Source organism: Pelobates fuscus, chromosome 5, assembly GCF_036172605.1.
Source record: "Pelobates fuscus isolate aPelFus1 chromosome 5, aPelFus1.pri, whole genome shotgun sequence".
In the NCBI taxonomy this organism is placed as follows: Eukaryota; Metazoa; Chordata; class Amphibia; order Anura; family Pelobatidae; genus Pelobates; species Pelobates fuscus.
Window position 1 is genome coordinate 283,508,045 of NC_086321.1, and position 121,896 is coordinate 283,629,940.

Here is a 121,896-nt window from a genome sequence, read left to right on the forward strand (position 1 = left end):
TTCACCCCTAACACACACCACTTCTCCTATGCCCTATATCCCAGCAGACCCCAGGTAAGTTGTCAAACTGTTCTTAAACGGTATGACTACTTACTCTGGGGTGGGATCCTGGCACTACTGGCACCAAAACTACTACACTGAGCTGTAGTGGTTATTGTGCCAGGATTATTTTTTTTAAATAATCTATAAGTGCCCCTCCCGAGATCAGGCTCTGGATCCGCCACTGGGTCTGGCGGCACACTCACGGATACTGACAGGCGTGCAGCTGTCAGTAAGCATTGGAGGAATGAGGATGGGGCGGAGCTAACTACCATGCTCCCATGCGGTTCCCACAATTCCCAGCACAGCCACACCATAGAGTAGTAATTACTCTATGATGTGTCCATGCAGGGAATTGTGGGAACCGCATGGGAGCATGATGGAGAGAGAGAGACAACATCACATTGCTGTCCCTGCCGTTCTAGATCTGATTTCAGACAAGGTCAGTCTCAGTGGGTGAAGGAGAGAAATAGTGGGAGGTGGAGAAGAGAGACACAGGGGAGAGTGATACAGAGAGCTAGTAGGGGAGAAAGAGCGGGAAGAGAGAGACAGAAGGGGAGTGAGGGAGAAAGAGGGGAAAGAGAGACACAGGAGGAAGGGAGGGAAAGAGACAGAGGAGGGAGAGTTAGAAAGAGGGGTAAGAGAGACACAGGGGGAGGGGGGTAAAGAGACACAGGGGAGAATGAGACAGAGGGGTAGTGGGGGAGAAAGAGGGGTAAGAGAGAGACACAGGAGGAAGGGAGAGAAAGAGACAGAGGAGGAAGAAAGAGGCAGGGGGAGGGGGAAGAAAGAGACGGAGGAGGAGAAAGAGACAGAGGAGGAAGAGAGAGAAACAGGCGGAGGGGGGAAAAAGAGACAGAGGGTGAAAGAGGCACACAGAGGGTCTGCGGGAAGAAAGAGGCACTTAAAGGGACTGGGGGAAGGCAAAGAGACACACAGAAGGTTTGCTGGGGGACAAAGAGACATACCAAAGGTTTGTGGGGGACAAAGCTGGGCTGGGGGAAAAATATGCACACAGAGGGACTGGGGAAAACAAAGAGACACACAGAAGGTTTGCTGGGGGGGACATAGACACACACAAAAGGCGATGGGGAAGAGACATAGAGAGGGCTGGAGAAGGGTAAAAAGAGACACACAGGCTGGGATGAAGTAAAAGATACACGAGGGAGTTAAAAGACACATAAGGGGGGTTCTAAGAGACAGGAGAAAAATTAGAGACAAGATACACTAAACGAGTTAAAAAAAAAATCAAAAGAGGGAATAAGCAACACAAGAAAACAAGCGAAGATGCATTTTTTGTGTGTGTGTTTGGCAGTGATGCATTTTTTGTGTGTGTGTTTGGGGGTGATGCATTTTCGCCTGTGCTGCCGCGGCGCATTGTTGGGCTGGTATAGAATTTTTTCCAGGGCTGCTTTTAGTTCCCAGTCCGGCCCTGGTCATATCTTCACTTTTCACAATCCATAGACATAACCATTTGACAAAGTGCAACTGCTGTTACATAGGTCAATGTATTACATTACCTGTATAATAGTACACTAATATTGTTGCATAATAGAAGTGTTGTTGCTCAATAACAGTTTACATTCAATTTTTGTTTCCCTGACTCTGAATTTTAAACTGAATAACAATTCCGTCTTTTAGTGAAAGAGAAGAGAGAATTAAGAAAAGAGAGGTAAGGAGGTAGAGAGAGAAAAGAGAAGACAAAGTAAAGGGGGGAGGGGGCTCTGCTCCATGCTTGCCAGCACCAAGTCTGTAACTCCATCCACCCTAGATCTCCAGTATTCGTGCCTAACTCATCAAACTCTTCCCACAACTGACACATTCTGTTGAAAGTTGTCAATGTGTTTCAGACCTGAACTGTGAGCTTGTCGATTAAAAAATTACATAGTTACATAGTTACATAGCTGAAAAGAGACTTGCGTCCATCAAGTTCAGCCTTCCTCACATATGTTTTTTGCTGTTGATCCAAAACAAATTTCACTTTCACATTATTCTCTCTCTTATAGGCACCTCTGTTTCCAGTCACATATGCACCATGTCCCGCCATGCAGCCTGTATGATTATATTCAATAGGTTTTGTTCCCTGGTTGTTAGACGCTCCATTGGATTAGCCAGTAAGAAAGACCAGGGCTCTACCTCTATATGTTGGCACAAAGTCCCATCAACAAGTCTCTAACTAGTCCCCAATATTGTTGTACCTTGGAGCACGGCTACAACATATGTATGTTTCCTTCTGTTCACAACCCCTCTAGCATTCAACCATGTGGTTTAGTTTGACTGGGGTAGTATACCACCTCATAATGGTTTGTTGCTGTGGGGTTACGCATATAGAGGGTTTCACCGCTGCCTCCCAGATGTCCTCCCAGTCGCCTTCCTCTAGTGTTTGTTGCAAATCTGTTTACCATTGTGCTCCATACCTAAGTATTCGACCTTCCCCCTATGGGGTACTAATTTGGCAATAGATAGCTGTGATGAGGCCCTTTTGTGGGGGTTCCACAATGCAGAGTGACTCATAGAAAGCCAGATGGCTGGCTGCAACTTTTGACTTTGTAGGTTTTAATCAATTCACTAGACTTAGGTTAGGATGATAAGGAAATAAAAGATAGACAGATTGAATTCCCTTTTAGTCAGCCTATGAACTTTCAAACAGATCTGTACAAATTAATGGTATGATAAGCTTTACAAGAATCAGACCAAAGTAGCCAAAGTTTCCAGGCCGATCTGTAAATAGTTCTGGTACCTAGAGCCCAAGCCTCAAACAATATAATTCTAGTTGACTGAAAGTTCTGCATCAAAGGTTTGCAACCTGAAATAAGACATGACAATAAACTAAATTTACTGGACATTAACAGTGGATGGAAGTTCCCAGTACCAACGCAAAGTATATCCCAACGGGCTGATAAAATTCTTGCAAAATCAATAGCATGCACAGTAGTTGAGGAAACCAGGGCTGTATAGGCCACCAGGGCACAGTGAGAACTATTAGTAAAAAATAAAGCAAGGTAGGCACACTCAAATAATTCATGCAAGCTGGCCCCAAATGGAGCTTCAACAAAAAAACTAGGTATTGGGTGCTCACTTACATAAGGCTCTATCCCCAAAAGTCCACGTGAATACAAATACAAATGGAGTAAGGAGCACAACCATAAATCTTTGTATACAAAAAATGTTTTTATTGACATTTGACATTTTTAAGAATGTCAGTATCACAAAAAACATAACTGACCTAGTGAGAAGCAGGGATAGAGTCCATCAAATAGCCCCCAACGTTTCAGCAAGATGCCTTTATCAAGGGAACATGCTCCCTTGATAAAGGCATCGTGCCGAAACGTTGGGGGCTATTTGATTGACTCTGTCCCTGCTTCTCACTAGGTCAGTTATGTTTTTTGTAATTTCTTTATATGTATTTGTTTTTGTGGGTTTCTGATTATATTGGTATCTCATTTTATTGCCTATGATACTGACATTCTTGCTATTCACACATCACGCATTTGGCGTTTATATATATCCAGAATTTTTTCTGGCTGTTGCTTGACAACATGATATGACTTTGTATTTTTTGGCTTCATAATTTATGAGATATTTTTGTGTACCCATCTAATAAAAAAAAAAAAATTGTATACAAAGATTTATGGTTGTGCTCCTAACTCCATTTGTTTTTGTATTCACAGTGAGAACTATTGTCACCTTCTGTGACCATATGTGTAGGAGAGCTCAAGAGATCATTGCAAAGGGAAGGAATGCATAGTTGGTTCCCTTGGACCAAATTTGAAGGAAGGGGTCGCCAACTAAAAAATAGGAAACTTGATAATTGAGATGCGACACTAAAATGTTGAGGGAAAATAGACCCCTCAGGGACATAAGTGTTTGAAAAACTATAGGATTTAACATCCAATCTCTGATATCCATCAAGAAATGAAAAATTCCAATCTACTATGGTGTTGGAAAGAACTGGAAAATACTTCGCTCACAGAATAATGTTCTGATCTAGACATAGGTGCCAAAAGTATTTGGCAATATCTGCTAAGACCTTGGACTTGGTCCCATGCGGTTCACATAAACTGCTGTTGGGCGTTATGATCCCCGCCTATGGATATACTGATGCAGCAACAATTTTACAGGTAGTGTGTCAGGATCTAGATGCACTGTATGGGAGTCCTGGTGTGGGTACTCATGAAAGGAGAGTAAAAATGGTTTTGCTCAATCCAAATAGCGTATATCATGGATGTCAAACTCGCGGCCCACGGGCCGCATGCAGACCACAACTTATATGTTTGCGGCCCGCGACCCATGGGCCGCGGCGAGAGAACGCTGAGTGTAAGCTCCCCCTGCTCAGCTTCCTGCACTGATGACGGGAGCTGGAATATGACATCACATTCCAGCTCCCTGCATCACTCTGCGGAGCGCGAGGGAGCTGAGCAGGGAGAGCTCAAAATCAGTGCTCCCTCACTGCCTGTCAGCCCCCTGCCTGCCTGAATGTCCAGCAGCACCACTAGACACCAGGTGAGAAATCCACCCAGCTCTCCCAAAGGTAGGGAGGCTGGGTGGATTTAAATTAAATTAATTTTAACAAAAAATGTTGGAGGAAATGTGTGTATGGGTGTATGACGGTCTGTGTGTGTGAATGGCTGTCTGTGTGTATTGTTGTCTGTGTGTGTGTGTGTGTGTGTATGGCTGTCTGTGTGTGTGTATTGCGGTCTGTGTGTGTGTATTGCTGTCTGTGTGTGTGTATGTGTATGGCTGTCTGTGTGTGTATATTGCTGTCTCTGTGTGTGTATGGCTGTCTCTGCTTGTGTATGGCTGTCTGTGTGTGTGTGTATGGCTGTCCGTGTATTGCTGGCTGTGTGTGTATTGCTGGCTGTGTGTGTATGGCTGTCTGTGTGTCATGATCTGCTCTGCTCTGCTCTGTTCTGATGTCTGGACTTGGCTTCTGGTATCCAGTACTCTTTTTGCTATTCTTGCTTAGTTTTCCTTGTTTTTTTGGTTTCCTAGTCTATGTCTGGTTTTCTTTATGCTATAGTTCGTCCCTGGATTTCCCAGTCTCCAGGTTTCCTTTAAATGTTTGTTTTATGTTACCACACCCGTTTGTTTTCCAACATTCCTTTCTGTTTCAGAGTCCTGCAGGCAGCTGCTCAAAGCTTCTGCCCTTTCTTGCAGGTAAGTGCTATATATGTCTACTTGGGATGTTTTAGCATACATTAGGCAGTGTAGGACCTGCCAGATATGGGGTACATTGGCGTTGTTGGCAGGCTTATGCAATGTATGATCATATAGTGTGACTAAATCGCCATGATTTCCATATGTAATACTTAGTTATTTCTCCTCTTGTTTTGCCTTTGTTATCTTGTCTTGTTTTAGTTTGTATACCCAGCCCATGTACAGTCCTGTCCAGTCATGCCAATGTTATGTTCATGTTTTCCTCATGTCTTGTGTATATGTTCTGGGTTTAGCTTACTATCCTTCTCTGGTTCTGGGTTCTACTAGTTCTGTCTTGTTTTCATGTTTGGTGCCTATCTCTAGTCTAGCCTTGTTTCTAGTACTGGATACAATCTTGTTGCAGAGTCTCCCTATTCAGCTCCTGGGAGGTCTGCTTTATTTCCATGCTCCTAGTTCCTGTTATCCGCATAAGCTGAATCAGGGTCTTGGTATGTGGCTGCACAAACACTGGTGCCCAACACCAGGGGGCGTGCGGTTACCCTGCACCAGACCCTGCTAATCCACCTCCACGCTGAAGACTCCCACTTTACATCAGGCATATTGGGTCCCGGTCCACGCGCCGCCACCTGGACACTGTGTCTGGGTCCCAAGCACCGGACTACCACCCTGACATAGTGTGTCTCAGTGAGTGTGAGTGAGAACAATGGCATGGGGTTTAGTTGACGGAGGACTGGAATTTAGTAGACGGGGGACTGGGATTTAGTAGACGAGGGGTGGATTGGGTTTTATCAGAGGGGGTCACTTTTTTTTATTACTGTACTTTTCAAAATAAACCTAAGTTTCTATGAAAATGTACATTTTTGGTTTTTTGCGGCCCACTTAAAGTGACTCTCCAGGCAGCCGTTTTTTCTCACCTGGTTCCAGCGCCGGGAGCCTCGTGAAGCCGCGCCCCCTATTTCGTCAAAATGACGAAATAGGCGGGCGCGAGCAGGGAGCAATCAGACGCTTCCATTTGGAAGCGTGATTGCTCCCTTGTGCGCATGCGCGGCTTCGCCTCACATGCATACATACTTCATAGGTCGCCATTCATGCCGCCCTTTGAAGTCCTGAGCGCACTACCGCACATGCGCACGGTGTGCGCGGCCGCGAGCTGAGTTGACTGACAGCTCAGCTCGCGGTCTTTGCCCACCCGCTCTCCTTTGCTGACAAGCAGGAGAGAGAAGGCGCGCACACTGTGCCTTCTCTCTCCTGCACACGTCAGACGTATTTTAATACGTCTGACGTGTACATGGCCTTTTTAGGGCCATAAATGATAGGAAGTCCCTCTGGTGGCCGTCTGAGTGACGGCCACTGGAGGTATTCCTATCAATCAATGTAAACACTGTATTTTCTCTGAAAATACAGTGTTTACATTAGATTGACTGCAGGGAGCTATAAATCTCATCTGAACATCAGGTGACTACAGTGTCCCTTTAAACTAAAACCTTGCTTATTTGGCCCTTGCTAGCCTTTGAGTTTGACATGCTTGGCGTAGCTGGTATAATTGCTGCCAAGGATATTTCTGGAGTACTCTTAGATAAAATCTTTTAAAAGCAATTAGGAGGTTCCAAAGTAGATAACAAGTATACTTTTTATTACAAAAAATAGTATTCTTTTTTGAGACACTTTTGAGAATGCCAGTGATATGCGAAACGCGTAAAGTGTATTTTTACGGGTATTTTTTATTTTATGTAATAAAAAGAGTATACTTTTTATCTGCTTTGAACCCTCCTAATTGCTTTTAGAATATTTTATCCAAGAGGACTCCAGAAATATCCTTGGTGAGAATTATACCACCTACGCTATTTGGATTGAGCAAAACCATTTTTGCTCTCGTTTTGTGAGTACCCCTCTTTTTTATTTTATTTTAATACTATTTTTTATCAGTGAGCACTATTTGTTGTTTTTATATTCCTTTTATACCACATCTGCATCGGTGAGCTTCTACTACCCACGCCAGAACTCCCATACAGTGCATCTGGATCTTGACACACTACCTGTAAAATTGTTGCTGCACCAGTATATCCACAGCCGGGGATGATACGGCCCAAGCGCTACTATTTGGAGCTGATCAGAAGCTCCAAAAAACTGTAAGAGCATTTCTATATTTTTTCACCATGTATAAGTACCTATGACACTATATTGTGTCTCCAGCTCTTTTACATGCACTGAGCACCATCTGGATCAGAAGACACTCACAGGGCACTGCTACCCTCTTTCTTCATCTTGCATCTTATCTATTACCAGAAAGAAGAGAAAGAAGAGCACCAAGGAACAGAAGAGAGATCAAATGGTAAACAGGTAAATTGCCATTTCTTGATATGATGATGTATCAGAAACCAAAAGCCACGCGTCTTTCAGATCTGTCATTGTAAATCAAGATGTCTCAAAGGAAATGAATTCCTTCCATCTTAAAGTGATAATACTTTACATACCTGTTTAGAATAGATTGATTGTCGATGGGTCTTTGTCATGAATAGATTGTAAAACCTGGTGGATGAGCCTCTTTTGAAATTAACTCTGACACTTCCTGTTGAACAAGAAGTTCGTTCTGGGTGGAGAACTCAATTGGAAATGGGATCCGAATTTGAATTGGAGAGGCTTAAAACTATTTTGTAACCACTAACAATGTCTAAGACCTAGGCTTCGTTTGTGATGAGTCCATGTATGGGACAAAAAGGGTTTATGAGAGTACTTACTTTGATCAAGAAGCTCCTCTCTGAGCTCAAGATCTCCAAGGTCTGCCTGGATCTGGAAAGAATATGAAGGCATGGCTGGATTTTCAATATGGTAAGAAATTAGACATGTTGGGGTGTGGCTAGTTTTGGCTTAATGTCTGTGAAAGTAGCCCATTCCTTTCCTAGTTCTTCCAGAAATCATGGGGCTAAACACTTTTTTAAGGGAGGACTGGACCTTATCAACTGAAGAAAAGATATTTACATATTTATTTTGATCATTGATAGAAAAAAAATCACTGTCCAACTAATAGGTCATCTGCTGCTGAGTCTGGTTCTGATGTTGAAATATGTGTAAGTTGCATAACAATTTATATCAAAATTGAGCGTCTTTGTTCACTAGACCTAGCACAGTTAGCATTTCCTAACAGCTACTCGTAATGCTGAATCAACTATAGAGCCTTTATTTTGCTGCTTCTTCAATGAGTTCCATCATTTTAGTTAGAGGACAGTATTTCATAGATCTGTAAATTCCCTTACAAGGGTTCTTCCCAGATTCAGAAAGCAATTGTACTTTGGTAGTACAATTCTGACGTCTGTAAAACTTTTTAGGTAGTATAGGTCAAGGCACTCAGCTCTGAATTTTTAAGGTGCTTGGTCTTGGGGTTTCCTTATCCAAAGCTCTATAAATTGCCTTACTGGACCAGCAGGGACTAACTTGGAGGACTGAGGGTGCTTAATGTTGCCGAGAAAAAGGGATTATCTTTTCAGTCCAGAATAATGGATTCAGCAGTATCAGCGTTAGACCAATCGTTAGACTCTTCGTATGCTTAATTAGGATCTGATTAAACAGACTACTCATCCTCTGAATCTGAGTTTGTGGATGAAGAATCACTTGTAGAGGTATGAAAGGAATCAGGCTTCCTTCTTTATATGGCCTTCTTATCCCATTTGTCATACTCACTGGCAGAGGCTATAGGGATATACACTCTGTATTGTCACACAAGGAGTGCATATCATCCTTATTTTTAAATCTTTACAAGTAGAGCAGCTTTTGGCACGCTTATGGGAGTCATTACTATTTTTAAAGCAATGCTTCCTTTTCTGGGTGGCATTGCCAGGCCTCCTCATACCCTTGGCTAGGTTGCGCTCAGACTCTTCTGCTGACCAAAACTGGTCAGAAGGTGTCCTAGGGTGTCTACAATAGGATTCTTCCGCTCTTGATTGAGAAGTTGCCATAGAATTTTGCAAAAGCCTCCTGCGTACAGTTCAAAGCGGTTAAAATGGCATTGGATACTGTCTTGTTTAAAGTATTGTCTAAAATAATCTGGAGATGTTCCTCTGAAACAGACTCATTGTCTGCAGATGTGGCAGAGACAGGCATGTCAACTGCATGTCTTTTGGGTTCTTTTGAACTCATAATAACAGAAATAACTCTACCAAATATATAAAACAATAACCAGTTCAAATAAGCTTGCTAACCATTTATGAGAAAGAAACTGAGGTATATCATGTGTCAACAGATAAAGAGAACCAAAGTATGCTTTCCTGACATATTCTGAGGAGAAAATAGGTGCAAGATGGTAATAACTGGCTGAGAACCTATTAGTGCCAAAATCTTGCGTGATGTGTGACATTACTCTGGCTTTCGGACTGAGAAAGAAAAAAGAAAAGCGAGGTCCGCGAGCTCCGACTGCAAACGGTAATAAACATTTAAAACTGGAAACTTGTCCCTACACTCCGTGAGAGAAAGTAGGAGACAGCTATAAGGTTCACAAATCGGGCATGAAGTACTTGTGAACAGTAAAAATAATTGGAGAACTCTCCACAGTTAAATATATATTATAAAACAGTCACTGAAAATATACTTATCTTTTCTCGAAGGGGCAACAAAGAAAGAGAAAAAACAGGTGGGGGTCATGTCCTTTATAGACTGTGCTTATAGTTGATTGGCCACTGAGTGTTCTATATTTGTATATCACGTTTGATTATCTTTTTTGTTCCACCAAACTTTTTTAATAACTATTTTTCTGCTGGAGTAGTAAAGAAGGAATCTAATAAACTTAATGTGTTACAATAAATGCTAAGTTTCCTAGCCGTTGAACCTATCCCTGCATTTTTCAATTTCATTCCACATGCTTCTACACCAGGGGTGGGCAAACTTTGGCATCCCAGATGTTGTGGATTACATCTCTCATATTGTTCCTACAGTCATAATGCTGTCAAAACATCAGGGGAGAAGTAGTCCACAGCCGAAGTCTGCCTACCCCTGTTCTAGAGAACTTACAGGCCGTGCTGTCTACTTTATCGTACAAAGAAAATGACATTGTAAAACACTGTGAGGTAAATTGGCAATGTTGTACTGTTTCAGAAAATCACTACTCACAGTACACTTATAAGACTTGTAATTGGGACATTGCAAAATAATTAAGACTAAGCAGTTCCAGATTGCACCATGTATGAATATATTTGAGATACCCTGAAATACAGACCTTAAAATCAATGACTTGATTCTTCCATAGCATTCCTTAGCATCACCCTGAGTATATGGGCATCACAATGAGTAACTGGGCATCACCCTGAGTGAATTTAACAGAGCTGTCTATGATGAAAGAGGCCAAGGGCATCTGTGCCAGAAGCAGCCAGAAAATCTAATGCACTTGGTCCCTAATATCTCAAGGTCCCAATGCAATAGCACCCCATGCAACCTGTATAAGTTCCCTGCATGACAGGATGTATAATCACATATCGGTATGAATAAAGCACAATGTGTCATCTGAAATAGTGATAAAATAAAAACAGATGGCCAGGAACTAAAATTTGAATGTGCTAATTTATGCTAAGATGAAATGCACAAACACAATGCTCTGCCAGATCCTTCAATCATTCGACTTGTCATTATATACGGAAAGTATTGTTAATATTAAGTATCACTTTCTACACGACTATGCCATGGGTTGCTATGCAACTCCTACATGTCACACGAATGACAAAAATTATGAAAAATGAAACATAGCTTTTGTTCATTGGCAGGGCCGGCTTTCTCATTAGGCAGATTAGGCACATGTCCTGTAAGGGACATCTGTTTTGCAGCACTTATAATGTGCCTTTTTGCAGGCAGGTGGACCAGTGAGGGGAGATAAGTGCTAGGCTTCTTGGCTAGTGTACCCTGTACTGTGTGAGGCTGTACAGGAAGTGGAAGGGGTCATTTCCAGTTTGCCCACTAGCAGCCTCTCACACAGGAAATACTTTGCATGGGGACTGTGAGGACTGCATTGACTGATGCACACTGTTTAACAGCTGCTGTAGATCTACTTTCAAACACAGGAGTGTGAGTTTTTGCAAATAACCCTTCAACCTCCACATGCCTGTACACTAAACACCCCTTTTTACCTATCTTTAACTTGTCTCAAAACCTAAACGAACTCCTTTCTTAGTTTGTTCCAAACTGAAGCACTAAAGGCAAAAATTTGGAAATAAACCCTTTGCCTTTACGTAACTTGCATTTTTTTCATTTAATTTTAGATATGCAGTTATAACCCTGAATATTCTGTTTGTACATAGCAAGATGGAGCAGCAGATCCTTTAAGTCCTGCAAGATGCAAAGTACAGCACCCACGCATCGGATTGAGATCTTGGGAATTATGAAATTAAGGCAACACCTTGAACTCTTTGCCATGTTCCTCAAACCATAGGTGGTACATGCCAAAGTAATGTCCACATGAATTGAGGAACCCAAGGTTTCCCAGCAAAACATTGCCCAGAGCACAACGCTGCCTCCACCGGCCTGCCTTCTTCCCATAGTGCATCCTGCTGCAATCTCTTTCCTAGGTAAACGACACACATGCATCCAGCCATCCACCTGATCTAAATGAAAATGTGATACATCGGACCAGGCAACTTTCTTACATTGCTCCATGGTCCAGTTCTGAAGCCCATGTCCCCATAAAGGCATTTTCTGTTGCTAGGGGTCATCATGGGCATTCTGACAGGTCTGTACACAGCCCTATATGCAGAAATTTGAGCTACAGTAGCTTCTGTATGATCAGACAAAACTGGTTAGCCTTCCCTCCCCACATGCATAAATGAGCCTTGTACCACCTATGGTAGGTAGGCATGTGCATGGGGAAAATATTCGGCTCGGTTCGGCATTCCAAAATTCGGGACTTCGTTAATTCGGGACTTCGGCACTTCAACACTTCGGAACTTCGGCAACTTCGACAACTTCGGAACTTCGGCAACTTCGGCACTTCGGAACTTCGGCACTTCGGAACTTCGTAACTTAGACACTTCCGAACTTCGGCACTTCGGAACTTCGGCAACTTCGGCATTTCGGGACTTCGGCATTTTCGGGACTTCTCTTGCAGCCGCTTGGTAGATAACTCCCTAATTCCCACGGTATTAGGGAGTTATCTACCAAAAGACTGAAAGACCTAAATCTACCAAAAGGCTGAAAGACCTTATAAAGCCTACCCCCACCCTGCAATTAGGCTCAGAGCACTCTGATTGGTGGGTTTAAGCCATCCAATCAGAGTGCTCTGACAGGTAAATGAAGAGTCTGACAGGTAAGTCTCTACATTTACCTGTCACAGCACTCTGATTGGTTAGTTTGAAATCCACCAATCAGAGTGCTCTGTGTCATTTTACACAGCGTGGGAAAGTTCTTTGGAATTTTCTCACGCTATGTAATTTGACTCATAACACTCTGATTGGTGGGTTAAGTTTTTTTTTTTTTAAGCATGACAACATCTCTCATTACGACGCTTGTTTAATTTTATATACTTAACCCGAATATACTGTTTAATTTTGTTATTATATCTATAAAAAAAGGTGCCTTGTCATAGAATTACTAATACACACCTATTACAGCCAATGTACAGGTAAACTATAATGTAATACATTTTCCTTGCTATGCACCATCAAAATAAAGAATTAAAAAAAAAATACATCTTTGCCAACACTATATTGGCACTGTACTCCATACAACAAAACATAATTACAATGCCATTTATACTGGCAAAATTTTAATGTTGCCGTTTGGGTTAGGTATGTAGTGAAATTATTAGTAGAGCTAAGATGCTATTAGGGCTTGGACGTGATTAAAGTAAGGAAGTAGTTAGTGATATGAGGTATTTACAGGTTAGGAGACTATCCATCATATATTCCAAACATTTTCAGCCAGGCGCTCAGAGTGATGGGGAGGTATAGTCCATGGAATCTCCAATGTCCTAAGTGGTTGGGCAGCGAACCACTGTAATCAAACAGCACTCTAAGAATGTTGGGTTATGGGGCACCCACTACTGTACAAAGAGCAGTGAATAGAGATGCACTACTATGAATGTATTAACAGTCAAAATATTAAACTCATGATTTTAAAATCATTTGCTGGTAGAATATTGTTTTGTACAGCCTTTAATGTAACAAATGCTGTTATTATGATAAGAAAAAAGAATAGAGAGAAAACACAAAGCCAAGGTCCTTTATAGGTTTACCGAGCATTATATCAGCATTCTCGCAAGGAAATTGTGTTACTTTACTTAATGAAAGCAAATAAACTGAACTGGGAAAGGCAAACATTTATTTCAATGCATAGGGTAATTTGCATATGTGCCAATTAATGCATGTATGCTAATAAGCCTCCATTTAAATACATCAACCTTCAGCCTCTCATAATCTCCATAGCAACCCAGGCACCATTAACCCTTCTTTGGTTAGAGAAGCATAACATTTTTTTTGCTCTGAAATCCATGGCAATGAGATGTTTAGCATTTTTCTGTTTATTGGTTTACTTTGCTTAGCCTAGTGAACTTCGCAAAAGATAAAATTGCACTTATGAAGGACATGTATTGTATTTACTAAAATTGGTCATTTTAAGTAAGACTCTTTCTTTTAGTGTATGCATTGTTCCTGTAATCTGGATTTTTCATATATTTTGATGTTTACACCATCACCACTATTGAGAAATCCTTCCTCCAGAGGTGACTTCAGGAAAGCATATATGTGAGGAGAGTCTCTGGAAGCAGTTTTTAAGAATTGCAGGTTAGTCTGTGTATCTCTCATCAGGATCCACTAATGATACTAGGAGCACATTGAAACAGTGATGAACTTGAACACAGTATGGTCATATTAGGACTATATCCCCATATTTATCTCCTAATATCTTAGTTAGCCGTATAAGATTTAAAACTGTATTTTGTGTGTGCACTGTTCCCTTAACCTATATTTTCATATATTTTAGTCTTTACAGCAGCTGTTTCAAGTGTGCCCCCCAGTTCACTTTCGGTGGGGGGGCACATGTATGAAGTGTAAAACGTACATAAAGTATATTATGCTAATTCTCCCTTTACTATGGATTAAAGACATATGTTATCGTATTGCAATATCCGAGGCACTTACAAATTATCCCCATATGTTTTCATTTTACTCTCAGTCTCATTGTGTTTTCAAACATTTGCCCTCAAAATGTATAGTGCTATTGAAAACAGACTTAAATTTTCCACAATTCCATTTACCACAATAACAGGCATATGACTATACTAATATAAACCATCTATCAATAAAGTAATCTGTGTGGGACTAGCACTCAGCACTCACCATGTATACCACCTAAGATTGGGTGATATCAAAGCAGGACATGTTGGATGAACCCAGGGCCAGATTTACTCATGAAGTGCCTGTATGCATACATTTTTAAGGAGCCCCCTGCTCCCCAACTCCCTCCCCCCCCCCCCCCCAAAATAGCGTGTAAATAAGTGCAATGAATTTATTAACTGGACATTGCAGGCCTAAATACATCTAAAAAACATTTTCGTATTTGACACATATATAAATGTATGTATGTGCATACCCCCGCCCCATTCCCCCCGAAAAATAGAATCTTTACCTGTGTGTCCGTTAATCCATCTATTGAATTTTTTTTACTCCCTTTGTGTTTCTTCTATCCTCTCTTAATGTTTTACCCCCTAAGGTATATCTTATCCCTTACTCCCCCAGCCCCTGTATGTGTCTCTTTCTACCCCATCCCCTTTGTGTGTCTCTTTCTACCTCAGCTCCTTTGTGTGTCTCTTACTTCACTCAACCCCTTTGTGTGTATCTTTCTCCCCGGCCTCCCTGAGTGTCTCTTCCCCTCTTCCAAAACCGTTGTGTGTCTCTTTCTTCCCTTCCCCAGCCCCTTATGTCTTTCATTTTCTCGCCTTCCTCACCTTCTCTGTGCATTGTTTCTCCACCAGACTCTCAGTATATCTGGTGGATCCAGGTGGTAGCATCAGGACAAATGCTCCCCACGAGCAGCCAGGGGTATTTAAAGTTAAAGAATGAACAGGTAATATTGCAGGCTGTTCCAGGGCATTAGATATCACCTGCAATAAGTGTTGTGAGAAGCTGGTCTCCATGCCTGCACAGTCCAACTCCTTCACAGTGCAGTACAAGAGGAGTCTTACTGGGAAATTACATGGTAAGTCTGTTGTCCACTTCCTCAAGAAAACTTCCTCATGCATCATGCAGTATTGGAGTTGCCCTGTTCTAGTAGAAAAGAACACTACAGTGTGGCTCGTAGTTGTCAGTAGAAGTGGACCCTTTAGTACACTTTATAGATGTACCTTGGTTGCTCATGATGTTCTCATGTTTAGTTCACTGGTAGTCCATCTCCCAACAGGGTTATATGGTCCCCAACTGATGTAGCATACTTGAATTGCTTATATACTTTGATTTATTGGCTTTTAATAGAATTTGATTTAATCTATGGGGGAGTGGGGGTTTTATATCGGCAATGTTTCACGTCTCTCACTGACTTTTGTATTGTTTTTTTACAGTTGTGTTCTTGAACTTTCTGTATCAATAAACATTTATTAAAAACAAAGCAACATGCCCTTTCCATATCAATGTAACTGACAGCCAGGTGAGTGAATAACCAAACTAATGCAAGTGTATCGCAGGACTTGGCCTGATGCTATCTACTGCCCCTGTGTCCTTTCAGAATATTAAACACTGATATGGATTTACACAGACATGAATAAAAGTGAGATGCCAAGTTGAGATTCTGTAATGATGATCAGAACATACAGTTGCCAGAGCTCCGTGGTTAATGCTGCTTAAACATGAAGTATATAGATTGTTGTTATCTCCATTTCTGGTTGCTTAAGGTCCTCCATTTTGGGTTTCATCCAACACAAGACAAAATGTTTCATCCTTCGGTCATGCTGTAAAGTGATTAGAGTAGCCTCTCATCTGCAAAGTAATTGGCATTAGCATTTAATTCCAAATGGCAAGCTGTGCAAAACAAGCTCTTTGATATGACACACATTTGGTGTCTCTTCACAGAAATACATACATTTTTGTAATATATGTACAAAACTATCTATCTCTAAATGATTGACAGACAGATTTGTACACTAAACCTGTAAATGGAGGTTAACTGAAAATGTACTAGTGTGAATGGAGTTCCGCTCATTTTCGTTTTTTTCCAAAAAAATTCTGTTAATTATGGAGTTGGTTGTAACGATTCTCTGTGGAATATCAAACAGAAAATACAAATAACAAAACATATGGGAGTCTAAAAAAAATATACTAGCTATTGTATATGCCCGACACAGGATATAACTTCACCGTAATGTGCTTATTGTGATGATTTGAAATGAAAGAATTTGAACATCTTACACAAAACAAGCTAAAATATGACAACATGTGTTCTATAGGCTTTCTAATGTCCATGACGTGAAATTACATCAGAAATTATTGAAACTGGAATGTACACTACGCTATATCTAATACCCACTTCAAACACCATAGCCAATACAGTCCATTGTAGTGAACTGGTGCCATTCAATGATAAGATGACAAAAAAAGATGTGGGCTACACGTTTAGTATAGTGCCTGTAAAAACTCATTTATTTGTATAACAGGAGTAGCCACAATGTATAACCTTACAGCATGATTGCATTAAAGGAACACTTTAATGTTTGGAATACAAAGATGTATCTGTAACACTAACGTGTTTTTTTGCCCCCACCCCTCTCCCCGGGTGCCTGCTAGCATTGTAGATGGTTAAATGACCCTTTATTCATTTACCCGATTCCTGCACAAGCATCGGCGGCGCTGGGTCATCGTCCTTCTCCTTCGATATCATCCAATTAAAGGGACTTAATGCACATGTGCCTCAGTGCTTTCCTGTAGGGTTTTCTCTGACGCTGAGATCACAAATCCAGAGCGTGAGGACGTCTAGAGTTGTTTTACAGAGTCAAACCCCTGTAGTGGCTATCAGGTAGACTGCCGCTAGAGGCAGTCTTGGTACTGCAATGTAAACATTGCAGTTTCTGTAAAACTGCAATGTTTTACATTGCAGGACTAAGTGGGACAGGGACACTGCACCCAGACTACTTCAATCAGATGAAGTTGTCTGGATGCCTATAGTGTCTCTTTAATCATATATATTGATGCCCATACATCCAACCATTTCTTATTTGGAATAGAAAAGGGAAATATATCAACAGATATCTGGGGCTACTATCTGTCATCTGGGAAATTATTAGTGGCCACACACTGACAGATGAGCTGTATGTAGTACTTCATATAGCCCTTTAATTCATTTAAATTACTGTGGATTAGCTATCATACTCAGCTACGGCCAAATTACAGCCTGTCCCAGTAAGAAGGAGAATCTATTTTAAGTTATTTTTCTTTGGTTACTTTAGATGTGTAAAAAATATGTTTAGCAAAACAGTTTTTTTGTTTTTTTTCATTATACATGTTTTATCCATACTTAATGTTTTGTTAGCAATAAATATAGGATATTAGAAGAAAGCCATTTCTGTCTTTTAAAAAACAATATATATTTGTATCGTTGCACTTAAAAAAAAAAAAAAATTATAGTTGAACAAAGAGCACAAATTCTACGTTTTGCTTTATTTCAGAAGTTGGATATTTGTCTCCCTCCTTAAGGGGTTAATGCAATATATAATTTTTTTATATGTAAGCTGCAAGAAACATATGTGACACTTTTATAGCATAACATGTATAATGTAAAAAATAAATTACAATACAATATATACTGTAAATATACATACACACACCTACCTCCAAACACACATCCCCTGTTTGATCTTTTTTTTTATTTTTTATTTTTGTCAGCATTGACATAGCACACATATACAATACATTTGCTAGTATTACATTGTCACAAAATCATGTTCATTTCATTCCCACAATATCCATCAATACAACAACAAAAAAGATTATATAAATTATTTTTTTACAAAATAGTTGTATATAAATGAACAAAACAAAGAGGAGCTCCTGCTTATATTTACTTTACAATACTGTAGTAAATGCATTAAACATCAAAATGTAAATATTATCTTAAAATAAAATATCAAAGCACCCAGCCATAATGTGTTACCAGTATGTAAAAGAAAATAAGTTTAATCTATTATAGGCAAAATTCATCTTGTATCTCTCCGAGAGTCTATTACGGAAGATCAGTGTAATTTGGTATATTCCCCATTATGTTTCAGTAAATGCATGTAAATTGTAATTGGAAAGAGGCCCCCAGTTGAATATTCTCTCCCAAGCCTAATAACCAGTGTCGTAGTTCTGTCATAACAGTCTGGATGTAAATCTATATCACACTACCTATAATAATCTGCACACCAGCATGTAGCCAGATAAATAAAACTCATTCTGTTCATCTATACATGCCCAACCACCAAACCGTTCTAATACACAGATTGACAGACACAAATTAATCAGTGGACGCACAGCGTACATATCATTTTAACTCCTTTCTCCCAATTAACTGCTAGTTCCAAACTGAAATCACAATGACAATATGTAGATTAAAATAGCTGATTTTGAAAAATAGTCAGGGTTTGACTATTTTGGCCCAAATTTTAGACTTGAAATTGCTACAATTTGAAGTTTATTAAACAAACCCCAGTGATGCCACTGATTGGGAAGGGGATTACGCGTTCTTATTTGCTATGGTGGTACAATTGCTTTTGCCATTTACTTACGACTTTGTGTAGTAACGATAATTTGTCATAATTCTCATCTTCATAATGTCACAGCTCGAGCTGTTTCATAGTTCTGTAACTTTGCCTCACTGATGATGCCTAACAAGGTTGAAACAATCGTCTGGGGTTGCTGTGTCTCTCGTGCAGAGAGAACTTGCTGGCATTTCGGATCTGGACTGCCCGTATTGGGTGGGATCAGTCTGATATGCTTCCGAGATGTTCTCTCTGTAATGCCAGAAGATGAGCTAAAACCAGCTTGAGTTCTGAGCGGGGACCCACCGAAGGGCAGGCTATTTCAGCTGCTGTCCGTCCTCAGTGCACTCTTGCGACTTGTTTTTTGCTCTCTTTAACCCCTTAAGGACACATGACATGTGTGACATGTCATGATTCCCTTTTATTCCAGAAGTTTGGTCCTTAAGGGGTTAAATAAAGATTGTAAAAAAAAAAATGATATACACATATGGGGAAAAGAAAGTGCATCTTCTTTGAATTCTATGGTTCAACATATCAGGACATGGTAATCATCTGTTCCTTAGCAGGTCTTAAAATTAGATACATACAACCTCAGATGAACAACAACACATGACATATTACACTGTGTCATGATTTTTTTTTTCAGATTTTTTTTTTTATTCATTATTTTAGTTTTGCATACGATTATAACAGTCGCTTGTGAGGTACCCCAAAGGCAGTCCTCTAGCGTGTGGCAAACAGTTTGAACATAGGGGTAGATGGTGGATCTATCACATTTTTTAAGTAAATAAGGTTATGAACAGTATAGATTTACATTGCTTAAGCATTTCAATACACGAAACAACATCGCTTGTAACTTTCTGGATAGTAGGTTTTTACGCTATGTCATAAGCTAGTCAAACATAAAATAATTATACTAAACATACATGAGTTGGGTAAAGTAACACTTTGCTTCTTTGGAGTTTGCACAATATATAATCACTGTAGTATATCATGCTAGGCTAAGTGTGCGCTCAACACAACTAGTCATGCATAAGATTATAGGTGTATTGCACCTTTTTATAGTGTAGCACAGTAATTAATGATTAGGCAAACTGTGTTTGTCGTGAGAAAATATAGTAGAGGTATATCAAGGTGTAGGCTGATTGCAGGCTGAGCTAGTGTGTCTAAAGTAGTGGGTCCTGTTAGGGTCTACTAACTAGCAACATTGCACGTATGTGTCTGCCAAAGTGTGTAAATGTAGGCTTTACTACAGTGTCATATGGTAGTAATGTAGTTATAGGGTACTCTCACATAACCAATAATAACTGAGCGTTGGACTTTGTGGTTTTTAAGGCACTACATATACTATAAGACTGCAACATTGAGGCAGAAAATAGGGAAAAGCAGATCTAGACATGGAGGAGGAATGTAGTGAATGAGAACCGTGTTCAGCAACAGTATAGCGAGTCCTCTTTACAACAGCTCCTCATCCGACGCCTCTATTGTGCTGGAGCAAATAGTCCCTTTTTTGGCCCGATAGGTTGTTCCTCGCGGGAGGGTGCCACCTGATCCAGATGTACGTGCTTTCCTGTGCCCTATTGATATGGTAAGTGCCCAGTCCAGCCACCGGGTCAGGGCTATGGTGCGTTTTGTAGTGCTGAGTGGGTGCCGTGTGATCCTGTTGGTGGTTTGCAGAGCGTTGGCCCCCTCCAGGGCTCCATTTTGATAAGCAGCTTGTGGGGATATTTATGGGATGATAATAGTAAACAGTTGAGAATTGCCCACTATTTCAATTCTCAGATCCCAAAGATCATTATCGTGTAAGTGAAATGTATTCCATATAAATAAAATCACAATTTGTTATAAAAATAGATACGATTTATTGTGACAATTTAAATAATAATATGTAACATGCGTGATAATAATCAATGAATATTCAGTATAACATGAGTATGCAATACAAATGGCAATACATTCCAATGGCTAACACAGCAATTGTCAAACAAGATTTATGACGGTGTTTCACAGAGCTTGCAGCGTAAGGCCATAAAACTTAGCTAAAAGTTAGAATAACCCTTTCAATGCTGGCTAGACCTCCTAGGTAATTAAGATTTATTCTCATGTAATTTTAAATAAAATAACATTTAAACCAGCTCATTAGTCATTTCCTGGAACAATCCAATAAAAATAATCTACCATGTTCTATAAGCAGAATTTTAACCTGCCTAAACAGATATTTTATCTTATTTTAGAGAAAATCAATACACCTGGATAAATATCACGATATGCTAACATGTGATAAATCACATAAATACATAATTATTCTAATTCCATCTGCAGAATGGAATGGTTATAACTATATACTTCTTAGTTAACTAAGATTTCTAAATATCGAAATATGATCGTGATTTATCCAGTCATATATCATGCTATTAGAAAAATGTTAATTAATTAAGATTAATTAAATAAAACCAGCATAATTACCAGTTGAGTAGACATTCTCATCAGATGTTCTCAGGTAGCTAAGTGTCAAGGAATGTTTCTTTCTCGCTCTGACTCTGCTTTTCTTTCTTAGCCTGCTTCCTTGACTTTTCCCCCCGACTGCTCACTCCTCTGCTTCCCTCCGCTTCTCATTTCTAATCACTTGATTTGTATATACAAACATTCCTAAGCTCCCAGCTCAGTAGTTAGTGTTACAGAAAGGATATAAATCTTGTGTCTTTTGTAAGCTTGAAAATAACAAAATGGAGTCTGCTCTGTTCAGAGTGACTCTGACAATATACATTTTAATTTCTATCATAGCACAAAATGTCTGCTGATATAAATACCCTGACAAGCTGCAGGGTGGTTTAGAAGGGTTACGGAGGCATTGTGTTGCCAGCGGGGGCGGCATGTGAACCTCTCCGGCGCTTGTTTCGCTGCAGAACGTTGGACACTAGCTTTATGAGGCTGTGGGTCCCTCTGTGTCCTATGCCTCCTGTGCAGGTTGCGCTTTGAAGAGCGAGCGGGCTGTTGACGATGTGACTGTGTTCGGGTCACCTGCCTCTGCTTTCCCTTCCCCGGCACTGCTTTGGATTTCTCTGCAGGTTTTATCTGTAATTTGCCTCGCTGCGGCAGGTCAGTGTCTCTTTGGCTCTGGTCTGTGAAGGGAGCCGGTGCCCTTAGTCTGTGGATCCCCCTTCTCCCAGCAGCGGGATCGTTGTGGCTAATACGTGTGGATTTCTCACTTGGTATGTTCGCTGGTGTGTTGCCCTGCTGCTCTCTATACACTATTTTTGCCCAAAAGGCAGCAAAGATGGCATCCAGCCGTGTCTGGAGATCGATCCCCTCTCTGCCGCCATTATGGTCGCACGTGGCGTCCGTGGCGTCATTGTGTGGGCCTGTGCGGCTAGGAGTTGCTTGTGGGGCTCCTTCGTCTGCGTTTGCTGTTGCCATGCTGCCTGACAGGGTTGGACCGGGATCACCCCCGCCGGTCCTAAGGGGGGGGAGCGGACGATCAGTGGCTCCGCGCCCCGGGCGTGGAGGCGAGGAGAGCGGCCGCCTTCCCCTTCCACCGCAGGCCGCCATGAACCGCTTCAGGTTTATGCCTGTGGGAGACTCTTGTGACTGGTATCGGGCGATTCGCCAGGGTGCCCCTAGCTTGGGTAGCATTCCCCGTCATCTTTTCAGGCTTCAAGTCAGTGAGTATTTCGCCAAATTCCGCTTTAGTGTCGGGAGCTCCTCTGCCATGCGACCGTTCAGTATGCAGGTCAGGCCCTGCCTCGTCGTGTCATGATTTATTTAACAAAAATAAATCCAAAATGGAGAAGCCATGTGTCAAAAACTAAGCACACATTTACTGCTTCCACAGGAATTAAGGCTAAATAGCAGAGGTGCTGCTAACCAAATGCAGTTGATTAATTGATCATTATTAAGTGTGTTAGGGTGTACTCTCTTTTTCCCATCACCGTATTATATATAAAATTTACAGCAGCACACATGAGATTATAAAGTGAATTTACTAAGGAGTGGAACATCGGAAAGTACTATTGTGTTGTTGAAAGTACTATTGTGCTACAATGTTTAACCTTTTATTGGAGGGACAATAACAAGACTGAACAGTTCATGCCAACATCACTAGGGAAATTGGTGACAGTGTCTGTTTTAAAAAATCAAGGGTCTTGCTTGTGTGTGGCTTAGACAAGGCAGTGCAGAGGATCACAGTACCAGTCTAGTATTACAGTTAGGTTAAGCACTGGGCTTTAGGTGTGCATGCCTCCCAACCATCCCGAATTTGGTAGGACAGTCCTAATTTTTTAGGCGCTGTCCCACCATCTGGACTTTGTTTCCTGCTTTTAGGGACACCAAGTAACTTTCCTAAAAAGTGTAGCGCTAGTGCATCACTGGACTTGCTTGAGCCATACTCAGACACTAGGACCCTGAAACAGTGCTATATGCATGTCCTGCCCTCTGTGCGGCAGCCTGCTTGATTGGCAGTCTCCTTTCTGGCAGGATTATCCCTTTGGAGGGAGCCACTGGTCTGGCACCTTTACCCAACTCTCACCAAGTCTCGCTTCTCAGGACACCAATGTTATGGAGTATGGGTGTGTCACAACAGAAGGGGGGAGCAGACAGTTCAAAGATAGACATGGTTACTCAGTAATATAAGTATTGTTGGGAATTCAAAGTGAATTTGAAACTTAAGGTCAAAATATCTGAAATTGAGAAATTCTCCAAGTCAGCTATCCTTCCAGTTTAGCTATTTTAGTCTTAAATTTTAAATTAATTTAGTTTCCATCAATTATCACTTTACAGGGTTATTTACTAACGTGAGAATTCAAAGTAAATGTCATATTGTCCAAAACGTACCGTATTCTCTACCTCTAGCCAATTAAGATGACATAGAAATAAAAACAACTAAATGGCTTGAGACAACGTTCAATTTTATAACACAACAGGGAAATAGTGACAATGTGAGCTGTGCTCTTCCTTTTCCCACTCACAGGCTGAATACCGACACTGAATTTGTTTTAGAAATGAGGAGGAAGGGGATTTTCAGTTGTGCAGAATAGGTGCATTATTTTTGGAAACATATTCATCATAACTGAGTGGATGCACCTATTCCAGTATATCTAATCATTCCTATATTTACTAAGACTTTCTTTCATTTGACTCCAAAGTGATAAAACTATCAGAGATAAAGTGTATTTAAACAGATAAAAAATAAAATGATACATATCCAGATATTTATCAAGCACAGTAATAAACTGTAGTGGTTATGGTGTCAGGAATGCAGAGATACTCAATCTGACACTCCAATTCTGCTAATTTGGCAAGGCCAAGTGGTGTTCTGATCATATACAGGGTTCTGGTGTACTGTCACTTTACCGCCTCCTTCCCACAATGCACAGCACTCTGCACCATATCCTCGGGCTCCTGTCATAAGCCCTTCCCCCTCAGAAAACTAATTACAATGTCCTTTCATAAAAAATACCATATATTACTGCTTAATATATGATATCCCATGTTATATACCCTACTGAAGCAAATGGCATTCTGGGATTTTACCCCAAATGTTACATGGGTCCAGTAAATCACTCTGTCAAAGTTGCATCGCTGAATTCTCAAATTGTTAGGTCACCAACATTAATAAACAGCTTCACGAACACTCTGCAATGGTCTACATAAGAAGTATTGCTGTACTTGGGGAGAGTACTCTGGGTGAGTCTCAAATCAGCTATTGTGACCTAAATTTTGTCATTTGGATTTCTATTTGTTAGAACAAAATTTGTTATAATTCAGTTTGTTTTTGAATAACCTTGTCAGTCCCACAACACCCAGTCCTTTGCTAGGCATATTAATAAGGAGCCAGATAATGAATGGGTCTATCTAGGATGTACAATTAGAGGTTCAGCAGGGTTCTGGGTTATATTTGTTTTATTCCTAAGCTTTCTTAACTTTTAAACTTATTTGTTTCACTATATATCTCCTATACCTATGCTATACCGTTAAGGGTAACATCACCCAGAGTAAGATACCCTGGATCTGTAATATTCAAGATAATATATTTTGCCTTGAACTCTTATAGCTAAACCCCCAATTTACCCAGACAGATTCCCTTTGTTGTTCTCAAATGTAGCTTAATTATTTAGCACACTTCTGAGGGTGATCTTCTTGTAATTAATATTTCATCAAAATATTTTCAAAAAATACACATATCACGATTCCAGAAATATCTTGTGGGCAGAAAATAAGGAATTGGGAGCCTGGGGCTGGATTTCAGTTTTTCTACTCTAAGTTCAGGAAAAGTTCAGAAAAGTACGCAGGAGAAATCTATCTGTCATTCTGACTGTCTGTCTACCAACCAAACTATCTGTTATCAATATTTTATACTGTATTCATCTCAAAATATGCTACCATTTAACTTGTTGTTAAAGGAACACTACAAACACCATAACCACAACAGCTCTTTCTAGATGTTATATTGGTATCTTAAGTGCCCTGGCCCCTCCCATTGTAAGTAATAAAACCAGTTTAGAACTGTTTGATTTCGTACTTGGGGTTGCAGTGTGCTGCTCCTCGCCTCCACTACATTCACCAGTGCATGGCCAGCTCATTTACTGAGAGTGGCGCTGTTGGGCTGAGCTCAGGCAGAAAACTTCTGCATGCCAACTGTGGCACGCTTGTCATAGGTTCGCCATCGCTGACCTAGAACTATCTGCTTTCCCATATAACATATGTCTACAACATTTAGATCCCCATTCTAATTCCACCATCACCAGAATGGGACTCTATTAATGTCTTATCATTACCACTCAGCCAATTTATATTTTCAGTTTGTTACATTTATTAGATTTATCTTCTGGTACCAAGATTCTTATTATGAATATATTTCATTAGTATGGATGACCTGTCATACCTCACATTATTGGTTTAGATGTTGTGTATAGAAGGATGTCATCATCATTTGATTTTAACAGAACTGTTTTCTCAATTTTTTATTATATGCTGATGAAAACACACTTTTATTTAAAATTGTGCGGTGTCTTTCTTCTGGCTATTAATTGACAATGTCACTCATTTCTCTTATAATTCTGAATTCCTTACCTCCGCAGATTGAGCCAGGTATCATTTGCTGTCATTAAAAAATAGCTATTGTTAACTATTCATAAATATCTACTTATTGTTTCCAACAATTTATCTGGTTCCTGAAAGTCAACTTCAGCTCCCCCACAGACCTCAAAAAAGACCTATCAGTCTCTGTAATTTGTGTGTATGGCAGTTTGCCCTATGGGAAAGGGGGGGGGGGAGGGAGTAGGGTCCTTTCCCAAGTACGACACTCATGTCAAGTGATTAAAATATTATTTTATTAATCGTATCGCTTAGGTTTGTAAGCAATGGCTGTTGGGGCCTACCTATCAGTTAATTGCATTTGCACCAAAAGTCATCTTTTTATGTCCCCAGGCACCAGCTAGTTTCCCCATTTTTGTCCGTTTATGTGACCTGAGGATTGATGAATTGAGGCTACAGAAACTGCTTTACTATATAAAACAGTCAATACTTTTTATACACAGCTGCAATGCAACACAGAGATTATAGAACCTGCAATGGAGCGGATATGGTCAGAGGAGGGCATGGCAGTCATAAAACATCAACAACTGCAGTTGACTGTCCCTGAAGATAACAAAAATACTCAAGAAAATGAATTAATTTGTCTGGCTTACCAGCGGCAGATTTTGGAGTTGAGGGGAGCAGTACATTTCCCATTTTCAGGCTCTGGATCCATACCAGTGGTCTACTAGAGTGAGCAAATAAAGATCATTTGAAAGAAGTGGTATATTAAATATGTCACCACCTCTAAAACAAGTGTTTCATAAAGATAAAATCTTAATGAAATACTCAAATTGACTGATGTGGGCTCCTGGCAAATGAAGTACGAGATGCTGAAGACAACCAACCAGATGAGGAAATGGAGGCCCCGAGAGACATGTTAGTAAGTAAAACTCATCTTTCTTTGCACCCTCAGGTGATCACACTGCAAGCAGAGCAGTCATCATCAGGGGTCTTTACAGGGCCGGTGCAAGGATTTTTGGGTGCATAGGCGAAGATGTATTTTTCCGCCCCCCCCCCCCATTCAAAAATAACATCTTCACCTATGTGCCTCTTAACCAGCCCCTCTCCCCGTCCATTATTGGTCCCCTCCCTTCCCTGTCCCTTAGTGTTCTTCTGACAGTCACACACACTCAATGACAAACACAGAGACTCACTGATCTGACACACACACACTGATTGACACTCATTGACAGACACACTGATAGTCACACACAGACTCGATGACAAAGATACTCTCACTGATTTGACAGACACTCACAAACACACACTGACAGACACACACATACACTGACACACTCACATGCAACACTCATACAATCACTCACAGACACACATACACTCACTCACGCACACACTCACAGACACACATACACTCACTCACGCACACACTCACAGACACACAGACACTCACACAGAGACACATACTCACTCACAGACACACACACAGACACTCACTCACACACACACTCACACAGACACTCACACAGACACACACACACTCACAGACACTCACACACACACACACTAACACAGACACTCACACACACACACACTAACACAGACACTCACACACACAGACACATCACATACATTCACAAATTATTTTAATAAATAAATAATATCCACCCAGCCTCCCTACCTGGAGAGCTGGTGTGGATCATTCCCTGGGGTCCAGTGGGGCTGCTAAGCGGAGTGCGGCAGGGCTGCGATCAGGTGCTGCGAGGGAGCTCTAACCTCTCTGCTCTGCTCCCTCGCGGGCTGTCTGCTGATGCCGCGGGAGCCGGAATATGACGTCATATTCCGGCTCCCGCGGCATCACTAGACATCGCGCGAGGGAGCAGAGCAAAGAGGTTAGAGCTCCCTCGCAGCGCCTGATCGCAGCCCTGCCGCACTGGGGGCGGAGATGGTGGCCGGCAGGAGGGAGAGCTTCCCTCCTGCCGGTCACTGAAATCTTGCGCCCCCGGAGCGGGTGCGCCCTAAGGCCTTATGGACGCGCCGGCCCTGGGTCTTTACAAAATATGCAAAAACCACAGACAGTAACAGAGAGGAGGTGGAGGCTAGTTATTTATGGGCTTCACTTTCAGATATGCCCTTATGGCAGAGCTTTCCAAACTTTTCATGTTGGAGACACACTTTTCAGATATGCATAATTTCGCGACATGGCGATGGTCGAGATGGTGTTCTTTTTCTTGAACATGTCACTTCAGTTGTGGACACGTCACCAAAAGATGTGGAATAAATGGCTTTGACTCGATTCCGCATGCGCAGTATATGTATTATCCCTCAACCGTCTCTCTAACACTCTGGCCCCTATTCACAATCTAGTAATATAACATGCCCAGTCAATGTAAGCTCTTCTCACCTTATTTACTGTTGCTGACTGTCCACCGTGCCTGGCAGCCTGCGGCTGGCTGCTGTGGCCGACTAGTGTTGCTGACTGGCAGGCCTCTTTCTTCCCCAGATCCTTTGTGCATCTGTTTCTCTCATAATCCCTTTGTGTGTCTCATTTTTCTCTTCCCCTTTGTGTGTCTTGTCTCCCCAGTCGTCCTGTCTGTCTCTTTGTCCCCACCAGCCCATCTTTGTGTCTTTGTCCCCCCTCAACCCCTCTGTGTGTTTCTTGTCCCCTTTTAGCCCCTCAGTGTGTCTCTTTGTCCCCCCACAGCCTCTCTGTGTGTCTCTTTGTCTCTCTTAAGCTCATCTGTGCGTCTTTTTCCCCCCGAACTCCTCTGTGTGTCCCCTTCCTTACTGTGCCCTTCTCTTGCCTCTCCTTCCCTCACCCCCTCCTGTGCATATCTTCTGTCCCTGTGGCAGAAATGCCTCTGCCACGTGTTCTTGGAGGGCAGAGGCATTTCTGCCACAGGGCCTCCTGCCAAAAGACTATGGGCCCTTTAAAAACTTATGTGATTTATGTACTTTTGTACTCCAGAAAGAGAGACCGACCGTTAGTCCTAATTCTCTGGAACTGTTTTGGGCATAGGACCATGTGCACGGTCGGTCAAACGTATGACTTCCATGGAAACTTCGAACCCCTAAACCGATCTGGGTGATTTTTGGATATGTTGGTCCCCCAGACCGGGGCTATCAGGGGATGTTTCCATGTGTTTTAGGGGTACTTGTGTGGTGTTGTTAGAATGTATGTTTTCTGTGCCTGGAGATAATTGAGTTTAGTACAGTTCCTGACTCAATTATCTCTCAGACACAGGGGAGGGATTATCCTGTTTTGTGTGGGAGTGTCCTGGAACTGAGAGCCAATGTAATTACAGTGTGTACTTTGTCACAGTGCCCTCTCAGGTCCAGTGGGTAATGCCCCTGGAATATGTTATGGAAACACCTTGCATGGGGACTTGTATATAAGGCCAGTTGTGGCTGCCATTAAACAGTTCCTCTTCACCTTCAACATAGAGCCTCCTCTCATGTGTGGAGGGCACAGCTATATTCACTCTGGGGATTTCTATAACCACTATACTCCCTTGGAACACTTGCTCTTGTAAGAGCATCCTGCTTTACTCTCTGGACTACGAGAGGTCTACCCACTGGAAGCTGGATCCTGGTCTTGGGTCCAGGGTAGGTGGAGGACAACGAGACCCCAACCAAGCTGTAATGCTGGCTGTGGGATTTACGGTGGTTATGGTGTTCCAGTGCAGTGCTAATGGTGCTCGCAATTACTAGGAAGCAGCAATTGGCAGAGGCACCCAGTTGGGGTGCCAGGCGGTTTCTCACAGTTCCCATCTCCCCTTCCTGTTTTCTTCCTATATCCCCCCTTCCTGTGCCCTTCTTCTCGCCCCCCTCCTGTGCCCTTCTTTGTCCTCTCCCCTCTGTCTGCTCAGCCTCACCTCCCTCCATGTAGTGTGGGAGAGGAGCTTCTCTATCCCCTACCTAGTCTGACAGTGAGTACAGTGAGTACTTCCTGTCAGACCAGGTAGGGGAATAGAAGCACTTCTACCGCAGTTCACCTGCTCAGCCAAGCTACATGACGTGACCAGCAGAAGGGGAGAGCTGTACACACACCTCATTTGTGTGACACACTTAGACTGTGCAGCCGACACATTAACGTGTTGCGCTACACAGTTTGAAAAGCTGTGCCTTACGGGATGTTTGCATGCAAAGCAGTGAGAATGAGGTACAACAATATAAATACAGGTTATAAGTGAGTATTAGTGCAACAGTAAATACTCTAACACCTAGGTGAGGTCCCCTTAACCATCACCAAATATAGAAATCACAAATATATACAAGGTGGAGTATCTTACGTGCACATTCAGGAGTAAATCTTTATATTAGGTATTGTCCTACAATAAAACATAGAAAAAAGACAAATAATAGCACAATATTGTCTGTATTTAAAATTAAAGTGCCAAAGTGATGATAAGGTGCACTCACAAGTGTGGAGCCAATAATTTATAGGCTCAGACTTTCAGCTTTGTGGGATATAAAAGGTCCCACTCCCTTTTCTGTGTACTTGATAAGCTCCCACTCTTATGACTGCAGTCACAGATTGGTAGTGAAGGTTCAAAAAGTGTTTTATTCAAGTAAAGTGCACAAAGCGTTATAATAGTAAAATACAAGTAAAAAAAAAACCTTACAGTTCTGATAAGTCCTTAAAATTGGTAGAATTATATTGCAAAACGCATTTCGCCTCTCCATGAGGCTTCCTCAGTTGCTGTCCTTCTATCCGATGTGTTGTGCTTCTTATAGGTGATTCTGATTGCCGTTTTCCAGGTGCCGTTCATCTTCGGTGCACTTCTGGTTCCGATTGGTGCGTTCCATCATTGGACTTTGGCACTTTCATTTTAAGTACAGACAATATTGCGCTATTGTTTGTCTTTTTTCTATGTTTTATTGTAGGACAATACCTAATATAAAGATTTACTCCTGAATGTGCATGTAAGATACTCCACCGTGTATATATTAGTGGGAATGAGGGCTTAGTAATCAGCATTATGAGGTGTGGGGATATAAATTGGGTTGTAACTAGCAATTAGCATGTGGACAGGTCCTTACATGGGTGACATGGCATTCAAAGTATATCTTTCATGCCTTGGATGCTAATGGTGGCCCTGTTCAGGTATATCTGAGAAGAGTGGAATCATGGGTATACTAAAAGCGCAAACTAAATTTTCAAAATCCAGATATATTTATCACGATAAAATTATTTTACATATGTTTTCTTAAAATTTGACAGAGCTGTTTTAAATATGTCACTATGGCGTTTGCAGATTTACATTTAGGACTAAAGAAATAGAAATTATTGAGCATTATGGTTGAATACTTAGCCCTTTCAAGGAACTAAGCAACCCTTTTTACTGCACATCAAATGATCTATTATACAGTCAATAAACACGGCCAGGGTTATTCACTAAACTACAAACGGTGGAGAATTTCACATTTCAGGCCAAAGCTGTCAACCTGGAATGATAGCTAAATTGAAAATAGTTTTTCCAGTATGTCTATTGTGGCCTTCAATTTGCCATTTCCTTGTCAATTCTGAGCAATGTTTGATTTAGTGAACAATACAGCAACTTCTTTTTTCACGAAAATAAAAAAGAAAATAAATATCCCATTTGTCAGCCATATAAAATCAAATGAAAACAAAGTTCAGATTTTTTTTACATGATGCTGTTTTTATTGAAAAATGTCACGTTTTTGAAAATCCAAAATAAAATAAACAGTAAGTGTGCTGGGATTTATTCTTAAAAATAATGCATTTTTTTTTTTTTTTTATTTTAACTCAGATATTGTAAATATCATCACATACAGTGAACACCAAGTTTATGACAGTTTGTAATATTTGGTTATTTAATCTGTTTATAAACCAAGTAAAAATGGGTATGTTGACAGATCTTGCAAATATGTGAGTATTATTATTCAATGCTTTGACCCTCCATGGTCTTCTTCAAGACAAAATAATCACTGACTCATCAACTGAATGCATGAGTATGGTCTCCACATGCCAGAACCACGACCCATGTCTTGTGAACTGTATCTCAGAACCTAAACCCATGTCTCGTGACCTGCATCCCAGAACCAAGACCCATGTCTTGTGAACTGTATTTCAAAACCTAAACCCATGTCTTGTGACCTGCATCCCAGAACCAAGACCCATGTTCTGTGACCTGCATCCCAGAACCAAGACCCATGTCTTGTGAACTGTATTTCAGAACCTAAACCCATGTCTTGTGACCTGCATCCCAGAACCAAGACCCATGTTCTGTGACCTGCATCCCAGAACCAAGACCCATGTCTTGTGAACTGTATTTCAGAACCTAAACCCATGTCTTGTGACCTGCATCCCAGAACCAAGACCCATGTTCTGTGACCTGCATCCCAGAACCAAGACCCATGTCTTGTGAACTGTTTTTCAGAACCTAAATCCATGTCTCGTGACCTGCATCCCAGAACCAAGACCCATGTCTTGTCAACTGTATTTCAGAACCTAAACCCATGTCTCGTGACCTGCATCCCAGAACCAAGACCCATGTCTTGTGAACTGTATTTCAAAACCTAAACCCATGTCTTGTGACCTGCATCCCAGAACCAAGACCCATGTTCTGTGACCTGCATCCCAGAACCAAGACCCATGTCTTGTGAACTGTATTTCAGAACCTAAACCCATGTCTTGTGACCTGCATCCCAGAACCAAGACCCATGTTCTGTGACCTGCATCCCAGAACCAAGACCCATGTCTTGTGAACTGTATTTCAGAACCTAAATCCATGTCTCGTGACCTGCATCCCAGAACCAAGACCCATGTCTTGTCAACTGTATTTCAGAACCTAAACCCATGTCTCGTGACCTGCATCCCAGAACCAAGACCCATGTTTTGTGACCTGCATCCCAAAACCAAGACCCATTTTTCGTGACCTGCATCCAAGAACCAAGACCCATGTCTCGCGACCATCATGATACCATATGGATCTTCATGCATCTAACATAATAATGTGTTATTTACACTAACCCTAAAGATTACATGTCATTAAGAAACAAAGTGCTTATGAATATGACAACTGAATAAATTTAATTCCTGCTTTGAACTAAATTAATAAAGGGGGGCAAGTGGGGTAGTTATAAGTATCTCCTTATTGTGTGTGCACAGCTCTGTGTATTATTTTTCTGTATTTTACTCAGTTCTACCTGTTGTATGGGTATCTCTGTAGAACACACAGCTCTGTGTATTGTGTACGTATTTTTGTGTTGTGCCCAGCTCTGTGTGTTATATCGCTATTTTTCTCAGCTCTGTTTGTGGTGTAGTTATCTCTGTATTGTACTCAGTTCTATGTATTTTACAGATATATTTATGTTATGATCAGCTTGTTTTATTGCATGAGCATCTCTGCTCATGCTCAGCTCTCTGTATTATATGAGTATTTCTGTACTGTATAGTGCGGAGTAACATTTTTGGGGAGGAGTCTGGCCCCTCCATATTAAAACTTCACCAATTACCACTGATACAGGTGATAATGGTAATACGGTATAAGGGTATAAGCCTTGCACTTGTGTGTAAGTGTGTGTGTGTATTTATATTTAAATTAGAAGCAAATAAAGAGTGAGTGAAAAAAATTAAAAGAAAAAGAGTAATAAAGTGGGAGAAAATATGAGTTAAAAGACAGGTTAAAATTAAACCAATATGAAAAATAGTGTGCACAAAAGAAGGTGTCTAATGTGAAGAAAAAAAAACAATTGCATATAACAGTAGACTACTACCACTGAACATGAAGCAAATATTCAAATTAGGCAAAGGAGTTACAAACATAATTCAAGACAAAAATCACAATGTGACATAACATAAAATACTACTGTAATTTAAATTGTATGTAAATGTGGAGTCTTGGAATCATTTATTTGTACTACATATTATTATACATGTCAAATGAGGTAAAAAAAAACAAAAAAAAACAAACAGGTAAACATCAACCTCATTTCAGAGCTCTTACAATCCCTCATACACAAATATAAACTAATGATTTTTGTAACACTGACTACTAATCAGAAAAATAAATACATTAAATAATAATATATAATAAAGTAATATGTAATTTCATGAATTATGATGATTGTTGCAGGGAATCGTATCCCTCCTTATAATGTCCTTTTCATATAATGCTAATGCAAGGACTGAAATATTAACATACAAGCATATATAAAATGTTAGACACACACAAAGGTTGTTATAGTACAGGATGTGGGTCGAATTTACCGTCTCTCTGCAAAGATGCAGAGGGACAGAATTGAGCCCTGGCAAAGAAAGGGATGGTGATAAGACGGCTGTGCAAAAGGAGTGCAATGCTGAGACTTCAGGTTTTTGTATGTAAGAAGGAAGAACAATTTTAATATAGAGGGTGCTGATAAGAAGGCGCTGGTTGTGCAGATGTGGGGCTGCACTGGCAAGAATAGCGTGTGTTGTGGCAGGATGTGTTAGCTCTAGCAGGTACAGGGCACTACAAAGGAATAAAGACTGCTGAAGGGAATGTGGTTGCTCTAAGCCAGGGCTGCCCAAAAGGTAGATCCCCAAAAGTTTTAAAGCTACAGATTCCATGATGCTTTCTCATTCTAAGGCATGCAAAGCATCATGGGAGTTGTAGTTCTGCAACATCGTAGGATCTAACTTTTGGGCACCCCTGCTCTAATCTGGAGAGAGGGTAATTTGTTGAACTGGAAGTAGAGGTCTGCATGAGAAAGAGAAACTGTTGGATTCAGAGAAGAAGGTGTATTGTGCCAAATGGAGACAGGAGCTGGGATTACATGAGGGGAGAGTGGACTGTGCTGAATCATCAAACAGTGGGTCTACTCAAGGTATGAGTGGGTGGTAAGACCTGAGAAACGCTGAATTGAGATGAATTTGGTGTTATGTTTCAAGTTTCACAGTTATTTACTGCAGTGTTACATTTAGCTCAATAAAAAAAAAAGGTAACACAATACTCCAACATGTTTAGAGTTCCATGGGACCTGTACGTCTGAACTCCACATTGAGAAAACACCTATTACTGAACATGCTTAGGTCAGATTAATGATATAAGACCCAGGAATTAGTCATTTCATTAATTGATTCATTCATTAATAGGGGGCAGGCATACTCCCATCCTCTGTGTAGTGGTCAGATCTAACATACAAACACAGATTAAGTTCAGACAGTCTGGTTATAATGGGTAAGAGAGCCTTGCCTGTTACAGCTATCAACCTAAAGCACAGATATATAAAGAGCCTGCAGCTCTGCAGATATTCCTAAACTACAACTCCCATGATCCTTTGCTAGTCTCTTCCTCCAAGGTGCTATAACTTAATACCTTCTGGTCGATTTCCCATTAATTTTGTAGGTAGGTAAACTTTGCAAGCCTTTCAATGCTATTTAATGTTTTGGGAAGTTCTCATATATTAATTTATATAAATAAAGTCTGTATACCAGGTTTAAATCTAAAAAAAAAAAAAAATCTAAATAATAAATTGACTGCTATATAATAGTTAATATATTATACTGAAAAAAGGGTTGTGTATATTTCATCCATTCCCGTATCATCCCAGCAGGAGCACAATCTTGCCATAGATGGGGTGAAATAATCTTAACATATATTTATGTGTAATGTGTAATATTTAATGTGTACAATTCTATTTATTCATGTACCATATATTTACACAGCAAATTGAAGAGATGATTGGAACATTGTGCATTTTATATATTATTTGCATAAGTATCATCAATGGCTATTAATATTGAAGATGAAAATGTTATAAATTGTAGTAATCTGATTTTATTTATTTTTTATTTAAAGTATCTTTCGATTCCAATAAAAACAAATACACCATATGTTCAAAATCTATGTGGAGCAATAAGTGGAATAATGTTGACCAAATGGTGGGGTCATAGATAACTTTAAAGGAGATATATGGTGAGGTGAATAGAATGCTTATATAGAAGACTATATTTTAAGAAGGAGCTACATTATAATATAGTATACTCTCCTATGACATACTGAAATAATTAATACCTTATGGAAAGACCATTTGACTATTAGTTTTTAGAGAGAAAAAGAACTGGAGAAATACACATTTAAAAGAGTCATTAAACTATGCATTCACACACTCTGATAATTAGATTGTGTTTCACTTTGCTTGATTCAAATTTTTTTTTTTATTCACAGTATGCTGTCTGAAATATGTGTCTGTCTGTCTGTCTAACATAACAATATATATACACGCACAAAAATGCCCAGGCAAATTAATTTAACATGTAAAATTAATTTAAAATATATTTAGACATCAGACACTTTGCATTGTCGGTTTATATGTGTTTATAAACGTTTTAGATGCACAATTAAAAAAGTTAATATTTACAAAAGAAAAATATGTTGTGAAGTTTAAGATCTACCAACTAACTCCTCCTATTTTAACATAAATACAAAGGAATCAAACAGATTTCCAAAATGTGTATCTCTAACAAAAACATATATATATATATATATATATATATATATATATATATATATATATATATATATATATATATATATATATTTCGTTACCCTAATATCTGCTCTAAATGGAATATATGACAGTAAAGGTATAAAAATGAAAATATAGGAGAGTATAGGAGAGTATATGTGTGTGTGTGTGTTTTGTATGTGTATGTGTGTGTGTCTAAAACATGTATAAATTACAGCGTTTGACTATTTTTCGATACTGCATAGTGTACTTTGTGAAGCCAGAAATATACTAATGAAGATTAAACCTATAAAACTTTGATAGTTATATCGAAATGCTGACGTCTATTCTTGTAAAAAAAAAAAATAAAACATGTCAACTAAAGTTCTCATCGTATTATAGTTTAAAACTTGGATAATTAAATAAATGAAGCTACAGAGTATTAGCCAACAAAAAGCACTATTTAACAGTGTAAACCACATGGACAATCGTTTCATTCGTTTCTATAAATAACGCGCTATTTCGATAGCAGTTGATTTTAACAGTGCGGAGACTGCGATACTTATCGCCTAAAGCTCGTTACTTGCAGGAAAGGGACGATCTAACAGAATGATCATTCTATAACTTTGGAGAGAGAAGAAGAACAGATTGAGAATTAGAGAAAGGGGGGGGAGAAATCATTTTTCTAGTTTATACTTTTAATGTCATATGTATGTATGCTTTAAAAAATGATGGATGGAATGTAGGTGTAGAAATATATTGCAATGTCTGTGTATCTCTAGATTGTAAATGTCTGTCTATTTGTCTATCAGTCTATCTATATATATATTTTTTAACTTCATTTGTTTATGTAGATGCATAGAAATAAATAGATTCGAAATGGATTAAAATTGAAAAAAAAAAATGATGTCTAAACCATTATTCAAATGGCTCCATGTGCACTCCCCCCTGTATTGTGCTATAAGCAATCCTTTCTATGCAGTGCAGTGTGAAGGCTTGCTGATCACAATGTGTCTAATTGTCGTTAATAGACAGAATGTTGGGGAATTCTGTTCCCAGACATTCTACTAGCTCTCCAGCTAGTTAAAGTCGGTTTGTAAGGAGTAAAGATTCGCTTTCTATTTTGATTAGATGTCAAACTGTGGTTATGGTCATTTATTAGGATGCCTCAATTCTTTATATTGAGAAAAAACAAACACGATTTGACACAGAGGTATTTCTGATACTATTATTCCAGCATAGATTTAGCTTCCTAAAGAAAAAACAAAACATTACATTTAAATATTTCACACGAAAAGAGTGGGGTTTTTTTGTAGAATTGTTACAAATTGCAGCGAGTTGTATATTTATTACCTTTCCTGTAGATAGGTGGCAGTGTTTTCACTCGGTTTTATTAATTGCATTTCAATCTCATTATAGAGAAGGTGTTTAATTCCATACACACTGTTTAGGGATAGATGGATATACTTTCCAAGCCTTCATTGCCAACTAACTCAAAAAAATCTGTTAAACTGGTTACTTTTCTAGCAAGTCAACTCACCACAACGTATTAAACTCACCACAACGTGGTGAAAAAAAAAAGGTATATATATATATATATATATATATATATATATATATATATATATATATATATATAAAATGTTATGTAAATATAATAAATATATACACACAAATAGAATATATAGCTATATATCATGACAATATCGATACGTCTGTATAAAGGACTAGTCTTAACTAAATATGATCATTTAAAATTACAGTTATGTTCAATGCTATTCACAAAAGGGCAGAAAAAACACAATTGTAATATATATTTCTTTATTTTTCCTTAATATAATTTGTCTTCAGCCCAGCCCACTGAATCAATGTGTTAAGATGTGTAAAACACAATAAAGTATGGACTATGTGTATCTAGCACCATGGGATAATTTTTCATAACACATGCATTCTGATTATTATAGATGATGTATTATATATCTACCCACTCCTAGATCTGTATATAGGATACAGGATGCATGGTTAATACAGATATACTTTCTGCTTTCAAAATATAATAGGGAATTAAAGATGAATCATTTTCCACTTTACTAATACATAGTGATGGATGTGGATGTTATTTTAATGTAGAAATAAAATATTATATCTGCATTGCTTTATATGCTGTCTGTCTGTCTGTCTGTCTACCTATCCATCCTCCTGGCACTATGCCTACTTATAGCTCTATTGAAATACAGGGTCCATCTTGAATGAATATATCAAAACCATAATAATTTACCTTTCATATATTAGTTTAAATTAATAATTCCTATGATCGAATATAGGTATGGATCACACTTAATTTAGCCTTTGTGTTATTTAACCCCTAAATTCATAAAGACATTTACAATAGTGCAGTAAGGCTTACTAGATATATAATGTATTCACTAAACAGTGCATGGTGGGCAGTTGACTCTCAGAATGTAAGTCAAAATTTACACAGCTGCAAAATACCTCTGGTCCACATAGTATTGCTGTCATTTACCAAAGCTCTCGGTTTAGTGAATGAATGCAAATTTTCTCCATGTAAAATGTGTATTTTTACACCATCACTGAAATCTATGCACATCACAGCTAGTTTTGTGTGACTGTAATTGGGTAAAATACTCAGCTAACAAACCATCACAAATATTTAAGTAAAAAAAATAATAATAATTTGGACAAAGCTCTTATAAACTAGTATTACACCTCTAGTGAAATAAAAATAACAATTCTCTTCTTTTTTCATCCATTTGAACGATAATAATAACCGTGCATTTTATGTACATCACTCCATGTGGCAAATCATACAGCTAAATATACATATAGAGCATATCTTTATATAAATAAAAACACACACATATGCTAAACTGCACAGCCTATTAATGGACACTAATCACATGTACAAGCTATTATATTCCAAATGTATCAACACACACCATACAGATTAACAAATACTCGTAGCCATACAATAATGAAATACAGACCGAATATGAAATCATATTTTTCAAGCGTTGTTGTCATTAAATTCGAATCCTTACAGTTCTTAATATACAACTTAGCTTTTAATATCCTGAATAAGTCTATATTACATAATCAGAAAGAAAACAGAATGCATCCCTTACAAACACACGTTGCATACAGAATACACACGTGTTTTATGTGAGTGTGCAAATAACCTTTATATGACATATACAGAGAGAGCATATGAATATATTGCACAGTAGAGATGTTTTTTTTTTTGCATTTGAGTAATTAGGATTTACTTTTTGTCTCCTAAACAGACCAGAGTTTATTTTTACAAGTGTGTGTGTATATATTTCTTTTTTTACTTTTTATTTTAGAAGTAGGCAAATTTGTATGTTTTTACACATCACAAATAAACATATTTATTTTGGGGATCACTTAATCGCTATATTGTAAGGTAGGTGGGAATTAATTTGCTTTTTCTGGTGTATTTTAGCTCAACTCTGCTTCAGCTTGCCAGTGCCCTAATGAGGAAAATCTAGCAAATCCTGCTGAATAATTTATACCATAGGAAATAACTATGCAAATCAGGTGTGCTTCCCAGTATAATAAGGTCACGTGGCGTGCCCAGACAGACAAGCAGGAGACTGCACAATTTGCATAGAGGAGCAGCTGAAATTAACCATTCCCCTGCTGGCTGGGAAGGCAATACTTTTTTAGGCTAAGGGGAGGAAACAGCAGCACAAGAATAAATTTGTGGATGTATTTAAATACCTACTGAATCACTGGGAGCCAAACAAAAATGTGCAGTATTTTCCCTTCAAGGCTGGATAATTTAGGAGCCATATAATTGGGAATGGTTCACAGTAAAGAGCCCCTGCATTCTTTTTTTTTTTTTTTTTTAATAAAGAGAAATGGATGCCTAGAAACTGGGGGAGCTTTAGCTTTGATAAAAACCATTTTGATGTTTTTTGATGACTGTGTGATTATATCCTAGGTTAGAAAAGACGTACTGCATTGTGTGCAGAACTGTATATTCTGTATAAGGTGTATTTCTTTACAATTTAAATAGATAATTCCATCGTCTACTAGAAGGCATGTTTGGATATATATATATTGTCAGACGTATACATATTGTATATATGTCTGACAACACACACACACACACACACACATAGTTTATACACATGCACTCTTTAAACCTTTAAACACATATAATGGGATGCTTTAAATACATATATATTATATACAGTGTCTGCGATACAGACAAAAACATTAATTTGTAATAAACAATCTGACATTCGAAATAATGAATCTGAGTCTTTATATGAATGCAGTGAATATCAGTTATAATGGCCTGATCGTGTTCTATCGCTCAGTGGAAATACTGTGAAAGATGTGTAAACAGCAATCATAAACACGTTTATATTTTGATTTATCTGTGAAGTCCAAGGTAGTCATTGTGTTATAGATCTGTTAAATGTCTGTCTAAACCTGTACAGATATATTGCACCTGGCCATATATACCCTTTATCACCATTACACAGCTGTACGTACACATAACATATATGATATTAACTCACACGGATCTACTCATCGAATATCCTTCAGCCATGAGAAAGAGAGGTATTAAATGATCATGCTTAGTGCAAGTTACTAATCATTGCTTTACTCCGCAATTTGTTATCTCGGTAAGGAACGAGTTAGTTCAATAGAGAAGAATAATTAGAGGTTAGAGGGATGAAATTAATGAGATGCTGAAATGGGAAGGTTATCAAATAGCAAAATATAGGAAATAATAGGGAAAGAGCATAAAGGCCTCAATGGCAGCCAGCAGAGATGGGGTTAAGCCTATTTATTAGTATATAAATTATAAAGCTATATCACATGTTGTGTGTGTTTATATATATTTATTTATTTATTGATGTATATTATTTATATATATTAGTATTGAATGCATTTATTTGTATTTTATTTGTATGGTTGTCATTGCTTATAAACACTAAGATATATGGCTGCATGCAATCTAATGTGATCCAATGTCTCGGTGAAGGTATGTTAATATAACATTTGATGATATGTGCCTATGTATGCTAGTGACATGGCCATGTACACGTTTTGTATCACGTGATCAGTTTAACCATTGTAGTGTTACATTTCTAAAACATTACACGAATACATGTTATTTGGGGTGTATGCAGTGTGATATTTGATAATGTATGGTATGTAATAGGACATGGCATTAGACACTATTAATAGACTTAATTTATCCAACCTTTTTGAACACATTGCTACAATAAAGAGCATGAGAGTCGAATTTGGAATAGAAGGTATATGGGAATATGAGCGAAGGACAGGGGATAGAGCCTATCCATCTCACAGCGAAGGTAGGTACTGCTGGCTGTGTACGGTATGTGTATGTAGAAATACTCACCTTGTTATGTAAAATAAATACCCACCATGAATTAGCTACCACATTTAATGTTAAATTAATGGTCTGCTCTATGTAATGATTGATCTAGGTATATGTATAAACATATAACATATATACAGTATAATCATCCATACACACACACATCTGTCTGTCTGATTGTCTGTTTTATTCTATTCTATCTATACACACACACACACCCCTAATACAATGCACAAACACATATTAGCATAACAATTTCAAATTTCTAGCTAATCCATGTAGATATTTACCACATTGTAGAAATTAAATAATAGGTGTGGGTGCTTGTTTAGTGATCACTCCCCTCATCCCCCAAATACTCTCGGCATACTATATTAAGAGCTGTTTATGTTGTGTTTAACATATTTTACCAGTCCAGCTATATAATATAGAGGTTGTGCCAGCCCAGTAATGTCCCCATACCGATGTACCTATCACTGTATCAGTGATCTCCCAGGTTAGTCCCCCTGAAGTTAATGCACCCAGTGCCCGGGTTAATGAGGTGCCCCCGCTCCCCCCTCCCTGTGAGAAGTAGCATGCATTAAAGCCAGCATCCAGCCGGCCTATCCCGGGGTGTGACGTCAGGACGCAGCACTACGTGTAGGCAAGTAGGAGAAACCAAAAAAAGGGGATTTTTTTTTCCTTTCTGTTCTTCTCCATTTCCAATATGGATGTACAGATCCCAGGGATGCCCGGGGCCATCGTGCAGGGGGTGCTGGGAGATGGGCGAGCTGGGAGAGGAGTGAGGACCCCTCACAAGATACCTAGACATGGCATGGGCAGGGTTGGGGGAGATGGGCATGGCATGGTTAATAACAGGCTCCATTCTCCTGTGTGGATAACATCTCACTGCACTGCCAGCGGCTTACAGCATCTCACTGCACTGCCAGCGGCTATGCTGCACTGACAGCGGCTTACAGCATCTCACTGCACTGACAGCAGCATCCCAGGCACTGGCAGCAAGACGCAGTATGCTGTCAGTGCCTGGGATGCAGTGAATAAGACATTCACTGCATCCCAGGCACTGACAGCATACTGCTCCAACACTATCCACACCACTGTCAGTCCAGCATCCTTCACTGCATCTCGCGCACTGCCAGCACCCTCCCACACTCTCACTGCATCTCGCGCACTGCCAGCACCCTCCCACACTCTCACTGCATCTCTCGCACTGCCAGCACCCTCCCACTCTCTCACTGCATCTCGCGCACTGCCGGCACCCTCCCACACTCTCACTGCATCTCGCGCACTGCCAGCACCCTCCCACACTCTCACTGCATCTCGCGCACTGCTAGCACCCTCCTCCCACTCTCTCACTGCATCTTTCGCACTGCCAGCACCCTCCCACACTCTCACTGCATCTCGCGCACTGCCAGCACACTCTCACGGCATCTCGCGCACTACCAGCACCTTCCTCCATTCTCACTGCAGAATTATCAACAATCACTGCATGTCACTATCTCACTATTGACATCCAGTGCTGAACCAGAATCCCAATCAGCCACCAGCTTCCCTCCAGTGCCAACATGTTTCTTTACTCTCCACATCCCAAGACATGATAAACATCTTCTAACCACTGCCTGAATCTTAGAGCGCTCCCAGCACTCACACTATGGCTTTCCTTATATCCATAGCATCCCTCCCTACTGCCACTCACAGCTTCCCACACTGCTGTCACAATGTATCAGGGCTACTTTTCATTTCCCAGCCTCTATCTAGGGGGCTCCAATGCCATCATCTTCCATTCTTATACCTGAACCGTTCCCATCTCAATGCACTTCACTCTCTCTACTCTGGTACCCAACTACATCCTCAGCATCACTGCATCCCAAGCTCCCAGCGCACTCTCAGCATCTCTAACACTTCTATGTCAACATTGACAGTCCCAAAATAGCCTGTACTCCTGGATTCCCAGCGCTCAGCCAGCATATTACTGCAACTCCTTAACTCACAGCTTCCAGAAATCCTGCCGACACCTCAACATAACCCAGGAAACCCAGAATCCTGCTACACAATCCCAAGATCATCGAGCATTCTCTCAAGAGAATCTTCAGCTTCCTTCTCAGAACATCTTCACAACATCTTCCAACTCGAGGACTCAGCAATGCAGTCATGTGTGTCTTAGCTTCTCTCTTCGCTTATCTCTTCTATATAGTCCATTATATAATGGTCCATTGCTCAATCCAGAAGACAAATTTGAACTTGAACAAAATTCGGCTTCCAAAATTGTTCAAATCACTTTTTGTGGATCTAGATGATTTTCTTTACGTGGTTAAGCCATTGCCACGACTGCAAACCAAACCCTGCCAGGTATGTGCAGCTTCCTATTTAATTGTCCAATTCAGAAAAAAAATAAAAATAATATTAAAGGAGAATATGGTTAGTGGCTGGTTAGAGAGGCTGGATCCAAAACATACAGCCACCTGCCAGATATTTCCAAGTTTAAAGGATGTTCTGATGGGTTTTACTGACTGCTTGAAAGGTTTTTTTCTCTCCCTGTCTTGGAGTTAAATGGGATCTCATAAGTTATCCCTGTGCCATTGAGATAGGGGTAACTAATAGGCGTGTATAAAAAGAAAAATAGATCATGCAGTGCCTACACAAAAGATATCAATGCACTCTGGACAATGAATGGAGAATTTCTCTTAGGATTTCTGCACACGTCTACAACAGCTTGGACTGTTCTGAGAACCACAATTGAATCCCAGACACCATCTTTTGAGAGCTGTGTGAAAATAAGTATAAGACATCAAATTATTACAACTAAGTTAAGTGAGGGCTTCTCTCCCTCCCCCTCACCAGTCCTATTCCTCCTAATTCAGCCACCCTCCCATCACCCCCCTCCCCCCCATTTTCCCTTCCTTACACACTCATGCTATATATCTCATCCTATGTATTGCTGGGGGATCACACAAGTCTACTCAACTCAAGTTTTTTTCCAAAGGATTTAGACCAAAATGAAAATCCAACCATTATATATGAAGATAATCTACAGGAGTTCCACTGCAGGACGTATAATGGGAGCAAAGGAGGATATACCAAGCCAACAATTCGACAAGAACAAGTAAGTCATTATTTTTTTTCTTTTAACTCCGTTAATAATATTACTGTGCCACCTGATCTGAAATAAGCATATGGCTATACAAATGTACCCTTTCCTCGCTTCTATTCTACAGCCAAGACGTCAAAACAAGAGACTTGATTATTTTCCTGTGAATATCCTTTCCCAGTTCTAAAACTAAACCAGAATTTTTTTTAAATCGATTTACTTTATGTATCGCTTAATTCTGTAGAGATGTCAACAAATCAGCTATTTCTTTTATTTTAAAATATTCAATACCATGCTAACAGCAGCAACCTATATTGGAAACAAATGTTACTTTTTAATTTAACCACAAAGTTCTCTCACCTCCTGCACAAATATAGAATGTGCACACACACACAAACACACATACAATAATATGCACAAAATAAATATTAAATATATATTATGTGTATATTTTTTCATATGCGTATATATACACGGGAATTTCTTTAAAATATAACTTTTATTGTGGTTCCATTAAAATAAATCGACGTTTCAGTCCAACTTGTGGACTTTCATCAGGATATATATAGACACACACAATTATATATATATATATATATATATATATATATATATATATATATATATATATATATATATATATATATATATATATATATATATATATATATATATATATATATATAAAAGATATAGTATGTGTATAATTCATACTATATGTATGTGTGTATATTTATATATATATACAATATGCACATACAATAATATATATATATACAATATATTTTAAAATATACACATAATATATACATATTTAATCCATACATATATAAAACACGCCCAGACTATATAATTAATGTTCTATAGGGCTATTCTTCTACATAATTACACAGACACACACACTCAGTGCCTGTATAACATGCTGTGTGTGCCCACCTCCTGTCTGTCTTTTTAGTCTGCTCCCTGCACTAATGATCTATTCTTCTTGCTATCACAAGACAAACTTCATAACCAAACGGTTGCCACCTAAGACAAACAGTTGCTGGATTGTTGTGAATCCCTGGGAAAATGCCCTGAGTCCATAGAGAGCACATCCAATTCATGGCAGACCCTCTGCCTCAAGAGACCTCTATCCCCTCAGACATAATTGTCATGCTAATTAGACAAACTCTGAACTTGATTTTGAATTCCCTCTCTATTTTGGCTGGGGTTTTTTTTCTGTGGGAAAAAAAAAATTCTAGTCTACAGTGTGAAATTAATTAATCAGGCTTTTCCAGAAGCCGGCACACAAAGGATGTATTTTATTAGGCTTAACTTTTTTTTTTTTAACTAACCCTCTTTTCTAACCTTGAGTTCTGCAGAGCAGCATGCTCATATTATTAGTTTGGGATCTGCAGTAAGTATACATTAGCTTTTAGATTACACATTGGACATTGTCTACACGGAGAGAATTTGCATTTCTTTCAGTATAATATATTTTGCCGTTCTGGGTTTATTTTCCGCTATATATTACTAAGATATATTTTAATTATATATTTTTTACTCTATTTTTTTTTTTTTCCCCACATCATTAAAATTGATAAAATAGATAGATAGCTAAATAGTGCACTTGTATATATATTGAGATTATGCAAGGGTATATTCCCATTTAGAACAGTTACCAGAATATTGGTAATGCTATATTTAGTAAATGGGTTCATGTACCATTTTAATATATTTAAAGACCTATATATTAACGTCAGACTGTGGGATAAACAATTCATGTTTATCAGTGTGTACCTAAATTCTGCTTTGTTTGTTTTTAACAAACGTAAAACAATGTTATTTTGTGAACCGAATTTTATGAAGCAATTCCAAATTGTTGAATTTTTTTAGATGACCCTATTTAGCTGTATTACCAATTTTACTTTTGTTATCCTAAATGTCGAAAATTCTCTTTCCAATTCCATGTTTAGCTATTTAGTGAATAGTGTTTGCATGCATGTCTGTTTATGTGTATATATAAATGTATTATTTTATTTTGTGGGTTGGGCCCTAATCCAACATAACCACAGCTGTTTAAAATAAAATACATTCAGAATACATTGAACACTGGGATGCTGGTAATATTGTGCTTGTTATCGTTCGTGCGTTTATTACTTACACCTTACGTTATAGCTTGTTTAATGTCCATTTTTTGTTGTTGTTGCATAAAACAGCCAGGATTTAGCAGTAAAAAACAGGAGGCCTAATTAACCCTTCAACGACCCTCTATAATGCGAGCAATCTGCCAGAATGAGCCTGCCACGTGCTTTGTTGTCCTTGGGATATTGTGGGTGGTGTGTGTGTGTGTGTGTGTGTGTTGTGTTTAGATTAGTGTAACAGTGGTTTGTTCTCAGGGAAGGATTGAGGTCATTGTGCTTGTGTGAAAGGAGAAAGGCCTGTTTGTGAACGTGAAAGGGTTTAACTATGGACCATGCACAGGGAGAAAGTGATACTAATTATAAACAGTTATCTTATTAACTGACATAGGAACATTTCGCCACAGTGAGCCCACTTGTCTGAATTATTCGACGAGAAGAAGAGAATTTCGGATCCTATATTTTGTATCTGATTCCTGTACGTAGAATGGAAGAGCAATGATTGACAGGGCTAGGTTAACCCTTGCGTTATATAGAGGCACGGTGGAATGTTATCACTTCGCCCTGCACACAGCTCAGGATATCATTTGCTGAGTGTGTCTATCGATGTGAGATGGAGTGTACACTCTGCTCCTCACACACCCACATGGAAGCCGGACCTTCAATACTGTCTTCTCCTTTTACACAGGTACATCACCACATAAACAGAATATCGTGTGCACGAGGTGCCAGTGACAACAGGCACAGGTAAGTCGGTTTTATCGTTTATTTTTCAAGTCTGTCAATGTATCAATGTACTGTAAGATATATGTATATGTATACACACACACACACACACACACACACACACATACATACAAACACACATATATCACAAATATTTTCGAAGATACAAAACCACTAACACAGTGCACAGCTATTTAAACATAGGTCTTCCTTGCCCCATTTATTTGTTTTATATGTGCATTTTTTTTCTCTGCCTGTTAAAGGATATGTGTATGTATAGTATGTATGTGTAGTATAAATGTATGTATAGTATACCTGGATATATAGCATTTATGTGTAGGTGGAAGAATATGTATGTTTGAATGTATAATATGTATGTATAGTGTGCATATTGTAGTATATTATATTTTAATAGTGTTTGTATAATACATTTTAATATAATATAGTATGTATAATATTTATGTATAGTATGGTTTAGTATGTATGTATAATATATATGCATTGTATAGTAGTATGCCTACTATAGTATAGTCTGTATCACTTGTAGTCAACCTGCTTAGCAGATCTAGGAGAATAGACTTTCACTGAAGAGGACACTGGAGGCCTGCTAGGAGGGCCTGTCTATGTGACGTCATGCCATGCTGTGCCTGTAGCATTGAACATAATGGTGGGTGTCCTATTATGAAATGCCAGCCTTTACATGGCACGCTATGACTGTCAGTGGAGATTATATAAAGTCAGGATATTGCTGTAGAAATGAAGGATGCAAAAGTGGCCATGCAGATTTAGGAATAGGATGTGTCATTGTGTCATGGTGCTGAACCAATAGGTTCTTTCTTTCTCACATGTCTTTTTCGAGAAAATGTGTCTGAATATGTATGTAAATTTTGACACAATTCATAGGGTGGGACCGGTGTCCTTACGCAAGGGTGCAGGTTGGGGTGTAGAAAACCAAAGCTCATCTTTAATAAATATTGTAATTCAATTCTCAGAGATAGGACTGTGTTTCCTTAATTGTCTATTAACCTAAGCTCTGTCACAGAAAAAAAACAAGCACCCTTTATTTATAAGGCTAAAAGATGAAAAAAGGAAGAACTGATGGTTCTTAATAGTACACTAATCACAATGTATTTTGTCCATTTTTCCTAATTTGCACTATTCTACAATTCTTATGTGTCTGTGTGTGACCGTGTGCACACATACAACACAGTGTTTTTATTTGGAATGTTTGTTTTTGTCGTCACACCTGAACATTGCGTTTTTAATTTTACAGTGCACAGAGATGACAGTGGTCCATTTTTATGTCATTAGATTTACTTAGATAACAGTCAGGTATTTTTCTTTCTTCAGGCATATGTGGGTGTTTTATAGAACCTCTAACATAATGTGTGTTTGTATATATCATTTATATAAGCTTCAACATAATATTAGCATCTTTTACTTAAGTTCAAACATACTCTGCAGTTTTACATGGATGTAGGTTCTATTAGGGCCTTGCTTTTCAGCTAATATAGTCAATTACAGATTTGGATAGCCAAATAGGCGCTGATATTATTATTACTTATAATAATTATTACGACATACATACATAGGATGACAGATCACAAGAGACACAGAAATACACAGTGGAGATAATTTAGTAAATTAAATTTTGCAGAAAATTCGCCATGATATACATTTCCTCAAATATAGTAAAATATTTGTCATTTCCATATGGTTACCCTTACTGATACGTTCACTCAATTCACATTAGAAAGAGTGTATACAGTCTTCATAGAACTCCAATGTCTCATATATTATATAAAGGCGCAGTTTACATAGCAGATTTTTTTTTTTTTGCTTATTTGCATTTCCGTGAAAAATCTGTCAGGTAAATATGCATATGCAGATTTTTTTATTACGCTGCCTTCACAATGTGGTGTGTGTGTTAAACAAGGCTATCGCAATATGCAGACTAGAAACTAAGAAACTGAGTCGTGTTAATTGTAAGGCTTATAACGTAAGGTAGCGAATTTCAATTGTGATTAAGAATACATTTATTTTTCTCATTGGTCTAAAAAGAAATCAACAAATATACAAAATTAATAGTTCCATCATCTTATTACAAATCTTTAGATAATAGGTAATAGATGCTTGGTAGATTGTTGTGCAAAAATTAAGAATTTCAAAATACAATTTTATGCTAAATTCTATGATCAGAGTTGATAATTGGATATTTAACCATATTATTTGCCTATATTATTGTTTTGCCTCAGTCTATAGATGTAGTTCAGTAATATGATATAATATAACAGAGAATCCTTTTCTATAAACAAAGGTCAGATTGTTTAAGTATCACTTTTGAATTGGACACAAACCTATCTGAAGGTATTTCTATGGTCTCAGAATTCTGTGTACTCTAGTCTTTAAATATATTTACTTAAACCATCTTTAATAAAATGTACTGCATGTGCAAAAAACGTATATGTTGATAGCACTTTATGTGGATGATGTATAAAGATCTTAAAGTGGAGCAGTGAGCAGGAACATTCCATTGGTTTCCATGGTGACTGCTCCACTTTCAGCATAGTGCCTCTGAATTGTTCTTCATACATATGGTGTGAAACATCATGCAAAACATAAGTAAGGCTACACTATACCTGGGAAATTTCTCCAATATTAAATATGAAGGCATTATTTGTATAGGCATCAAAGATTTGCCCAAGGTACTGCATAGGGACATTGTGCGGGAGAAATCACTTTAATGTGATCTGAGTGTTGCAAAAAAGCAAAAGCTGGATTAACCCATTATGGACCAGTGATGGCCCATGTCGCCATGACAATCTGGCCCCTAGAGACCACACACTGACATGGCATGTCCTAGCCATTTAGCTTTAGCCCGGCTCTACAGAGCTGATGATGGTAAACAAGTAGGACATACCATGCAGGCATAGGGTCCGCACAGATCAGATTGTGGTAATGGCATATATTGTTACAGTTTCTTAAAAGGTTAAAACTCGCAGCTTCCTTCGAGCAAAGACGCAGATGTACCATGTGTATGTAATGTGTAGAATTGCCATTATGTCAAAGGATGTTGAGGAAAAATAATAAATTATATTGGATCCAGGCCTAAGGTATATATTTTATAAACGTTATTTATTAATGTTGTAGTCTAATATTTGTAACTTTGTGACGTTTATATTGTCAGAAAAAAAAAGAAGATTTAAATTAATTCAGATTTCGTATTTATTTAAATTTATAGATTTATTTGGCTACAGAGACAATAATGTGCAAATACAATTCACAAGCATTGTAATTCTAATTATTGAGGCTTCAGGTGTATATTGTCCATAGCTGTCCAGTCAAAAGGCACAAACAATAAATACATTTTATAATAGTACATTTTCAGTGTGAGTCTCTCCTAAGAGGTTTGCTTTGACATGGCAGGTGAGCTTACACTTAAATGGCCATTGGCGGGATACCAAAAACCTTCAATTACTTAAATATGCACAGGGATTTGGGATAGTGCGCAGGTAATCTTTTTTTTGTTTGTTTGTTTTTTATTACATTTTAAAAAGGTTATAAAAAAAGACAAAGACAAAAAAATATGATTAATGGGTACCCCAATCTCCTGGACTAATAATGTACCCCTGTAGATAGAATACTAGGGTTACCAAAACCAAGTGACACTACAACTACCATTTACAGAGTGCCAGTAGGAATCCAAAGCTATTTAGTCCTGCTTGTGCTGACCCCCTAGTATGCCAGGGTGATGCTCAGTTTCATTAACGTTAGTGACCCCAATTAAAAATGGCTTCCCTATCCTCCTAAACATAACACTATTTTTAAAATGTTAATTAAATGGAGATTACAATTAGTGTAGATGGAAGATTTTATTTAGGATGGGGTGAGCTGAAACACACGTGCACAATATTGCCAATATATAATATTCAGACATCGTTATAGTACTATTCATTTTCTCACATTTCTATATGTTCCTACCAAATCCAGGAAAAAGGTTTGAGCTGATTTCTTTTGAAATCAGATTGGTCCTCATTTCCCTCATCCCTTTGTAACGTTAGCCTTTATAATCTCTACTGAGGGGCACTTTGTGATGCTGAAAATCTAATGCTGCAAGCCATTTTGTGAGTGGCCATTTCGGCTACTGTGAAAAAGCATAAAAAAAATATTTGGAATGTATGATACTAGTGAGCATAGAGTAAGAGGCCTGATGTTATTAATAAAGCATGAATGCACTTTAAACAATGTTCTGACATTTCTGTGTCATCCCCTACTGCCATACTAAATAATATTGTAAAATATTAGCCACATCTGTACTGCTCCTTATTTTCTGGCTCGCGTGCAGTGAAAATGGGCGTTTTTTTTCTCTCTCATTAATCTGTAAAGGAGTTGTGTATTTCTGGTCGTAGTCAGATTTCTCAAATAATATAGGCATGTGCCCAAAGTAGTAACCACTGAGTAATATTATGACAAATGCCTTAAGACTGACAGGGCATCATGGGAAATGTTATGAGACTGGTTGAGCAACATTATATAGTTCAGAATCATCATGGCTGCTAAAATTTAGCCCTCAGTTGTACATAGCAATTTTTTATTAAGATGATACTTGGAAACAAAATCACAGATTTGAGTTTTTGTACTGATTAATTAATTGATTGATTGATTTTTAGGCTGAATTCTAATTTGGAGTTCTGTAGTCCATATACAACACACAGTAATATTGTATTTACTTTGCTGTGATGTTTTATATTATATATATATTGGACTAAGACTGCCACAGGTCACATGGCTCGCGAAAAAAAAAGCTGTATATCAAACCATATAATAAGGCTATAACATTAATTAGATCATCGTATTGTGGGCAAATGAGTAGATTAGATTGCATGAAATATAAAAACCAAAATATTTTTAAGCTACAGGAGATGGACCCATGCTTTTAAAAACTCACCCTCCCAAAACAAACAATTGCTACAACAAGGGTGGATTTTATTTACTAGAAATGCATGCACATTTACATCCCTAGATGTAGAGAATGATATTTTCGTTGTTATTTTAACATCTGCAGCTTAAGATTTTCATTATGGCTACAGTCAGGTGTGAAATGACAATGGGATGTAAGCATTTACAGTAGGCATATGTGGGTGATTCCCATTTGCATATTTGCAGCAGGCACGGTTAAGTTAAGAACGTTGATAGCAGAATTTGCATGGGTGCATATAACATGCACAAATGGAACAAGCTCAGTTATATACAATATTTGGGAATGGCTCTAAATTTTTGCTTGATTCATAGATCAGGACCATGGAAAGAGCACAGTACTGTATCTATCCATTCTGGAATCCTCACAAACTTTTTTTTTTTTTTTGTCCCAGTGCTGTGTGCAGTCCTAAAGCAAATATTCTGTTTCCCTTTTTAATCTGCGTGAAAGCAAACAGCAACATCCTTTGCTAGTAATTCTAAACATCAGAATCTCCATCACCAATGAAGTGGCATTCAGAACTATGCAAAAGCACACAGAGCCTCAATAGTACACAGCCAACTGAATAAAATGACTTTCATACAATAGATTGTATTGCTGTTTGCTTTTACCACTGTCTATGTCATCCATTCCTTGCTGACTATGCATTGATGCCTCTCTGTTGTGAACTCTGAGCCAGAACATCCCACACAATGTCTGTAATGAAACTGGGTAATGTGATGTTGATTAGGATACATCAATCAGGAGAATGAAAAGGAAAGCAGAGTTGTGTGTAAGAGTTATGGCCAATGTGTGTTATTTTCTGCTGATTAGCATTTATAACATGATTGTCCCCGATGTTGCCCAAGGACTAATGTCCAGTTATTCTAGAATATGGTCTTCTAAACCCATTCCTAAAGGATTACCAACACACCTGGTTCTCGGTTTGGCATACGGCATGCAAATCATTTAGACCTATTGTTTGGCTAATTTACATTTTTTTTTAAAAAAAAACCTTGGAGAATTCTGGCATCACATAACCAGGTCAGATGTATCAAGAAATGAAACACGTATCTATCTATCTATCTATCTATCTATCTATCTATGTATCTATCGAAATAACTACGTTAATCTTTATCAGGAATACAAATACTGCATAATTTTCATTGTTAATATTATTGGCATTCAGATAGTGCCAACACAAGCAGTAGCGTTTCACAATTTTAAGGTGAGGCTTTAACAGAAAACAACAAAGAAACAAACTATAAGTGTTAACAAGAAACAAGAGGTAATTGAGGACCCTGCTCAACTGACACAATTGCTAATTTTTTAGTTTTTTGAACAAGACGTATGATCACCTCTTACCCCCAAATTAGCATCCACCACAATTTTGATGTTGTCAGTCGTATCAGCCAAAATTACAATATTACTATATTTTAAGTGCAGACATTTTCTATAGGCAGTAAAGTCTAGTAGCCATGGCAGCAATCTAGCCATTAACAACTTGTTCATGCTGGTTGTCTATGTAATATTATATATTTATCCATTGCTCACGCTATGTGTCCATGTAATCAGCAATAATAGGGTGCATAGAAAATGAAGAGACACAGTGTATTAATGTCCATTCTTTTTCTCCATGTTTTGAGTCCTGTTACTCAGAGGGAAAGAGCACACGCTGAGAGTGGATGGTGCCCTCTGCAACTCTTAAAATGTTCTTAGACATAAACTGTGACATAGTAAGTGAGAAGCTGGCTCAATATGTGTGATAATATACATATTAATAAAAGGCTTATCTGTATATAGGGAAATGATCACTACTCAATTGTAATCTCTGTGTCTACTTATACTCAAGAACCAGCTCTTACCTACCATATATTTGTTTTAATGAAATACCCTTGCTCAAACATTTCAGTTTTTTTTCTGAGTTCCTATTTGCGTTAAAAAAATTCAAAATCCACGTGATTCTTCTGAATACAATGCACTTTTACCTTTACCTCGTCACTTCCTGTTCCGTTACACAAAACCTGTCTTCCCACTGTCTTCTCAATTGCTTGTAAAATTTGTTCTCCCACTATACAGCGCTACAGAATATGTGTTTAAAATAAAGAATATTTATTACAGAGCTTAGAACATGTAGACAAAATATAAATCAAAAGGAATGCACTCATTGGCATCATAAACATGGTTGTCTTGAAATATTACGGTTACATTTTTTTTTTTTTATTCTGATTTCATATACAATGGCATAGGAACCAAATTAAATCTGGGAGGGGGCAGCCTTTCATAAAAAAAAAAAAACTGAAGCACCTTATACAGCATTAAACCATACCGTTTTCTATAGGCAAAAATATACATTATCATCGGGGAGGATATTAATAGCCTTTTTAGGATACATGTGAAAACATATGCATACTCTCACAAAAATGAAAATTAAATTATTCAAAACAACGCATCTTCGTGTTGAAATTTAATTGTTTTTAAAATTATTCATTATCTATAGAAGAAAACTAAATCCTTTAAAAAAACATTCAGTTTTTTCTCATCTTGGTTAAACATTAAAACAAATTATCCTAAAAGCTACATCATGACTGATAAATGTTTGTGTTCGTAATATAAAATGTTAGTTCATATGCACTTTTTCATATATTGAACTTTATTTTTTAACACGTCTTCAAATTATGCCTTGTTTATATGTAGCAACAGCCATTGAGGTATGTGATAGTAAGATCATCAAGGGGGGTAAATAAAAATATGAGAATCTGCAAGATGGAATACGTTTAACCTCCTATTCACTGTAGACAGTCAGTCATCATAGTCATGTCTTTTTTGAGTATCCTATCCCAATCCCATAATAGAATGTCCAGTCAAATAAAATAACAGTAGGGTTTTATAGAGCTGCTAAATAAAAAGGATGTTCTATGCCATATTAAGATCTATAATGATCATATGTGAATGGTAAAAACATGTCATTGGTCCTTAAGTGGTTAGGGAAGAATTGAAGGATTAGGAAACACTATTTGTACAAACCTCATGTTGTGCATTGTGCTTGTAGATGAATAGGAGAATTAATGCAGGATTATTCTGTATGACCCTGCTGTTGGTAAAAAAATTATTGAACATTCTATTTTGGAATACAATTCTTAAAGAGTTACTTCAACCCTTTTTTATTAAGTTTATCTTATTTTGTAATGCCCTATTGGGCACTAGTAGTGAGTCCGCCCACCTTTCTATAAGTAAAAAGCCTGTAAAAAAAAAACCCCATCAAATTTACTGATAATCCAGCGATGGGATAATCACTCCTTTGCTCTCAGTGGTCCAATCTGATTTCATTGGACCGATCTCCAGGCTTAAAGCGCATGTACACGCTCTGAGCCACGGAGGTGAGGGAGAGAGAAGGGAGTGGGCAAGGGAGGGGTTTTTAAAATCAAATAAAAGATGAATAAAAAAAAGATTAACTTTCAATGTAGGGAGGTGGAGAAGGAGAGCACCAAGGGAGGGAGGGGAGGTCTAGGTTTCTGCTTGCAAGCGCAAAGCCTGCAAGGGTAGAAGCCGATTATGTCTGTCGCCAGTGCTCACGCAGAAATGCAGCACTTCAAAAAAGCAGGAGTGGTCATGGAGGCTGTAGTAACGCTTTACAAAATATTGCTATGATGACATTGACTGTCTTCAGTCCATGAAAGGTTAGACCAGCTCCATCTCTCAGATTTTGGTTCACATTGCTTTGTTCTGTACCCTTTGTTATATGTCTGAAAAAACACTTACCACCTGCTCCCCTCTCAATTTTCATTGGTTCTGAGAAATTAGATGGGGGTACAGGTAACTGGTTAACAGCATTATTTAAGATCTTCCTTAACATGAACAAGTTCTCAATTCCCCAATATGCTAGATCAGGGATAGGCAACCTTCGGCACTCCAGCTGTTTTGAACTACATCCCCCATAATGTTCCTACACACATAAAGCCGGCAAAGCATCATGGGAGGTGTAGTCCAAAACATCTGCAGTGCCGAAGGATGTCTATGCCTGTGCTAGATTATACTTTGAAAACAACCGTGAAACAAAGATAAATCAGAAACTAATTTTATTATGTTTTACTATTTAAAGCCACACTTCACTGCTCATTCAATGACAGCAATAAAGTAAAATACAGAGATCTGAGCCCAGCTCCATTGCATACTGTTTAGCTGGTTTCTGACACTTTAACATGTAAATGTTCTGTTACCTCGACCAAGGTTTAGGGCATGACATGTAAAGTTCTCACTATCTATAAAAGCTGTTTTGGGTGATTTATAGAGTTTACCTCTAAAAAGGAGTTGATTACTTTTTGGAGACATGGAAAGCACTAATATGACATCAGGCTTTCAGTGACGCTGATTAAGTATAAAGAGCTCTAAAATCTACACCATGAATTAGACTCTGCCCCCCAATGTATTGGGCTCTGCCCACTCAACCCCAGATTATAATGAGATATGTTTAACACTATAAATCTATAGATATACTGTAAATATTAGGGAAACAACAACCACTTTGAACCCAATAGGAGACATCAGAAATTCTATTAAACTAGAGTAAGCATTTCCACGGGGTCTCTAGCCAGAAAATGACATGATTAGGTGTTCAGCCTTTCAGTAGGATCTCCAACCGTCAATAAGGGGGAAGGACACTGCAGAACTAATCCACATTTATTATTAATCTTTCCCACGGCAATAAATACATTTTTGTATTGCAATAAAAACTAGGAGGTGCTGTCCCAACGGACAAACCTCTGTGTTTTATTATAAATGGAAAGTAATGCCATTAAAATAAATGGCTTTCATTTAAATTTGTACACTTGGACAAATTCACATAACATTGGTAAACGCATAGGATTTACCTGGTTTGGTTACTGACCCATTCGAAAATTCGAAACCAAAACTGTTTCAGCCAATCAGCAGGTAGAATTGAAAATTAAGTCACTTACTAGAAAATACAGAGAAGAAAATAAAAAAATGGCTGCCATGGTGTGCTACAAAAATAGGCAAACGGTGTAACATTTACACAAATATTACAAGTTCTGTAAATTCTGTAACTTAAAGCTTTCATCATCAGCTCTGCCTATTCATCATCTACAACCCAACATTATAAAATAAATTCTCTAACAGCAAAGATACCTACTGCATGAAACCTAACTTCCACTGCTTATCTGCTTGCAATCACTCATTCAGAGCCTGCAGGAGATTATAGATCTAATGGACAAATGGTCCTCACCCATTGGTGGGTTCCACCAACCTGTCTACTACTGGTACACTCTGCAAATCCAACATCAGCAACAATACATTCCCATGGTATCAGAATCACTGTGTGTTTCTCTTCCCTCCAAGCCCCCCTCTTTTCCTTTTGGTTGGGTACTTGACCATATATATCATTAGATCCCTTGCTTTTTTCACACTGGGACCAGTGGGTGGCATCCAGTCACAGGGAATTTTTCCATCTCATGTTCTTTGTGTGCGCATTCTTACACCTTTTACTTTTTTCTTTTTTTTTTACACTTGGACAAAACTCAAAAACTCAATTCATTTTAATTTTAAAGTTTGTTTCTATTAAACATCATAATTTTTTAATAAGGTTGTGACTATAACATTGTTGTTTTTAGTGACTTCTCCTACAAACACATAATTCTAAATAAGCACAATCCATTCATCTTATTTCTTCCTTTGTTTGTCAGAAGTCTTGTTTTTTTCCTCCTCTTGTTTTTTGTTTTTTTTTAAACATTTTATTTTTGTTTATGCTATAAATTGGGAATTTTTGAGTTTGTAGGCCCAGACCCTTATCCTGTTTTTTTTTTTTTATTGTGCTTTTGTCTAAGACTTGCTGCCTTTTCACATGGAAAGTTCCTTCTTAACCCCTTAAGCACACATGACATGTGTGACATGTCATGATTCCCTTTTATTCCAGAAGTTCGGTCCTTAAGGGGTTAAACTTGTCTGTGTGTGACTCTAAGGCTCAGCAAATTCCTTATTTAAGTTCATAGACGCTCCACGGAGCTGCTGGCTGACACAGATACATCCTATTGAAACAATACATTCAGAAGCTATTGTTTATGTTTAGCCATGCCCTTTGAGCACATGAAGAGAATCTCCACTCCTTTCAGTAAAAAATAACATAAGTCTCTTCTCTATTGTCCATTTGAAGAATACGTTAGGGTCACATACAGGCCTATACTTATACACTTTGGCCTTCAGCACAATTCATTATTTTCACATTTCATGACCACAATAAATACAATTCTGTCATTATTTCCTCAGCTCATACTTTCTAGCAAGCCGCACTTCATAAATCTAATTTTTTTCAAATTTATATTTTGGGTTGCAGTAAATTATCAAGTAAAATATATTGTTTATATTATATAACAGCAATCGATGTATTGAACACCTACTAAAAGATTACACATATCTGACACTAACATTTAAAATCTGATATAAGCATATAACATAAACATTTGACTGCAAAATAATGATCAGATAAAGAAATAATTTAAAAAAATAGATGTTTAGTTTATTATTTTAAAAATTCTAGTTAGTTATTCTAGTTATTAACATTTGGCTTCGAACTGAAAAGAAAGAATCCTTACTTGGCTCTGTTTTTGCATTTCACTTATATTACCTGTAATTTTTGTCTTCTTTACAGTTACATTATATGTAACATTTTTAAACATATTTAAAGGCCTTTGGATGCTCTATGTATTTTGCATTTATTGTATGTCACACTATTACGGATGGAACACAGTAATCAATCATGGCTAGATTTCTTATTCAGACACAAGATTGTTACCCAGAACACCACTTTTTTAAGGGATGCAGTAAGGACAACAAATACAGGTGGCTTAATATTAGCCTTCCCACAATTCTACAAATAATGTATTCAAGCCATGCCCACTTTGTTATTGAATGTTAGGTGGCATTGGTAATCATTGTGCACAGGGGTTATCAGCTTTTCCACGCACATGTACATTTAGCAGTTTTAACATTTGAGTCTATATTTTAAGGTATAGGTGACATATTACTACATACATTCATGGGACTTCCAGGTGTTCTAACTCCTTATTTTATGCATGTTTACTAGATTTCAGATTAAATGTTCATTCATTTAAAATTTTACTATAGCACCCTTTTTGTATGTTATTTTTTAACTAGTGATGATCCAAGAGCCACATTACCTAAATATAATTTTGAACATGTCTACAGAGAGCTTAGCACTTTCAATTGTAGAATTGAGAGTATGGTAGTTTATTATTTTACTATGTATTGCCCAACTTCAGCTCTCTCAAAACATTGCACTATTTAATCTACAGCCCTCTACCACTTAGATTTACTAGTAATGTGTGTACATATTATATACACATACATATCAGCAATTTAGCATTTAGAACATTTCCCCAGACTTGTTCTTTGTATATAAACACTGAATAAGTGCTCCTTAACTGAACAAACAAAAAATGACTTTTACCCTGTATGCTTTAAAACTGTTAAAATGTTTATACATTTATGATTTGTGTATTCTCTAATGCAGTGTTATTCTCCATAAATAAATTTTTCTTGATATCCAGATTATAGCAGTTATTTTTTAAGATCCTAAAATATTTAAAGAGACCCTGTATTTTAGTCAACATTTGCGTGAGACGTATATATGAACCTAAAAATACAAGTTAGTGGGGAGAGTCTTACGCTAATATTAATCGAAGGGGTATATTCATTATACAGTGGCAATTTGTCTGGCAATCTACATAATTTAAGCAAAAATAAAATCTTACATATTGATAACATGCGTTTTTAAAGTTGTTTACAATGGATATTATGCACATGTATGTTTGTGCAAAACTATAAATGCATTTGTATTAATACATGTATTAATTCAAATGTTTGAAAACAGAATCAAAAGACAAATTCCACAAATCATAGACTTTTTATATATATGTATTAAGTCCTTTTGGCCTGTAATTGTGGGAGGGGCGTATGACACACCTCTTCCCTACTTAAGGGACACCCCTTACCTGGCTCCATACCGTTCGAGGTCAGCGCTGCATGAGGATCCACTTCCGGTTCTCGTACGGCGCCATCTTGGTTTTTCAGAAACCCATGATTTCTCCACGTGTAGCTGTGTCCAGGAATCCTCTTCAAGGTTTTCCGCCCGTCCAGCTCCTCGTGGCTCCGGTATTCGGTGAAGATAACGTCCCAGGGACTACAAAATCGTAAGTCCGACGCCCGGTTTAGTCCCACGGCGTTCCGTTCTCAAACGGTTCCTCACTTTACGGCTTTACGGCTTTACGGCCAGGCCGCAATTGCATACGTTAATTTCTAATTTTGGTATCACTTGTCCGTGCCATAATCCTTTCGGTATGTTGCTACCGTATGGTACGCAGGTTTCTTAAACACCATTTCGTCTCATTTCATTGTCGCTTCATTGTACCGAAAGCTCTCATTCATGCTGCCTTCCGTTTCAGCTGTTACACATATCTTTTATCTAGGTCGGTCAATTTTGACGAATTACACTGTTTTCTTTCTATTCATTCTAAGTATGCGTTCGGCAGTTTGCTCAGTTATGCACACATTCGGTTCATATCTGTCATACGGCAAACTCTGTTTCTGTTTTATATTAAGGCAAATTCGGTTTTACCTATTCTAGGTAGTGTCATGAATTCGTATAAATCAGTTATACTTGCCATACTTATGCATATGATACTAAGTTCCTATCTGGTTAAAATTGTCTCTTATGTATTGGTTTTAGATCATAGTGATTTTGATTTACTAAATTATAGATTTTTCATGTAAGGTTAGCCTACGATTATGGCTTATTTCTAAGGTTTTATGGTAATCATGCTGTTACTTACAACCATGTACATCACGTTTTTACATGGCATTTGCAAACTCAGGCTTTTTCTTGACATACTCAGACGACGTAACACGAGTATTCAAGAACACGGTCATATATGTCTCACAAGACTTTCGGGTTTGAATCACACGTTTTGGTTCAACCATTCATACGTCACGTTACAGCAACATTTATGATTCTGCATATTGTCATTTCACATTAAAAGTCCCTTGCATTTCCCAGATCAGTTTAGTGACATGCATATCATCTGACCACCTTCCATATACACACATTACACGGCCAATCCCCTGCTGCCAAGTATCGGACTCAGTGTAACGCTTGTCATAAAGCATGGGCAGTCATGTCACTATCATACTCATAGACTTTTACACCTCCCACACATACTGGTAGAAGCCCTAATCCCAGCCTATACAGATTACACAGGTCTCACAGGATCCATTCTCACTCTATCACATTTTGTTTTCTACCCTTTTAGGTTTATCATACCTGTCGAATCTCAAAACTTTATACATACTACCAGGTACGTAAGCCTGCTCACATTGTAGTTCACATACGTTTCATTTTCCTAGGACATAGAGTACTGGCAAGTTAGGGGTATAGGCCCAAATAGGTACCTCCCTTCTTGGCATTTCTGCCTATCGTTTAGTGGTCCGCGAGGCCAACACCCCGCCTCAACGTTTCACAGGCAAACGCCATCGGGCCACACGTGAGTTAGCCGCCTCGCAATATTATAGAGAGTGCCTCACCTGTCACTCCCTCCCCCTGTTTTTCTTTTACTATCACCGAGAGGCCTACGATTCCTGCCACTACGACGGGTGGCCTCAATAACCCCTCGCGCCAACTCATAGACAGAGCCTCTCATAGCCACTTGGCGACTAGCAGGGCCTCACCTGTCACAAAACAAGATAAATTTTTCGCCTTTCAGGCCTAGTTAGCCTGCCAGTATCACCCCTGGGTTTTTCATACACTAACCAAATATTTTGTAATTTAGTATGTCTCAAGAAGGGGTAGAGGATTACCGGGCACTCCGGCTAGAGCAAACACCCCATCACAGGGAGGAGAGGTGGCTAGTCCTGCATCTTTCAGGTCATGGACAATCCCTCGCATAACCAACGAACTCAGGAGACGTCAAATCCCATTTCCTGCAACAGCAAGGAAAGCGGAACTCTACAAGTTACTGCACACCTCAACCGATAACATGGACGCTGGGGAAGGGACTAGCCAGTCTAACCCAGGAGATATACGTGGCATGCTCTCATCCCTCATGGCATCCATGAGCAAGGTCAATTCTAGGCTGGAGAAACTTGAATCGGTCACTACAGCCCTTACCATGGCCGGACCGGCCGCTGCAACCCCTCCAGCACTGGTTGAGTTGCAATCAATTTCTCCAGCCATCACCTCGGATGATCAAGAGGTTTACCCTGCCCATATGATACCTGAGCACCTCAAAAAAGATATCCTGGAAGGTAAAGATACTCTGTTTCTGTTTTATTTTAAGGCAAATTCGGTTTTACCTATTCTAGGTAATGTCATGAATTCGTATAAATCAGTTATACTTGCCATACTTATGGAGGCTTCATTGCTGATTGCCTCCCAGGATGTCGTGGAAAATAAGACATACGCTTATGACAATATTTCTGTGGTGGTCAAATCTAGGGATGCCCGATTAAATAGGAAACTGACTATCCCTGAATTTGTGTTGGCATTTGGCATTTATCGTGATGTTATCTGTGCAGTATATCCCCACAGACGTGAGGAGTTTGACTTATATATGCACAAGCTGGTGGGCCTGGGCAACAAATATGGTGGGTCAGCTTTCTATGATTACCATAGATCCTTTTCTTCCAAAGTGTCTGGCGCTTTCTCCCAGTACGGAACAAGGTCCAACTGGAGCAAGATTGATGCGGTTATTTTCTGCAGGCACTTTGCAGGTCTAAGAACGCCAGCTTGTGCATACTGCTCCTCCATGGCTCATACGGCTAACTTCTGTCCAACCACTGCAAACGAACCTACCCCCTCGCAGGGCACTAGTTCCGCTGGTTCTGCAGAAAAAACACCCAAAGACAAACTGGGACAGCCTATCAAGTTTCTGGGCAAGTCTCAGATATGTAATAATTTTAATGTCGGAGCATGTAATTACAGTGGATGTCGGTTATTGCATATAGGTTCAAAATGTTTCAGGGCACATGCTAAAACTATGTGTCCAAATAAAATGTATCCTAAACAATACTTAACGTCGACAAACATTTCTGTACTTACGGCATTACTGTCACATCATCCATCTAGACATTTGGTAGAATTCATTATCTCAGGTCTATCAGAAGGATTCCACACAGGTCTCATACACATGCCTTCCGGAATCCTGGAATGTCCTAATATACAATCCGCACAACAAAACCCTACAGCGGTGGACACACTCATAGCCAAAGAAGTGGCAGAGGGCTTCCTATTGGGGCCCTTCCAGTCCCCTCCTTTCACCACATGGCAGACAAACCCCATCCATGACATCCTTGTTGGGCTTTGCTTCTTTTTGCCACCTCAAACTCAAACTATCATACAACACAATCAAACTATATCTGACAGGCATCAAACATCACATGCTAACTTTACAACCAAACAACTCAAATTTCATGTCCTCCTACCAAATTAAGAACATCCTTAGGGGTATTCAGCGATCCGAACCCCCACGTACGGCCCAGAGGCTACCTATAGACTTCCATATTTTTAAAGACTTATCCAACTTACTAGATTTAAAACACTTTGCCAACAACACAAATCTCGTCATAAAAACCGCCATATACGTAGCTTTTTATGGTTTCTTGAGACCAAGAGAATTTACCGCCATCAACACAACACAGTCCACTCACATCCTACTTCATTCACACTTAACAAAACACATGGACTATTATATCTTGACTCTGCCTCACTCCAAAACCAGTCAACATGCACCTCCAGTAGAGGTTAAATACTATCCTACTCAAAACAAGTGGTGCCCCGTCAAACTACTGGACTCATATACCCAGCATAACAACGCACCACCATCTCAACCACTTTTCCGTCTACAAGGTTCGGTACTCACTACCACTACCTTTATGACACACGTCAGGTCTTTACTTACACAGCTGGGCCTCAAATCAGCTAACTATTCGGGCCACTCCTTCCGCATAGAAGCGGCCTCGACAGCATCCAGTGCAAACATTCCAGTACATGTTATCAATCACTAGGGCGTTGGAAATCATCTACTTACTCTAGATACATACCTAACCCGGTACAAGAAGTAAGAAATGCCTTTCAAGACATGTCTGGTTAAAAGTATGTATATTGCTGGTATGTAATAAATTTGATTTTCTACTTTTGCCCTCTTTATTTACAGGCCTACCTCATCGTCGGTTCCGGCACACCACAACCGACTTGCTCTTTTAATACCATCCTACACTTATCAGTGTTTGTTTCTTCTGTACTATCATGAGCCCTTAACACAAATATATATATATAAATTCACCTTTTCAAAGTCTGTGTGTGTTTTTTTTTCTTTTTAATCTATACTACGTTGAACCTGTCTTGCATTTTCTTATAATGGCGCCCAGTCTTTCCTATTATTCTATTAAGTATTTTGAGTGCCGTTTTTTTCTATATGTGCATGTAACTTCATAAAAAGGCATAATCATTTTAATGTGTATAGATTAAAAGTAATACACAAACATGCAAATGAGCCTGCATATAATAATAATAATAATATATATATATATATATATATATATATATATATATATATATCTTTATACAGCCATCAGTCTTGGAGTATACCAGCCATGCATCAGGGAACATATTTGCTGTTGCTTGATGCATGGTGCTATGTTGGTGGAATGACCTCTAGCCTCTGTCTGGGTTACCCTGCTCAGAATGGGGTCTTTTATTCAATGCTCCCCCAGCTCAGCATTATTCCCAAAGCCTCTTTTCATACCCAGACTTTCCCATCTTCCAAAAACACAGAGAAGGAAAAAGAAGGACTCGTCCTCTGATCTCCCAGAGAAATGTTTTATCAGTTTGATGGAGATGTTCCCAGAATAGACCCCAATAACCGTGCCTCTTCTCTGGCACGTTGGAAATACAAAAAAAAAGGGTGTGAAGTGTTATGTTAATGTTAAAGGGCTGTTGGGGATGGCAGGAGGAGGGTTAACGTCTCAGGGTCACTCGGATTTTCCAAATGAATCCACATTCATGGAAAAACATCCTCCTTTCTCTCATGTGGCCATGCAAAGCACTCAAACAGCAACTTTGTCAACAACCAACTTACGATAAGGTAGTTTCAAAATTAATTTTATTTTTTTGCTCTGTACAATTGCTATAGATTACTAACTGTTGTATAAGAATATAAGATTTCTTTTAACAGCGTAATTTTGTTTGTTTAAGTTTAAAATTCCTAAGTAGTAGTGTCATGTGGCCAAAACAGTTTTTTTAGGAGGACACTTAATATAATAATAATAATAGTTATCAATGTTCAATTAATTAAATTATTCAGATAATATATAATATTATTTTTTATTTTTTTATTTTTTACATTTTGTTTTGTTTGTTTTTTTAATTCCCAAATTTACATGAAAATCTGTTTACATTGAATGAATCAGAATTTTTTTTTTGTTTTGTTTTTTGTTTCTGTGAATGGAGAAGTAATCTAGATTATAATGTTGAATAAATTAATTGCAGTATTATATGAGTAGATTCTTTATATACTTATTTACACCCATTATACATTCATTTACAATTTTATAGAGGTAAATAATCTATTAACTGCATGGTCATAGAAGCTATGTGTAGGAGCCTATGATAAATTACAAATGTGTAAAATGAATAAATATATTTTAAAAAAACATGCAGTCTTTTCAAACCCTTTCAGTGTCAGAGGATTTAGCTTCACACTGTCACTGATATGGTTAATTTGATTTATTTGTATTTTTTTTTTAAACTAAAGTTATACCTATTAAAGCAGCTATGCTTTTTTTAATGATTACGTTTGAAACTGACTTTAATAAGAATAGTTATAATAATAATAATAATAATGGGATTTCTGTAGAGTGGTGAGTCCCTTTGATAAGTGATGAATAGGATGACTGGCCTGGATGTTAGTAAATAGGATTATCCCCCTCTTATGGTTAAGTGTATGGACGTTTATTTCATTGTCATTCTCTTAGATGTTTGTCACTCACAGTGGCTGTTCAAAAATACTTGGAGATGACAATAAGCTAATTCGTTTATTGTAAGCAGAAGGCTTCTTTGTTAATGCTGGTAATGAGTGATAAGCGATTGGTTGAGGAGGTAATTGCTAGAAGTCTAAAATAATAAAAACAAAATTTTCAAACAGGTCGTCCCAGCTTTTCCGGACTTCAGTTCTCATTATACCTAATGTTAACCTGCCTGTGGGTTGTGACTGGACTTCACAGGACCAGACATTCTGTCTGTGATAGGTTGAAGCAAAGGGGAATAAGGAAGTTTAATCCGTGGGTGGCATTTGGGTATGTGTGAGTGTATTAATGCACAAAGCAACACACTTAAGAGCGTGGGAGGAAGATATAAGGGGTGTAGCCAATGATAATCAATAAACTAAGAAAAGCAATGGATCTCTAGAATTTACATGCAGGTGGAACCAGGCGCAGACTACGAGACCCAAATCGGCCTTGTGGCCCAGCAACCATTTTCTAATGTAACTCAGTATGAGGTACCTGGAGAAAAAGCTGCCTCTACACTGCAATTATGAATGCAGGTCCAGGATATGATATTTGGTGCTTGGATTAATTACTCTGAAGAACAACGTGAACAACTAGGGAGATCCCCGTTCTCTGTGCACTGGGTCAAATTGGGTGCTGTCCAGGTCCTAGTACCTAGAGTTAAGGATCAATTGAATTGTAGAAAATAAGGTCACCAAGGGCCCCTAAAGTTATGTTGCTGTTTAATAAAAAAAATATGTTGGCCTCATTTTGTTGTTTACAAAAAGAGTTCAGTGAATAAACATATAAAATGCACTATTTGGGGTATATTTTTGTCCTACGCTTACCTGCCTTGAATGAAAAGTTTATTTGGAGTGGGGCATGGGATGTGGCATATGTAAACATTCTTACAGTTTACAATGATTACTAAGGCACAGTTGTATTATATATTTTAAGTGTGGAATGGATGAAGTAGTAATACCATTCTGTAGCAATATGTGTCCCATAGCAAACAATGATAATAAGGCAATCGTATAAAAAGTGATGTATCATAATCTTTAGATTATAAGCTCATTTGTTCACGTATGTCCTACATGTCTTGCTAGAATCCAAATGTTTGTCTTTTTTTACCTATTGTACAGCTCTGCAGAATATGTGGGTGCTAGATAAATTATTGCAATTGTAATGATTACAGTACAGGAATTATAGTCCATTCTATGCACAGAATCATCATCATATCAAGTTGTATTGTTGTATTTGCCGTAACATTTTGTGCATGCGCATTTATTTAATATTTTCCACCAGCAGAAAAGGATTCCTGGTCTTTGAATCGGTTTCTTTCTTTGGTTACCTAGCTGTATGAGTATTCCAAATGTCATAAAGCTAGACAACCGAACGTATAAATCGATTCCTTCTTCTTCTCAATGGTCCAACATCAAGAACACCAGTGGAATCTTATCTTCAAGCAACATATAGAGCATGGCCTAGATAGTGTTAAAGACACAGACTGTCCAGACTCCAAGTCTAAATTACCATAGTTAAATCTATGTTCTAGCTATAGAGTTATACTGAGCACAAACAGGGCAAGCACTGCTTATATTGATGTGTGTATCCATAGTCATCATTGTCTTTGGTTAAACAATGCCTTTATATCTATGTTAATGTGTCAATTAGGGATGTGCATAGGCAAAAAATTCAGTTCGGCACTTCCGAAATTTGGCACTTCGGCAATTTGAGACTTCGACAATTCGGGAATTCTGCAATTTGGTTTGGTTCGGCACTTCCGAAATTCGACAATTCAGTAATTCAGACATTTGGAAGAATCCGAATGTCCAAATTTCCAAAATTCGGACCAAACAAAATTGCACATGTCTAGTGTCTATATCAGTGTTGTAAATACTAGAGTATTATGCACAGTAGGTGTCTCAATTTAGAAGATTTCATAAGTGCTAGGTGCAGCATAAGCAATAATACTGTTTGTATCTCTTAAAATTGCACTGCTCTATTTTAGTAATTAACAGGCAAAAATAGACACATGGGACTGATCTAATGTTATGTGCTATATTGATATTTTTCATTTTGTTTTAAACATATCCTATACAACAGCAGTTTTATGTAATGCAAATATACACTACCGCTACTACAAATGGGTACTACTGCTACTGCTTAATTACAGCAAAAAGAAACATGTTATAATTGTGTATGAACTGCATACATGACTTTTTTTGTAATTGTAACAGAAAATATTATATAAAATAACAGACCTAGGTTTTTTAGAACACCTAGTCTTGTAGACACTGAGTAATCTAACAAAAGATGGAAATTTGTCTATACGATACTTTCAAAGGGGCTCATACCATTATGGCCTAGTGTGAAATCCAGCTTTTGTACCAAGTAGAACTTCCAAATTCAGTGCTGTTGTTATCTATGTGATGTGTTACTATGAGAGGAGGTAGCCCTGAACTTAACAGGTGTTAGGGGTAAGGGCAAAACCTTAATTATTTAAATGAGTGCCTACCAGACCCAGGCAGATCTACAATTACATAAGTCAACTGATGGAGAACCTGAAAAGAACAATAGAGGATAGAAATGTATGCAGTCATCTATCAGTAATTGACACCCCCTCTACATGCCTGGTATATGGACTATATGGACTACGTGCTTACGAACAGAAAGGTTGCTCTAATGTGAATAACATAGACTTTGAGTTCACTTGTGTTGATGGTGAACACGTACATACAGTGTTAATTACTACATTGAGAATTCAAAGTGAATTTAAAATTTAAGGCCAAAATAGTCAAAATTGAGAAATTCTGCAAGTCAGCTATGCTTCCAGTTTGGAATAAATTTAGTTCCCATCAATTATCACTTTGCAGAGTTATTTACTAAAGTGAGAAATCAAAATTGATCTCATATTGTCCAAAACTTACCTATTCTCTACCTCTAGCCAATTAAGATGACATAGAAATAAAAACAACTAAATGGTTTGAGCCAACATTGAATTTTATAACACAACAGGGAAATAGTGACAATGTGAGCTGTGCTCTTCCTTTTCCCACTCACAGGCTGAATCACGACACTGAATTTGTTTTAGAAATGAGGAGGAAGGTGATTTTCAGTTGTGCAGAATAGGTGCATTATTTTTGGAAACATATTCATGATGACAAAGTGGATGCACTTTTCCAATGTATCTATTTATTCATTCATTTGACTCTGAAGTGATACAACTATAAAATAATAAATATATATAAAAAATTAAAAATCTATTAAAATTATAAATTTTCACTTCTTTATTGAGCATAATAATATGTAGTGGTTATGGTGCCAGGAATGCAGAGATACTCAATCTGACAGTCCTATTCCGCTAATGTAGCAAGGCCAAGTGGTGTTCTGAGCGTATACAGAGTTCTGGTGTTCTGCCAATTTATGATCAAATAGCAAAATAGCGAATTGGGATATTCTCTAAATCAGCTCTGCTTCCACTATAGCACTGCCACCTACTGGGGTCTTTGCATATTTTGTAGAGAACCCTGATGGTGACATTGCCTCTTGTGGTGCGGTGGCCCAGAGGTTCACTAGAGGAGAGTTATACTTGATTGGTGGTGTCCCTCGTGGGCAGAGGCGTAACTAGAAACCACAGGGCCCAGGTGCAAAAATTGCCCTTGGCCCCCCCCCCCATATGTCTATCACCCACCCCATACGTCCCTGCCCCATACATCTAACCCCCCACCCATACGTCCCCGCCCCCATACCTCTACCCCCACACGTCCCCGTCCCCCCACACATGCAGACAAACAGATACACATGGAGACACACAAACAAAGAACACACATACAAACACACATACACACAAAAACATGCGTACAGACACACATACACACAGACACATACATACAAACACACACACATAAAAACAGAGACCCATACATACAGACATACACACACAGATTCACGTACATACAGACACACACACACACACACATACATACATACACACAGACATGTAGACACACACACACACATACAGACACACACACACAAACACACATACATACAGACACACAGACACACAGAGACACATAAAGACAGACACACACACGTACATACAGACACACACATACAGAAACACACAAAGACATAAACCCAGATATACTGATACAGACATTCTCTATCACACACACAAAGTGTAAACATTTTTTTTTAGTGAATTACCTGGGGTCCAGTGGCTGCCTTATGCTGATGGGCATCAGAGCTCCAACTCTGACTCCCTCCTCTCCTCCCGCGCAGCGCTGTGTTAGCTGGGAGAAAGTGACGGCTTCCTCCCAGCTCTGACATCATCACTGGGGCCCGGTCACGATCTTAAAGTGCCGATGCGCTGACTGGGCCCTAGGAAATCCCTGGAGTGACGGGCCTGGTCGCAGCTGCGACTCATGCGACCGCGTTAGTACCGCCAGTGCTAGCGGGTGCTGCCATTTTTGATCTTTAGCTCTTGGCGCCTCATCCGCTAGGAGCCCTCTTTAGTGCTATATTTTTGCACATGTGGAAGAGTATAACACTGATGTCTTTGGAGGTTAAAAACAAAACTACAGGGAACTTTATCCCCGTAGCTGTCACTAATGATGGCTGTGGAAAGTGACGAAACATAATGGCGGAACTACGCCTTTTGTCAATTTGCGGATTTACCATATGAAAAGTAGTCCCTAATTTGTCTTATGATATCTTTTGGATGCATTGGAATTTCTATGAATAAACATGTTATATTTATGAAATGCTCAAAAGAAAATCTTTTCGGGCGACAAAGCCACTTTAAAATTCACTTTGAATTCTCACTTTTGTAAATAACCCTGATAGTGTAGCATTTTTAATTACTTGATGTAGTAACATATGCTTGTCATTTTAATAAGTGCAATAATTCAATTTGTATGAAACTACAAAAAATATTTCTTAGTGAGTGCAACATTCATCCCTTTTCTAGGTCATTATATTAGAGTCCACTCCAGTGTCATTCTGCATTTAATGACCCAATTCTAATAATCTGTTACTTTGGCTGAACAACAATAACTCACTCAGTCTTATATAAAGCATTGGTATGTTATGAGCTTTATTCTATCTGCTATGGATATCCATTTTCCATAGCAGATAGAATTCTGTTTTTGTTTATTTTCGAATATTTTTTTTTTAATGATCATCAGCTGAAAATGTAAAATCTTGGAGAACTAATAATTTTAATAGATGTGGTGCCAATTCTTATTCATTGTTTATAAGTGTGTAACATTTTTTTCTTATAAATTACTTATACAATAGAATATAAATAATTCACCAAGGTAAAAAAATGATTTTTTTGATAACTAACAAGTCACCTTTATCTTGAAATATAACATGATGTCACACACCTTGTCTAAGTGTTAGTTTCAGACACAGACGTTTCTGTCTTTACTGTGCTTTGGTTAGTGAGTCACAGCAGATGAGTAATTTCTCTAAATAGTGATATATGGTAAATATATATATACACTCAATCCCCACTACTTCTGAAAACACAGTGGCAATTGTCCCTGTCACCTACACACAACTGTAGTTCTGGGATTGTATGTGAAATATTTAGAATATGCATGCCCTCTACACACTACATAGTGGTATGCAAGTGATTTGCTGGTTGTACCTATTCACATCCTAATATTGGCCAATTTGTAATCACTGCCAAATGTTGGTCTCTCTGAGACCTTTTGTAAGTTTTGGCTTGCTTTTCATATTTTTGAAGACATTATATCATGACTTTCTGTACACATATGATTATGACTAGAGGAAGAAAATGTGTTTTCGTTTAAATTTGAAATTTAAATGGAAATTTCCTGAACACCCCAATGTAATGTGCTGCGCATGCATGGTATCTCTCTGCAAATAATAATGTTTTATTTGGTTCTCCATAAACTTAGAAACATAGAATGTGACGGCAGATAAGAACCATTCGGCCCCTCTAGTCTGCCCAATTTTAAAAATAAAACCCGTTTGGGCATTATACACAGTACTGGTATTTTTCATGGTACTTTTAATATTTTAAGACTTTTTCTAATGAGTGTTTTAAGAAATTACGCCAGTATTTCTATTTTGGCTAATATATTTAAAATCAAAATGCCTATGAAATCAATAAGTTAAGTTAAGTGGAAGGACTTGTTGTATTTATCTTAAAAACGCATTAATAAATAACTAAATATAGATTGGTTGATGCAAAAAGTTGAGGTTTTTGTAGAAAAGGCGATGATTTAGGAATCTGAAACTACACAAAAGCAAAGAGAAGTTTTTTATAACTTCACCATAACAAGCATTTTCTCTTTTTTTATTTTTTTTGGCAATTTCAAATTATTTAATTTTAATGTCAGCCTTCAAATGCCAACTCTAAATTGAGAATCATTATAATGATACAGTAATGGCAGTGCAGTGCATTGCAGTGAATTATTATATAATGGAATAAATCAGAGCGCACTGAACTCTAAAACTATCAAGATTATTCACTAAAGTGAGAATTCAAAGGGAATTCACAGTGAATTTCACATTTTAGGCCAAGGTAGCTGAACTGGAAGGATAGATGACTTGAGAAATTTTCCCATTTCGCTATTTTGTCTTAAATTTGAAATTCACTTTTAATTCAGTTTGCCTTCTTACCTTCGTGAATAGCCTCGATTGTTCTTAAATCAGGACTATACCGCAGAGTACAACATAATCCTTCTAAACACTGGAGTTATAGCAAGCACCACTCTCAGAGAGTATCTCACTGCCTCATTGGATGATTGACATTACAGTCTGAGGCGTAACTAGAAACCATGGGGCCCTGGTGCAAAAATGGGGCCCACACATTCAGACACACACATAGACACACACATGGCACACACACTGTCATGTAGACATACACATGTAAATACACACACACATACATACACACCTACATACAAACACACATACACACACACATACATACAGACACACATACACACACACATACAAACACACACATACATACAAACACACACACATACACTCCTACATACAGAGACACATACATACAGACACACACAGACACATAGACACACACACACACACATACACATACAGAGACATACATACAGACACACATACACTTATAGACACACACATGCAAAATGTTTAAGTCACTCTCCTGTTTCCTACCTTTTAGATGCAGGTGGGTGACTTCCCTGGGGTCCAGTGGGGGCTCAGGAGGAAGTGACAGGGGCAGTAACTTCCTCCTTGGGCTCTGACCTCATCACAGGTCATGCTGTTAAAGCACCACAGCGCTGACTGGGCCCCCCCCCCCCGGGTATTCATTGCCCCTTAACAGGTGGCCTCGGCGGATCTACCGCACGTCCAGGGCTGCAACACATGGCGACGGGTACCCTTGGAGTGACGGGCCACCCCTGCAGCAGCAGTAGTTCTGCCACTGATTACAGTACATAGTATTCTGATTGCAAGTACGCTTTAACTCTAATAACCACTTAACACTAAGCCCTCAACCCTAATCATCTGTAACCTTCGCATGATACTTTAAATAGTGCTCTTAACCATGAATGTCCCTCCGTGCATAGTAATACCGCCATGCAGACACACAGTGACCCATACAGACACACTAATACTGACCCATGCAGACACACATTAAACCATGCAGACACACACTGACCCATGCAGACACGCTCTCACTGACCCATGTAGACACACTCACACAGACCAATGCAGACACACTCACACTGACCCATGCAGACACACACTGACCCACGCAGACATATTCACACTGACCCATACAGACATACACTGACCCATACAGACATAAACTGACCCATGCAGGCTCACACACACTGACTCATGCAGACACTCACACTGATCCATGCAGACCTACACTGACCCATGCAGACACACACAGATGGGTACAGGTGGCTGGCCCTTTGCTGGCCAGGATGTAGTAGAAGAGGGTTGCATTGCCTGCACCCTTCTGCGCAAGCGCTCCTCTTTTGGTCACCCTGTCACTCTCTTACAATCATGGTAGAGGAGGACATATAGGGTTTGTGACAGTGATGTCATAGCCCCACCTACTCTCCATCAGGAGGCATGTATGTAGTCTTCTTCTCGCGCGTGCTGTCCACTGCACACACTGCCACAGCAGCTGGCTGTATGATCTCCCCACCGGCCGTGCCTTATGGGAAATCAGGCCCTGTCAGAATGTGCAGCATTTCATATGAAATGCTGCACGTACAAACTCCAGGCTGAATTGGACATGGTGCTTGGAGTAACCCTTTAACCCCTTAAGGACCAAACTTATGGAATAAAAGGGAATCATGACATGTCACACATGTCATGTGTCCTTAAGGGGTTAAGCTTAGAAAGAAGGCTCTCAAAACGTATTTTGGCTGTTTCTGATAATTATTATAAATAATAATAATGTGATTCAAAGCATTTACATCTGCCTTTGTTTTTATTTTGTCATAGTTGACAGAAAACAGTTGTTTCAGACACAGCCAAAGCATCCCACTTAAAATAAGTGCTGAACAAAGTGTCATTAGTTTTCTGGAGTTCATTAGAATGAAGCAAAGCCTTCTGGCAATGCTGTCTTGCACTAATACAGAATATTTCTTTAAACACCAGTGACAAGTCCTGTTTTTTTAGTCCCTGTGTTATATGCACCCAATATATAAGGCTACCGGGTATGGTGGATTCAAGTAAATAAAATTATATAAATAGCTTAGTTGGTGTTACATGCAAAGCAGTGTGTGCACATCCATTAAAATGCACCATTGTGTGAAGAAGTACAATCCAATCATGAAACACCCTCCCTCCCACCACACACATACACTTGCTAGCACTCTCATGCAAGCTCTACTTTCTGCTATCGTCTAGCCATTTTGCATTCCATAACTTTTTTTTTTACTTCTGCTTTTACTCTTTAGCCTTTATGGTTCTACCCCACCCCTAAAATGCAGGGTTAAAGAGTTGAACTTACCTGAAATCCAGCACAGGGTGAAGCTCCTGACGCTCCTCTTCCCACCCAGTTCCAACTTCACAAGCTTCCTCACATGGTCCAATCAAATGGTACTTAAAGAGAAGCATGTGATTAGACCATTCTCACTGTCTCAGCGCATGCATGCGCTCGGAGCCGGTAAGGGGAGGAAGGTGGGTGTTGGTGGGGAGGACTACACTTCTATTTTAAAAAAAAGAAAGAAACGGGAAGCGGCAGAGAGAGCTGGGAGGAACTGCAAGGAGTGAGGAAGGAAAAGCAGGCATAACAAACTTACCTTTAGAATCTGACCACAACTGTCTCCAGCACACTGTGTGCGCACACAACAGACGTAAAATATTCACAGAATTGACATTAGGCAGCCTGGAACTAAGTCATATGTGCTGGGGTGTAACTATCCCCGGCACACAAGTTTAAAAACCTCGGTATATGCAGAGTTTCAAGCTGAGATGCTGCACATACAGAGTAAACCTTTAATATCCTGTTTAACTTGGTTTAGAGATTGACTACCTATCATTATTGATGGGATATTCATACGCAAAAGGTAGCTGTTTTCAAAGCAAAAACTAAAATGTCATAATTCTAGAAGATGAGTTTGAGGATTTGTAACAGCAATGACCAAGGTTCTAAAGACCTTCAGAGTCATTGTACCATAGGACAATGCCACATAGTATTTGTTAGGCATTAGATCTTTTTTCATATACATGCCAGGAGGTTATATTAGATATACAAAAAAAAAAAATACAAAAAAGATAAGCCACAACATTTAAAGCCTTGGGCTGATGGTTATGCAGTACAATGGTAACCACTTGTGGCCTGCAGCCCTGCAGTTAGGCCACCCGGCCTTAAACAGTGACAGTTTTAATGTGAAGATTCCAGGATGACTTGGTTTTACTGAGCATGTCAATTGGTGGCCCAGAATTTCAGTCTCCATTGAACAGATTACTTCTGACAAGGGTCAATGCACTCACTGCTTATTGCTCAAAACTACAATGAAATAAGAGCGTATGGCTGAGACATAAACACTGCCTGGATAAAAGGCAAAAAGTCATATAAAGGATAGCACAAAATCTAACTATGATAAATAAACATTACATAAAATAAAAAACAAAAAAATAGAAACGTGAAGACTCAGAATATATGGCTTAAGGAAATATAGGCTGCAAGCTTTTGACAAGAGCTGAGAAAACTATTGAAAACTAAAATACCTAGATACATGCAAGCCAGTATTGAACAAAGTGACAGTTTTGTCAATAAATTCACACCTTAGTCATAATCAGTAACAATCAGATAGATTTGTGTTATACAATAAGTGATAGTCCTGAGGTTTTAGAAATATACAATTTATATTTTAAAAAAAAAGGCTGAAATAATCAGTTATCAGTATTGGACCACTTTAGAATCATCATACTGCATTCTATTACAAAGTAAAGTAAATATAATGTTGGGTGTGAGCTTTTCTAGAACATAGAGAAAGGGCAGTTTGGGTTATAAAAATGGGTTTTGTATTCTGTCACTTTTTCAGTTATTTACTTTAAGCTTTCACCTGTTGGATATTGACTGATCGCCGCAAAGCCATATCTATCATATCTATGGTGAATGTCTAAAAAATAGAATAGTTTGCTCCTTTTAAACAACTTCACACTAGGCTTAAAAATAATAATATTGGGGGCAGGGCCTGGGCATCATGGCGGCTGGCTGCACATTGAGTCAGCTCCTGACCTTTACTCTCCAAATCAGCCTGAAAGACCGACAGCCAGCTCACAAAAATTGCAGTACCCAGCTACATAATACTTACTGAAGCCCTGGGGGAAGCTCTTGATGACCGAAGCCACTCACCTGCTGATATTCCCCACGGAGACCCCGCTGCGGCCTACCGTCGCTGACGGATTGGTGAAACGGTTGATCGCCGGATCTACGCCGCGCAGCTACAAGTGAGATCTGCCACATACCCCGTTCTCCCCTCCTCTAGAACGGTGGGGGATATCCTGGTTCCCACTGAGGCAAGCATATGCCTGAGCAGCGACCCACTCGCAAAAACCAGGCCCATGAGGCGAATCCAAAATGGCCACCTGACAGGAGATACCGCAACCGCGAACAAGCCAGGGGGCGCCAGAGTGGCTGGACTCCTTCAGTTACAGGTTTGAGGCTATATGTCAGAAATTCTCGTGCCGACTTGCCAACCAACCTCGGGTGATATCACCCCCTGCCATCCCAAGGCCCCACAAGGACACCTTTGTAGCCAGTCTCTCACCAGAGGCTTCTCTGGAGCAGAGCACACATCTGCCTGCACCTCTTGCATTACCTTGATTGTTGCCAATTCATCCCCAGATTAATCTTGTAACTGAGAAAATTAGCTTGAAAGGTGTTATCTCTATGGTGTATGTTTTCACTTTTTCTTTTATTTTCTGTCTTGTGCTACTGTTTGTATTGTATAGCTAAGTAAATATAAATTACCCCATTAAAAGAAAAAAAATATATATATATATATATATATATAAAAACAATATAAAAAAGGATCCAATAGCACACATAATAACACAAGAAAGGTATACACTTAATGAGAAAAAATGAGATCTCTTTTCAAAGAAAATTTGCCCACAGTGGGTGTTTTACATTATCAGGTCTGACAATGGTAGCAATCACCCCACACATACGCTAACACCCAGTAAACACAAGTCCTCATCTCATACTGCTGGATGGTACTGCTGGACTCTATGCCCGTTCTTCTTCCAATCCCGGGGCCCAATTGGAGGTAACCCCCCTTCCTCCCCCCACTGTCCATATACCCAGGGATCTGTTCAGAACCCGGAAGACCCATGGGCCCACGATCCTGATGAAGGGATCAATGGACTTCAGGAAAGGTCTCCCGCTAAGGCCTTGGGCCGAAAACTCAAGGTACGGAGACCTCGCAGACCCCCACCCTGGCAGCAGGTGGCTGTACCCAGTCCACACAGACCTTGAAACTGGAAAGGTGAAACGAGAGCAGATGTGCCTGATCAACCATGGCATGGACTGTCTAACTATCTGAAGGGAAGACCACACAAGGGAATCGGCTGAAAGCCAGGCATGTCCAGGGGGAATTTAACAAGCAGAACTTCAGCAACACCTGCAAATACCGACTGCTAAACATATTTATGTTTTCTTTAGGCCTGTTGCCTTTTATTTTATTTAGATAACACCATGACACCACCATGCCACCCCCCTAGTGGAGCTCCTTACTGCTGTCAACAACCCGTAACTACTAGCCCAGAGCTAAACTGGCAATCTCTCAGTGATTCCAACCTATCCTCTATATGACACGCTACTAACCTTACTAGCTCAATAGCATACCCATACATAGAGAACGTTTAACAAGTAGTGCGAACCGGTCATTTGTTCCTTTTTAAGTTCAGACATGTATATCTATTTTATCTTGCTTTCGTTCCTCTTGGCTATGTCAGCTAAATCAACAAACGCCAACTACACCTTGGTAGTAACTCTTGCAAAATTAGAATAACCTGTTTATCCTATGTTAAGCTCCTTTTAAATATCTAGCCAGATATACCCTGGCGTAAGCATTATTAATCTGTAATTATTTCAGGAATACCTAGCCCGATATACCATGTCTTTAGCATGTTAACTCTATAACAAATGTCTCACGCATAACTAGTCTGATATATCTTGTCATTTATTATTATAAAAATATGGCAGCCTAGCTTAGGGGTTTACTCCATTGTATGTTGACATATCTGTTTTTATGTTTACCTGCTTTAACACCTTTTCTATTCTGTAAACCGTGGATCAAATGCCATAAAAAAGGATTGACACAAAAATAAAAAAAATATTAATAATATTATAGGGGCTACTTTTTTTTTATAGGGTCTGTTTGTGTGTATGTGTGTTTGCAGAAAGCTATTTTAGAGTTTAGCGATATATAGATGATATTTATTTCAATGGTAGAAGAAATTATTTTCAGCTTATAAAACTATAATATACATTTGTTTTAATAAATGTGTGGTTGAAGAGAAGCCACTGTTATAAATGTTGTACTACAGAGCATGGGGAAATAATTTAAGTACATTTTTGTGTGTCTTAGCGTCCCAGGTGGATACGAATGAATGACCTGAGTGTAGTCTTTGAAAGGGCAAACCAGAAGTGAAGAAGTAAAATGAGAAATTGAGACTAGTTCAGAAATGTCGGACATTTATGTACCTTTAAACAAAGAAGAAAAAAATACATATTTTGTAGATAGGATAGTCGCAGAGAAATTATTCAAAAGAATAATCATGAGAAATAATAAACAAATAAATATTAGAAGAATAATTTAAAAAAAAAATGTAAAACAAATTGTTTGCAAATGGTTTGTAATGAGAGAAATCATAAAGTGATGATTGGAAATGTTAATTAATGCAGAGGGAACATCAGGTAGATAGAAAGTATACAAAAAGAGATCAGTGACAACAAAAGGGGAAAAGACAGACAGCCGTGTACAGGCGCAATTAAAAAAAGATTGAGAAAGACTGGAGACAAACTTCACGAGAGATATAGGCCTATTATACAGACAGACAATTTAAAGTGCTGTGTAAAATTGAAGAAGAAGGGAGATTGCACAGAGAGGGCAGAATGATAGGTGGGGCTGTAGAGAGAAAGAGGAAAATAAATACAGTGGACAGCGGAAAGGGAAATTAGATAAAGATAGAGCAAGAGGTAGATGAAGATTTGTGCCGCTGGCTTGTGTGGGATTGAATTCCCTTGTGGACGTGTCTTGTCCCTTCACATTCTCTCACCAGAAGGGGTGTCACAGGGACACTGAAGAAGAAGGGGGTGTTAACTATATGCAGTACGCGCTGATGCAGAAAGGATCTCAGGGTGGGAATAGCCATTTCCCCCCTAATTCCTCCTGACAGTTACTGGCTGGCGGCCCACTGCCTAACCTTATCTGCAGAGCAGAGCATTAAAAGGTGTGTAATCCCCCTGCTTTTGTCAAAAAATATATATCACAGCAGCGGGGAAAGGTCAGAGGGAAATCAGGGAGCAGGAGGAAGACATAGTCTAGCAGGCAGATCTACTAAAACTGTGCCTGGAATACAAAATATTCTGGACAATGTCAGATATATACATGTATTCTTATAAAATGCTTGTCTTTCTTTTCCGGAGAGCGCTATACACCAGGCGTAAAGTCCAGCCATCATACTCATGTTAAGGGTTACAATGTCACTACTAGGTCATGCCTATCTGTGGCTGAAGTTCAGGTTGCCATATTTCACGCTATTCTTTTGGCTTACAGTATCCTGGACTACAAATAATTTTTTTTTCCTTTTTCTGATTTACTGATTGCTTTTTTGTAGTATGTGTTTCAAACATATTAATTAGATAGAGCTACATGTTTAAGGACAACGCACAACCCACATTTTTGACAATGTATACATAATATATGGATCACAATAGCTTTTTTTTTACAGCACTTTGTTTACATGTCTGCATTTACAAATTGCATAGAAATCACAATCAATTGCTGTCATGTCTTGCACAAAATGAACTGTGATGACTGTATATTAACAGCCGTACTTTGTTTAATGAGGTTGGACATCTTAAGATTGCTATCAGTATAATATTAATGCATGTCTTTACATAGAACAGTGTACTTAGCATGTTATAGGATTCCATTAAAAGGGGGGATAGAGTATTTATGCCGATTTAACGGAGGTTTAAATTACACATTACACAGAATATGTTTAGATTAAATCAGGTAAGGAAGCTTATGTTCTAAGAGCTCACAATCTAATTATAGTTATAGTGATTAGTGATGCTGCTATAATGAGATTGTGCACCAAATACAGTAATTATTACAAATATTTTTTATACTTGGGTAACAATAAACACTATTTTATGTGATGTTTTTATGTTTGAGGATAATTGTCAGCTAAAAACTATTTTTTATATCCTAATCCTGTAATCACGTTTTGAAAGGAAATAGATTAAAAAAAAAATATGTATATGTGAAAAATGAGAAACTCATCCCTACCTTTAATATACAACAGAATCCTTCAGCCATATACATACACCTTTGGTCAGACATTGTTTGAAAAGTGAGAGTTAGTCTCTATGGTCTTTCCTGCTTCGCTCCCTGCACACAAGCAGGAAAGACCATAGAGACTAACTATTGGTTTTCAAATGCTGTCTGACACAAGGTGTATGTATATGGCTGAAGGATCCTGTCATATACAAAAGGTAAGGATGAGTTTCTTATTTGTTTTCATATAATTCATTAAAATAAAATCTATTCCCTTTCCAAACGTGATGACAGGATTATGATATTAGAATAGTTTTGAGTTGACAGTTGTCCTCTAATATATAATTATTATATAATATTCTGAAAGGCACACATGCTGTATACTGTAATTAGTCAGCTGACAACAATAGATTAACCATATACTGAAAAAGACGGAGCCACCTTTTCTCAAGCTTGTCATTTTCCAGAGCCGTCACCAGAGACGGCAATTTTGAAAAAAGCTCTTTCTACGGTCCCACGGTCTTGCGAGATCTTCCTTAGACCTCGATGCTGTTCTTTAGCACATGCACAAGAGTACAATGCTTACTTTGGCTCCTGGCAGCCGAAAGCTTCAGGAGCTGAAGAGGATTGGATGATGATGGCGGAGCCCACGAGGGACATGTTCAGGTAACAAAATCTCACCTTTCCTGCCCCTTGTGACCAACGGGCCCCCAACAGTGAAGTCAGCAGTCATGATAGATGAATATACACTGATAATGGTGTTTTCTATATGCTAGTAGTGGTGCATTCCAATCATTATATTGATGATTAAGTTCTATATATTGATTATAGTTCAGTATGTTTATAGAAGGTAAATATACAGAAAATAAGAGTTCAGATTGTGATTTAGAAAAACGCTGGGCATTTATATGATGATAATGCATCTCATAATATATTTATGAAAAAAATATCAACATATTATCTACAGAGGTGAAAGGTAATGCCAGTTTTTGTCCTAGAAATATCACAGTATGGAAACGTTCCTGGCACAATTTACCTGAAGATAATGGAATGGATTTTGTACAATATAGGTAATATCTAAAATTTTAAAAATGAGGGAGTTAGCAGGGACATACAATATCCATGGAGCATAAAGAAAATATCTGGGCAAAAGACGTTCATTGGAGATAAAATATAAACTTTTTAATCTTCTTTTTAAAAGCGTCAAAGCTACATTAGCATATAGAATGACAATATCTCACTTTTCAGTGAGTCACTTATGTTAAACATATTCAGTTCCTGTAATGTTACCATAGTAAACATGAAATCCAGTCTACCACAACGTTTACATGAAAGTAACTATTGGATAAATCTTAGGGACGTTAAATATTTTGTGATGTTGCAGATCCAAACCCTCTGACTGATACATGGATTAAAACCAAAAATGGACTAAATGTTAATTAGTAACACCAATAACTGTGATCTATCATATCCATTTCATAGAGCCTTTAAAAAATTCTAAATGATAAATCATTACACCATTTTAAAAGCATCCTCAGATACATTTTACTTAAAGAATTATTCTCAAGGAAGCAAAATCTATGTTAACAAGAGAGTGCAAAAAAAAAAAAAATCCCTAACAGCGAAAGCTGCAGGGATCCTCTAAGATACCAGGAGCACTGTGGGATCTTGAATACAACCGGCACTGAGTAATGAGGTGTGTTTTTAAGGATTTTTCAAAGGGGGCTTGTAGAATGAATGGGAAGAGGTAGGGAGGGGAGACGGTTAACTCTCCACTCGTCAGCCTCAATGGGACGCCCTGAACAGCTGTGAAAAGGGTCTCAGAGTTTTTCTCACGCCCAAACGACATCTCACCCCGCTGAGGTCAGCCTCGCTCACATCACTAATATATACACAGTCTGTGTCCCATATCAATGCAGGCCGCAGCTCTGTTTTATGCATATATGTTGAAAGACAAGTGACACTAATTTCTAGTCAACCACAATTCTTTTGTGTGAAATATCTAACACAAAAGACGACTTCTTTAGATTTGTGTTTAGACCACTTTTAACTTATATGGGAAGATTGATATTTTGCCAAGGCAGTCATTCATACATATATATATACACATACATACACATATATACACACACACACACACATATTTATACAGAAATATCTACTGATTATAAGTAATAAAATCTAGCACTTTTTTTAAAATACAGTTTTTATGTACGCAACATTGAGTTAGTAACCATCCACACCACCAGTTTAGTAAGTTATACATTTTAATGACATTTAATAACTAATAAACATTAGTGAAATTTTCCAGACCGTTATATATGTTCCTATACAGGAAAATAAACTGTGCATTCAAATGTGCAAGAAATGTGGTTTTGTTCAGCAGTTTTAGCACGTAAAACCTGTTTATAAATAGTCATGTGGTGGACATTTACCACCCACACTCTATCACCACGTTTTTGTGCGACCTGTCTTTCTTTGTCTATATGTCTACTCTCTGTCCTCACACCCCCTGTCTTCCTTGTAAATGTGACCCTCACCATTTCTGCCAACAAATTCTGTCTATCTCTCTCTATTTCCTGCCAATACCACACCTTTTCTGCTTGTTATATATATTATCAATACAATTGTGTATCCATATATAAAAACATGATTGCATGAATATTATTTTATGCATATTTTGGATCCCTCATCTATCCACTCATACTCTACTTAGCTATAGAGGAGCAAGTGGCCTTATTTAAACAACCTTATGTATCATATTGTACCCTATGTTAAAAAATTTAGATAAATATTGCACTTCCCATACTTCCCCTCTACTGTAAAATAACAGACAGAGACATTAAATGTACCATGACAATTCCCTGGATATTGTCCTAGGCTGCTAAAAACTATTTCAGCATGTAGTGTAGAAGTCTCAACCTCACAAACAATCATAAACAACTCATTTAATCCAGACACACACTCAAACCACACAAGCGAACACTAGCCAACACTCAACACACAGGCCCTGGTCGAACGAGAGACATGGCACTACTACTATCCAAATCTCACGGAGAGGCTCTTACTTGGATCCAAACTACGACATTCCTATCATCAGACAAGTGTATCTGTGTGTATGTGTTTGTGCATATCTGCTTCTGTGAGGAAGTGTAAGTATATACACGTATGTATGTGAGTGTATGAGGATCCGTGTGTATATAAGTATGTATGAGTGCAATCATGTGTGATCCATATATTCACCTATCTGTAATGACAGACAAATCTGCATTCATATACACATATCACTGGCCCCTTCCAATTGCCATGATTTTGCCTATAAAAAGTGAAAGGTTGTACGTAAATAGATTACCTACATATTATTTCATTATAATACCACGGTACATTCCACAGAATTGTAATGACAATATGGTAATTTGTCTGTGAATGAAGTTAATTGACTTTGTTAGTGAACTACCAGCAGATCTCACTGTAAGAGCTATTCTTCCAGTACCTTAATTATACTTACCTAAACACTTCTCACAAATTATTATGCTGTCCATCCCTTTGTATTGTCCTTGCAACCTGCAGAGGGCACTCCTATAAACTTCAAATACTATTGTCTTTCCTCTTGTTTAAAAAAAAAAAAAAAAAAAAAGGAAACGTTGTCATTAACATATGAAAGGGGGAAAGAATTTGATTGTAGGGATCAATTTCTTAAAGTTTAAATCAACAATGTATTCTTCCTGTCTTCCTGACATTCTTGTTTTTTTTTTCTTTTTCTTTTTCTTTCTTTCTCTGCTACTCTTTTCTTTTCTTTTTTTGTTCATGTGGCTGGCATTTCCTTGATTGTTGGCAGTACTGTGCCAATTCATCCCCAGATTAATCTTGTAACTGAGAAAATTAGCTCGAAAGGGGTTAGCTCTATAGTGTACGTTTTCACTTTTTCTTTTATTTTCTGTCTTGTGCTACTGTTTGTATTGTATAGCTAAGTAAATATAAATTACCCCATTTAAAAAAAAAATACAAAAGTCAAAAAAAGAATTACAAAAAAATAAATAAAAAAAATATATATATAAACAATATAAAAAAGGGATCCAATAGCACACATAATAACACGAGAAATATCTAATTTTTAAGGAAATTTGCCCACAGTGGGTGTTTTACATTATCAGGTCTGACAATGGTAGCAGTCACCCCACATATACGCTAACACCCAGTAAACACAAGTCCTCATCTCTCATTATACTTTAGCATTTATAGTTATTGTCAAAAGGGGGTAAATAGTACAAGGTCTTTTTAACTTTCTGCTTTATTTAAATAGGGAACATAAGTATTCCATGTTCACGTTACATCCATTGGTCCCATAGTCTATTAGCAACAGTTAGAAGCTGTGCGTCCAACCAAATGTCTCCCTGATCTGAATTTTGTGCATAGAGAACAGGTATCCACTTCATACCCAGATCCAATGTATTGCTTCCATTTATTTTCTAATACAAATATTGACAGGCATGATGTACATTTGATTATGACCAATCCTGAAGCAATAAAGCCTTTAAAGTCCTAAACTAGGTTTAGTTTCCCTGTGTTATTTCATATTGTGTCACTTGTTACATTAGTATAGTGAAAACACGTAGTAAAGCTCTATAAGGTCACAGAGTAACAAATGCACATATTATGGTGTTCATGGTTAAAAATATGAAACAAAGTATAAAAAAAATAAAAATCAGACAAACCTAAAATAATTTAGTTGTAATAGTAATACTTTTTGCCATTATAAAGAATTGCACAAATCTTATTTCAAGTATCTTTCCTTAACTATCAATACATCCCTAATGTATATACTGTATAATTGCCTTATATATCACATTTGCGTTATGTTTCTTTATGATGATGCGGAGTGTTACTTTATAGAGAATATATATTTGTGCAGGCATCTCTTGCGTTCTACGTCTGTCTACATATCTATCAAGGGTGCATCCAGTCCAGATAAAGGCAACGTTATCCTTTGCCATGATTCTAGTGCCTGCACTGTAAAGAAGGCGACTATAGATATAAACTTTACTAACTACAAAGCTGTACCTTAGAAAATGAGAGGCATTGCCTCCCAATAAATGTCAGGTCACAGGCTATGAGAGGAATTTAGTAATTTGCAAATCCTATGCTACAAGAGTGTGTGACAGGCATGTCTCCCTCCTTCTTGTCCAACAGTCAGGCAACCCTGCATCTCTCCCTTCTGCCAGTTACACAAACATGAGTCTCATTCTCTGTTTAGAGGAGGGCGCACAATACTTATCTATTATATAATGAGGCGAGAGAAAAGATTGGGACGGAGCCATTTTGTCCACCCAACACACACAGGACCCTCTTATTGTGTCTGCTCAATCCAGCTATGAATGGCATTATTGTGTCTGAGATCCTATTCATACCTCTCTATACTCACCCCATCCCCCTTCTCTCTTCCCTCTGTTGCCTCTCCTAACCCCCCCCCCCGCCCTCACCCTCTCTAGGCTCCTGGCGGCTCAGCCGGCGTGCGTGGATAAATTAATATGAATTTGAAAAGGGTCTTGTTTTCCAATGACATGTCCTCTCCACTTTCTCACGATGAGGGCTGTTGGGGGTGGAAATGGCAGTGGAGGCGGAGATGTGGGGAGCTAGGTCTGATTCAACGTCATCTGTTGTGGATAATTCCTATTCCTGGCCTTGTTTGGTGTATTTATCATCAAGATTAAGTCAAGGACCTATTCTGGTGAATAGAACAGTAAATACATTCCGTATTCTGAAAATGATTTAAGAAAGCATTTGAGGCATGTAATTCTACTATGAAACATTACAAACACAGCAAATGAGAAAGGACCAAAGAGGTTTAAAGAGCAGTAGTTATTATACAGAAAGTATGCATGGATCTATAAGAGGAGTTATAGGGAGAGGAGGTAAGGTTGGTACTACAGGGAGAGGTGTATGGCGCAGTAGGAGGAGTTATACAGATGGTTTAAAATGTGCTAAAAGTAGAAGAATTAGAAAATGGTATAGCAATAACCCACACATTTTAAATGTAGGCCAGTTACCTCTGCAGCACTTATTAATGACTGGCTGTATGAAAAGTAGACCTTCAGACTGAATATGACTGCCACACAATTGGCCATATTGTTGAAATAATGAGAAGAGGTAGAAAGCTTGGTAGTTATGGAGGGGAGCCGTATAAAATAAAAAAGATAAGGTTTGAGCCTGGAAGCAAATGAGAGAAGGTTTATGTAAAGAATAAGGCAAAGTAAAACAAAAAAATCTGGACCAAAAAAAATAAAAAAATAATTAAGGGCAGCAACATGGTGCAGCATACAATGAAAATGGAAAATGGAAAGAGGAAGGCTAAATAGAATACAGTGAAACACATATATTAAAATGCATTTATATTATTTCTATAACATAGGATGCACTAATTCACCAATTGTATTGTGTAATTGGAAAGACAGCTAGTGTGCACTTAACCATTGTGAGATGTAACATTACTCAAACTGTTCTCTTACTGTAATACTGAAAATTAAAAATCTTAGGTAAAACATAGCTACACAATCAAATGATTTCCGATACCCAGATTGCTTAGAAAGATTTCTGCTTTCTACCTTTGCATGTGCTATTATGTCCTGTAAATGTTTATGCGGTATTTAGGTTTAATTTTATTAAAGACACGGAGGCTCATATTATGCATAACTCTTTCTTTATTTCCTCAGCAGCAAAGATAGAGGAATATACATATTATCAAAATGAAAGAATATATATTCTTTCATATTCATATTATCAAAACTGTATAGGCACATAGGCAACCAATCACATAGTAGAGGAAGTGGCTATATAAGGCCTGTGTCTCCCACAATCCCCCTCTTTCTTTGCTGCTTCCTCAGACAGCTAAGTACTTTGCTCTTGTGCTCATGTTCATGGTTATTTGATTTATGATCGTATTTTATTTGATTTATGATTGTGTGTTATTTGATTTATGATTGTCTTATTTTGTGATTATTGCTGCTGCCTATTTGTTTGTGCAGCAGTCTTTATGTTTCTTCTTATGTTTTCCCCTTGTGCTGGTGTCTAATCCCTGGGTTTTCCCCTTTCTGTTCTCCCCTGCGCCCGCCCTGCTTGCCCTGCGGGTGCCGCGCGGGACCCGGTACCGGCTTTCAGCCGCAGCTATTTCATCTGCCGCGGCTGTTAGTGTCTCTGCCTGCTCGCTCGCTGGCTGCCCGCGCGGGGTAGGGTGCATGCGCCCCTTCCCCCGCCGGGTTCCAGTCCGCGAGCGTTCACTGCACGTGCGGCGGCCATTTTAGGGGTGGTCATTCCTCGTGTCGGTTGCTCCCTCTGCTGCCGTGCGGTCTGCTCTCTCTCTGGGTCCCTTGGGTGCACCAGCGTTAAGGTTCTTCTCTGTACAGTTTTTCTGTGGGTTAATCAACCCTTTTTCACCTTACTTTTTTGGTCTATCCTCTGGGTTTTATTCTAACTGACTGTGCCACTATGCAGGATAGGGAGGAAGGGCCAGAGGGCCTCACTGCTGATTTGAACATGGACAATCCTGAGGGTGCTAATGCCTCCCAGGAATTTCAAGCCCTGTTAGATGCCACTATGGCTTCTTCCTTACAAAAAGTTTTTGCTTCAGCCATGGGTGCTCTATCTTCCTCCTTCTCTCAGTCCCTGCATACCATGCTATTACCTTCCCTAGCGGCCCCCGCCCTCTTGGGTGTGGGGACCCCCTCACCTACCCCGACTGTGCCTGGGGCCTGTAAGGCTAAGGCGAAGTCAAAACACATCGACTCCCACTCCTCGATGCAGGTTCTACCTGCCATGACTGACGCGCTAGAGGCGGTCACTGATAGCGCGCCTCCCACGCGCAAAAGAGCCCCTGGCCGGGCTAAAAAGGCTAGATTGTGGAAATGGGCTAGGGCCCTGGATGATGGGTTGGATACCGACCGGAGTGTGGAGAATGAGTCTGACGCTATGGACTATGACTCCTATGATGAGGGCAAGTTGGGTGAGGATCTACCCCTTACGGGTGTAGCCCCTTCTGGGACCTCTACCGCTGCCCGTAGTCCCACAAGGCCCCACTGGGGATGGTAAGGCACTGTTTGACCCTCAGGGCAACCCTCTATTCGACCCCGACGACCTCCGTCATCCCAGGTCAGCAGAGTGGGTTCCCCCAGACCATATCGCCCAATACGTGGCACGGCGTATGCGCACCCCCCTTTCCAAAGAGGGTCGTAATAAGTTACGCGCCAAATGCCCCAGGCCTTCCCTACCGGCTCGGCTTGCAAGACTCCTGACATTGACCCCCAGATTGCACAGTTCCTGAACAAGTCAGGATGGAAGCCCAAGAAGGGCCTGGACTACTCGCTCAAAGGGTGCCCAGACAAGATCTTGGATACCCTGGGCCCTCTATCCAAGCTGTACTAGCTTCTGGATGCCGCTAGAGCAGGCAATTCCGTTCTGGATGTTGACGTTGCCATAGGTTGGGTCCAGCGGGCTATCTGCCTATTGGGGAATGCGAATACTGCGATGTCCTCTGAGAGACGTAAGGCGATCCTTCTTAAGATCGACCCTAAATTTGCTGCCATGACGGTGGCGGAGCCAGGTCCATCCGATGAAGGGATGTTATTCGGTACTACCTTCGTGAAAGACCAGGGATCGTATGTTAAGACCTTTACGGCCATAGACAAGGCGCAGGCAAACATGAAGCGCATGTTCACGCCCAAGGTTTTCGGAGGGGCTGGGTGTAGCAGGAACCGTCCACCCGGCCGTGGTTTTCGAGGCTCATTTCGGGCCAACAGAGGTTCCTTCTTTCCATCCCGAGGATTTCAAGATCCGAGGACCCCTCCCTTCTTCCCAGCCAGAGGGAGATCTTGGGGCTCCAGATACCCCCGTGGTGCCACTTCAGTTATGGTGAGTACCCTTTCTTCCCATCTCGCTCATGTTCGGGTGGCGGGAAGGCTGGCATTGTTTTACCGGGGGTGGGCGGATATGACTTCAGATGCTTGGGTACTGCAGTACGTGCGGGGTTATCGCCTACAGTTTGTTTCTCTGCCTGTCCAAATTTCTGTCCCCAGGGAATTGTCCCTCTCTCAGGATCAGGACAGAATGATTTCGACAGAAGTCGAGGAGTTGTTGTCCAAAGGTGCTATAGAGGAATTGCCGTTTGCCGCTCCGGGCCTTACGAGCAATCTCTTCCTGGTGCCAAAGAAAGGAGGCGGAGTCCGCCCAGTGATAAATCTTCGTCCTCTCAACACGTTCCTCCGCTACCAACACTTTCAGATGGAAGGCATACATTGCCTCAGAGACCTCCTTCGACAGTCGGATTGGTTAGCCAAGTTGGATCTGAAGGACGCGTATTTTACGGTTCCCATCGCGGAGGACCACAGGGATTACCTCCACTTCACCTGGCACAGGAGGCGTTGGCGTTTTGCCTGCCTTTCGGTCTATCCTCGGCTCCTTGGTGCTTCACCAAGGTCATAAAACCAGTGGTGGCTTTCCTCCGTACCTGTGGAGTACGCCTCATTATTTACCTGGACGACATTTTAATCATGTCCCAGTCCAGAGACCAGCTACTGTTACATTTGGACTGGATGATCAACCTACTGCAAAACTTAGGTTTCCTGATCAACTGGGACAAGTCGTCCCTGAACCCTACCCAATCCATGGAATTCTTGGGTTTCCGTGTGGATTCCATCCAGCAATTCCTATACCTACCGGAATCCAAGACGAGCGCTTCGGGTGTCGGATTTGTCCATCAGACAGCTAGCAAGACTTATCGGCCTGCTTGCAGCTTCCATCCAGGCGATATTCCCAGGCCCGCTACATTAGCGAGCCCTCCAACGTCTGAAGGTTTCACACCTCCGTTCGGGGCACTCCTACGAATCCCGGATACGACTGGACGAGGAATCCAGGGACGAACTAGTCTGGTGGTTGGCACACATGGAGGCCTGGAACGGAAGGGCCATTTTCGGTTCCGTTCCGGATGTAGTGATAGAGTCCGATGCCAGCTTACACGGCTGGGGTGCTCGTTGTGGCAACATTTCCACAGGAGGCAGATGGTCCGAAATAGAGAAATCTTTACACATCAACTGTCTGGAACTCTTGGCAGGGGCCTTTGCGATTCGCAGCCTTACCCCGGGTCGGGCGAACTGCTGCGTTCTCCTCAAGATGGACAACGTGTCAGCAGTCCGCTATATAAATCACCTTGGGGGAACTAGGTCAAGGATGTTGGCTCTTCTGGCAAAGGATTTTTGGCAATTTTGCCTTTACAACAACGTCTCTGTGACGGCGGAACACATTCCAGGACTGGACAATTCGGGAGCGGATTGGAATTCCAGACATTTAAGATACTCGGGAGATTGGCACTTGCACGTTTCGGTTTTCCAAAGCCTAGACAGACTGTGGGGACGGTTCACAATGTATCTGTTTGCTTCACGTCTGAACACACAACTACCGAAGTTTTACAGTTGGAGACCGGACCCGGCAGCGGTGGCGACGGACGCTTTTCTCCAAGAGTGGCCATCGGGCCGTCTGTATGCCTTTCCTCCGTTCAACATGATTGCTCGCACGATCTCGAAGTTGGTCCGTCATGACTGTTGCCTGGCGCTGATCACCCCCTTTGGAGATCCCGACCGTGGTTTCCACGTCTGATGGAGTTGTCGATAGATTACCCCCAACTGATCCCGAGCTTCCAGGACCTACTTCTGGATCCGGACGGGATTCGCACAGGCTGGTGTTGCAACACCAATTGCCTCTGGTGGTGTGGCTCCTTTCAGGGGATCTTGGGTTGTCCCGATCAACTCTCCTGCTCCTCGATAACGCCTGTGCTCCGGGTACAAGATCAGCTTACCATGCTTCATGGAACTCATGGAACTTCATGGTCTAGTTGGTGCATGGAACGAGCAATGGATCTCGTATCTGCCCTTCTCCATCTGATCTTGGAGTTCCTCACATTCCTGTTTGATTCAGGCAAGGCGTACCGCACTATCAATCTTTTCCGCTCACCTATTTCAGCTGGACATAGCGGTTTGGATGGTTCACCCGTCGGCAGACATCCTTTCGTATGTCGCCTCCTCAAGGGTATTCGCCTCGCCCGTCCTCCTAATTCTCGTTTCTCTGCCTTCTGGGACGTCAATGTGATGCTGCAATTTCTATCATCATGGTATCCTAACCAGGAATTGACCCTCAAGCAGTTGCCCTCCAAGCTAGTCATGTTTCTCTGCTTGATCTCGTGTAAGAGGGTCTCCGACGTCAGAGCCCTTGATTGGGACGCCATTGTTTTCACTCCCGAAGGTGTTGATTTCAACATATCCAGGAGGACAAAATCGGCATCTAAGTCGTTTGTGTACCCTAGATTCTCGGAAAGCCTGCACTCTGTCCAGTGGATTGTCTAAAGGGCTATCTGGAAGCTACGCAATCTCTGCGTTTGTCAGATTTGCATCCCTTGTTCATTTCTTTTCATGCACCTCACCGACCTGTTTCAACGCCAACTCTGGCACGTTGGGTGCGCTGGCTCTTATCTTTGACGGGTATACACACCTCTGTCTTCACGCCTCATTCTGTACGGGGCGCTATGGCTTTGAAAGCGTCTGCAGTTGGCTGTCGTCTGGAGGACATTATGCGAACAGCGGATGGGTCTCGAGAATCGACCTTCCGCAACTTCTATTTCAGACCAATTGAACACATCGCATCTCAGGTGATAGCACAGCTTTGAACTTGCATAATATGAGCCTCCGTATCTTTAATAAAATTCCCAGATTTTACTAGTAACATGATGTAAAGTCATGATTTTATTAAAGACACAGAGACGAGTATTATTCCCTCCCACCCTCCCAGTGTGGGGTCTAGGGTTGAGATGCTGTTGGACTCTTGAGGTATGTCGCAATTTGGTCTGTTATTTATGGATTGCATATAATATTTGTACAATTTTATATTAATTATACTTTATATTTTCCAGATATCAGTTTTTCACTATGATCTACCGGCAGTTTTTGATTGGTAAGTCTACAGTTTGGAGTTTGGTTATTACCATATTTCTCTCTCTTTTTTAGCTTGAAGTTATCGACTCGTTCGTGCTTCCTGTTCTGGCCAAGTGGGATATCGTTCTTCTTATCTGGTCTTCGGTTTTCGCAAGAAAGAGGGGGATTGTGGGAGACACAGGCCTTATATAGCCACTTCCTCTACTATGTGATTGGTTGCCTATCTGCCTATACGGTTTTTTCTTTCATTTTGATAATATTTATATTCCTCTCTCTTTGCTGCTGAGGAAATAAAGAAAGAGTTATGCATAATACTCACCTCCGTGTCTTTAATAAAATCATGACTTTACGTCATGTTACTAGTAAAATCTGGGAATTAGAAGACACTGTTTTATTCAGCTAATACCCACCATCATCGAATGTATAAAATTTATGTTAACAACTTTAACAAGCAATTATTTTTCTCTTTATTTATAGGCTTGATGTGCAAATATAAGATGTTCCATCACAGAATCTCCGTGGGATACATTAACATCGCTGCCAACAATATAACTGCAGATGAGCTTTATTGAATGTAATCCAACCTGTCAAATAGCCATCCAAGATTAAAACAAAAGGATGTGAAGAGCTAGTGAAATACATCAGAATGAACATACATGGTACCGCAACAATTTTAGTAAATAAAGTTGGGAAGGGGAGATCAGAGGAAAATGAAAGTAAATGCGTGACTTTGTTGAACATGGCAAAAACACTCTTGGACAAACTGATGAAATAAGCTTGAGTGTTAGGCGTCTCATAACACGAGTAGCCACATCTGACTATATATTAACAAAGGAAGCAGTATTGTAGTAGTCATTTTCAAGTTGGCTTTTCACAGGAGGTAAGAACAAACTAACGAGGGTGGGAATTTCTACAAGGCCATTACACATAAATTAAAATTGAGAAAAATGATCTATACATTGCGCTAATAGAGACAATGTATCATATTTTGGTCACTTTCTATCCTGTCAATCAGTTGTCAGCACAGAGTTGGCATAAACCTTCATGCTGACAACTGAGTGACAGAGGAGACCAGGAGAACCATCCTACAGGCAGTTCTCCTGCTCTTTGTCAAATATATTACCCTCTGTAAGAACATCCCACGTGATGTAATTCTACTCTGGTTCTGATGTGCTGGAAGTGGAGCCAGCATGTTGCCATTGTTAGTGAGAATTGTCCTGCTTGGGGAAAGGTCCCCAAGTATATCCAACCATATCATGAGAAGTACATGATGTAGGCATTACTATAACGTCCAGGATGCTGATGAGACGGCTGCCCTGTTGCCACTGGGTAGAAGGTAAGTATGACATCTAGAAAGACATTTAAATATATTTTATCACTGTATAAACAATATATAATTAATGCATATGAAGAATACATTAGTTAAAGTGAACCTGCCATGGCAAGAGGTTTGCACATTTGCAGCAAACGTGAAAACTAGAGATCAGTAAATTCTCATTTTATATTCTATAAGGGAGTTGACTCTAGCCAGGAGTGCCCCTTTCACCCTCATAGCTGCAGTAAGACAATGTTGTATTAAGAAGGTTAACTTAACCATAGCAATGTGCTCTTTTAATGAGCAGCATTGTAGCGCTTGCATTTCCTGTATGTAAAACCTCTTTATTTCCATGGCAACATCTTCATTCATGAAACAATACTGTATCAACTTGAGCTGCCTGAGGGTGACAATGAATGATAAACAGAATGTATTTTATATTCTTGTTCACAATTTTCTGCTATGTAAATGCATACTGTTGCCCACTATTTAAAAAAAAAAAGTCTTGAATTTTGATGTGGCTGATGCTGAAATAATGCTAAATCTTGAAAAACAAGCATTCTGGGTATAGTCACAAAAAAACAAACTGGCATAAATACACTGGCGTTTGATTGACTGACTGGTGTTGAGTTGCCGTGATAACACTTCTTCTTAAGCACATTACTTACCAGATGAGGTAGATACGGGTACACTTTACAATATTTCAACTCTTAAACTAGATATGTAATCTGTAATCACTATTTTCACCGCGTGTTATAGTCATATAATGGTTTTCAAAGATGAAAGGCTTGTTTTAATTTATACAAAAGAAAAACAATAAAACAGCATGCTTCAAATAGTTTTGCAAAAGTGCTACTGTAGGACTATAAAGAGTTCCTTTGCAGGTGTAATTGTAAGATGCTTCCCAGCTTGACTGTTGTCACTGTTTTCCCCATGCCATCCAGACAGCTAGGTGTGGTCACTCCACAGGTGCCTTATAGGGGAATTGAATGTGGGACCTTCCTTATCCTAAGCAGGGCTCGAGTCCTGCAGGAACGCATGGGAACGGCGTTCCTGCACTTTTTCCAAAGCAGGAACGCCGTTCCCAGTCCTGCAGGACCTGCCCTGCTAACTGCACACAGGGGCCATCACACGCGGCATTCTTATCCAGCTCTCTCAGCTTCAACTCTCGCGAGACCCGCAGCTGTAAGAGCGTTGCCACGGGTTACCATGGCAACGCTCCGCACAGGCGAGTCTCGCGAGAGTTGAAGCTGAGAGAGCTGGATAAGAACGCCGCGTGTGATGGCCCCTGTGTGCAGCGGCTGCTACCCTCCACCGGACCACCAGGCGATCTCCCCCCTCCCTGACAAGGTAAGAAGCAGGGAGGGGGAGTAAAGTAAAAGAAAACATAAACACATAAAAGTTAAAAAGCAAATGCATCCCCCCCATCATCCAGCACACACACACATAATCCAGCACACACACACACATAATCCAGCACACACACACACATAATCCAGTACACACACACACATAATCCAGTACACACACACACACATAATCCAGTACACACACACACATAATCCAGCACACACACACATAATCCAGCACACACACACACATAATCCAGCACACACACACACACATAATCCAGCACACACACACATAATCCAGTACACACACACACATCATCCAGCACACACACACATCATCCAGCGCACACACACACATAATCCAGCACAAACACACATAATCCAGCACAAACACACATAATCCAGCACACACACACATAATCCAGCACACACATACATCATCCAGCACACACACACATAATCCAGCACACACACACATAATCCAGCACACACACACATCATCCAGCACACACACACATCATCCAGCACACACACACACATCATCCAGCACACACATAATCCAGCACACACACACATAATCCAGCACACACACACATAATCCAGCACACACACACATCATCCAGCACACACACACATAATCCAGCACAAACACACATAATCCAGCACACACACACATAATCCAGCACACACACACACATCATCCAGCACACACACACATCATCCAGCACACACATACATCATCCAGCACACACACACATAATCCAGCACACACACACATAATCCAGCACACACACACATCATCCAGCACACACACACATAATCCAGCACACACACACATAATCCAGCACACACACACATAATCCAGCACACACACACACATCATCCAGCACACACACACACACACACACATCATCCAGCACACACACACACACACATCATCCAGCACACACACACACATAATCCAGCACACACACACATCATCCAGCGCACACACACATCATTCAGCACACACACACACATCATCCAGCACACACACACACACACATCATAGCCCACACACACACATCATCCAGCACACAAACACACACACATCATCCAGCAAACAAACACACACACTTCATCCAGCACACACACTTCATCCAGCACACACACACTTCATCCAGCACACACACACATCATCCAGCACACACACATCATCCAGCACACACACACACACTTCATCCAGCTCACACACACACATCATCCAGCACACACACACACTTCATTAAGCACACACACACACACACACACACACACTTCATCCAACACACACACACACACATCATCCAGTGCACACACACACACATCATCCAGCACACACACACACACTTCATCCAGCTCACACACACACACACACTTCATTAAGCACACACACACACACTTCATCCAGCACACACACACACACACAATCATCCAGCACCCACACACACAATGCATTCATTATACACAATCTGCACATACTACAAACACACTACATTCATTATACACACTCTGCACTCATTACAAACACACTAAATTCACTATACACACTGCACTCACTACACACACTACATTCACTATACACACTCTGCATTCATTATACACACTCTGCATTCACTACACACACACTACATACACTGCATTCATTATACACACTGCATTCATTATACACACTCTGCACTCACTACAAACACACTACATTCACTATACACACTCTGCATTCATTATATAGACTCTGCATTCATTATACACACTCTGCACTCACTACACACTACATTCACTATACACACTCTGCATTCACTACAAACACACTACATACACTGCATTCATTATACACAATCTGCACGTACTACAAACACACTACATTCATTATACACACTCTGCACTCATTACAAACACACTAAATTCACTATGCACACTACATTCACTATACACACTCTGCATTCACTACACACACACTACATACACTGCATTCATTATACACACTGCATTCATTATACACACTGCACTCACTACAAACACACTACATTCACTATACACACTCTGCATTCATTATATAGACACTGCATTCATTATACACACTCTGCACTCACTACACACTACATTCACTATACACACACTACATACACTGCATTCATTATACACACTCTGCACTCACTACAAACACACTACATTCATTATACACACTCTGCACTCACTACAAACACACTACATTCATTATACACACTCTGCACTCACTACAAACACACTACATTCACTATACACACTTTGCACTCACTACACACTATATTCATTATACACACTGCACTCACTACACACACACTACATTCATTATACACATTCTGCACTCACTACAAACACACTACATTTATTATACACACTGCACTCACTACAAACACTTCATTATACACACTCTGCTCTCACCACAAACACACTACATTTATTATACACAATCCGCACTCACTACAAACACACTGCATTCATTATACACACTCTACACTTACTACAAACACACTACATTCATTATACACACAATGCACTCACAACAAACACACTACATTCATTATACACACTCGGCACTCACTACAAACACACTAAATTTATTATACACACTGCACTCACTACAAACACACTACATTCATTATACACACTGCACTCACTACAAACACACTACATTCATTATCCATACTCTGCATTCACTACAAACACACTACATTCATTATACACACCCTGCACTGCACTATATGCATAGGAGTGTAATTTTTTTTTTTTTAAGGGGGGGGGGAGGCGGAATCTTGGGTTGAGTTCCCACACTTTTTTCCCCAGGACTTGACCCCTGATCCTAAGCCATCTTTTCTGCCTCTGAGCCACTTCAGAGGGCAGTATCAGTTTGTTGTTTCCTGTTGCCTAAGACTGACTTATATTGTAACCCCTGCTTGTGGAAATATTCGTTATTGCCTGTCTGCTGCCTGCCCTGATCTTTGGAACCATGCCTGACTACTCTTCTGGATTTGCCCTTGTCTGTTTCCTCGTACCCGGTTATTGTTCCTGTCTAAGCCCCCGTGCACAGATTCACAGCCCAGGTAGCTTCTTACCTGGTTACCATGGGTTGTGTTTATCTGCAAGGGTGAGCATACATCTCTGCACTTCGGACTCCAACCAAGGTAAGATCGTGACAACTGTCACTTAATAATTTGTTTGTAGGTGTTTAATGTTCACTGACTGCAAGTCCCGCTGACCTACCATTGCCCACCCTTGACTACAAACTTCACCACCGTCCTCCTACTGCTGATGCTCTGATAGTTACTGACATTATCAGATGTATAGGGGTTGCACTTCGGACTCCAACCAAGGTAAGATTGTGACATAACAAACTGACCCTCATGGAGTCTGAAGGGATGTGCAAGCTGCTTACCTAGCAAGTGTCCAGCCTGGCCCAGACTGTTTCGGAGCTGCAGCGAGAAGTTCAATTTCTTAAAGGCACAGTACGCCCAGCCCCGGAACCTGCTTACTCTGAGCCAAATGTTGTTATCCCAGAGAGATTCGATGGTAGCCATACATCCTTCCAGTCCTTTTTTTTTTTTATTCTTTATTTTAGTTGTGCAGATGTTCACAATATTTCAACAAGCGCCACAACAGCATATTTCACGTTTCATACAAGTTAGACAGTGGCATGATAATTTGCACAATTTGTACATCCTTCCAGTACTTTAAGGTGGATTGTTATTTGCCTTAAGGCCTCGGACATTTGCCACCGACTTCATTATGGTCCGAGCAGCGATCAACCTGCTTTCTGGACGGATCAAAACATGGGCACACCAGATGTTGCAGGCTAAGAGTCCTGTACTTGACAGTTGGGGGGTCCTTCATGACTGCTATGGACTCGCAGTGCAAGACCTCTAGAAAAACTACTGCGCCAAGGCCTGCTCCACGTTCCAGAGGATCACAGAGACAGGGAGATCCAGTACCAACGCCACACCTCCTTGTTGCCTCCTTATGATCCGGTTCATAGACTCCAGAGGTATCCAATGTTCCTTTTTTGACTCCGAGGAACCTATGGAAATAGGACTCGTCAAGATCAAAGTGACGCATGAAGAAAGAGATGGGAGGAGAAGCCATGGCCTCTGTTTTTACTGTGGAGAAAGGAGACACTTCCTCTCTCATTGCCCTGTTCGCCCACCAAGGCCTCCAGCTCTCCGACTGGCTACTACCTTTCTTCATCCTATAAGCTCTGCATGCCAGCCTGTAGGACTTCAAAGATGCTGTCATGTCTGTCTGTGCTTGGCCTCCCTGGAAAAATATACACCTCCTGCTCCAGAGACGTCTGCACCTCCTCCTGAAGACACTCCAGTTAAAGCCAGTGCCATCACTACTTCCTGTCTGCTCAAAGAAGGCCTATCTTTGGATTGTACCTATGCCTTAAATGGTACTAAAGTCTGCAAAAAGGATTGAAAATGTTCAAGAAGGCATTGCAAGCCATGAACTCCACTTCTGTTTATTTACCAAAGGCAAAAAATTCAAAGTATGTGCCTTCCGGAATTGAAGTACTCACCACCTGCGCCCAGATCATCAAAGACCTTGACCAGTCTCCAGTGGTACCAGAAGCTGGTACTATGGAGCCCCACGCTCTCTGAGGACTCTGATATCAAGAAATATTCTTCTACGGATAGTGAATCCAACAGTGAGGAGGAGTACTACATCTACAAAGAAACTGTTCAAGCCATCTTTCCTGCCTCTGAGCCACTTCAGAACTTATGGTTCTAGCCCTGTTTACATGGCATTGTCTGCAGCACTGGGGGCTGGATTTCACCTGTGGCTGCTGTCTGTCACTCTAAGTCCACCTGAGGCAGATTACTCATTATCCATGTATATAACACTGCCTCTCCCTGAATGCAGTGTCAGTTCATTGTTTCCTGTTGCCTAAGACTGACTTGTGACCCCTGCTTGTGGAAATATTCCTTATTGCCTGTTTGCTGCCTGCCCTGACCTTTGGAACCGTGCCTGACTACTATGACTACTCTTCTAGGTTTGCCCTTGTCTGTTTCCTCGTACCCGGTTATTGTTCCTGTCTAAGCCCCCGTGCACAGATTCACAGCCCAGGTAGCTTCTTACCTGGTTACCATGGGTTGTGTTTATCTGCAAGGGTGAGCATACATCTCTGCACTTCGGACTCCAACCAAGGTAAGATCGTGACAACTGTCACTTAATAATTTGTTTGTAGGTGTTTAATGTTCACTGACTGCAAGTCCCGCTGACCTACCATTGCCCACCCTTAACTACAAACTTCACCACCGTCCTCCTACTGCTGATGCTCTGATAGTTACTGACATTATCAGATGTATAGGGGTTTATAGGGGGGGGGGCAGCTGAAAGATACAGAGTAGACAGTGGGGGTGGGGGGGGGGGGGACATTAGGGTGCAATTCATTGTGGGCCAACTGTATAACACATATATATATATATACACATTGGTTCGAAAGAAGACTTTATAGACTGGTAAAGACATTTTTCCAGTCTAGGTTGGTTTATTGTGTGACATGGATGACATTTAGTCTGAATGGGCATGTAGTATGCCACAGATGACATTCAGGGTGGAAGGGTATACAGTGTGACATGGATGGTGTTTAGTCTGGGATGGTATCCACTGTGACATGGATGATGGTATACAATGGGACACGGATTATGTTCATTATGAGACGGTATACAGTATGACAAGGGGATGGTATATGAAGTCCATGCTCATGTCTGCAAGAATCAATGCAATTGATCTGTGTGTCACATGCTAGGGTACGAATCAGCGTGTGGCATGGATCAATTATGTGAAATCTAGAGAAATCCTGAAAAGTGACTTGAAGGTGGTGCATGTTGTATTATTTATTGTAAGGAATTAGAACAGATAATTTTATACTGGCTGGGTAGAATAAATGGAAACGTTTGGGCCATTTTCCACCCTTGGGTAAGGATATGACAGTGCCTTATGTAAGTGCAAAGGGCCTTAATTCAGAGTCAAAATGTCTTCCGTGTCTCCTCTTTAGATCTATATGTTTTCACCAGTTTAGGTTGCTTGTTTATCATAAAATGTGACTATAACTATGCATACCAAAAAAAACTTTACCTGTTTGTTAATTAAAATTTCATTGGTGATTTAAAATTGACCCTTTTTACTAAAAAGTACAGTCCTAGTAAAATTACCCCACTAATTACTATTCTCCTACCCTGGTTTGCACATTTCCAACTTACACATACAGGGGGAGATTTTATCAAAGTGTTCTGAAAAGTGTATTTTTTTTGTTCTTGAATCAGTTTGTATTTATTAGCTTTCATTAAAAAAAAAAAAAAAGCCTAAAGACTGTCAGCTTTTTTCTGCTTATATTCTGTCATTTCTTTCTAAAATATCAATGTCAATAAATACTGCCAAATTTAGAGTGGCTGGAAAAAAAATAGATCTTTTAGTTGAAAAATGTGATATATATATTCTGTGTAATCAAAAAATGGCAATAAATAACTACAGACAAAAAAAAACAAAAACAAGTTTGATAAATTGTGCAAAAAATATATATTTAAAAAAGCACCAAAAAGGTGCAAAGTTGGCTGCAACACTTTGATAAATCTCAAATTCTAGTATCTTTTTCAGAGACAGAGTCAGTTAGTAAAATATGCTCTCCTTACCTCCTCTGCACATTTATAGTACGCTCTCGATTCCATCCTCCATTATACATGGGATCTTGATAAATTAGGAGCAGGATGGCTCAATGGTTTAAACATTTGCCTACCCTTTCTAATGAATGATGTCCTTCACGTTGCTTACTATGAAATGACACAAAAAAAAACCCAACAAACTAGGTTTATTTTCTCCAAGTTTCCTATTTGCAATGGAACATAAAGATCCTAACAAACATTTACCTGCGATCACACGCCAAGGCCACTGCCTAGTTCTCCCTGCAGCCCGTAATCCACTGTCTATCAACGTCACTGTCGCTCACTGGATGGACATTCCGGAGGATGGCTGAGGGTAGGACTTGGGCATATGGCTATTCATTGTCTGTTGCAAACATGCGATGAGTGCTGATGACCAGTATGCGCACACACTGAACAGACTTAACAAATTAGCCAGCTTGGATTTCTAAAGTTTGGCTTACTAAAGGTGGAGCTACACCTGTGGCAGCAATATGCATTTTCTCTGAAATGCTGCACATGCAGACTCTAAACACCATGACCACTTCAGATCACTGTAGTGGTCATGGTGCTTGGAGTAACTCTTTAAAACAAACAAGGTGAAGTTGATTGCTTACTTTTGATATTCGTTTAGTAGATTTAACCTTTTTATTTTGTTCTATATTTCTAAGCCATGATATTTGGTGGTTATTGAGATATCCTTATGGGTCTTTAAAACAAAAAAGTAGAAACAGAATGAGAATTACCTCAGCACGATACATTTACTTGTAAGGTACACTCATATCATGTTTTGATGTCTAAGTATACTTACTGTATCGTTGAATTTTGTCTATTGCTATTCTCAATAAAATTGTGTTGTGTTTTTTTTTTTTTTTTTTAAACTTAACAGAAACAGGTGTTCTTTGCAATTATTTGTGAACACCTATAGTCAGTAGTATATGCAATCATCAAGTGTTAGATCCCCAGGTGTTGCATAACTACAACTCCCATGGTGCTTTGTTCACCTTTAGAATGACGAAGCATCATGGAAGTTGTAGTTTTAAAACACCTGGGATCTACCTTTTGGACACCCCTGTGTTCGATTAATTGTATTGTACTCCAGAGTGGGTGAGGAGGGTGGCATGGATTACAAATATAGAATAAGGGGGTTCTAGTAAATGGTGTAGCCTTAGTGCTACAACCTATCCCTCCATCTATCTACTCCTTTATCTCTCTCGTTCCATTCCACCGGTATGACATGCTAATTCAGAAATCTTTGCTCATAGAATTGCTTTGTAGTGTTTTTATAATTTTTTGCTTTTGTCTACACAAAGGAAACAAAAAGATATAAAATAATTTGTTTGGTTTATATATGAAGGTTTCAAAATTCCTGCCACAAGCCCCTTTGATATTTATGAACATATTTAATTAAATTTGAACACTGAAACATTGAATTCCCTCAAGGCTTTATGTTATGTTATCCTCTTCATTTACAAACTTTTGAGTACATGCATTGTGGGTAATTTTTGATGATATTTTACAGCTTTAAACGTTAAATAAGTCTTATGGGAAAGTAATACAATTCAAAACAGTACAAAGAAAATTCCACAGATGTTTTACCATTATAATTTTTTATACAAATATGAGGGCATATATCCACTCACAATATAGGTGTGATCAATTATATGATTGGGCTGAGTTTGAATTCACTGCTCACATACAAATGATAAGGTCTGATCTAGTCTGCATTCTTTAACAAACCATGTACAATAACCACATATTAAAAATACCTGCCAATTGTCCTAGATCACTATGGACAGTTCCTACAATTAATAACTTGAACCTGGATCCTCATGTCCAGATGTCAGATCCAAAAAACAGTATTTACCATAGGCGTTGCCCATCTAACCAAACTTGAAGTAGTAACCATTTTATAGTGTGGTGTTTTTTGTGTATATTTTGGTGTGTGTGTATATATATTCTTCTTTTTTCTTTTTTTTAATTTATATATTTTTATTGTTGGTTTTCTAGACTGTGGCTGAATTTATAAAATGATCTCTGTTCTCAGACTTCCAGTATACCAAGTTATGGTTCAGACTTTAGGGAAGTCAAAGCATCATCTAAATGTGTTGTATTTATGTGCTAATTGATAGGGGTATCTTCTAGATATATAATTTTCTACATGTAAGATTCAAAGATCAATAAAAATGATTCAACATATATATATATATTCCATAGCATTGACATGTAGATTATAAGGTTACATTTACTGTGATTTTGATGGCCAGTACTGTGGACCACTTATTTATATAGTAGTAGGTGACTATATACTGCAAGTACAACAAATATTCCCTCCTTGCAGTGTGACCAAGCTAGGTGACACAATGCACAGCTCAGCATACTGCACTACTTTGTGCAATGCAGAATGCTTCTTGGATCGACTACTATGAAACATATAGCCCATTCATTAGTAATGGTATCGATTTTCATGGTTTCCGCTAGAGATGAATTAACCCAAAAGCCAGACCTTAAACGTTTCTCATCACTGCAAGCCTGGGGAGTTTGGGGGATGTCTACTCACTAAATGTTTACTCAATCATGGCTAGTGGGTTACTCCAACAACAGTGCTCCAACACGTCTGCTTCTAGAAATGGTCATGGTGGTAGCACTCTGTATGTGCAACGTTCTCAAAACGGTGCACATACTGAGATATTTGCACTTTTGTGCCAGGGTCTAGTTTTACCCCTGGCACATGTGACTCTGTTCCAGACTGCCAAATGTCAGTCCTGTGCCTGTCATCAGCACACAAATGTAATGCAAGTAGAGGGGATTACCTCCCCACCCTCCTTTATTTCATCCCTCCCTTTCTCCATATGCCCTGTTTAAAAAATGTTTTGTTTTTTTAATTTCACTAGATCACGCCCTTTCCCGGCTCAGACAGCATTGCGCTCTTCGCAGATTAAAAAGTCCATCAGTTTATTTGATTGGACCTCACGGTGGGGGACTGGTGAGCAGGCCAGGTATTGGCTTTTCAGGAAAGTTATAGCTTAATTGTATGTTATTTTACAGTTTATGTGAGAGAGACCTAAAGAATTATTCCCAATAGGCATTATACATTTTAAAAAAATTACAAAGGCAGAAAAGGGTTAGAGTAATACTTTAAAGGAACACTATAGGGTCAGGAACACACATGTATTCCTGACCCTATATTGGCCCCCCTAAATATTGCAAAATCTTACCTGTACTCTGTTCTGCTGCTGCTGGTTCTGCCCCTGATCAACCTGCTTGGTTAATATCAGCAGAAGTGTTGATCTGAGCCAATCACAATGCTTTCCAATAGGAAAGCATTGGATTGGCTGAGCTTGTTAAAGAGGCAGAGCCACCACAAACCAAACACAGCCCTGGCCAATCAGCATCTCCTCAGAGATGCATTGAATCAATGCATCTCTATGAGGAAAGTTAAGTGTTGCCATGCAGAGGGTGGAGACACAGAATGGCAGTACTGCAGTGTGCAGCACTGCCCCAAGAAGCACCTCTTGTACCCATCTGAGGAGTGTCCACTGGAGGTATCATTAGGCTGTAGTGTAAACACTGCCTTTTCTCTGTGAAAAAAAAAAGTGTTTACTGCAAAAAGCCTCGAGGGAATGATTATACTCTCCAGAACAATTACAAGAAATGTAGTTGTTCTGGTGACTCTAGTGTCCCTTACGTAACTCCCTAATGCCTGTGTACTGTAGTGAGTCTGACAATGGGAAATAGAAAATAAATGTAGGTGGGCACACAAACAAAGAGTAGACCAAACCCAGTAATTTGTATATAGAATATTCTGAAATGCTAGGGGTTCCATGCCATACTCATTTCATTGTCACATAGAATCCAACACTTTAAATGTCTAACTGGGACACTTTAATTTTGCAGGTTATAACTGTTAGTGTGACGATGGGTATAATATGATATTAAACGGTAAATGGACCAACTCTGAAACTGCTGGTTACCGAGCACATTATCCAGTTACAGAGCAGCAGTGTAATAAATCTTACCTGTTTATCATTTCCAGGCTACAGACATGATAGAGAGACAAATTACACTCCCCAAATGTGTTTCTTTAAATATATCTAGACATGTTTTATTCATGTGTTCCTATCTACTCTTCTTCTTTTTAACTCGGGATACTTTTCAGAGAAAACATCTTTGTTTTCATTTTGTGTTAGAGCCTTGCTTCACAATTTCCCCCCTTTCAGCCCTAAGAAATGTCTCCCCTACTTTTTACAATATAACCCATTGAATTTCCACTGTGATATAAAGTGGCATTTCTTCCCTGGGGAAGCAGAAAGGATTTATAGTCTATATCCTCCCAAGTCCCTTCAACGCCCCCAGCCCCCGACTGACCTAGAAACTATCCGACCCTGAATAACACAGCCTGCCTTCAGTATTCACACATTGCATATATATCTCCAAACATATATCTGTGTGTAACTATTTGTACACATGGAGGTTTGGCATACATATAGCTGGATCCTACTAGTGATGGTTAATAATTAAAGTAACAGACAGTATTTAATTTGAAATTTAAATAAACACACATATATATATATTCTTGCTGATTTGGTCCCCTGGTCTGTATCTGTGTGCCTATGTGCTGCTGGCTATAAAATGCAGAGGCCCAATTATTTTAGATCCAAAATCACTCTTTTTTTTAGACCTTTTGAAAAAAATGGAATTAACAGAAAAACTGGGATTGCACTTACATTTATTTTATATTCTAAATCTTTTTTTGTTGTGAACAATTATGTTTATAATATTTACCTGTATATTAACCCCTTAAGGACACATGACGGAAATATTCCATTATAATTCCCTTTTATTTCTGAAACTGTGTCCTTAAGGGGTTAAAGGGTTACTTCAACCCCTTTTACTTCATATTTTATAGGTCTACCCTATTACTAAATATATAAGAAAAGGCTTAATTACCTGAAATGCAGCGCCGGTCAAAGCTCTGTGTGACTTTTCACATCCTTTTGTGACATCATGGGAGCCACGCGAGGTCTAATCAAAGACTTCTCTTAGAGTAGCCTTTGGACCAGAGCGCAAACCCTGGGCCGGCAAGTGGAAGGGGAGAGAGAGTGGGGAGGGAGACGGGGATGGAGGGAGAATGGCAAACTTATATAAAAAAAAACAAACCCTAAGCTGATTGGTTAGGTGGGAGGACTTCAAAGAAGAAAAGAGTTGTCAACATGCAGTGCGCATTAACGACTGACATATTTTATGCACAGAATTGACTTTAGGCAGAGTTCTGGGCTGCCAAAGTCACGTGTGCTGGGGGTGCAACAAGCCCCAGTACACACTTGTCAATATCTCAGTCTGTGCAGTGTTTCATCCTGCCACCATAACCACTTCTAAAAGTAGATGTGGTCATGCTGGTTGGAGTAAACCTTTAACTGTAAAACTGCCATTTGTTAAGCTAGTATATTATGTCCTTTGTGCCGTCCTGTAAGAGCAACTTCATTTGTACTCCTCTATTACACAGGTGGAAATAGGTCTATCTATTCACTAATTAGTGAGGTGTGATAAGTGAGCACAAACACTAAAATAGCAAATTTAGTCAAGCTGGAGATTTCACCAGGTCTACTGTTCTCCTGAGTTTATTTTGTCGACTAACAATTTTAGTCAAATGTTAGTTGACAAAAACTAGACTAGAACTAACACAATCCAGATGACTAAAATAAGACTAAAACTAAAATGACATTTTAGTCAAAAGTCTGACTAAAACTAAATATAAATTTGCCGCCAAAATTAACACTGCACAGAGGAGTTGTGGAAGGGGCAAAAGATCCTGGAAATTTAGTCTAAAACTAGACTAAATCAATTCAGATGACTGAAATATGACTAAAACTAAAATGGCTTTTGAGTTAAAAGACTATGACTAAATTAAGATTTGCCGCCAAAATTAACACTGCAGTTTTCAGTTCACCACAAGCTGATGTTGAAAGGATTGGTAGTACATATCCAAAAGGAAACTATTCTGTAAACCTCCAGGATTGTTTTGACAGAGGTGCCCAAAAGGTAGATCCCCAGATGTTGTAGAACTACAACTCCCATGACGCTTTGCATGCTTTCAGAATGCCTCTAGAATGACAAAACATCATGGGTGCTGTAATTTTAAAACATCCTGGGAGCTACCTTTTGGGCACTCCTGGTTTAGAACAATCCATTTACTTTATCAGACTCGTAATCAAGGCACAGTGGTGCTAAAAAAAAAGAGAGTGATATACTTTGTTTTAACTTGAGATTCTCCCTACTTGGCACAGCAATGCGCAGTATCTGGTAAACAGCCAGGAGATCAATCACTGGAAAATTATTGAACACGTGCAAAATAGCTGAACATACATTTTTAGACTACAATAAGCATTATACACTTTCTCACACATGTGCAATGAGTTGTTAACAATTAGCACCTATTGGACATTGCACAGAAGATGCCTGTTCTCATCCCATGTCGCAAATGGCTGCTGATGAGATAGCATTATGAGGCAAACGAAAGCTGTTTGAAGCTCATTGTTTTTCAAAATTCTAATTGTAGCTACAAAAAGGTAATCCTTGCCTTTGCTTAAGATATATTTTAGCTGGAACACAGTCCATTACGTTTTTTATAAAGATTTTACCACATTTTAGTACAACCGATTTGCATTCAATGTACTCCTCTATGGTAAGCCACATGGCAAAACAACTGCACTTTAATTAAACATTCCCTTGCTTATCACAGACCACAAATGTTTTACAGTGGAGATTTACAGCTAGTATAATTGAAAGAACTGTTCTATTGATATAGGAGTACATTTTTATAGAATAACCATAACACGGTGAGCCAGATTTAAACAACACAATGCAATATTTTAGTCTGACTAAAATATCAATCAGAAAAAGTACCTCCCAACATTTCAAACAGTCAAAGGGGGACACTTTAATTTTAGAGGTGCGAGTGGGGGTGTGACCAGGGACTGGGCTGTTCCGAGAAATTTTAGGTGACTTATTAACAATTAATGCAACTACAATGTAATTTAGAAAAAAAAATAATGTATCTTATTTACATTGACTGATTTATAAACACATTTAATGTAGTTTAACCCCTTAAGGACACATTATGGAAATATTCCGTCATGATTCCCTTTTACTCTAGAAATTGTGTCATTAAGGGGTTAAAGATGCATTACTGGGGATATTATTGCTTTGCCGCTCTATTATACACACAGACAGACCAAAAATGGAGGCTCATCCATAGAGGCACTTCAGGCAGTAGGGACTACTTTGTCTCTGTATTTCTCCTCCATCTGACTTTCTAAGACTCAAGACGGAGTCTAAGAGTCAATCCCGACCCCTGCACTATGGCATAGTTGACTTCCATACCTAAGATTCTAGAACTCTCTTCCCACTGGGCCTGGTCACTCCTCTAGTTAGATGCCTCCTATGAGACTTGTGTTTGTGAACATGGAAACCAGGAAATAGATTTTTATGCTCTCGGACCACTGGGGCAGTTCATATATATTGCTTCTTTATCTGTGATGTCTAATATGACAAACATTTCCATTGTTATGATAAAAATTTACGGCAATTCCTGTGGAACTCCATTCCCTTCTCCATTAGATGCTCACCCAAATCTCCACTCCTTCAAAAAACAAAAAAATAATTAAACGTAATGTTAATAGCTCTCAATTAATTCCTCTGCTGCAACTGTCATTAAAAACACACTAAGTCTTCAGTGAATACTATGCTATCAATCTGCTTCTCTAATACTATCCTTACCTTATCCTCCCTCTAGCATGTAAGCTCATTGAGCAGAGCCCTCAACCCCTCTGTTTCTGTGCATCAAACTTGGCTGGTTACAATGACACGATTGTTAGTACACCATTGTACAGTGCTGCACAATTTGTTTGCGCTTTATAAATATTAATAATAAAAGCATCCGGGTTTAAAAGGGGGACTGTCTCTCCAAAGAATAAGACAAATGGGCAGCAAAGAAATGTGTGGGGGGCAACCTCATTTTGCATACTAGAACACATTATAATTATAACCTCCTTGTGCTTGATTTATTGTTGTGTATACATATGGTTACAGCATGTGTGGGGTAGCTTGAAGAGGAACTGTTACCTCTGATTCACAGTTACAGTTGCAAACTTGTATTTTTCACATGAAGGTGGTCATTGTGTACCCATCATGCAAAGGTTCCTCACTCATTATTTAAAGGGATTAGTCTGGACTGGATGCGTTCTCTTGTGACTGATCCCCTGTAATTGTTTTCTATCTCTATTGTTTTAGATCACAGGATAGAGGTTTTTTTTTTTATCCATTCAGACTTTTTCCACAACACCCACAGCCAACAAAGGCGAGCCCTTCTTGGTATGCATTACATGTTAGCGCACAGGAAACACTGCCAGGGTTATTTACTAAATTGAGATTTCAAAGGGAATTTAAAATTGAAGGCCTGAGCAGGAAGCATAGCCAGCTTTTGCTTTGAATGGTCACTTTATTGAATAACCCTGTGTAAAATCACATTGTAGCAGGGGAATTAAGCCAGGAAGTACTCTACCCCATAATCTTGCTGAAGCCTTGTATATCATGGACAGTACATACCAGTACTTTGAGGACATGCTAACAGACACACATCAGGGCAATCCTTCGCACTCTTGCGATATTACTGACCCATAGTGGGGTGTTATGTAGCAGCCTAACATCTATACACATGGGATGCCCCTGATATTGTATGCATGAATGCTGAATAGAAAAATCTTTAGCTGCTATCTTCAAATTACTACCCTTAATCCAGAGATTAAATTCAGCATCATTTGTTTTCTATTTCTAATAAACGCTATTATTAATTACAGATAAGACTCTCTACTGCGGCGTATGGCTGGATAGTAAGACTGGTAGGGACAGATACAAATGGGAGTTCTTGCTCATAATAGATTAGAATCTCGGAGTGTTCAGAATGCCCAGTCTAATCCACTGACATAGTCACAAGGAAATGTGTCTTATTTTTTATTAATAGGTACTCTGAGAGCCGCTTCTGCTGACAGGTGTCCTGCCAGTTATTGCAAGAATGCTATCCATGGTAGCCCATCATGGTGCGTGTTTATGTATATGTCTGATGCAGTTATCAGATTGTTTATTAGTGTATTCTCACTGTATGGTGGTCAGGTTCTAGATGCCATGTTGTCCATCATTCACCACATTTTTGAATTAAAGAGTTATGGATTAGGACTCATCCAACTTTGAGATTAGAAGTATCTGTGAAACTATATCACAAGATATCACGCACATGTTTACTATAAGACAGGTAAAATAAGGGCATGAAATAATCTGGATGGCACAAAATGAAATGTATGGAATTTTAGGACGGATCAACTGCTAGATGTATTTTCAATAAAGCTGTAAAAAAATCTCTCTCTCTCTCTCTCTCTCTCTCTCTCTCTCTTTCATATATATATATATATATACACAGGTAGTGCGTTTTTATTAAGTACCTAATCTTGTGTTATTTCATGTCTTTGGACACAAACCGGTCAGTTATTTATAGTTCCACCATCTGCCTTAGTTAAAAAAAAAAACAAAAAAAAAGTCTTGGAGTAAACCAGGAAATAATGTACTGTATATATATCTCTTTACTGGTTTACTCCAAGACTATCTTTTTTTTATATGTATGTAGTTCCGTCCTTCCATTTTAAGGAGTACTTGTAAAGCTCACTGGATCTTAGTGGACTCTAGTCTAACCCAATATATATGTGGGTTTTTATCTCTACCTGGTTTAGCAAGTTTCTGTATTTAGATGTATTGTGTAACTTATAATAAAACTTTTAGCTATTGATAAGGAGAAGTTATAATGGGCGAGAGGTGATGAATTAATTTGAAAAATTTTAAGATATAATTCATGAATTGTAGAGAGATGTTGTTTGAAATAGATGGAGTTATATGGGAGGTTGTAGAAAACCATTGGAGGCAGTTTTATATGGAGCTGGAGGGCTATTTGAAGCAATATGTAAAGCAGAAACAGTGATACATTATTTTCCAGAGTTATTTTGTTTGTAAACCATGTAATTTTCTTAACGACTGGTGCTCTAGTCTAGGTCATAACTATTATTTATGGAATTCATTGGGGCTAATGTGGAAAAAGAGGACAATTACCTGCTTCCCATTGTTCTGGCGTCCTACAAAAGAAGGGCTTTAATACTGTTAGGGCAGCATTGCATACCTTGACAATCTGGTTCTTCCTCCATCCAAAATACTTGCCCTCCTCTACAATCACAATCAAGGGATTACCTTGCCTTACAACCCAGGGGACTCGGATCTGCTGGGGGACTGCCTGGATGGTCAGGCAGGTTCCCCGATATATAATGATTTAAAAACAATTAATTATATTACTATAATTCATGACAGTCCAGCAGAAACATCAGAGAATTTAATTTGCAAGCTCTATATTTGACCATGTAGCTTTCCAAAACCCCATAAAACCTACACATAGTGTGCATTATTGTACTCGTTGGCAGTGGTGTACTGCGGGGGAGAGGGGCTGGGGGGGCAGTCCGCCCCGGTTGCCACCAGGTAGGAGGTGCCATGATCCTGGTCTGGGTGCTGGATGTGTGAGCTGTGCCCCATGGCAGCTGGGGTGCCCAGCGGCACCCTTTGACTGTGTGACTGCCTGTGATTGTTTGATGCTGCCTGTAACTGTAACACAGGACCTGCCCCGGGTGCCAAATGCTCTAGGTACACCCCTGCTCGTTGGATATCACCACATACTAATATGTGTGTTTTATTGCAGTAAAAGCTAACAGAATCATATTTAAACATTTGATGTAAAATGATACCCCTATTTCTCCCGAATAAAATATATATAAGAAGTGGGTTCTTTTAACATGAACTGTAACTTATAGGTTGAACAGTCACATAGCTCAAATTCCAGGTTTTGTTTTGGGTCAGAACTTGAAGAATTGTCTCTGTCCTTAAGGAGTTAAACAGTCAGCATTTTGTAGCACACTTATCTGCAGTGTAATGTACTAGATGCAGGGTTAGACAGCCTTTGGCACTCCAGGTGTTGTGGACTACATGTCATCTGATGCTTGGCCAGCATTATGGATGCAAGAGAACTATGGGAGCTGTAGTACACAACATCTAGCGTGCTGAAGATGGCCATCTCCTGCACTAGAGTATACCCATGGGGTCTGGACCAGTGGTCATCCTTCTTTTATAGAATTAACTAATATTACGCTTTCACACAACTCAATAAATGTCCAGTTCACACTCTATAACTTAATCCATACAGTAATTTGCTAATGCATAATGAAAATTGTAGTTAGAACTTTTCTTAATAGCTTTACAAATTAGAGTCAATTATAAAAGCCAAAATAGTCCCCTTGAAATATTTAAAAGTGATGTGTAAACTAGGAGATCATGGATCTCACTTAGAGGAAAGTTTATAAAACATATAAACTACATAATTAACCTCTGTTTGCATCCATACCAACAAAAAGACAACAATAAACTAAGAACATATTAATAGCTACTAAAGGAAAAAATGTGTATGTTTAATTATGCTGTTTAAAGAATGAAGAGGCATATCATCTCCCCTTAAACCTTTTCTCCTTATCTACAGACATATATATGGTATAACTACAAAGGACATTTTCTGTTTCTTTATAGAAGTGTAGAATAAAGAAAGATAAATAAATGAGGAAGATTAAATCAGTAGATCAGGAATTGTTTCTTTGACTTTTCGCACAAGTAACCATTAATTTACCATTAATAAATTTGTTAATGACTATATCACATTTAGGTATTGTAACCATGACAACTAATGTTACACTAAGTTATTTGCTGGATAAGTGGTGGGCTGCAGACAAGTAATAGCAACATTTGTTTTATGTCAAGCAACAAAAATTACTTTTGAGCCGGCAGAAAGTAAAGGTGAGCATCATTTTGTAATTAACAATAATAAAGAAAGTATAACGCAGACAGCTACTGGGAACCAAGGCCATAACACAATATTGAAACCTGCAGTAAAACATCCATAAAAAGCTTATACAGCCCGATATTACAGTTATTAATACAAACCAGTTCAAAATGCCAGTTTCTACCGTTCCTACAACATACATGTTAAAAGTTGTAAATGCTCATATCCCTTTAACCCCTTAAGGACACATGGCATATGTGACATGTCATGATTCCCTTTTATTCCAGAAGTTTGGTCCTTAAGGGATTAAAGCACAATATAAAGGTAGCATCCCTCCCATCAAAAAACAAAAACAAAAAAAAACCCTAAGCCTCCTTTCATTAAAGAAGACTGAAGTCACCTTACCATGGCCCTTAGTCCAATACCCAGTTTGTAGAGGCTTGTATTCAGCCCCTCAGCAGTAAATCAGATAGCAAGCAGGTGTTTCAAAAAAAAGAATCATGAAGTGCTCAAAATATTTTGTGTTGTGTGTGTGTGTGTGTGTGCCCAACTTGCATATTTTAGTCATCCATAATGTGTTTGATTGTCGGATGAAGCAGATGCTTTGTATAAAGGTAGTAAATCTAATAAAATACTTTATGTCTTAGTACATTTCCCCCATGGTCCTGTGTATACTTTTGACTCCCTTTTCAACAAAGGTTTTTTTTTGTTTTTTTTTATGTCTGCTCCAGTGTCTTCTTGTCACCTGAAATTGTGTTACATAGTCTTCCCACAGTATTGTATAATTACTGTGAACTATAGATGTGACCTCCATAATTGTTTGCGATCATGATTGTGTTTGTACTGCTGACCTCATTTACCTACTGTGGTGACATAACTCTGTGAACTCAAAATGGAGTCCATAGGGGAAGCATTAATTCATCCTCCAGACTCACATATGTTCCCAAACACCGTATCATGAGAACCCCATTCAAGTTTGAGGCTCACAGGCAATATACTTGGCAACAATTGTTTATTTTTTTTGAAGATCGTTTCATTGAGTGAGCTAAAGAAAAATAGGTGATCTATATCCCAACTAGGGCTAGGTTCTTTTGTTGGCATCATTGCCATGTAAAAACAAAGTAATTGTACAGCACAATTTATTACTAGAATAATTTTTATTTTTTTAAAAACTATTTTAGAACATTTATAGAAATTGCTGATTTATGTGTCAGGTTTTTAAAAAAAAAACTTTATTGATCTATGCAACAGATATTGAGATTCTTTTTCATGGTTATTAACTAAAGTGAAAATTCAAAGTGAGTTTCAAATTTGAGGACAAAATAGCCAAACCACAAAGTATCTAAGTCAGCTACTTTGGCTTTAAAGTGATACAATGAGCATCAAATAATTTTAGCCTAATGAAGCAGTTTTGGTATATAGACCATGTTCCTGCAGTTTCGCTGATCAATTATCCACCATGTAGGAGTTAAATCACTTTTTGTTTCTGTTTATGCAGTCCTAACCATACCTCCCCAAGCTGTGACTGACACAGCCTGCAGGGGAAAATAAGGTTTCATTTTCAGTCATGTATTCACTTGCTTTACTGAGTTTTTATCTCCTGCTCTGCAACTTGAACTTTAAGCATACACAGGAGATTCCAGGAGATTCCAGAAGGCTATTATCTTAACAGTGCAGGAGATAATAAATTCTAAATAAAACAGACTGTGCAATAAAGAAACCTAGAATATCTGGGTTTCTTTACAGGAAGTATTTAGGAAGGCTGTGCAAGTCACATGCAGGGAGGTGTGACAAGGACTACATAAACAAAATAATTTAACTCCTAAATGGCAGTGAATTGAGCAGAGAGACTACAGTACACCAAAACTACTTTGTTACACTAAAGTTGCTTTGGTGCCTATAGTGTCCCTTTAAATTTGAAGTTCACTTTGAATTCATTATTACTAGTGAATAACCTGATCAGTTTCTTTATGTACTCTTCCTTCCCTTTTGTAAAACAATTGATATAATTTGTATATTTGATATGCACTAATGTTTGTAAATATTGAGAGAAATCAATGGTTAGAATATAATATACTTAACTACATTCAAAATACACTTATAATGCAAATAAAGATTTTTTTGGAGAAATTCAAATAACACACAAAGAAAAAAGCAGACAGTTCATCAACGAACCTTGTATATCACCAGTTACGAGTAAGTTACTTTGTATTATTTACAACAGACTAATAAAGCTGTGATCCCTTGGTGCATTGGACCACATAGACTTGAAACAGTTCTTAGTTGATAGGTGAAAGCCGTGCACATATATTAACATTTGATTGGATTTTGTTAGCCTACCATACAATGCTACTACTCACCAAAAGAGTGATGTGTTTACAACAACCTATTTCTCATTTCCATATGGGATGCATGGTTACTCATGGAAAACATCATCATGCTAATAGGAGCCCAACAAGTGCTATTTTATTCATACTGTCCAAACCTTCAGTTCCACTAATATAAGCTTGTTTTAGGCAATGTGAGATGACACCAGCAGGGAGATAATAGTACGGCCAGTGTTTCGTCTATTGGCTGTAGCGCCTTCCCTGAGACATTAGTCCAGTTATTAAGACATAGCTGTCCTTTTAGGCAACGCAAGCAATTTCATTTCATTTAAATATGAAAATACCATAGATAATAGTAAATAACCTTATGGCAAATTGTGTTTTTTTAAATAATCATAATCAAGTAAAGATGCACATATTTAATGAATAATTGCTTATGAGCACCAGCTGTGGGGCACTTTCAGCAGGTATCAAAGAAACTTACAGTCAAGATCAGTTGTAGATTATCTGTGGTTTACCCAAACTGGGATCAGAAATTTAAATTTTGGTGGGAAAAATCAACAAATGCCAATTCTACTACAAGTCACTTTAGTGTATACCCTGTGTGTATATGAGTCTATAGAAGTTGTATAAAAAGTGACGCACACTGCCTAGTTATAAAACTTTTAAAACACAATACAGGCATTTAAAACATTAATGCCACTAGGAGTTATCTGGAAAAGTGCTGTTAAAATGGTAACAAATTCTAGCACAAAATACATCAAAATAAAAACTAAGCGCTAGACTGTGACAAAATGAAAAGTCATAATTATCCGTCACAATCACAATAGAGAAAAAAATTCTACTGCAACAAAGCTATAGAATGGAAAAGGTGTTTTTTTTTTTCTATACTTCTGTTAGAACAATGTTTTTTTTTATACATAACTCTACTTTAGGTTTCATACATGTAAATGAATATAAAATTTAACTTAAAAGCAAATTAATTAGTGTATAAAGGGCAAGAAACTATTTACCTAAAGAAAACAGATATAACTATTCAGATCCAGAATATGTACATCACCCTCTTTGTAACATCATGCTATATATATATAGCATATAGTAGAATGAGCCTTAAAAAGGAATTTTATGATTCTTTTATTCCGTGTGTTTATATTTTGTATTTTATACTGTACAGTTATATTATCTTTTTCTGTCTTCCCTACAGAGTGAAAAAATCCATCCCACAAAACCAGGATTGCTAAACGTGAAATTACTAAAGGTGATTATGGAGAAGAATTTTAAGAGTCACACTGGGTCACAAGAGAAGAGACAACATGTATAATATTAATTATATAACATAATTATATGACACATTATACACCATAGATAACAATGTATTCTACAAGAGAACTGAGGACATATTGGAGTGTTCTAGGGAGAGGTACGATCTATAGAGTATAAGAATGTGCTATAAATATTGTGCATTAGGAGTTAGTGACCAATTTCAGGTGCTATAGAAGTTTTGGATTTGTATAAAGGAAACACAAAGGAGAACGTGCAATTGGCAATAGAAAGAGTTACATAAATGGATGGACAGTGTCAGACGGTCAGACCTATGACTACTATACTGAAGATTTAGTGCACAGAAGATGTGACTGCTCTCTGTGCTGACTTTTCTCTGTCCTGTTAATCCAACCTGGACCTCCCACCACGGGAGCGCTCATCCATATGACATCCTACTGAAAGAAGCTGCAGCTTACAAGTGATTTCGGGATTTCAAGGGGTCTGAGCCATGGATAAAACTCCAGTCTTGCTCTCTACAAGGATTAAAGGTTTTACTCTGCTATTAACTCATTTTCTGCCTGAAATTGAAAGCAGGCATTCCTGAACCCCTAGGCAGCTACATGTGAAGTAGGGTCTGGTAAATAAAGTGTCAATGTTAGGACATAAGCAAATGCCATTAATGCTACAAGACAAGTTCTGATTCCAAGTGCCATTTTAATCTATCCCATACAGTAAGAGTGATCAAAAGGTACATCTCCAGAGGAGGGACAGTCCATATTTTGGATCCAAATCCCTCTGTCCATCTTTTATATCGTAATGCTCCTCTCTTCTAGAAGCTCACATTGTTGGTGTGTCTGAGTGTATAAAAGAGCTCTACAGAATTAATACTCATAGCAATGTGTCTTTAAACTACAATAAATGAGTTTAGAAATCAGCCTGTGTAAATAAGATACATTGTTCTTGTGCTAAATGATATTTTCATTTCATAAACTTTTAAAGGTAAGTCACCAAAAATGGCTCAGAACATAACATCCCCTGGCCACACCCCCACTGACACTCCTAAAATTAAAGTGTCCCTTTTTTGTCCACTTAAAATCCTGGTAGGTGTGCCCGATGTTGTAGAACTACAGCTCCCATAATGCTTTGCCAGCTTCAAAGCAACATAGTAGTAGTTATTCTACAAAAAGCTGGGGATCCACCTTTTGGCCACCCTAACATACAGCATTTTTAATGGTACTTGTAAATGCGTAGCACAACATATTGCGCATTAAGCTTTTTAGAAGAAATAGCACAATTAAAATGCAATGGGGATATTGACCTTTACCATGCATGAGATGGTAAAACAAGGAGTCGAACAACTAAGTGCTTTCATATGAAAGGAAAATTCATGAAGCACTTGGAAGCAGCCATAAACTCACTAGTAGTTAGTACATAAAAACTCCAATTAACCAGCTAATTATGTGCTGGAAAGCATCTGGTCTAATGACACAAGAAGCCGTAAAGACGAGGAGTCCATAAAAGAGCGAGAAGTTCTTAGCCATAACGTGGAACCATCTTCAAACAGTTTGTCAATTTAATTGGCTAATCTAATTAACTAGGCAGAACAAAAGTCTTTCTTTGTTTCCTCCAAATATACACATTCTGGTTTACCAAACTCAATGAGAGATACAAACACATAAGAGAGAGAAGGGTAATTGATTAAATAGACTGTTTATTTTACACCCTCAGGTATGAGGCCAAAGATAGCAGTGCCAGATCATACTTGACAAGCACAGGCTTAACTGGAGGTACGAAGAAGAGATCACCATGTTTAAAGAACACTGGTGGGAACATTTATAAGGACTATTTTGATTGCAGAATAAGAGCAGTTTTGTGGATTTTTTTTTAAAGTTGAGCAATTACAATGGAATCCAATGGAATGGTCTTACTGATTACTCTCTTTTAGAATTATGCTCCCGAATCGGACATTAGCCCTTACAAATAATCCCCATTGTGTAACAAGCTATCTAAAACAAAGTAGGGGAACATTTCACAAATTGCCTTTTCTTAACCAATACAAAGGTGATAGATATTTCAACAAACCATCAGCCTGAATAAGGTATGCACTTACTAGGACAAACATAGGCAGCAGTTTTTGAACTGCAATCTTTAAATTCTAAGCTAGAATGGTGGGAGTCACAGGAAGACAAACACTCGGTTTCCACACATCTTGTTTCAGTTCATTCATTTAATACACATAATTCATAATCAAAGACCTCCTTTTAAAATCACTTAGAAATGTAAATAAACTTGCCTTCTCTGTTACATTGCAAGATCTATGCATTCTAGATTTTTCCATCGAAAAAACGGACAACACTTCCCTTTTTTTTGGTATGTGTTGTGCCTATAGCAGGTTATCATCATTCATTAGATTTTTTTTTTTGAGAGATAGAAGAGAGTTTAGGTTACTGTTCTGTCAAAACAATAGTTAAGTTCTTGAGACGATTCCACATCACACCTTAACTCATAGTCATGACAGCCTCTAACCAGTTGGCGCATTAATAAGCATTAACCATAGAAGAAGACGTGAAGGTCATATAATTGTAGAATTATTTGAAGAACTGTACTATTCACCCGTGGGTGACACAATAGCAACATTATTGTCATTGAGTATATCATATGCCATTTAGGAAAAAGAATACTTCTGTTAAAAATATAATTGTCTACCAAATTCTTTGTTCACACATCAAAGTGCAATTATTTTGCATAATGAATAGCTCATTAATGGAAGCTGTGGGAATTTAAAGAAACTGGGGCACTAAACTCTACCCCAAGAATTTAACTCTGCCCCATGGCTTGTATTCAAACCCTGATCCAATGAGAGGTCATGTTCTGTACAGCATCATAAACCTACAGACACATGTATTCAGGAAACAACTAACAATCTAAAGAGGTCAGACTCCACCCTTGATGCTGTTAGCCAATGGCAGCCCAAAGAAGACTAAATAATATGCAGGTCAGTCCTTTATTGTGTCTGGGATCTGATGACCTAATGCAAAACTAATGGGTGATGTCAGAAATCCAGACTAAGCATATCTGAAAGGTCTGTACTAAACAAAATGGGTAATTTTTGAAAAATACTCAAAATCTTGACAAGATTAGTTGTCTAACCTATTAGCATTATCTCCTGCCATCAATGAGGTGGAAGAGGGGGAAAAAACTACGGAACTAATGGCGGACATACCCCTTTTCTTCTAAAGAACACTTATCATTAGACCTTACCACCACAATAGATTTGAATTTTATTTATTGCAACAAAAACTAGAGGTCACTGTC

The 121,896-nt window shown here is 39.0% G+C and overlaps 1 long non-coding RNA gene across 2 annotated transcripts; it reads left to right on the forward strand.

Moving 5' to 3' along the window:
• The first annotated feature begins 42,824 nt into the window (after positions 1-42,824).
• Positions 42,825-121,414, forward strand: LOC134611473 (uncharacterized). Of its 2 annotated transcripts, XR_010090898.1 has the most exons (6): positions 42,825-44,123; positions 44,758-44,877; positions 47,671-47,733; positions 94,193-94,391; positions 118,523-120,955; positions 121,018-121,414. It is a non-coding gene; the product is annotated as an uncharacterized LOC134611473 (long non-coding RNA). The 2 variants fall into 2 exon arrangements; XR_010090897.1 differs by having other exon boundaries at positions 42,825-44,877.
• Positions 121,415-121,896: the final 482 nt, after the last annotated feature.